Genomic DNA, 130634 nt, shown 5'->3' with positions numbered 1-130634 from the left:
GAGACATTTGTCCCCCCTGCCCTCCATTCAATTATAGCAACACCCCTGCATAGTTTACACTGAGAGAGTGACAGGCCCAACGTCACCCAGTAAAGCTTTGCGGCCAAGTGCAGAATTTGAACCAGGGCCTCCTGGTTTGAGTCCAGTACCTTTACCACTACGCAGCACTGAATTCTGCGGGGCTGCACATGTACCACAATTCTGCAGGAGCACACAGGAAGTATAGAAACAGGCTTCTTTAGGATCTTGATTTTTGTGTTTGTCATTTAAGAAAATAATCGCATTTCTAGTGGCTCTAAGGCAGGGGTTCCTTCCCAACCAGAGGTCCTCCATGGGAATGTTGCTGAACTGCAACTTGCAGCATCCTCATCCATGGGAATGATGGGAGTTGCAGTTCTGCATCATTTGGAGTACCACTGGTTGGCAAGGAGCTCCTGCTCTAGAGTTGAGCTGCACAGGAAGCAAGATGTGGGCAGTGCTTGGTGTGACCTCAACAGCAGATGGACTGAGCAGATGGACTTTCAAGGGAGGGCCTCGGAGCAAATTGCTCTGCCCTGTGGCCGGTGCTAGAATAAATCACATGAACACAAATTTGCAGAGTTTAATGGGTTGTGGATGGAATTTGGGCTGTCCTCTTTTTGTTGGGCTCCTTAAAGATGCATGGCTGATTGACTCCTCTCTCTCTTCCCACAGTCCAGCCTCTTTGTGAAGAACCCGTGTGTCGGTCTGGATGCAGCTTTGATCTTGCCCGACCCCTGTGGCTTGTCTGCAACGTTGACACCCGCTACAGGTGGCAAAATGCCTCCAGCCCCTGCTGCCTCCCCACTCAGTGAATGTGGCAACTGCTTGCTGATCATGATATGCCTGGCCTTTATTGCAGGCCTGTTCATAGTTATTTCGGCCATTCTCTGTGAGCGGGTTTTCTGGGGGTCCTTGCCACCAGAAGCAAGGAGAGTGCCACCAGTCTGGAGGCAGGGTGGGACATTATGGATTGAGCCTACCTGGAGCCATGAGCAACCAGAGGCCCTCTTAAATCCATCGGAAGCAGCCCCACTCTGGATCCAGCGCACTCACAACTGGTTCCTAGACACGGCCCCCGCTGAGCTAAGGAGCTGCACTTCCACCGAGGACCTCCAGAGGGGGTCACGGAGCCCGAGCAGCTCCACCCCTCTCTGGGACCATGATGAACCCACATGGGGGGTCCAGCCACGAGTAACCCTGCGGGACCTTGAAGGCTTTTTCCAGCACAGTCATCGGCAGACCTAGAGTGACGCTCTAAGCTTGGGTTTCGCCTAAGATGTCCAAGGCCTGCCACCTTTCCTTGCTCCTGAACCCAAGAATGCTCAAAGGACATTGCGGGATGCAACGAGCCCCCTTTCTTGGGAAGCACCTGTACTTGGGATGGGGTGTGGGAAACAAAATGGGAAACGTGAACATTCTAGAACCTTTGCATCCTGATGGCTGAGGCAAAGGTTTAAGATGAAATGGCACCAGATACAGGGATTTTATTTTTTATTGTTTTTGGACCAAAGACATGTTACGTTGAGGGGTGGTTGACCTGAAGAAAGGGTAATTTGAAAGTCAATAAATGCCAAATAAATGAGATAACTATCTATCTATCTATTTATTTTTACATTTATATCCCGCTCTTCCTGCAAGGAGCCCAGAGCATGGTTATGTTGATCCTCACAACAACCCTGTGAGGTAGGTTATCTTTGGGCCTCAGTGCTTTGTGTCATATCCAAACTGCCCTACTTTATCCAGGCTTGTCATGGCTTCCGTTGAAAGCACAGGGACCCAAATTTGGATAGAAACCTCCTCATGCCTTGGCTTCAGCCTTAGCTCCTTAGTATGAGCAACTTTTCTCCGGTGGGAGGACACCATTTGCCACCTGATCCCTTTTCTTTAGTGCTGTCTTGGATGATCCTGACCTCTGCCTGCTGTGTGACTTTGTACCTGCTTCTGACCGCCTCATTCTCTATTGCTGCTTCTGGTGTGACCCCTGCCTGGAATTTTACTCCTTGTTTTGGACCACACACTTGCTTCTGGCTCACTTGGATGGAGAGTCAGCACCTCCAAGTGCCAGAACCTGGCAGCCTGGAGCCCGAGGCAGGATGCAACTTAGCTCACTCGCAGAAGTCGTCTGGGCAGGAAACTCTTGCCATGCTTGGGCGGTTTCCATGGTCTGCCCCTTGTGGTTTAAAGTGACCCATGGATGGTTTCATCTCTGTGAGCTGGGAGCTCCCAGATCCTGAAGCTGGCCTAGAGAGGATTGTGGTAGGGTTGCCATGTCTCCTGGAAACAGGCTCCAAAACAGCTCCTCCGTCATGCATCCAGAACAGCTCCACCACCACCCTAGCCAGAGAAGGGAAGGCGAGCCCTAGTTATGGGGTGGGATGGGGTTTGGACGGACAGTCTGTAATATTCTTGCAGTAGCAGAGCTCCAGGCTCTTTATTGGCACTATCATAAGGAGACTCTGCCCCAGCTCACCTTCTCATCTGCATCATCTATTCATAGCTGAGCTGTCCTGTTAGAAAGCCGCATTGTACGCAGATACCTTCACATCCGCAAAAATGCACACAGGGTCCAGATTAACTCAAATAACCTCTGCAGCTGTCCCACTGAACCTCCTGTGTTGGCCGTGTTTTGCTTTGAATAACATCCAACAGTTACTGCATGTGTACGCTATCAGGCCTTCCCAGACTGCGCCCCCACCCATTGCAGGCATCCTGCTATTGCTTTTCTCTACTCCTGTGTTTCTGCCTTCAGTGGTAGTCAAAATCAAACAGGCAAAACTCTTCTCTTTACTTTATCTCAGTTCCAAGAAATGCGTATTCTTCTGCTAAAGTTGTGTGTCAGGCTGCAGGAGAAATGTGGTCGCCTTAGAAACACTGGAAGCTGCCTTTATACCATGTCAGACCCTTGGCCCATCTAGATCTGAATTAGGCATGTGGTCATTATTAGGATAGGGGAAGCCACCACTAAGAGCCACCCCTCCACGCTGCAGCAACTCACGAGGAGACCCCCGACTGGGAGGCTAAAAAGCAGCCTCCCGGCTCGGGGGTCTCTCCAGCATGCTCTGCGCACTCGTGCAGAGCATGCTGGAAAACTCCAGGGGCCACATGGCCCCCAAGCTCCCTCCAGCTTCATGACGGAACCGGCAGTCGTGTGGGTGGTCGGAGACTGGACGATTGTCTGCGGGGAGAGCGGGCTAAGCCCACTCTCCCCGCTAACCCCGTTATGGCAGGTCTCACCGATTGTGAGACCCGCCTCAGTATGTTACGACTTAGATTGATTCTCGTCTGCTTATTGATATAACCATGGTTGACCAAACTGGGTGTGATGTAATTTTGTTTTCTAGAAAGAGAAGTGTGGCTAGCCAGTAAAAAAATAAGTTTCACACAAGAGAACTATCTGGTATTCATCACTTGCATGATTTTCATGATCCTGATACCTGGATAATGCTAAGTTAACTAATCATTGATGGCTGTTAATGTTTTTGTTAATGTCTCCAGTATGAGAATGTTGGGAACCCTATCTACACATCATTAGTCAGCCTGTTAGTCAGTAGCTTTAAACATGGCAGTGGGGGAGGTGGTCACACAGCTTTATATATTTTAGCTTTATATAATATATCATCGCAACTTTATGTAATGTTCCTAATTGTTGTATTTTAGGGTTTGAGAACCCTTGTATTATATACATGGGGTCAATTTGACCCCATTGAGGATCTGGGGGTCTGTAGGTGTAAAAATATTAAGAACTCCTGGCCTAAAATTTGAGGGGGATAAAATGCAGTGATCCCAAAGGGCCAAACGACATGCTATGTTAAGCTTATGCATGGCACCAAGATGCGCTTGCTATATCAGCTCTAAATCCAGAGCTGCAGTGGATCTGATTACGGTGTTAGTGATGGAGAGGGGAGCTTTAACACTTTGCCCCCCACCAGTTCAGATCCAGACCTCCCATGGCTGCAATTTAGAAAAGAAAAAAGGAACATGGCAATGCCCAACATGTGCCTAACCTAGCATGTGGTTTGGCCTGTAATCCTGACTATCTTTCCAAGTAATTCCTACCTCTGGAGATTTGTCTCAGCCTCCTGTTTACAGCTTTTGCCACGGTTTGAAAACATATCGTTTTAAAGTGTCTTTTTATCTGTGTTAATCTGCTCTAGAATTGCTGTAGTTGTATTTTGTATATGCTGCCTCTGGTTGTAAATGGTTCTATATTTTTATTGTATTTAATGGCTGACATACCATGGTACATCAGCCCAGTAATGTTGCAAGTAATGTTGCACGGATGCATGTAATGTGCAAATGGCATTACATAAGAGCAAGCCTATTGGAAATAAAGGCCTTACTCTTGTGCAACATCATTTGTGCAGTTTTTGTGTTTACGCAGCTTGCAAGCACACAGTGTTACTGGGCTAACATATCCTTGTGTGGTATTTCAGCCAATGTTTTTATTTTTTCTATTACAGTATTGTAAGTCAGCTTCTGTCCAGCTTTGGACAGAATAATAATAATAATAATAATCATCATCATCATCATCATCATCATCATCATCATCATCCCCCAGTGAGGCGCTACCTTGGTGTGGTTGTGGGGCTTGCGTGCTCTGAGGAAGATGAGAGCTATGCCAGAGGTTCAACCATACTGGACAGGTCTCATCAGAGGAGCCAGACGAAGATTGCCTCCCACAAAAACAATATGGTGAGACGTAACTTTAATGAATCTATACTGGATCGTTTGTTGCCCGAGTCAACAAGGACCACGCTAGGTGCTGGAGTCCCTGGACATCTGGTGGCAAGTGGGCTACAGGACTCAGGATCTTCAGTTGAGCAACCAGGACTGGAGACTGTAGGGTTACTGGAAGAAACGTCGCTTAATCGGAAAAAATATACAAGAAGCACCAATAAGGAAATAATGATTTATTATTACAAGTCCAGCCCAACCAGAAGAGGTTATATAAAAAGAATGTATAAAGTTTGGAAAGAGAAACATCCAGATATAGAAATAACAGAACAAAGGCTAACAGACTAGAGAAAATTCATAATAAGAAGTAAAGTATTCACAGAAGTTGAGCTGGAAGAATTGCAAAGAGCAATACAGGCTCAAGATATGGAAGAAGAATTACCACCACTTGAAGGGGTTGCTCAGGCGCAGGAGGAGGAAGAGGAGGAGTTGGCAGTGGAGGGCGCCACTGTTGCTGAACTGCTTCGGGTTCAAAGCCAGGCGACCTCTCCTTTGCCTTCATCTCAAAGACAGAAAAAGCAACATGAATTAAAGCAAAAGATAACTGAGCATATGAACCAAATAAACATCAGGGTTTGGCTTCCAGCTCTAAAAACAGTTGCCAAAAAAGAACTTGGTAAGATATTAAAAGATGTAAATGCTGCACTTGCAGAAATAACAACTAATAATCTGCAAGAAATAAACCAACTAATGTATAGTGCAGCAACAATAACAACACAAGAGCTCAGATATAAGATCAGGGGACCTGTTGAAAAAGAAAGTAGTACACTATCTAAATGGAAGATTAGATTAGAAAATAAAATCGCCAGGCTTACAGTAGATCAGATGCCAGTAAACTGAAAGATATAAAAGACAAGAAGTTGAAGAATGAAAACACTAAAAAGTATCTGATACAAAAATACCATTATTTTTATAAATTATAGAAGCCCTGGAAATAGTAAAGCAGCAAATAACAGCAGTGTCAAAGAAGATTAGCAGATATGAAGCCAGAATTGCACAACACAGGCAGAATCTCCAGTTCCAGATGGACCAGAAACGTTTCTATCAGAGCATAGAAGGAGAAATGGCAAGAAACACAGAAACACCAAATAAAGAAGAAATAGTGCAATTCTGGAAAAATTACGGGACAACCCAATAGATTATTACAATAAAAGAGCAGGTTGGGTAAAAGAGGTCAAAAAATGTAATCAACAAATGCAAGATCTAATAACCTTGCAGGCTGGAAACTAGGAATAGATTGGGGATTCTGTTGGTGTACCGTTCACCCTGCTTCCCAACTGACTCCTTAACTGAGCTGACAGAGCTGGTTGCGGAGTTGGTGTTGGAGTCTCCCAGGCTTCTGATGCTGGGGGACTTCAATATCCACTTTGGGGCTGGCTTGTATATCCACTTTGGGGCTGGCTCAGGAGTTCATAGCGGCCATGACAACTATGGGCCTATCCAAATTAGTTTCTGAACCAACTCATGTTGCTGGTCACACACTCAATTTGGTCTTCTGTTTAGATCAGGGGGGTGTTCCGTGGGTGGGGGATCCGGTGGTTTCCCCATTGTCATGGATAGACCACTACCTGGTTAAGTTGGTATTATGGCAACACACCCCTGCAGGGGTGATGGACCTATTAGGATGGTCCGCACCAAAAGGCTGCTGGACCCAGTAGGTTTCCCAAAAGTCTTGGAGGGTTTTGAAGTTGGTGCAGCCAGTGATTCTGTCGGTGGCCTGGAGGGAACCTGCAATAAGGAACTCACCAGGGCAGTAGACATTATTGCTCCTAAGCGTCCCTCCAGACCTGTTTCAAAAATGGCCCCCTGGTATACGGAGGAGCTGCGAGGGCTGAAGCGGCTGGGTAGGCGACTGGAACGCAAGTGGAGGAGAACTCAGCTAGAATCTGACCAGATGCAGCATAGGACCCATTTGAAGGCTTACATGGTAGCGAAAAGGGGATTTTGGTCAGCGCGCATTGCGTCTGCAGGTTCACGTTCGGCAGAGCTATCCCGGGCTGTGAGGAGTATAATCTCTGCTCCTTCTGCTTCAAATTAGTTCCTGGAGGTGCTCTGCTGTGATGCTTTTAGTGGGTTCTTTGTGGACAAAATCTCCTGTATTCGGGCCGACTTGCACTCCATTATTTCTGCAGGGTCTATGAAGGAGGTGTCCAGCAATCCCTCTTGCAGTGTTAGGTTGGATCAGTTTCAATCTGTGACTCCTGAGGATGTGGACAAGCTGCTTGGGGCGGTGCGGCCTACCATTTGTTCTCTGGACCCTTGCCCGACCTGGCTGCTTCGATCTAGCAGGGAGATCAATGGAGGTGGCCTAGTTAATATCATAAATGCATCACTGAGGGAGGGTAGGGTGCCTCCATGTTTGAAGGAGGCAATAGTTGGATCTCTTCTTAAGAAGCCTTCCCTGGATCCCTCAGCGATGGACAGTTATAGGTCAATCTCCAGTCTCCCTTGGTTGGGCAAGGTGATCAAGAGAGAGGTGGCCAACCCGCTCCTGGCGGTTTTGGAGGAAACTGATTATCTAGACCCATTTCAAACTGGCTTTAGAACGTGTTATGGGGTTGAGACAGCCTTGGTCAGCCCGATGAATGACCTTTACAGTGGAATTGGCAGAGGGAGTGTGACTCCGTTGGTTCTCTTGGATCTCTCGGTGGCATTCGATACCATCAGCCATGGTATCCTTCTGGGTCGCCTGGGGGAGTTGAGGATAGGAGGCGCTGCTTTGCAGTGGTTCCGCTCCTATTTCTCGGGTTGATTCCAGATGGTGGAGCTTGGTGACAGTTGCTCCTCAAAACAAGAGCTGTTATATGGAGTCCCTCAGGGCTCCATTCTGTCACCGATGTTTTTTAATATCTACATGAAACCGCCGAGTGAGGGCATCAGGAGATTTTGTGGTGGGTGTTGTCAGTATGCTGATGACATCCAAATCTACTTCTCCTTTTCATCTGCATCATCATGAAATGGTGTTCATTCCTTAAATGCCTGCCTACAGGCAGTAATGGGCTGGATGAGGGATAACAGATTGAAGCTGAATCCAAGGACGACAGAGGTGCTCATTGTAGGGGCTGCTCAGAATGTGAGGGATGAGTTAGAGCTCCCTGTGCTGAATGGGGTTACACTCCCCCGGAAGGAGCAGGTACGCAGCTTGGGAGTACTACTGGACACAGGCCACACACTGGTATCTCAGGTGGAGGCCATGGCCAAGAGTGCTTTCTGACTGATTTGGTAACTGCGTCCATTCCTTGAAGAAGACGACCTCAAAACAGTGGTGAACCAGCTGGTAACCTCCAGGCTTGACTACTGCAATGTGCTCTAAGTGGGGCTGCCTTTGTACTTATTTCAGAAACTTCAGTTATTTCAAAATGTGGCAGACAGACTGGTCTCCGGGGCAACACAGAGAGACCATATTATGCCTGTTTTGAAACAGGGGCACTGACTGCCGATACATTTCCGGGCAAAATACAAAGTGCTGGTTATTACCTTTAAAGCCCTGAATGGCTTAGGTCCAGGTTACCTTAGAGAATGCCTTCTTCTATATGATCCTCACCGCACGTTAAAGTCATCTGAGGAAGTCCGTTTCCAATTACCACCGGTACATCTGGTGGTGACTCGGAGGCAGGCCTTCTCTGTAGCTGCTCCTGGACTGTGGAATGCACTCCTGGCAGAAATCCGTAATTTGAACCCTTTATTGGCTTTTAGGAGAGCCCTTAAAACCTATCTGTTTGGACTGGCCTTCCAGGGTTTTTTAATTGTTGTAAAGGGTTTTAATGTACCTGGTTTATCCAGGGTTTTAAAACTGTTTTTAATTGCTTAACTGTTGTTTTATGGTATTTTAAAATCTCTGTTTTAATTGTTGATTGATTTTTACTGTTTTTGTTTTATCTGTAATCTTTCCTGAGCCATTTTCCTGAGCCATAGAAATGGAATGAATGAATGAATGAATGAATGAATAAACAAACAAACAATAACACCAGAATTAATAAGTGAAAGAGTAAAGAAAATTAAAAATTGGACTGCACCAGGCGGCGATGAACTGCATGGTTTCTGGCTTAAATAACTAACAGGCCTCCATAAACAACTATCAAAACAGTTCAATCACATCTTGTAAGGAAGTGATATTGAAAAATGGTTAACAACTGGTAAAACTCACCTCATAATGAAAGATCCAGCAAAAGGTGCAGTTCCAAGTAATGATTGACCGATAACCTGCCTGCCAACCATGTTTAAATTATTAACTGGTATAACAGCAGACGAAGTAATGCAACACCTATTAACTAATAAGCAGCTTCCAGTAGAACAGAAAGGAAATTGCCCGAGCACCAAAGGCACAAAAGATCAGCTGCTGATTGATAAAATGATTTTAGAAAATTGTAAAAGAAGAAAAACAAATTTAAGTGTTGCATGGATTGATTACAGGAAGGCCTTCAACTCATTGCCTCATACATGGATACTAAAATGTTTAGAAACAACTGGTGTCAGCAAAAACATTCAGATATTTATTTTAAAAAAGCAATGAGTATGTGGAGTACACAGTTAACAATCAATGGCGAGACACTTGGACAGGTTAGCATTAGAAGAGGTATTTTCCAAGGGGACTCATTATCCCCACTATTGTTTGTAATCGCCATGACTCCACTTTCACAAATACTAAACAAAACAGGCCTTGGATACCAAACATCTAAAATATCAAGTAAAATAAACCATCTGCTCTATATGGATGATTTGAAGTTGTATGGAAAGCCCCAATTAGAAACTGAATCACTGCTAAATACTGTCTGCATATTTGGTAGCGATATAGCAATGAAGTCTGGACTAGATAAGTGTGCTGTATTAAAAATGAACAGAGGAAAAATAACAAAAACGGAAGGAATAGAACTGCCCAATGGAAACAACATCGAGAATTGGAAGAAAAAGAACACTATAAATACTTGGGAATTCTTCAGGCTGGTAACATCAAACATACTGACGTTAAAAGGAAAATTGGAGTTGAATACATCAGGAGAGTTAGACCAGCTTTCCTGCAGCAGGAGTGCCTCTTTGCCTCTGCTTATGATACTCTGGCTCCTTGTATATTTGTATAGCTTACATCTCCAGGCATGGCCAATTTCTGCTTTGCAGGGGCCCTCAGCAAATTGCTTCTTGTGAGCTCCTCCCTCCCTCAGAGGACACCCTGAATGGTTCTTATCTAGGTGGGTGAGACAAAAGAGAAGAGATGGTGGCAATGCAAGCCTCTTGGCGAAGAAGAGAGTCATTCTGTGGCTGCCCGCCATCTGCAGAAGGCAGTTTCCCCTGCCTGAGGCCGCGGCATTGTTTCTGGAGCCTCTCGAGGAAATTCCCATGTGCACATGGGGTGAGGCAGAGGAGGATATGATGGGACAGCTCACTCGGACAAAAAGGGATCGGCAGTGGGCTCTTCTGAAGGCCGCGAGCCTTTGGCACTGCCCCACAAGGCCAACCCCTGATGCCAGCTCTCAGAAATGGCCCTTTCGTGAGAGAAGGTTGAGACAGTCGCGTCAAGCAGCAGATTACTGGGGTGCCAGGAGGGCACTGGGACATAGGAAGCTGCCTTCTGCCGAGTCAGACCATTGGTCCATCTCGCTCAGTTGTGTCTGCACAGACTGGCAGCGGCTCCTCCAAGGTCGCAGGCGGCAGGAGTCTCTCTCAGCCCTCTCTTGGAGTTTGCCTGGCAGGGATCCTGGAACCTTCTGCAGGCAAGCAGGCAGGTGTCCTCCCACTGAGCTATCGCCCTATCGCTTACAGTGCTCACACAAGTCGTCTCCCATTCCAATGCAAACCAGGGCAGACTCTGCTTAGCAAAGGAGACCATTCATGCTCCATTCATCCAGGCCAGCAAGATGCCCCCATCACTGCCTCCCTGGGGACAGTCTCTTTCAGGCTGTGCAAGGAGTGCCTTTCCTCGTACCCCTTGCAAGCAGCACAGAAAGAGGGTGCTGCTGGCAACCTTCCCTCCTCTCCATGCCGGTTTCGACAGGAGGTTGCTGCCCCACCAGGCTTGTGAGCAAGGCAGCGTTTGGCCTCAGGCCGAGCCCTGCAGCACCATGGGCCAGCCCTGCCAGCTTAAACAAAGAACATAGGAAGCTGCCATATACTGAATCAGACCATTGGTTCATCTAGCTCAGTATTGTCTGCACAGACTGGCAGCGGCTTCTCCAAAGTTGCAGGCAGGAATCTCTCAGCCCTATCTTGGAGCAGCCAGGGAGGGGACTTGGAACCTTCTGCACATCTCAGAGTGGCTCCATCCCCTAAGGGGAAGATCTCACAGTGCTCACACATGTAGTCTCCCATTCATATGCAACCAGGGCAGACCCTGCTTAGCTAAGGGGACAAGTCATGCTTGCTACCACAACAGCTCTCCTGCCAGCTTGTTCTCAAAGGAAATGAAAGCCAGTAATGCTGCCCCTGGAAGCTCTCACCACAGAAGGAAGTGGGGAGTGCCTAGCAGAACATATGGCTGGAAGGGGCTGTTTGCACCTGAACTGCAGCAGATTGAGCCCTGCAACCCACTTTCGGTGCTAGGGCTGAAGCCTCAATAATGAAGAGAGGCAGAAATATTGGCTGTTTTGCAGAAAATATAGGGCTCTAGGGTGCAGCCTAGCAAACCCACAGAAGTTAAATTGTCAGGTACAGCCAGCGTGGTGTAGTGGTTAGAGTGCTGGACTAGGACCAGGGAGACCCGAGTTCAAATCCCCATTCAGTCATGAAACTAGCTGGGTGACTCTGGGCCAGTCACTTCGCTCTCAGCCTAACCTACTTCACAGGGTTGTTGTGAAAGAGAAACTCAAGTATGTAGCACACTGCTCTGGGCTCCTTGGAGGAAGAGCGGGATATAAATGTAATAATAATAATAACCAGCAGGGTGTAGCTCCACCCCTTGAAATCCATCCCTCATTTTATGTGTCCTGCTGTTTCCCACAAGTCTTCTACTCCCATGAATGGTGGCACCACCAGATCAGCGGCCACTGGTAATTTCCCTAGCAGCATCTCCAAGATAGGGCTGAGAGAGACTCCTGCCTGCAACCTTGGAAGAAGCTGCTGCCAGTCTGTGTATGTAGACAGTACAGTGCTTAGCTAGATGGACCAACGGTCTCTGACTCGGTATATGGCAGCTTCCTATGTTCTTAACTGCACATCATGTTGGCCACTGTATTTAGTGGCTGACATCCAGAGCAACAAACCACTTGCAGAAGGACCTTGTCATGCTGCCTCAAACTTGTGTTGGGTTGGCTCTCAAGCATGCTTGTACTCACACCATGGTTGTGCAAATGCAGCCATTTGTTTTAATGGGGAGATTAAATTTTTACCTCTACTCTCTCCACAACAAGCAAGAGTGCATAGAGAGGAATTTTTCACCCTCTCCTGCAATAATGGCTTTCGGGTGGGCTATGGAGTTGAGACTACCTTGCTTGGCCTGATGGATTATCTCCAGCTGGCGATCGACAGAGGGAGTGTGACTCTGCTGATCCTTTTGGATCTCGCAGCTGCTTTCGATACCATTGACCATGGTATCCTGCTGAGTCGCTTGAAGGAGGTGGGATTGTGTGGCACTGTTTTACAATGGTTCCATTCCTACCTCTCTGGCAGATTCCAGATGGTGTCACTTGGAGACTGTTGCTCTGGAAAGCAAGAGCTAAAGTGTGGGGTTCCACAAGGCTCCATACTGTCTCCAATGCTTTTTAACATCTACATGACATTGCTGGGAGAGATCGTCAGGAAGTTTGGTCTGGGATGCTATCAATATGCTGACAACACCGAGATCTAGTTCTCCATACCAACATCAGGAAATGGCACGACCCCCCTAATAAATGGAAATGGCATGAACCTACCTGCCTGGAAGCAATATTGGGCTGGATGAGGGATAACAGACTGAAGTTGTTATTAATTATTATTATCATTAATTCGATTTCTATACTGCCCTTCCAAAAATGGCTCAGGGCGGTTTACACACAGAAATAACAAATAAATAAGATGGCTCCCTGTCCCCAAAGGGCTCACATTCTTTAAAAAAACACCCAAGATACGACACCAGCAACAGTCACTGGAGGTACTGTGCTGGGGGTGGATAGGGCCAGTTACTCCAAACAAGTTGAATCCAAACAAGATGGAGGTACTGTTTGTAGGGGGTCGGGATCCGAGAGATGGTTTAGATCTGCCTGTTCTGAATGGGGTTAGACGCCCCCTAAAAGATCAGGTTCATGGTCTGGGAGTGCTCCTGGATCCCAAACTCTCCTTGGTTTCTCAGATTGAGGCAGTGGCCAGGAGTGCTTTTTATCAGCTTCGGCAAATACGTCCATTTCTGGAGACGACCTTAAAACGGTGTTACATATGTTGGTAACCTCTAGGCTTGACTACTGTAATGCACTCTATGTGGGGCTGCCTTTGTACGTAGTTCGAAAACTACAATTGGTGCAGAACACGGCAGCCAGATTGGTCTTTGGGTTGACCCAAAGGGACCATATAACACCCATTCTAAAAGACCTGTATTGGCTGCCAATAGGTTTCCGAACAAAATACAAAGTGCTGGTTATTACCTATAAAGCCCTTAATGGCTTAGGTCCAGGGTACTTAAGAGAGCATCTTCACTGTCGTGAACCCTGTTGCCTATTAAGATCATCTGGAGAGGTCTGGTTACGGTTGCCACCAACTCAGTTTGTGGCAACTTGGGACCGGGCCTTCTCTGGGGCTGCCTCAGGGCTTTGGAACACGCTCCCTGCTAAAATAAGAGCATCTCCTTCTCTGTTTTTAAGAGGACCCTGAAGACATACCTATTTTCCCAGGCCTTCAACTGAGACTAAACTTTTAAATTTTAATGTGCTTTTATCTATTTTTATTTTTTAATGAATTTTAATATTTTATATTATATTTTAATTCTCTTGAGATTTTTATACTAGGTGGTATATAAATTAGACAGATAGATAGATAGATAGATAGATAAGAACCAGGGGTCATCCTATGAAACTGATTGCCAGGAAATTTAGGACTGACCAAATGAAGTACTTTTTCACACAGTGCAATAATGATTGATTAAGTGCTGTCAAGTTGGTGTCAACTCTTAGTGACCACACAGACAGATTCTCTCCAGGATGATCTGTCTTCCACTTGGCTTTTAAGGTCTCTCAGTGGTGCATTCATTGCTGTCGTAATCAAGTCCATCCACCTTGCTGCTGATCAATCCTCTTCTCTTTCCTTCTACTTTCCCCAGCATGATGGACTTCTCCAGGGAGCTGGGTCTTCGCATAATGTGTCCAAAGTATTAGTTTGAGCCTGGTCATTTGTGCCTCGAGTGAAAATTAACCTCTGCCACGGGATGTGCTGATGTCCACCACTTTGGATGGCTTTAAAAGGGGCTTAGACAAATTCACGGAGGCTAGCTCTATCAATGGCTGCTAGTCTTGATGGCTATAGGCCAGGGCTGCATGAACAAATGCCCTGGTGGGCTGGAACCAACCATGATGTGGTGTGTGTGGGGAGGGACAAGGGTCAATTTTCAGCACATTAATCATTGCATTAAAATTATTAAAACTATTAATGAAACTCAGAGGCTTGGAGGGCAAAGGAATCAAGGGAAAGGCGAGGGGACAGAGATGGTGCCAGTGGGCTCTGGCCCAGGGGCAGGGAGGATGTCTCAAGCAACCAAATGCATTGAGCCACTGCTGCTTGTCAACTGGACAGGTCAAGAGCTCTTCATGGCTCCTGCTGTTGCTGCAGGATAGCCCTACCTGTGGGCCAGCAACAAACAAACAAACAAACAAACAAACAAAAACACAAAGTCCCCACTGGCCGGATCTGGCCCTTGAGCAGACCTGCTATAGGCTAACCCCAGACACAGAGGCAGGATGCCTCTGAATACCAGTTGCAGGGGACTAACAGCAGGAGAGAGGGCATGCCCTCACCTCTTGCCTGTGGGCTTCTCAGAGGCATCTGTTGGGCCACCATGGAAAACAGGATGCTGGACTAGATTGGCCTTGGGCCTGATCCAGCAGGGCTGTTCTTATGCAATAGTTCTGCAAATCCCCATTTTTTAGCAGAACAATGCCAAGCTCTTGAGCTAATGCAAATTTCCTTGTTCCACAAGTGGTTCATTGCTCCAGTCATCAGCCACTGTTTGTAATTCTTCAGCTGAACCATGGGTCGGCAGCCACTTGGCAATACTTATGTTTGGGATTTGGAAACCGTCCATAATTTATGGGATTTTGATCAGTCTTGAGCTTTCATCATGGCTGCACAATTATACTATTAAAAAGGGGAACAAATTGAAAATTCTCATCCAAAATATGAATGGGATAGGCTGAGAGGACCCATACCACAAATGTGTAGTAATTGATATGCAGCTTTTTAAGATCACAGGGGACCCAAATGTGTAACAAACATGGATTACATGCATTCTGCAGACATAATGAGAGCCACAAAGGAATTGGGTAAAGGATGTGGACCAGCAATCAAAACGTAGTGGCAAAAATTGACCAAAAACTATTGTATAATAATGCTCAGTACCTGAAGTATTATATATTTGGGTTATTCATGTAGCCTGCCTTTCGATACAAAATCACTGAAACAGAGAATAACAAGTAAACCAAAATTCAGTCCCACACAACATGGAAGTCATCAGAAGGAACGGCAAGAAGAGAGCCCAATTAAACCAATTAGGCACATTAAACATTGAAAGTCTGTCTGAATAGACAGGTCCTAAAAGCCTGTTTAAAAGGGCTAAGACTGCACATTTTTGGCAGACAGATGGTTTCATCAACTGGGGGACACCACCAAGAATGTCTTCTCTGTAGTCACCACAAGCCAAATGAATGATGTGAAACTGTCAAGACGCACTCTGGAAATTTATTTATTTATTTAACATATTTCTATACTGCCCCAAACTCACATCTGGGCGGTTTACAACAAAGCAAAAAACCAGAAAAAGTTAAAACATTAGTTAAAAAAACACTGACAAAGTGAAGCACTGGGAGGTACCCCTGGGAGAGGACACTCCACGTCACGATAAGAGAAAGCTGTGCAAGAGGAGATAAGTATTGATCAGACTAGAAAAAATAACTTTGTCAGTGACTTCCAGACTAGCACGTAGAGGGGCAGAGAAAGACATGACTGCTCTGAAGACACCCAGGAAACGAAATAGTTGCATGGTAAGATTAAAAACCTCCCTCCTACCTGCCTACCTGTTCTTCTCTGTATGCCACCTTTCCATCTCAATGTTTGCTTTGTAAAGAAAGCTCAGTTGGATACCTTTGGTTTTCCTTCATATTTTCCATTCTTTTCATTTCCCTCTATTTCTTTCCTTTCCCCCCCTTTATTCCTTTTGAATATTCTGCCTGCCCAGCAATCTTCAAAAGCACAAGAACCTTGTCAGAAATGAAAAGTAGCAAGCTTTTTTTTTTTTTGCCAGTATGTGGTTGGTTGTTGGGACTGGTTGTGCTTTTCTGTGGTGAGGGAAATGCATTCTGCACAAGCTCAGAGGCACTCCCTCTGATTTCTGAACAGGCTAATTCCTGGCACTGAAAGAGTGTCTGGGTCTAAACACCCAACCTGTAAGTCTCCCTCACTGGATCTGGGCCTAAAGCATCAACAGATCTGAGGAATTAAAAATGTTGCCACCCCACAAGCCACTTCCTCTATGACTCTATAACGGTTGCTTCTTCTTTTTTCTTCAGTATTTCTCCACCACCACCTCCTTCTCGGTTTCATTTGACTCCTTCCTGCCTGGTCAAGCAAAAAACTGGGGATAAGAAGGCGAAGCCGAGGCTCACAGACCTTCCCTCAGAATCTGAGACCCGTCCTATCCTCGCTTGAAGCCATCCTAGAAAAAGGTAGAGGGAAGTGGGTAGGGTGGGAATCGCTTGCTGGGATATTACTTGGGAGCTTCATGCAGAAGCAAAGGATTAGGACCTTGGGGTATCCACCTGCAGTTTGGTGGATGTGTTTGTTGAGATGCATTTACTAGTTTTATCCTGCCTTTTCTCAGGGTGGCCTATTCTAACTGGGCAAAGTGCTGATTTCAATGGTGATTCTCGACAGAAACAGGGAGAGACTAACTTTTCTTATTCAGCCCCAGCAGAGCGTCCCTCCAGTGGATGTTGCTGATATCTCCCATGTGTCTCTTTTAGATTATGAGCTCATTTGGGACAGGGAATCAACAACTTCTTTCTCTTCCTTCTCTGTAAACTGCTTTAAGAACTTTTTCAAATGATGTTTCTCTTGCCTCCCATTTTATACACACAACAACCCTGTAAGGTAGAGAGCTGGTCTTGTGGTAGCAAGCATGACTTGTCCCCTTAAGCTAAGCAGGATCCACCCTGGTTGCATACGTAAGGGAGGCTAGAAGTGTGAGCACGGTAAGATATTCCCCTTAGGGGATGGAGCTGCTCTGGGAAGAGCATCTAGGCTCAAAGTTCCTTCCCTGGCAGCATCTCCAAGATAGGGCTGAGAGAGATTCCTGCCTGCAACCTTGGAGAAGCCGCTGCCAGTCTGTGTAGACAATACTGAGTGAGATGGACCAATGGTCTGACTCAGTCTACGGCAGCTTCCTATGTTCCTATGAGGTAGGTTAGGTTGAGAGAGACTGGTGCAAGGTCTTCTGGTGAGTCTTATGAACAGGGGCAAAGCTAGGGCAGAGGGTGCCTGTGTTCACTGCTCTCCCCTGCGGCCCCTCGGAGTGAGAGAGAGAATGAAGGAAATAGGGAGGGGGAGCTGGGCGGGCCTGAGTTCTTTGAACCTATCCGCTCAATTATAGCTACACCCCTGCTTGTGAGCAAGGATCTGAACCCAGGTTCAAATTCCATGCTTTACCTACGGTGTCACATGGGGATTAAGAGGTATTATAATGGCCTGGAATAACAAAATTCCTAGGGGAGGAGTCTGTGGGTAAGATGTTCTTCACAGGATGGCAAGTACAGTTGCCACTTTTTGTTTTACTGTCAAGTGCTCCATGTGTATAACAGCTGCATGACAGGCAGAAATTCAACAGGCGCGCTTGCCCTATTACCACAGCACCTGGCCATGCAGCTGTTAACGGCACAGAGCTCCTGCCAGCAAGGAAGATGGCCTAAATGGCTTCCCAAGACTACATTCCCTCCTAGACCTCAGGTCGGTGGGATCATCTGCACACCAGTTTCCTCCTGTGTTTTAGCGTTCAGAATCCAGATTGCTTTACGGCTCACTGCAACGTCCCCACCCACCTCCAGTGGCCATGTTTCTTGGTATCTCCCTCCTGTATGCCATTCATAGAGAACATGTGCCTCGGGGTGGAAATTCGGTATCATTGTTCTTAGCAAGTCATTCTTTCCAAGCCACAAAAAATTAGTGAAAGTGCACACCCCCTGAGTTTCCCCAACCACGGCCCCTGTTGAGCTCCCGCAGGATGGCTTTGGAAATTACAGAGAAGCACCAGCAGGGCAGGCATCTCAGAAGAAGTGCATTCTGCATCCTCCATCTACGCTTCCTGTCTAATACTTGGAGGGGGAACTCACACGTGTCTCTTGAGATTCCCCTCCTGGCACTGCATGGTGTTGGCAAGCCTCTCTCCCTGCACTGTATGTGCAGAGAAGATGCAGAATCCATCTGCATCCCGCTAGATAGATAGATTAGAGATCCTAACTCCTCACTTTCCTATCTAGAATGGAGTTCCTTAATACATGCCTTTTATATTGATTTGAAACTACGAATTGGCTCCAAGTTACTTTACTCTCAGCATACACGCATGCCTAACTAAATCTGCTGCGTTGTGCCTCTGTGCACTCTGCTATAATGAGAAAGGGATTCTCTCACCACAGAGAATTTCCAGCACATGGGAAACACAGAGGACATGATGCTCTCTCCGACATCTTCTGAGAGGGCTTCTCAGGGTCTGTAACAACTGGGTCCTCTCAGGAATATTAATCCCAGATCTTTCCCTGAATTTTCAGCTTTCATTAAAAGAGGAAACCTCCTCAGGCACCTCAAGCCCTTTCAGTTACACAGGGCTGTCCCTAGTGAGGTGCAGGGCGGGGGGCAAATCAGCATGTGTGGGATGGGCCTCTTAACATTTCAATAGAATATACATTATATGTAAACACACACACACAGAGATAACTTCTTTATTTTACACAGTCGCATAATTCAATACACTCCGTGACTGGTGAGTTTTGAAAACTCACCAGTCGTGATCAGTATTGCATAGCCTTCATTCCAAAACGGAATTCTCTTGCAATAAAAAGCTTATTTTGAAGGAAGACACTTGGATTCCCAACATGACTACATTCACTGCAAGGGGCAGGCATTATTTGAACCATGCAGGCATTATTTGAACTTTTGCATGGAGGTGGCACAATTAATCCTCCCTCCCTCATTAGAGAGCAAGAGGGGCAAGGGGAAACAACTCTGTTTTTAAAAGGGGGGGGGCAACGGCACCAAATTGTTCAGTGAGTGATACCCCCCTCTACTTAAGAGGCCCCATCTTCCAGGGTGATGATAGGCAGAAAGGCATCTCATCATAGAAGAGGTTATGGTGACAGTTTATTGCTAGACATATCTGCACCTCTCATCAGAGAAGGGGAGTATATAGGTCTTTTGAACTATTTCTCATTAGTTTCGTCACAATCCTGGGATGCTGATCCAGTTCTAAATAACTCCTATAAAACCACAACCAGACATGACCCATACATACATATACACACAGATATAGATAGATACACACATCTGTCTATATGGGAAATATTTCCTTTGAATCAACATAAAATAGAACTTGAATGTACAGTTTATCTGTTTGTGTTTCCTTATTTGGAAGTGAGGAAATCTGAGGTATGGGGGGGCAGTTATTCTGGAATAGTATATCTGTGTTTAAATACACAGAAGTCATAGGTAACGGTGCTTGTCCATTTGTAAGAAAATTTTTTAAAGGGGGGGGGATATTATCTGTAGTGTGTATGCTTTTGAGTTTTCCAGAAGTTTTCCTCCAGTTGGATGTCAGCAAAGAAAAGAGGGATGGAGGGAGAGATAGCAGAGCTTCCTTATCATGCCCTGGTTTCTCTGCTCCATCACATCTCACCTTATTTCCATTTTGCTGCTGGAGAAAACTCAGGCTCCGGTTGGTATTTCTCCCCGTACAAATGGGAAGGCATTGTTCCCATAGCAAGTCGGATTGTTTTTGGATGCAGGAAGAGATTGAGATCTGCTCTGCACAGGCTTCGGAAGCGGGGAAAGGATAAAAGGGTGGAGAATGAGGTGGATAGCTTTGTTTGGAGATCAGAAAGGAATTCTCTTTGCTCCTCTTCCTCCGCCCCGCTACCCAAGGAGGTAATAGTGCTGAGCTGGAAATGCATTAGCACTTACATTTATATACCGCTTTATAGCCGGAGCTCTCTAAGCGGTTTACAATGATTTAGCATATTGCCCCCAACATTCTGGGTACTCATTTTACCGACCTCGGAAGGATGGAAGGCTGAGTCAACCTTGAGCCCCTGGTCAGGATCGAACTTGTAACCTTCTGGTTACAGGGCGGCAGTTTTACCACTGCGCCACCAGGGGCTCTTACTCAGTGTCGGCGCCCCAGATAAGGCAGGTCATTTGCACACTTACCAGGAACTGCTTATTTCTTGCAGGAGGTTGCAATGCAACGCAGCTGAGCTCCCTGTAGTGCCCACTCTCCCGCCCCACCACTCCCTCTCTCGCAGCACGCTGTTCCACTCCTGTTCACACGTGCGGGCTCCCAATACGCGACACGTCATTCGGCCACCGCTTCACGTGCTCTCACATGCAAACATTTAAGTTCCATCCCCTCACTCACACACAGCAGTCTAATTGGGACAAGTGTGTGCTTACGTGTAGGAGAAAGGGGAAGGCGGCAATCTCAGACAAACTTACCCAAGCAAGCCACAAGTACACTTTAAACGTGCATAGGATCTGACAGCCCAGTGCTGCAATCTCAGCAGAGGGAAGCCCTGGGGGTGGGGGGATTTTTGCAGCCGCCAGTGGCGAGGAAAAGGCAGCAGGGGATTGCTGCGCGTCGTGGCAGAGAAGCCGCGTTTAGTCACCACGCCTCTTAGCTCGGCAAGTCGCCGCGGGGCCCGCCTGGAGAGGGCATGAGTGTGCGTAGCAGCCAGGGCAGGCGCACTTGCAAGCCGAGGGCGAGGCTGCTGGTGAGCAGAGAAGGAAACTACTCGCTGCTCGCTCACACCAACTGTGTGTGCCGCTGGGGCCTGTCCAGGTGCAAGCTTGGGACAATCGCCCCGGTCGCCCCTCCTTAAGGACGGGCCTGCAGTTATGCAGATGGGAGGGGAACAGGGTGAGAAAGAAGACCCCTGCTAACTAAGCATCTTTACATCTAGCAGGGGGAGAGCAACTGTTCCTAGCCAACCCCAGGACAGCATCCCTCCAGTGGTTGTTGCTGGTGTCTAGCTTATATTTCTTGTCCAAATGTGAGCCCTTTTGGCACTGGGAACCATTGTATTGATCTAATGTCTATGTTTCTGTGAAAATCTTTGTTGAAGAGTTGAGTATGAATATTCGTAGCAGTAGTATTAGAAGAAAGAGAGAGCAGGAGAAGGAAGACTGTTTGCATCGGCTTGCCAGGTGCAACTAGAGGTAACTTTGGAAGCTGGACCTAAAGGCCTTTGGAGCCCCCCTGCCCTGCTGCAAGTTAAGCATCATCCTTCTACATGAACGCACACACACACCATGATACACACAGTATTTTAACACGTGGGTTTTTGAGGGCACAAACAGCAACTGAACTCACAAGAATGTAAATATAAAACAGGTGGATTTATGCAAATATGCATTAGAATAAACATTTCAACACACAATTTAACATATTCCCATCCCACATATTTCTTCCCCCACTCCCCTCTCTGTCTCTATTGTGGAGGTCACGCTAGGGCCACTCAGCACAGGTCACAGTCACACTCAGCCACATGGTCCAGCGCGGGCCAGAGGCATGGCACAGTGGCCACACCACCCAGGACAGACTAAAGTGGATTTGGGGTCCCCAGATGGTGTGGAGGCCCTGGACTTCAGCTTGGAAGTCCAGGGGGTAGAGCATAAACTGGGTGCAACAGTTACCTGGGCTCTCCCTCCTCAGACTCTTGCCAGTGGGCCGGTTTGGATGTTACCTTACTGGCCCACTTGATTAGAAAGGGAATGCACCAAGAAAGGTGCCAATCAGGACGTCTTGTGCAGCCAACTGGATGAACAGGCCATCACGTGATCAGTGGATGTGGCAGGAGAGTGTTGGGGCATTGTGTTGTTTTCCTTCTAATAATCCAGACACTGATGACTAAATTCTTTATTTCTTTATTTAAAGTCTCTTAACCTAAAACAGCTTTCCCTTAAACTGCTTACCCGGTCCCCCTTTCCCAGCCCTCCAGGTAGAGGTTTTGTTCTTAAAGAAACAGTCTCACTTATCCTTACAGGTATTTCCCATGCCAAACATCCCAGTGGGCTCATTCTTGGAGCATCCCCTTTCTATTCACGAGGGCCAGTATAGCAGCATCCAAACTGGCCCAGTGAGATGCAAACCTGCTCTCAGTCTTCTAGCTAAAGCAGTGGTGGGCAAACTTGGCCCTCCATCCAGCTGTTGCTGAACTACAACTCTCATCTTCACCAGCCACAATTTATTGTGGCTGAGGATGATGGGAGTTATTGTTCAACAACATCTGGAGGGCCAAGTTTGCCCATCCCTGAGCTAATGCCTTGCTCCAGCGACAATTACCTGCAATTAAAATTAGTTGAAATGCCAGAAAGTAGTTGTGACTCTTTTTGCTACTTTCAACACGGTGTAGTGGTATGAGTGTGACTAGGACCAGGAAGACCCAGTTAGAATCCTCATTCAGTCATGAAGTTCACTGGGTGACTCTGGGCCAGTCACGTATCGCTCAGCCTAACCTACCTCACAGAGTTGTTGTGAGGATAAACATAACCATGCACACTGCTCTTGGAGGAAGAGTGGGATATAAATGTAAAAACAAACAAACAAATCAATAGTCATAACTATCTTTAACTAGAGTGAGTCCAAGGATTCTCAATGCTGGGTCCCCAGATGTTATTGGACTTCAACTCCCATAATCCCATCCCCAGTGGCCTTTGGTTGGGGATTATGGGAGTTGAAGCCCAATAAAATCTGGGGACCCAACATTGAGAATCCCTGAGCTAGACCATGGCAACAAATTGTACTCATTTAAACACACACACACAGAATTTTAAATTAAATATATCTGAGTACTTATATTTAGCCATTGCTACCCTTAGGTTTGCTCTGCCATCACAAAAGTTCTGGCCACACATCCTCTGAGGTCAGTTCTCTGTCTTCGTTTCCCCTGTTAATTTTCACAGGTCTCCTCTTGTTCCATTCAAGTCAGCTGTACCGGGGTGGAGAGTGGGTGGAGTGCCAAATTTGCTATTTTCTAGCTAAGGGGGAAGTGCGTGGCATGAATGGCAAGTTCCATATCACACCTTTTTTCTTCTATCTATCTATCTTCATGATCGTAATTAGGGGAGGAGAAGCCTCCTGTCCTGATCTGAGAGCTGTGCACCTTCCTATGTTGCCAATCATGTGTCCATTAAAACCAAGGCCAGGAGCACTGTGCTAAGTTCATGTGTGCCAAGATGCAGCTGGGCCGGAGGGCTTTCCTTCCAATCTCATTCAGCAGATGGGTAGGACTGTTGAGTCAGAGGGAGCCCTTTTACCCAGCTGCTGATGATTAGCACACCAGGGAATTTATTTATTTATTTATTTTTACATTTATATTCCCCTCTTCCTCTAAGGAGCCCAGAGCAGGGTACATAATTATGTTTCTCCTCACAACAACCATGTGAGGTAGGTTCCTTAGGAAGATGAATTGCACTGAGCTACTTTAAGATCTTCAAAGGCTTTTATATTGATTTGATTTGATTTGATTTGATTTGATTTGATTTGTATACCGCCCTTCCAAAATGGCTCAGGGTGGTTTACAGCATGATAAAAACAATTAAAACAAATTAACAATTAAAATCAAACTATTAAAACACAATAAAATCAATTAAACAGCTAAAAACACTGGAAATCAGAGCAACAATTTAAAACAATTAATCATTTAATACCCTGGAAGGCCAGGCCAAACAGATAGGTTTTAAGGGCTCTGCTGAAGGGTTTATATCCCGCTCTTCTTTCTTTCTTTCTTTACATTTTATATCCCGCTCTTTTATAGCCCAGAGTGGTGTTCTACACACATGGCTTTTAGTTCGCATCTCCTCCGGAATGGAGGGTGCAAGTCCATTAGCTGGATTTACCCTGAAGTCGCAGCGGGCTATCAGGGACCAGTCCGCACATGAGTTTTCTGGTATGCTGTGGGGCTTCTCCCAAGGTGTGTAGAACGGCCACTGCCAGTAACTTGGCGTTTCCCATAACTCAGTGAAGAGGGGTTTGACAGCTGTTTTTGGCTATGGTCTTTGCTCCGAGAGATTTGCAATTGCAAGCACTGAGGGCGGGGCGGTTGTGGCAAATTGATGAAATTTGTGTGTGTGCAGAGAGCTCCTAAATGTCCCGAAAATGGCCCGATCTGTCATTTGGGAGGCAGGCAGGCTCAGGGAGGGAGCTCTTGTTAAAAATTAACTTGCCCCCCAAGCCCTCAAGTGTGTGTGTGTGGGGGGGGGGCTCCGAAGCCTGGTTCCTTCAGGTCATAATCTTTGAGGCGCAAGTGCACTAACTTGGCAAATCAGTGCACAATTTTTAAAAAACACCTGAAAACCCATCTTTTCGCCCAAGCTTTCTTAGCTTTTTAAAATTGTCTGTTTTAATTTTATGGTCTATTGAACTGATTTTAAGGTTTTAAAATGTTGTTTTTATGGAGTTTTATTGTATTTTAACTTTTGTAAACTGCCTTGGGATGCCATATGAATGGCGGTATAAAAATTGAGCAACAAACAAACAGACAAACTTGAGGACTGTGACTGATTTGAACCAAATTTGGAACAGCTGTAGTGAGTGACAGACAGAGTCACCTCAATGGTGCAGTTTGTAATGAAGACACCCACCCTGATCCAAGATGGTGGGCACATGAACATTTCAGGCGCAAGAGATCTAACTTGTGGACCTCGATTTGTATCTGATTTAGTCCTGATGTAGAGACAGTGAAAGGAAAGTAGGCTGATTAGTTCTGACTAGAACAACTTGTTTAAAGTCTGTAATATAATGCATCACCTATGGAAATGGAAACAGCAGAGAGCGAGGTGAGGCTGGGAGCTCTCTCCCTTGTTCTGTGCAGATGCCTCCACTGCTGCGTTTCCTTTATAGAGTACAGAAGAAGGATGCTTTCATGGAGTGCATGGAGGAGGGAGGCAGCTGATGAGATTCAGGGCTCTGAGCAATTCATTGGGGGCCTGTGCCCCATGGGTCACCCCCTGACACCCCTGCATGTCGTCACCCACTCAAATGCAAACCAAGGTAGGCCCTACTTAGCAAAGAGGACAATTCATGCTTGCAACCACAAGCTCAGCTTTCCTCCCCAAGTAGTGTTTGATGTCTGGCATGCAACCTGCAGCATGCCTCATTGATTTTAAAGGGAAACATTTGCTCGAGAGCACTATAGCGCAAGAGTGCTCTTGCGCTACCCCATTTTTTAGTGCGGTTATGCAGTCTTCTTGTACTAGTGCACCTTTGTTCACCACTCAAGTGCTTAATTAGTTAGGATGTCAGTTAGTAGTGTTTTACCCCAACAAAGAGAGGTTCTTTTCTGGGTCAGTAGCCAAACACTTCACCAGCCGAGAAGGATGTAAAAGGCTTTATTTTGCTCTATAGTAGCAAAGGTCTTGGTTAGCTCACGCTCAAGTCCAAGACCCCGTTCATTTACAAGCATGACATATTTATAACCTAGAAGATGATACATAGGTACTGCCCCTTTCCTTTGTCTGGACTTCCAGTAAATTTCCAGCTAACTTCTGCGCATGTATTCTTTTAGGTGAATACCTCATCACCTTCTTATCTAGTCTCTCCTGGCCCTCCTTGGCACAGAAAAGCAACTCCTTATAAGGAATCCCCCAGGCCCCCCTTACAGAGACAGAATATATGAAAGGTAACATGGCTTCAGTCTGGTTCAGGCCTACACCAGTAGCATTGGGAAAGTTGGGCCATGCTGGCTCCAAGTTTGACGGAGTGGGCCCTCCTTCCTGAACGGACCCACCCCCTCTCCCCCCTCACTCCTTTCTTTTGCTTGCACTCTTCCTCTGGGCCCAGTCTGACTGGCTATCCAGAGGGAGAGGGAGAAGCGAGCACTGCTCCACCTTCCTCCTTGCTCCTTTCCCTGCTCATTCACTCAGAGAGGTGAAGACTCACCAACAACAGGGAGGAGGCGTAGCAGAGTCAGGGAGTCCTGCAGGTTTGCAGCTAGGCCCGGCTGAGGCATGGGCCTCCACAGCTGCCCAACTATGGCTGCAATCACACATAATGCAAAACTGGAGTTGAAGGGGCCAGAGGTTGCCAAACCTGTACGTCCAAATGCAGGACACCCTTTCAAAACTCCAGTTTCACGTGGAGAGTAACCTGAGGTTCCGCTCTCCAAACTTCAGTTTGTACAAACTTTCAGGTTGTAGTGAGTTTCACCACCACGACTCGAGGTTGAACACAGCCTGTGTTACATGTGAATGCTGAACTGCAGGCTGTGTTCCCTCAAACCAGAGTTAGGGGAGGAAACCTCTCCCTCTCTCTGACTGTGATTGGCTGTGTGGCTGTTCTTCATGAAAGAAGGAAGCTAGCCCAGCCAGTTCCCCCGCCTCTCTGCCGTCTCGCTGATTGAAGGCTCACTGCTCTCCTACATCCAAATCCGGACAGGGGAGTGGGGCAATGGGGAGGAGCCATTAGACCCATGGTTCTGCGTCATGTGCAAAGGCGGCCTATGTCTGCTCCTGATGCTGGCCCCACAGTCAGGGCTAGGAGTTGCAGTGCTGTATTCTAGTTAGGTAGTTCTTCATTTTAAGAATGTATAACCTGTCGTTTATTGTGAAGGACTTAAGGTAGATAATGGCAAAATGTGAAGGGATTAAAAAATAATAATAACAAAAAACAATGTCAGCAGTCAAAACCGCCAGTTAAAACCATCAGGATAAAAGCCTTGGAGGCAGCACAGGGGCACTCAAGGGACACTCAAAAGGACCTGCCAAAAAAACCTTTGGCAGTAGGAGGCCTCCAGGGCTTTTGCATACATAAATGCAGCCCCAGGTCTGTAGCAGGGACAGACTGTTGCAAAACTCCTTAAAATAGTTCACTGGAGGCTTCCCAATGTGGAAGTTTTGTTGTGCAGAATGTCGACCAGTGTCTTCAGCCTACATTTAAAAAACAACAGTACAAGGTACCAGATCCGATGCAGGTAGCAGAGAGTTCCACTGTATAAGGGTTTCCATAGAGAAGGCCTACCTGTTGTTGCCACCAAGTGAGCCTTATAGGGTGCTGAGATGCACAGGAAGGCTTCTCTGAAAGATCTTCTGGGACATGCAGAATCTACGGGAGATTCCTGTGGGAGATTCCTGCGGCGCTTAAGGTATCTTGACTCTAAGGTGTTCAGGGCTTTAAAGGTAGTAGGCAGCACCTTAAATAGCACCCAGAAATGGCGGGTTTTAACCAATTACTGGCAACCAATGCACTTCATTCAATAAGGGCATTAATAATATCAGACTTTCTGACACATCTCTGAACCCTTGCAGCTGCATTTTGTACCTGCTGACGTTTCTGAAGAATTTTGTGGGGCAGCCCCATGTAGAGAGTGCATGACATGGGGGCTGAGTGGCAGGGGGCGTTTTTAGAAGTGAACTGGGCCGCTCTTCCTGCTGGCCACCTCTTCCCCCTTCAAAACCAAACATTCTTGAGGGAAAGGAATGGGTGTGGCCTCTTGCATCTGTTTGGTGAGGAGATTTTGTCCCTCCAACCCACTTGAGTGGGATGCACCGATTGCTTTTCAAGCTACCCAGCAGAGCTCTTTCCCCGGAGGCTTTACAGACAGAGCTTCTACCACGAATCTCCTTCAGTATGTGTGTTCACACACCAGCCAAACTTAACCTGAAGTCCCTTCGAGATCATTGGACCCACTCCACACACAAATCAGGCTTTGTCTTGTGAATTCTAGCTTATCGAGTTATTTCCAGGTTTTTAAAATGCTGGCTTTAAACTACTTTTTCTGAAAACATCGGAACAAATAGGGAAAGGCACTGAGGTAGAATCATTAGCATGATAATGATAAGAGGGATACTGTCTTTAGAAATGCAGATACTGTTCTTTAGAAATCTCTCTATCTCCCCCCCACCCCCATTGGCTAGAAGGAAAGCATGGAGACATGCCATGTGAACTTGCAAAAACAAAAACCAAGGGCAGAGGGGAGGGGCTGCTTCCCTCAATGACGTGAGTGTAATTTGAAGTGGCTTCACTCAACATTTACCCTGCAGCATGAAGCCACGTGCGAATAACTCCCAAGCCTGCTCCTTGGATGATCCTTTAAAAAGAAAAAAGAAAAGCAAGAAATCAAACAACAAGCTAACAAACTCTGCAGTTGCAAAGACTTGAACCATGTTGCAGTGCAAAGTGTGTGCTTGATCACCAAGCTGTCGGAGTAGACAAACTTGAGCTAGATGGACCAGCAGTCTGACTCAGTAGACGGCAGCTTCCTATCTTCCTAAAGAGAAACATGTCTGGCATCAGGAACCATCCTTATTAGTAACTCTTCCTGGGAGGGTTGTAGCTACAAGGCTCTAACTCCGATACCAAATAGCCAGCGCTCCTGTACCTATTCTATCTGGATGCACATCATGGTGTGGATGCAACCCTGGTTGTGTACCTACACACAATCTGTCTATTTGTTCCCAGTGCAGCAGGCGGATTTCTGATCCCTTGCTGGGCTGGGACATTTCAGCCTATCTTTTAAAAGTCTGGGTGTTAGGATACACATTTGCTCCCCTTACTTTACAATGTGTTCTTCTGGAAAGTTATTTGACAACTATCTATATTTTGTTTTCAGGTTGCTATTGGTCTTTTGTCCCCACATTGCTAGCCAAGAAGGTCCTGGACTCCTGACGTTCCCGCCACCATGGAAGCAGCAAGGGGCTCTCTCAGGCAAATTCGCTGCAGTATACTCTTTGGTTTCTTTTTTCTTTTTGCCATGGGTGTACTTGTAGATGGAGACGAGTTTCTTGCCAAATCACAAAATGGGACATCATCTGCTGGCTCAGTTGCCCCATCTGCAGAAAAGTCCACATTGGAAGAAGCCACCACACCAGCTTCTGCCGTGAGATCTGCTTCAACATCAAAAACACATTTCATTAATACTTCTGCCCCTGTGATTGCTTCTGAAGTGCCACAGTCAACGACTACTGAGAAGAATAAACTATCCAGCACTGAGTCTCCAAAGTTGTCTTCACCACAGCCCTCTAAGATTGCACCTGTAGTCACAGTGACTGGGAAAAAGACACTACCCCCCATTTTGCCTGCCACTTCCATAAAGAATACTACAGATGCAACCGTATATGTAAACACCACCAGCATTTCAAATACCCACACCCCAGCTGTCCAGGGTACTACCGGAGTGGATGGAAATGTCACAGACCGTGCTGAAACTCCTAAAGGTATCCCTGTACACAAAATAGCCCACACTCCATCTCCTACCACTGGTGTGTCACTTACGGTGACAACCGTAAGTGAAGCAACATCTGCTGCTACAGGACCAAAAAGCACACCAGAACAGACTAAACGGAGAAAAGAGACAACACCAGGACAAAGGGATACCATTGACCATGATCCTGGCTCCTCAGTCTCAACCAGGTTGACTACCGGAATGACAGCAACAATACCTGTTTCAACAGCGACCCCAAGGAAGTCAGAGAAGATCCCCACTGTAGCAATTGTTCTAATAATCCTTGCTGCCCTCATTGTAGTGGCTTTCGTGATCATTTGTCTGGTTTGTAGGCGTCGACGCCACTCTGGTTCAACTAGCTTCCGCACAGGAGGGTGGGCAGGGCAAGTGGCATTGCCAGATGACTCAGGGTTGGAGAAGGAGGGAGAAAAGGGAACACTGACCGCAGCAGGGGAAGGGGAGGCAAAGCTCACTACCCTCAGCACATTCTCTGGTAAGCGTCGGTCCAGGGTTTCTTCGGTACAGATGGAAGAGATAGGTGGGAAAGAAGCTGCAGAGAAGGAGGAGACCCAGCAACTGATTGGTGGAGATGCTATCAAGGACTCCAGTCCTGGTGGGCCTGGGGAAGCAAATGGTAAAGTAACTAAGTCCACCATGGGGGAGATGCTGCCTAAAAAAGACTAGGACACACCCTTCTTAGGCTCCTGCTACAATAGAATGTTCCTACTGCCTACACCTCTTCCACTAGATTAGAGTATTCCAGTAGATTATCTTCATCCCTCTCCCTTGGTCCATCATATGAAGAAAGAAAGAAAGAAAGAAAGAAAGAAAGAAAGAAAGAAAGAAAGAAAGAAAGAAAGAAAGAAAGAAAGACTCTTGCTCCACTATTGTTCAGAAATATCTGACCACATCCTTTTTCCTGTTTGTATGGTTTATGCAGGGTGGTGACTATGCAGAAATCAGGAGTCCTGGTTTCTAGACAGCTCAAACTCACCAAACCCCATTTTCCTTCTAAAAAACAAGGAGCTTGATTTAAGATTGAGATTTTGGCAAGATGAACGCAAAGGTCTATGAGGAGGGAGGAATCCAGGGCTGCAAACAGGAAAGGAATTGTGGTGGAAGAATAAGCAAGGCTGAGGCTTTGTATATGTAGCAGAACACCTGCTTGCATTGAATAGAGTTTTTAGAACAGACTTTGACTCTACTTTAGTTTGCTAAAGTTGTCCTGTCACAACCCAATCCTTCCCTTTATATCCAGGCAGACAGGGTTTTCTGGAGATCTACAACAGTTGAGAGTAAAACTTACATCAGTGTGTGCACACCTTCCTTATTTAAATCAGGTATCTTTCCCACAATTCCAGTTGCTCCTACATTCTGGCATGACGGAAAATAAGCTAAATATAACATAGTATTTTAACTAGTAAATTGCCCTAGAGATTAAAGTCCTGCCTCTGTCCCACACTAGCTATCATGCATATCAGGAACCTGAGTAGGTCCAGCCAGCAAAACCTGTTAGAAAACTTTACCTCTTTTTTCCCCTTTCCTGTGGGGTGAAATTATTTGATCTCTACCGCTTTCACAATCCTGTGTGGGACATAACCAATCACAAGTCATCCAGCTAATAACTAGCTAAGTAATATATGGATGAATTACATGGAGAGTGGCAGAAATGAAAGAGGCTCGTTACAGGAAGTATAGATGCTAATTATTTTCAGTAGAAAGCCACCCTTTAATTATCTTTTTGTAAGTGTTATCAAGAGGGTTAGAGAATGGTACCATTCTGCAGTCTGTCTATCTATGGCAGGGGTTTTTAACCTTGAGTCCCCAGATATTGTTGAACTACAACTTCCATCATCCCCAGTCACAATGGCCTTTGGTCTTTGAGGCTGGGTATGATGGGAGTTGTAGTCCAATGACATCTGATCTACGGACTGGCGATTCTAATCCATTTTAGAGAGCATAGAATCAGAGGTGGGGATTGTGCAATACTAATCCATGCAAAATCAAAGTCTTTGTGAATATGTATTAAAGGAGTGTCAATATAAGAACACACATTTCATTCAAATTAAGAAAAGCCTTGCTGGATCAGGTCCAAGGTCTATTTCATCAGCATCCTGTTTCCCACAATAGCCTACTAGATGTCTCTGGAAGCCCCCAAGCAGGAGATGAAGGCATATCCCCTCTTCTACCATTGCTTCCCTGCAACCACTACCGGTATTCAGAAGCAGCACATTTCTGAACCTGGAAGTAGCATATAGCCATCAAGATTACATAGACTAAGAAGCTGTTCTCAAGCGCAGGCTAACCCAGGCTAGGGAAGCCCAGCCTGGGTTAGGCTCCGTGTGAGAACCACCAGGATTGGGCCTGATCCCAGCGGGGTAGTGCCACCTAGCCCGGCTTTTTAGCCCGGCTGTTAGCCTGGATTAATGGCACCAATGTGTCGTTCGCCCAGGCTCTAAGATTGTGTGTCTCCTCAGGCTTCGTTTAGCCTGTGGAGACACAGAGATGGGCACCTAGAGCACCCGCTCAATGTGCGGTGCATTGTGGGATACCCAGAGGCTGGGACATGTCATCCCAGCCGCCGGAGCTCCGTGCTGCCTAGCACAGCAGAGGATCATCTGGGATTGTGGTTCACACTCCCAGCAATGATAAATGGATAGTTTGACAGGAGAGGGGGAAAGGTAGGCTTCGTGCAGCCTTCCCCCCGCCCGCCTACTCCCCTGCCCGCCGATCATGTGAATAGTTCCTTAGATTTGTCTAAGATCCTTTTAAAGCCATTCAAGCTGGTGGCCATCACCCATCACCAAATTCTGTGGCAGGCAATTCCATAGACTGAAGGTGCACTGTGTGAAGAAGTACTTCCCTTTAGCCTGCCCTACACTATACCCCTAAAGTAAATGGATTGTCATAGCGTTCTCCCAAAGATCCTTGCTGCAGTTTCCAGTAAGGGTTAGGGAGAGTTCTTTTAAAACCCTCACAAAACTACTGTTCCCAAGGTTCTTCAGAGGGAACTCCATGACATCAGGTTTCCTTCCTATTTAGTTTTGCATTTCTAAGTGCACCTTGATGGCACAACCCGCCCTGAAGTTCTCTTGTGCAAGCTCTACTGAAACAAAATATTTCCTTTCCCTACCCGCCTCCTCCTCTAACTAGCTTCTTGATCTTGCTGTAGAGAATTAATTGTATATTTTGTTGATGTTCAGTTCAGTTTTGGGTTCTCCCCAACACCCCCAACACCCGCCATCTGCGAGAGATTAATTTGTGTATATGTGTGGTTGATATTAAAGTATATGAATAAAAAGCATTTAATTTTGTTTTCACTTCTTCTTTTAGTGCAATAGAATATGATGATGATGATGATGATGATGACGATGGAGATGGTGATTGATGGCAGTGATGGCGACAAGTGGCGACTGGTGGAGGCTAGATTGCAGGGGCGGGGTATAGCGGAAGGCAGAGTATAACTTTAATTGAAAGTAAATGTTCCTGCTGCCACCACTGCCTGGCATTCTACATGGACAACAAGCTGCCTTGCTGTAGGCTCTGCTCTGCTGGCTGATGTGCCTACATGGCAAGTGGCTTGTCCATGTGGGATACCAGGTGGTGGCAGCAGGAGTATTTACCTGCAATTAAAAGTGTATTCCGCCTTCTGCTCAGCACCCCCACCCCAGCCTCCATCAGCCACTATCAGATGATGATGATGATGATGAAACTTGTTATGTTGATCAGTTCTCATGTTGTATCTTCACCTTCATTCAAACCAGGTTCTTAGCCATGGAGGGCATATGGTGAAGCTGGCCCCCACATGGATATTCCAGGACCCTCCCTGAATTTCCAGCATCCATTAAATGAAACAAACATGATTCTCTGGCCCTTTAACTTTTGAAGATGTGAAGGGAAGTACAGAGGAGAAATCCCACCCATTCACTAGCTCCTATCTTCCAGTGTGTTGGCCAATGAGCACAAAAGCACTGGGCTAATTGACATGCACTAGGCTCCCACTTTTCACTTCTATAAAATTAAACATAATGTTATGGTGTATTTAATATCATCAAGACACTTGCTGACATCCAGATTAATGATGCACCAGCAAAATAGTATTTTCCATTGTGTAAGGGGGAGGAGTGATTTTCACCTATCCCCCCTTCCCTCTGCAGCCTTCTGTGCCTGTCAAAAATATGTCCCTGAGGGTTGAGGGACCCTCAAGAATATATTTTTGGCAGGTAGAAGTGGCTGTAAGGGGAACTGCTGAAAATAACTTCTCATTTGCAAAACAGAAAACGCTCTTCCACCAGCATGTCATTAGCCTGGGTGTCAGTTACTGTAAGCAGATGAAACTATTTGTATTTTTATCCTAGATGTTCTACAATGATTCCCCACCTTTTTGCACTCCCTTCACCACAAATGTTATGGCTATGGGACTGATTCAATCCATACCTGAACCACCCATTCAACCTTTCTCTGAGGTGCAGAGTAAAGGTATACAGTGTGGGGTTTTTAAAGCTTCCACACAAATTTCTAGCGCCATCTTACTCTGAGTCCACACACTCCCATAGGCTTCCATGCTTCGTCCTAATGTGATTGACCCTCTGGCCACATGCTGAGTATGGAACTCATGTGATTTTCATAGCTGCAGCTGCTGGTCAGCACTTCAGTTCTGGGAATATAAGAACATTGGAAGTGCCATATACTGAATCAGACCATTGGTCCATCTAGCTCAGTATTGTCTACACCAGGGCTTCTCAACGTTGGGTCCTCAGATGTTTTTGGACTTCAACTCCCATAATCCCCAACCAAAGGCCACTGGGACTGGAGATTATGGGAGTTGAAGTCCAAAAACATCTGGAAACCCAACGTGAGAACCCCTGGTCTACACAGACTGGTAACGGCTTCTCCAAGGTTGCAGGCAGGAATCTTTCTCAGCCCTATGTTGGAGATGCCAGGGAGGGAACTTGGAACCTAGATGCTCTTCCCAGAGCGGCTCCATCCCCTAAGGGGAATATCTTACAGTACTCACACATGTAGCCTCTCATTCATATGCAACCAGTGTGGACCCTGCTTAGCTAGGGGGACTAGTCATGCTTGCTACCATTAGACCAACTCTCCTCTCCTCAATCCATCAACAATCCATCCCTTTCATTTCTTCTTCTTAGGAACACAGGAACATAAGAAACTGCCTTATATAGAATCAGGCCATTGGTTCATCTAGCTTAGCATTGTCCACACTGACTGGCAGCAGCTTCTTCAGGTTTTTAGGCAGGGTTCTCTCCCAGCTCTACTGGAGATGCCAGAGAGTGAGCCTGAGCCCCTCTGCACACAAAGCAGATGCTCTCTTACTGAGCTATGGCCCCATCCCCATTTTCAATGTTTTTCTTAGCTGTCTTGAAAACAGGGTGAGAAGCAGATATACGTATTCTAAATAAATAAATAATTCCCACTCCCTAGGGGAGAACAACTGCCAACTGAGCAAAGAGGCACTTTAAAAGTGGGGATCCTCTTTTTTTAGCAGGGGGAGAACAACTGGACCTATCCAGCCCCAGCACAGCATCCCTCCAGTGACTCTTGCTGGTGTCTAACTTATGTTGCTAACCTTTTATTGAAAAGCGGTATATAAATATACTTCGTATTTGTATTCGGAACATCCAGATACCAATATGGTGCCTGTGTCTTTCTCCTGTTGAGCAAATAGCAGCTTTGGGAGAGGTGGGACTTAGAGGAGGGAAATGACAGCCCCATGTGGGGCTGCAGTCATGTGAGGCTGCAAATGGAAAGGGTTAACCCCCAATCTTTGCAGCTTCCCTGATCTTCAAAGAGGTCGTGTGGGGCTGCAAATTACTACAAAGAAAAAGCAAGAACAAAACCACGTCTTGGGTCACATGATCATCTTGTTGGGTCCACCGCTACCTGTCTGGAATTTCTCTTCTGTGGAACTCCTGAAGGTGCAAGAGATCCTGCTCAGGAGACCTGGAGCTGCAGCCGTTTAGAGTTTGAACTCTTGCTAGTTTATCTCAGGCTGCCTCCCATGCTCCTTTATTCCACAGGCCTAGAAGAATCGGGGCAGGTCTCTCTCTGCCCTGAAATTTAAATGCTGTCGGCTTGAAACTCCGATTACGCCGGCACATGGAGTGTTGCTAAGCAACAGGATGACACTCCTGTTTTTGGCCTTTCCCCAGAGCCGTTTGTGTCCCTCAGAGTCTCCTCAGAAAGCGACTGACCTACTTTGATGAAATACTGCAATACCATGAGGGGCGTGTGTGCTTTTCACTGTGATGCCACGTAGGAAGCTGGGGATGTGAGGAAGAGAACAGTTGTCTTTGGGCCTCCTAGTAAGCCTGCCTGGGCACAGTTGCTCTGCTCACATCTTTATGTTTCTCCTTTTCCACCTTGCCAGTTTTTCTCAGGCAGATTTGTAATGCATGTGTAATAAATGCACAGGCAAAGTGCTCCATGCCATGGGGCATAGGCGCCAACACTAACAACGCCATCAAACTCTCTAATAAGAACCTTTCATCCCAAAGAAAATAAAGGTGGCCCTCAGGACATGCAACTTAATTACACAATCTAAACTCCTCATGTTGTTTACTTTGCATAAAACTAGATTACAGGAGTCTTGTGTAAGGATGCTTGGGTCCTCTGGGCTGGAGACGGTGCTCGTGTGTCGGGGGGGGGGGGTATAGGGAGGAGGCCTGGTGCTGAATTAGAGCTCCTAGGCAAAGGATTCAGGAGCCACTGCTCTCCATATCTCTGCACACCATGTTGCTGTCAGTTAGGGTGGGGCCTGCCAGTTGCCATCACGACCAGTTAGGGTACTGGTACTGCAACCGTCACTGTATACTCTTAGTGCCATCTGCTGGGTGCTTTCCAGATTAGGCCCTGCAACGGGGCCACAACGTATCTCTGAAGTGTGCCCCTGCTGTTTACGTTTTCAATCTGACTCGCCTGAACAGAGGCATTTTGCCGCTGTTGAGCAGCTTAGCCTGGAAAGTGCCCTGGCCTTCCAGGGTTTTAAAACTGTTTTTAAACTGTCAGTGTTTGGCCTGGTTTTCCAGGGTTGTTTTTTTAAAAACTGTTTTAAATGTTTTAATTGTTAATGGTTTTATGTTGTTTTTGTAGTTTCTGATTTTAACTATTAATTGATTTTAGTTGTTTTTGTTTTAATGTAAACCTGAGCCACGTTTTAATGTAGACCTGAGCCACTTTTGGAAGGGAGGTATAGAAATCGAATGAATAAATTAATAATAATACAAAAACTTCAGTTTTGCTGCTGCTGCTGCTTCTTGGGTACAAGGCAATCTTATCTTTGACCGCCATCTTTTAAATTTGTGCAGCAGAAGGCATGGGTAGAGGTTAGGCTAAAGTCCTATACAGTTCCCTCTCCACCACCACCGTGGAACTGCATCTGTATATGAAAGGAAACCCTCTGTACTGGTGGTATACCAGTGTGTGGTGTACTGGTGTTCTTACGCAAGAAAACCCGGGAAGTTTTTTTATTTTAAAATGAAGGAAACTCTCTCTCTCTCTCTCTCTCCTCTGCTGCTCCCACCTCCCAAGGAAAAATGCAAAGAAAAATGGATACTGAGAAGACGCAGGAGCCTGACCGAGGCTGCGGACAGTTTTATCTCAGTCCTCCGGGACCAGGAGAAAGGCTCACAGGCAGGCAGGACCCTGAGTGAATCAGTGAATGAGTGCATACAGGCTCCTTCCTTTCACCCCTCACACACATACACACACACACTGCTTCTCTTCTCTCTTTGTTGTTGACTTGGCTGGGCTTCCTGGTCTCGCTTTCATCCTCTATGAGCTTTCCCAGACCACAGGCTTTACTGTGGGTTTTCTGCACGGTTTTACTGCAAGTTCGAAGTGGCCCAAAAACACCGACACAAAAAGTGAATTTTTAAAACTCTGGATATAAATCAGGTTGCACTCTTAACGCACAATGAAAAACTCAAATCGTGTGTGAAGTGCTCCCTGATAGCTCATGGGGACGTTGGGGTAAATTTGGCAGATATATGAACACACATCTCCACTCCGGAGGAGATGCAAACTAAAAGCCGGGTGTGAAAAACTTTCTGTTGTGTGCAAGTTTTATTTATGTTCTAAGAAAATATCTGGCAGTGCTGGGGCAGGTGGTGGTGGTGGCAAAGAAGGCAAAGCTAGGGATGATGCACTGCTTAAAGTTGAGCTCCAGTGAAAGTACCGGGGTCCCTCTCAGGACCCTCCCACTATTTGGACGAAAAGTACACTGCAAGGCACAGGTAGCAAATCTGCCTGAGAGTGGAATTGAGAGGGGTGGCAGGTAGAGCCAACACTCCCCAAAGTCACTCCCAGATAGTAGGGGTGTGTACAAAACTGGAAAACCTGGTTTAGCTCAATTCGACCCAGACCCGTGCCGAACCGGGTTCGCTTCGGTTCTATGCACAGCTGAGCTGCGCATAGAATCTGAACTTGTTTGGGCTCAGCTCAAGTGGGGGCGGGGACAGTAAAAGCACTAAAAATATGACAGACTTATCACCGCCAAGGGCTTTGATGGCCTTGGGGGGTGCTGCGGTAGCTGTGGGGTGTGTGTGTCTATGGAGGCTTCCCCTCTCCTTGCCGGGGTCATGAAAATGGCCAGTGCACATGCATGGCTCCCCACCCCCAATGGTCAGCCACCACGGGCACACAGAGGGCCGAAATGGCCCCGAAATGGGCCAGATTGGCCTGTAGGAGACCAGGGGAGGCTGGTGGGGGGGAGGGGAAACCTCCGTAGATGTGCTTTTACTGCCCCCGCCTCCCCCGAGCCAGGCCCAAATGAGTCCAGCCAGTTCAGTTCGAGGTCTAGCCTTTGAGCCAAGCCAGTTTGAGGTTTTATTTTATTTATTTATTTTATTTATTACATTTTATATCCCGCTCTTCCTCCAAGGAGCCCAGAGCAGTGTACTACATACTTATGTTTCTCGCACTTTATCTCAGGTGTCTCTCCATATGGCTGCACAAAAATGCCGGAGTATCTCACACAAAACCGTTTTCAACACTCCCCCACCTCCCTGCAACTTTTTAAGGACGCATATACTGTACTTCACATTAAGGGCCAATTGTCAAGAAAAAAGCTGGATAATGCTGCTGGCTGTATGAATGACACCTTGCTGTTGTACTGAAGTCTCTGTAAATCCCTGCCTCGTATGAATTCCCCCCTACCCAAGGGTAGTGAAGCAGGAGTAAATTGCTGTTTGGAAAAGCCCCAACTCATTGGCTTTCCCTAGTGGTTGAACAGGTGTGAGGTGCTTAAAAACACTGCGGAGAAATGATAGCTAAGGTTTTATTTTTTAAATAAAATAAATATATATCCAGAATCGTTAAATCTGTTGGGAGGTCCAGCTCCAGATGATATCGACCTTTTGCAACAATAACCCTAATGACCACTAGGGGTCCTCCTCCTCCTCCTCCTTCCCCACTCTCTCTCTCTGACCATCAAGTAGCCAGCAGCCAGGGTATAGGTCTTTCCTATCATCATGCACTTCTAAATAAAGTAGATTAGTTTACCTTAAATCAGTCTCCATGCTTATCATTTACAAGCATGCAAACCCTAACAGGTTTGGGTGCCCCAGGCTCAAATTTTATATATTATTATTTTATGACATTATTTGTACACTCGTACATGTGTTTGTTGGAATGCCTGTACCTGTGCTTATTTTAAAAGTGAACCTGGATACAGGCCCTTCAAATGCATGGTACAGATAGGAAGTGTTCTTCTGTACCTTAATTCAACATAACATATGAATGACTGTACAAGCAGTGTAGGGAGGTTGGCGGCAAACCGTGTGTGGCCGCCACCGCGGCCCCCTGCGTCTGACATCAGATGCAGGGGCCCAGCTAGCCATACTGCCCCTGCCCGGCTAGGGGCCTGGGTAGCCACAAACCTGGGCTGCCACCAATCAGGGGCCGCAAGCACGGCCCCAGACAACCCCCCCCCCACCCCCACGGGATTAATCCTCTATTTTTTGTCTGTTGAATAGTTTATGATCTTTCTGTTGCTTGTATTCTGAAGTGTCTTTTCCTTAAGTTGTGTAGCAGATAAAAAGTTTGATTGATTTAGGAGGGAAAGGAGGCTAAACAGAATTTGTTTGTTTGTTTTAAATGGAGGAAAATATGAGTTAATTCTGACTGGGTGCACTCCAAAAATGGAGGGGAAGGCTTGAGCATATCAGGGAGTCTGTCACACACTGATGTGAGTTGCTCAGTCAGTCTGAGTCCAGTCTGGAGAAGTCATCACAAGCAGAGCTGAGAGAGCTGCCAGAAGCTGCTGAAAAGAGCTGAACCTCACAGAGCTGCAATCGCTAAGAGCTGAAAACTCCAGCGGAGGGGGTGAAATCCCTTGGAGTGGCTGCTGCAGGCAGGAGAGGCTGATTCTGCCAGAGTAGGGCAGAGAGGAAGTCAACCCTGCTGCAAGGATCAGAGAAGCCTAAGGAAAAAGCTGCTCTGGAAGCAGGGGCATAACTAGGGGAGAGGGGGCCTCTCTCCCTGGCGGCCTCTTGGAGTAAGGGAGATAATTAAGAAAATAGGGGTGTGTGGAACTGGGGGGCTTTCAGGAGCTGGGGGGCCTGGGTTCTTTGAACCCATCCACTCAATGATACCAACACCCATGTCTGGGAGCTCTGGTGAGACAATTTTGCAAGTCTCAGTCTGGCTAGCGGAGTCAGTCACTCCAACTTTTGATTGTTCTTTTGCTCAGTTTTGTAAGTACACTTTTTCTAAGCTCTAACATCCATATAATTGTTTGACTTTGGCTACTTTTTAAAATCTACGTACACTTTTCAATAGTTTGGATCATACTTTTGTCTCTTTCTATCATTCCCACCCCATGCCTAACTGCCTTAGCATGAGATCATTTCTGAAAAAAGGTAGAGAATGCCAAGGCTGGTTGGTAGAGCCTGCCACAGCAATGAAGAATTCTACCTGGTGGCATAGGATGAGGCCAGATCCTTGACACAGTGCTTGGTGAAAGATCAGAAATCAGATAAACTAAGTAAGGCCTAGGCTGGTCAGTGAATGAGTGCCCATGTCCTAGACTGAAATGCACACGTTCATTCGTTCTCTCTTTTACACACACACACACACACACACACACACACACACACACACACACACACCTTGATTCATTTTCTTGCTATGGTTCCCCTCCCATCCTACACCTAATTGTCCAACTCCAGCCTCTGTGCCTTTTCTCTTCGCCTCCCAACTATCTGATTGTTCTCCCTGTTGCCACCACCCTCACCTTTCCCTTGCATTCTTTGAAGGCTCAAACATAAGGCAGCCAAGTCAACAATGCAAAGTGAGTAAATATGTTCACTTGTGCATAATTTATTCTTCCCAGAAAGCTTGGCCTTCCTGGGTGTGGAACTGGAGTTTGTTTGGCTAGTGAAGAAGAAACCGGGAACTCAGCACACAGAGTCTTCTGTGAATACGTTGCCCCTGTCTCTTTGTCTCTTTCTTTACTATCTATGGCCGGGTTCAGACATAATGTGGAACCGCAGGTCCAATGCACCCGTGGTTTGGTGCCACCCCTCCCCCGCTCTCCCATCTGCATTTGGATTTTGGGGAGAGAAGCGGGGGAGCTGTCTGTGTGGGCTTCCCTCTTTCCTGAAGGACAGCCCGTACATCCAATAGCAACTGGGGCGAGTAAGGAGTATCCTCCCTCAACTCTGGTTATGAAGAGAGCTAACAGCGGTGCCAGTGTTTGGATATAATGCTGTTACTGCCAAATCATAGGTGGCGGCCATGAAACCAAGAGATAACCAAAGGTGACAAATGGAGTTTGTGGAGGGAATCCATGTGTCTACCCCCCCCCCCATTTAAATTGTAGTTCATCACTGTTGGTTGTTGTCTAGCGAAACCAGAGGTGAAGGGACCTTCGGTTTCATGTTACGTCTTAACCCAGCCTCTATCTCATTTCACACAATCAAGGCCTGGGGGCTAGAGGTTTCTTTGCAGCTCACTGGCTCCCAGTCTTTTCAAACATCTTCCTCTCAGCAGTTCCCCCAGGATGCCCTCTCCTGCTATAATTCTCCCTGCAGTAGTACATTTGGGTCAGGGCTATAGCTCAGTGGTAGAGCATCTGCTTTACATACAGAAGGTCCCAGGTTCAATCCCTGGTATCTCCAGGTAGGGTAAGGAAAGACCCCTCTCAAAAACACTGGACAGCTGCAGCCAGGTCGTGTAAACAAGACTGAAGCTGATGGACTAATGGTCTAAGGCAGCTTCATAAATGTGGGCAATAGTACCACTTCAGACTGCTGGCTAAGCAAGAACCCTTCTCTGTGATGACATCTTGTTTTCTATGTGGCAGGAGCTCTTTTGTATGGAGAAGCAATCAGGCTTCGCATGCAGGGTCATCACATGCAGTCTGGAGTGGCACAGGAGGCTGCATACTTGCCAACATTTCAGAATGACGAAGAGGAGGAGGAGGAGGAGGAGGAGGAGGAGGAGGAGGAGGAGGAGGAGGAGGAGGAGACAGCGGCAGCAAAATGGGATTCCTGTGGACCTCCCCAGGAGGCTGGGAACCAAACCAAAAGCCGTGACTGTCCCAGGAGAAATGGGGCAGTTGGCAGATATGAGGCTGACCTCCTCAGGGAGGACTAGGCCTCACTATCCCTTCAGGCATGTCCCACTTCCCTTTCACTCTCTTTCCCTGTTCTCCTCCTCTCTGGCACATGCTACATCTTCCGTGAATTCCCGCTCCTCTGGCTTGGTATCATCCGCACAGTCTTCTTCCCGCCTTTCTTCTTCTTCTGCCCCACACATTTGACGGCACTTTCTGTTCCAGCACATCCGTAGGTGAAAGTAGCCACTGCAGGCGATGATGAAAAGGATGGCAGTGAACACAAGGCTCCACAGCACAACCCGTTTCTCAGCCCTCCCTCTCAATGTGCATTCAACTGACTGGGGACAGCCAGTGATTCCAGGGTCACAGATCCACGTCTCGCCAATAAGACGGGGTATCTGGAAGATAATAATGAAGCACATGAAACCAATCTCGGTGGCTAGGAGAAGTCCCACCCAGACATCAAAGAGGGGCACACCACAGATTTTTGTGATGGACATCTTGGCATACTCCTGAGGCCCAGGAATGGACTCTCTATGATGACGGTTGTGGTGGCAGTGCGATCTGTGGGTGGCTTCTTCATTGCAAGTGGGTTCACAGCAGTTGGGTTCATACTCACAAGGCCCATTATGGGTGTTCATATGACATGGGTTGCTATCAGCACATGTACAGGCTGGATTGCCATCGCAGCACAGTGGAACTTCAGGTGGCATGCTCGGTCCCATCTTGATTCTCTTCCCACCCATGGGCCCACAGTCACTTTCCATGTTGGAATCCTTGGCCAACCATGGCTCATTGCATGTGTTTCTTCCCAAACACATCTCACTCCTACTAGTGGTATCAAAAGTCACATGACGCTTGGTCTGCATCTTACTCCCAGGAACCGGCCTGCGTTTGATAGCCATGTCTGCTTTGTTACATGGCCAAGTTTGCCAGGGTTGGTCACCAATATTGCCTGTGTTGTGCACAGTGACTGGCCTACCTTTGGTTGCCATGCTGTATTTGCCACTTTCAAGGCACTGGGGGGGCACTATGCTTTGGCCGCCGTATCTGGTAGGGGTGTCCACAGTGTACACGCAGGCTGTGCTATTCAAGTTAGAGGATTCATCGACCCCATGTTCTTCACCACCCAACCAACACTGGGAAGGCATGCGGCTCTTATAAGGTGAACTATTAATGGGAACGGGGGCACACTTGGTGGGCATGTACTGCTCTGTTTCCCCACAATGGGGCGCAATGTGGGATTGTCTCGCATGACTTTGAAAGGTCTGCATCTTACACCCAGGAACCGGCCTGCGTTTGATAGCCATGTCTGCTTTGTTACATGGCCAGGTTTGCCAGGGTTGGTCACCAATATTGCCTGTGTTGCTCACAGTGACTGGCCTACCTTTGGTTGCCATGCTGTATTTGCCACTTTCAAGGTACTGGGGGGGCACTTTGCTTTGGCCGACGTATCTGGTAGGGGTGTCCACAGTGTACACGCAGGCTGTGCTATTCAAGTTAGAGGATTCATCGACCCCATGTTCTTCACCACCCAACCAACACTGGGAAGGCATGCGGCTCTTATAAGGTGAACTATTAATGGGAACGGGGGCACACTTGGTGGGCATGTACTGCTCTGTTTCCCCACAATGGGGTGCAATGTTGGATTGACCGGCATGACTTTGAAAGGTGGACATTTCATGCTGATCAGTTCCAGAGCAATGTGTGGGCAACTTGGCTTGCCTGCTATCCGTATAGCACACATTTGGAGCCATGTCGTAGCCGCAGTCAGGCATATTCGGTTGGCCACTGTACCCAGAATAGGCAGGCATGCCATAGCCCCCATCTTCGCATGGCCCAAAAGCCACGCTGGTGCCACCTTCCCCGACTGTGGAGGTCATAGGTCTCCCATGCCAACCAGTCCAGTGGTCATAATAGAGGTGGTGAGGATGGCGCGGGTGGTGATGACGGTAGCGTCTAGGAAGGCCTTGATCCCCAACCATATAGATGGTGGATATATCAGCACTGCTGCCATGGGGCGCAGTGGCCACAATAGCTAAGCCATCATTCCTGTGTCTATGGTCTCTCTCTTCCTCTCTCTCTCTCTTTTTCTTTTTCTTGGGGCTGGTGAGCCTCATGAGCCCCGTAAGGAGGAGCAACACAATGAACACCAGCCCCCAGGTGGCTGAAACCGATATCGGGAAATGTAGGTTGTTGCACAAGGCCCGGCAGAAGTCCCGAGACCTGTCCTCGATGGGCTGGATGAAGTTGCATTCCACGTCTTCCCTGATGGTGTCCCAGGGCCCATTGGCGAAGAAGATGGCCACGATCCGGAGGCCCAGCAGGAAGTACCATGGCCCCAAACCCTTGCAGTCGAGTGCTCCAGAAAGGGAGGCCAGCAGTGGGCGAAAGACATGGATGAGACCCGAGAGGATGATGGACATCTGTGGGGTGAGAGGGGAGCAAAAAAAGAGAGGTTAGGCCTCCGGCTGGTTGTCACGAACCAAGCAGCACCTCAGTTGGGAACCAGCTGGCCTGAAGGCTGCTCTCTCATGCCCTTTGTGGTGAGGCAGTCTTGGCTGCGGAATGGAAGGGAGAAGGACAGGAATAGGACTGTCTTCTTCAGCCTCCAACATGGCCCTGCCCGCCCACAGACAGACCATTGGTTCTCTCTCACCTAGCCTAGCTATAACTGCTTCCAGGTGAAGCCTGGGTAGGACTCTAGTTTAGGCTTTGCCTGGCTTCTTGCCTTCTATCTCCAGTCTACTCAGCGATGTAGTGAGGTTGGCAGTGGCCCATGGCTAGATATTTTTTTAGCCCGCCCTGCCCCCACTGCTGCTCACCGACCACTCACCTCTGCAGCCCCCACCCACCCACCCACCCACCCACCTGCCACTTGCCTCCAGGCCTCCACTCGGCCACTCATTGGCACAATTGCTGTGGCTTAGTGATGCAACCACCCTGGCGCATGCCCAACCCAGAAGGAACAGGCGCTGAGAAGGTGGTATCATTAGACTACAGCAGGCCTGCACAACATAAGGCCCGAGGGCTGGATTCAACCCACAGGGACAATTTGACTGGCCCCCAGGTATCCTGCAGCAACATGGGAGCTAGAAATTGCTTTATAGAGCCATCCTGTGTGCATGCTTTCTCAGAAATATGCTCCATGGTGTGCCCAGTGAGGCTTACGCCCATGTAAGCATGCCTAGCATTGCAGCCTGAAAGCAACAACCATTTAGGAAGAGGAGAGGACTTGGCATTTGTTTGGGGCTGGCATGCACTCTAGGGGGCCCACTGATTGAGCAGGGACAGGACCTGTTCTTTGGCCACTATCCTTGGTTAAAACGATGGATCCATTGACTGGGGGAATAGATCCACAAGTAACTAATAATCTTTTTAATTTTAATGTAATAATGTAAAAATTTGACCTTGGCCCCTGCATGCCAAGTTGTGGATGGTTCCGTCCCACCAGGGCATTTGAGTTGTGCAGCTCTTGCCTACAGTGACATGCAGCAAATGACACTTTCCGTGATTCTTTGTAGAAGCCACGATGGTTAAATTGTTATAAAACCAACTTATGATTTGTGTATAGATATGCCAGGTTTTTTTAGCCCTGTGTGTGTGTGTGCGTGCGTGCGTTTTTAAGGGTCCTTTGGTTTTGTTTTTTGGTAATTGGCAGCATATACCCGACAACATTTCACTGCTGTTGTAAAACAGGGAAATGCTTGTCAATGCACAGGGGTACAGCAAAACAGCCTGGGAGGCATGATTTAAAATTCTGACTACAAACATGCTACAAATGGAAAGCAGGTAATAAAGTGTGTGCAGAGCACTTGATTCCAGATTAACAAAACAGAGGAGTCAAGCTCATTCCTTGCAACATTTCACAGATGAAAAGAGGGATACACTTATAACCACCCAAGCCCCTGACCACTATGACACACTGCTGAAAACTGGATCCCACCCACTAGATCCGATGCCCTGCATAGTGCTTTAGTGCTGTGCACCCATTTAATATCCAGGTATGCTAGAGACACAATATGTTGGGATTTGCTACAGACTTGGAGGTCCTTCACCCAACCAAAAGGGTGGGCGAGGCAGCAGCTGGGGGCGGGGAGGCTGGTGAAGTTTACCCTCCCCAAATGAGCGATACTTGCTTCAGGGAGCACGGACTGCGCTCCTAGATGAGCAGCGCTACCAGGAGCAACACGGATGAATTCCTGCGCTTCTCCCAGCAGTGTGGGTAAACAGAGACCGGGATTCATTGTCTCGGCCTCCGGGAGTCCAATGATTCACCGCATGGACACATGTGATGTATTGGGGGTTCCCCCAAGAGATGGGCGCCTACAGATGGGAGCCTCTGTGTGTAGCCGAGCTGGAAGCAGCCCAGCTCACACACGAGCAAGTAGCACTGGGTTCGGGGAGCGCTTGCTTCCTAAACCTTGGCTAGCGGCCCGGCTAAGAAGCCAGGCTAGGTGGCGCTAGTTTACTGGGATCGGACCCAATCCTGGTGATTCTCACATGCAGCCTAACCCAGGCTGGGCATCCCTAGCCTGGGTTAGGCTGCACGTGAGAACAGCCCCATTGTCTCAGTTCTGTATACAGGGCATGCTTCTCTATTGGAATGTACTGTATCTATGTATTGGCTTGCGAGTAGAGTCACAGTTTGTTTGTCTGCTCCTCACTTGTTGCCTTGAATTCAAACTGAGAGGTTCTCCCTCTCTCTGCCTAAGAGATGGTTAGTCTGTTTATTTTTTTAGCCTATGTTTAGTTTGTAATAAATACCAAACTCCTGTTTCTCAGTTAAAGTTGCCTTCTTGTTCAATTACTTAGAGAGGATAAGGAATTACTCTGCAACATTGGATTATGGGCCCAATTGTGAAGCAATAAGTTGTGAGATAACAAAGACTCTGTAGGCAAGAAAGCGGGACAAGATCACTACTTTTGCATCTGTGGGGAGATCCCACTGTTGAACTGCTTGGTGAAACAAACTACAGAAAATGGTCCTTCCCCAGTCCAGAGGAGAGGACCATAGAAGTGCGTAAGTGCGTGCACGCATGCACACACACACATACACACACACACAAGCCATGGCCAATGATGAGCTTGGCTGCTGCCCTGACATGCGTCAGTCTGCCTGTCAGTCAGGGCACAGCATTCTGAGGCCATGGGAAGACCCTTATCCATGCATACACAGCACAAACAAGTTTGATTTTAAACTTTCCCCTTCTCATTCTTCACCTTGTGTATTTTACGCATAACCTTTTGTATTTTGGTAACCTGCCGTATTCAGCAGCCTCTATGCAGAGTTGTTTCAGAAGGCAGGCACACTTTGGTCTTCTCATTATGCAGCTTCATTCAGGCAACCAGGCCTCATTCCTCCCACTGATGGCTGTTCTCATTTCACACACTAACAGAACGTAAACTTCATCAAAATATTCCCAAATGGGGTCTCTTTCACAGCCTGCTGTCACCTTCCAAAAGATGAACTCTAAAAACGTTTCCTCAGGATTGCATGAATATGTTTTGTTCACAGTTGTCCCTTGCACTTATATCAACCTGAAACACCTCTTCCTCCTCCTTACTCAGGTCAGCTCCATCCCTCCAAATCCTCAATTCATTGATTGACCACCTTTGTCTTTTCCCTTTTGTAGTTGGGGGAGGGGCAAGGGCTTGACTCTGTGTGTGTGTGTGTGTGTCTATGTGCTGCATGCACACAACTACCTGCAACAGGATTTAGATCTGTTATCTATTTAGGTCTGTTATCTCTCATTCCCATACACTGCTCTTAACAGGTTGATTTTTCATAGAATTAATATAATGAGAGGTGATGATCAATATTCATGATTATACATTGGACACAGGTTCTGTTTTTTGTCATTTTAAAAAAAATTAAATCTGAAGTTAAAAAAAAACAAAAACAGGTCAAGCCTCAATTTTATTTAAATTTAAAAGTTTACAATAGGTTAAAACTTCTCTTGATGCTGTAGATTTCATGTTTAAATGCTTGTCATTCTACTTGGGGAGGGAGATACAGATAGTGAGTGGGTGTGGGGGTGTGCAGCAGCTTGCTTCACCCATAGGGAAGAATGGGGACTTGAAGCACCCCATTGTCACCAATGGGTGGCTGCTAGGGGTGCCACAGCGGGCTGGGTGGCAGGGCACCATGGGTGCTACCAACAATCCATACCACGTAGCAATTAGCAACTTGTTGATTTTTGGTGATTCTTTTAAATTGTATCTGGGCTACTCCAGGTCAGTGACCTGGAATGACCCAGGCTAGGGATGCTTCATGTCCCCATTGAGGCTATTCACACGATTGTAGAAAATCGGGCTAGCCTCCACTATGAGCCTGGTGGTTCTTGAGCGGGTAACCCGCTCAAGCAGCCTGCCCCTTAAACTGGGTTTGCAAGCGCTCCGCAAACCCAGTTTTTGGGATCGTGAGTAGCTGCTGCATGGCTACTCATGAGTAGACCCCCGGCGGGAGGCTGAAAAGCAGCCTCCCGGCTTGGGGGTCTCCCCAGTATGCCCTGCACACTTGCAGTATGCCCTGCGCGGCCCCCAAACTCCCCAGCCCCCGCTGGCTCCGTTACAGAGCCGGCAGTCATGTGTGTGGCTGATTCGGCCACCCAGGGCTCCCGCCCTGCTCGTCTGCGGGGCGAGTGGCTTAGCCCGCTCTCCCCGCTTGGCTTCCCAAATCGGGTCTCACTGATTGTGAGACCCGGCTCATTGTGTTCTATGGGTAGACCAACTCTCCAGCAATCTCAATGGCTAATTGCTGGAAGGCTGGTCTCCCCATAGAACTCAATGCAGAGGCGCTCATACCCCTAGACTTCTGGGCAGAGGTCCAGGGCCTCCACACCCCCTGAGGCCCCCCAAATCCTCTTTAATCTGCCCTGGGTGGTGTGGTGGTCCCTGCACCCCCAGCCCGTGCTTCACTGGGTGGCTGAGTGTGTCTATAAGCTGCGCCAGGCTGCCGAGTGTGACCTCTGCTTTAAAGACAGAGCGGGGAGTGGGGAGAGAAATATGTGGGATGGGAATAGATTAAGTTGCATGTTGAAATGTTTCTGCCAAGGCATCTTTGCACAAATATACCTGTTTTCTCTTCTTATATTCTTGTGAATACAGTTGCTGTTTGTGCCCTCAAGAATCCACAAAAAGTGTGTGTGTGTGTGTGTGTGTGTGTAGGGGGATGATGCTTAGCTTGCAGCAGGGTGGGGTGGGGCCTCCAAAGGCTTTTAGGTCCAGGGCAGGCTTCAAAATTACCTAGGTGCACCTCTGACTCAGTAGGTAGACCAGGTCTCTAGACTGGGTCATTCCAGATCACTGGCATAATCTTGTTTCTCAGATTAAGTTGGCTTCTTGTTCAATTACTTATAGACGATAAGTAATTTCTCTGCAACACAATCTCCAGCCCCACTTGGAGATGTAATTTTTAGAGCCTCTGAGGGAGCTGAACCCTGAAGCAGTCTAACAACTCATTAAAAACAACAACACAACAACCAACCAACCCCTAAACAAGGCATCTCCAAGAGGCAAAAATAGGGACAAAATGGGGAAAGTGATTTGCCAGGGACAGATTCCAGAAAACAGACACAGCTGGAGCCTATATAGCAGCTCCAAGGCCCCAATCCCTATCAATCTTGATTGGGTGTGAGGGGAGGGGGATTTAAACCTTTTCCCTTACCGTGGTTCCAACCCAGATAAGGACCTCCCATCACTGCTGCTTACAAACAAAGCAAAATAAGATCCAAACAAAGCAGTAATATCTGACCCTGAAATAGGGAGGAAGAGAGCTGTGGGTTGGATGAAAGAGAAACAGCTTGGATCCGCTGACCTGTGGGAGCATCTCTTTGCCTCTGTTTATGCTCTGCTTGTCTATTTGCAGATCTAGATAGAACCTGGCCTGGATCAAGGAATGGATTCACCAGATATGCCGTAGCAGGGGCATAACTACTATTAGGCAAGGGGAGGCAGCTGCCTGGGGGCCCCCATGCCTCGAGGGGCCCCCCAGAGGCAAGTCACATGTGAAGTGTGTGTGTGTGTATCAGCGAGGGGCCCGTTTTAAAATTTTGTCTCTGGGCCCACTCCAGCCTTGCTACGCCCCTGTGCCGTAGTAAAGTAAAGTGTGCCATCAAGTCGATTTTGATTCCTGGCACCCACAGGGCCCTGTGGTTTTCTTTGGTAGAATACAGGAGGGGTTTACCATTGCCTCTTCCCACGCAGTATGAGATGATGCCTTTCAGCACCTTCCTATATCACTGCTGCCCGATATAGTAACAGCGGGATTCGAACCGACAACCTTCTGCTTGTTAGTCAAGCATTTCCCCGTTGTGCCATTAGGTGCTTGATAAAGCAAATTTTACTAAGATTACAGTGAAATCCTAAACTTGTTTATCTGGAAATAAGTCCCATTGTGAATTCACTGGCATAGGATTTACTGTTGGGTGAGCGTGCCCAGAATTGCAGCCTAAGTCTCCAGTGCTGTCTCATCCAGAGCAAACAAGTCTCGCTTGTTAACGTCCCGTTGCTTGGGGAAATGGGGAGGGTGTAACATCAGTGCTGGAAAAACTCTGAGATGATGTGATTGAACAGGATGGAGTAAAGTACAGCAATGCGCCCAACAGAAATCAACATGTGGACAAGACAGAGACCTCTCCTAGGAACTAAACTCCACGGTATATTAATTTTTAAATCATTTTTCTGTGTTTATTCTCTGTATGCTGTATACTTCGAGTTTTCCCCCTCCTTAAGTTGCTATTTGGGAGAGAGGTGATGTTGCAGCAGATGACATACCACTGCTTTGTTAGGTAAACTGCTAGTCAATAGTCCAGGGTGGGTGGCTGATATTTCATCAGTGGAGCTAATGGTTAATAGATGGCTTCCTGAAAACTGGGAATCTCTCTGTTTTTGAGTGAGATACCCATTATTGCTTGGGGAAGGTGGCGTCAGAGGTCTGTGTGAAAACAGTGGTTAGCCGTTGGGAAGACATGGAAATAAAGGCAGAAAAAGAATGTGTTATAAGTGAATAATTTTTGGGGGGCCTGCCTATGGGGACGTGATGAGGGTTTCTGGAGTAATTATGGGGTCTAAGTCCAAGTCGGCCCAAATACGAGAGATTTTATCCACAAAATAACCATTAAATACATCACAGTGGGTAATAGATGGTTCCAAATTCTGATTTAAGGGAGGAGGGCACTTACTAGCCCTCTCACAACCCTGAACAACTCAGCTGGACATGAACTTGTAGACACAATACAGGCGGAAAGGAATCGCTTCTTTGCTGCCCATATTGCTAGAGCATAGATCTTCCAATGTGTTCTATGTTGTAATCTGTCGGATTTGAGTAGAGTCTTCCGCCACTTGCCCTCCAATCATCTATCTTATCACTTCAGCCCCCATCAGAGGCGTATCGAGGGAAAATAGCACCTAGGGCAAGCACTGAAATTGCACCCCCTGTCCAAACATCTGACACTCATCTTTCAGATAACTTTACCATAATATCAGCTCAAAAATACAAGTCAAGCTCGTTAATCTTTTAATATTTCAAAAACTATTTAGCAGTGGATGTAGCCAGACCAAAAAATACTGGAAAATGACAAATTTCAGTATGCTGGGGCTCATGAAATACCCAAATACTATGTGGAGGTGTACTTGGAAAACTAAACAGAAGTGCCTGTCTGATTCTCTACTATGTATCTACTAGCATCACTATTACATATGTTTTAAAAATAAATGGAGAACTTGACTTTTCCCAGATACTCTGAAAATAATTAAAGGATATGCAGAGTAAACTGTGTCACTGCTTGGAATATATTCTAGTATTTCAGAAAGACAGTTAAAATGAGAGAAAGAGAGCAAGAAACTCCCAGTGGGCCTTAATATTAAGGATTTCAAACTGATTCAAAGACAAACTCACCATTAATATTATTAAGGCATCACATTTAACTCACTTATCACAAGAAGCAAAGTAAGAGCAAATGAATACAATCCTAGCTCATAAGCTTCAGCTCAGTATTCACAAGCCCTGATTCTCTGTACATAGTGCCAATCTGAATATGTGTACAGTGACTTATATTATATTAAATTAAAAATAAAATTTACCTGTAGCCCCTTTGGGGGGGCTTCCTAAAGCTTGGGGGGTCTGCAAAGGTTCCCCCTCCCCCCGCTGGCCTCTAGGGCCTTGCAGGGACCATTTGAGCATGTGCGGTGGCCATTTTTAATTTTTTTTAAAATGGCCTCTGAAAACAAAATGGCCACCGTGCATGCTCAAATGGCCTCTGTGAGGCCGGGTCTCTCAGAGGCCATTTGAGCATGTATGTTGGCCATTTTGTTTTCAGTGGCCATTTAAAAAAAAATTTAAATTTTAAAAGATGGCGCCGCCCTTCACGTGGCGCCCGGGGCACGTGCCCTGCCTGCCCTACCCTAGATACGCCTGTGGCCCCCATAGTTGTTCTGTATACCAAGGGGCCAATTTTGAAGCAGGTTGTAGAGGACACTTAGGAGCTATCGTGTCTACTGCCCTGGTGAGTTTGCTGTTCCAATTCTCTACCAGGGCATCAACAAGATCACCAGCACAGCCAACACTAAATCCCTCCAAGGCTTCTTGGAACCCTATTGGATCCAATAGCTTTCTTGGGCGGACCATTCTAATGGGCCCCTTGCCCCTGCGAAGGTGGGGTATGACTGTGAGTCCAACCTTAACCAGATGGTGGTCCGTCCATGACAATGGGAAAATCACAGGAGTCTCCGCCCATGGAACACCACCCTGATCAGAGTGAAAGACCAGATCAAGCGTGCGACCTGCAATGTGTGTTGGTCCCAAGACCCTTTGGGATAGGCCTATAGTTGTCATGGCTGCTATGAGCTCCTGAGCCACCCTGGACAAATTGGTCCCAAAGCGGACATTGAAGTCCCTCAGCACCACAAGCTTGGGTGACTCCAATGCCAAACCCGAGACCAAGTCCATCAGCTCATTTAGGGACTCCATCGGGCAGCAGGGTGATCGGTACACCAACAGAAGTCCTAGTCTATCCCTGGTCCCCAAACTTAGGTACACACATATTCAACATGGTCAGACACTTCCACAGGGATCCTGGTCAGGGAGAGGTTGTTCTTATAGACCACAGCCACTCCACGTCCCCATCCATGTCCCCGCACGTGCTCTTCAACAGAGTACCTTGGAGAGAGAAGCTGGGACCAGACTGGGCCACCAGCCTCCCCCAACCAAGTCTCTGTAATACATATCAGGTCTGCCCCTTCATCCAGAATCAAATCAAAGATGGTTTCTGATTTGTTCTGGACAGACCTGGTATTACAGAGGAGCAAGGTGAGGGTCTATGGGAGGATGGCACTGCTCCCCAAGGTCAAAGAACTGTCAGGACAGCAGGAAGGGGAAACAGCTAATAGATTTTATTCACATCAGTATTTGTGAAGTTGCTGAGAGTGTATGTGTGTTTGCTCCAAAGTACATCATTTTATACTTATTTACACTGAACCATATTTGCGTTTTTGTTGCCCGTTTCACCCATTTGGAGAGATCATTCTGGAACTCTTCACCATGATTTTTGATTTTCACCACCAGCAATAGTTTGGTATCATCTGTAAACCTGCCTGTCTTACTGCATACTCCTAACTCCAGATCATGTATGAACACATTATGAGGACGAAATCTCAACAGAGATCCAAAAGGATCTCTCCAAATGGTGTGAATGGGCACAAAAAGGCAAATGATTTTCAGTGATGTGCATAAGTATAAAGGAATACATACTGGGGAGAAAAATCCATATCACATAAACATGGGTGGGTCTTAACTGACAATGATTAACCAGAAAGATTTCAGGGTCAAAACATCTTAAAACACACCTTTTAAAGGAGGCTTTTTAATGCTCCATTATTATTTTGTTATATCTGGTAGGTTGTGAGCCTTCCCAAGCAGTAGTGCACTGGAGGGGCGGGGTATAAATATTTTAAAATTAAAATAATAATAATAATAATAATAATAATAATAATAATAATAATGTTACATTTGAAATGGTTTCATTTTTTAAACCTATACATTGCATCATTAACAGTATCTGTGTGTTTCTTCTGCTCAAATAGAACACAACAATCTGCAGTTGCCATCAGCTCGTCTGGTGGCTACTTGGGGATGGGCCTTCTCCATTGCTGCCCCGAGGCTTTAGAACACACTTCCTGCTGAAATAAGAGCGTCCCCATCTCTTACAACTTTTAAAAGGGCAGTCAAGATGCATTTGTTCACCCAGGCTTTTAATTAGATACCGTTTTAATTGTGTTTTAATTGTGTTTTAATTGTTTTAACTTTTTAAATTTTAATTATTGAAATATGTTAATCTTTTTATTGGTTGTTTTGTCTTGTAAACAGCCCATAGAACTTGCGTTTTGGGCAGTATAAAAATATGCTAAATAAAATCAATCAGTCAATCAATAAACAATAGCCATACTATTGACAGCAATGAAAACCAGTTTGTAAAATAAACTGTGAATCACCCTGAGATGTTTTGGGATGGGCAGCATATAAATGAAATAAATGAATGAAATAAACTGTGCAATTACACAAATCCAGGGTTTGTTTTTTCTAGCACACTTATGTAATCTCCTTGTGCCTGAGCAATTTTGCGCATTACCCAAGTGCTTTATTGGTCAGGATGTCAGCTTCTTTTTATAGTTCTGGCCATTCCATCTCAAAAAGGATATTGTAGAGCTAGAAAAATTGTAGTATTGCTCTGTATTGGATCTATCTGACCATAATTCACTGATTAATTGAGCTATAAAAAGTGCAGGAAAAAAGCATCCAACATGTTCAACGAATTTGTGCACCTTTGCTACAAGGACAGACTAAAGTGTTTGAAGCTTTTTTGTTTAGAAAAAAGACAGCTGAGGAGGGGCAGGAATTATGGAATTATGGAATTATGCCTGGTGTAGAGAAAGGCTGCGTTCTCATGACCAGAACAATCATGGTTAAAGAGTTAACTGCAATCAGCCAGACCCACACGCTCCTGCAGGGTGTGTAATGAGAACCTAGAATTTCTGGGCAATCCTGGTTAAATCACTGCAGTTAGCTAGTATTTAACCAGAATCGCTGACCAATCCTGGTTAGCGATCCCAGTTAAATGTAGATTAACAACAGTGACTTAACCAGGATTGCCTGAAAATCTGGGGTTCTCATGACAGGCTCTGCGGGAGCATGCAGGGCTGGCCAATCATGATTAACTCGTTAACAGTGATTGTTCTGGCCATGAGAATGCAGCCAAAGCGAATATGTTTTCTTCCTCCCCCATAATATGGAGCAGGAGTCCTCCTCCCATGAGGCAAGCTGAGGCGGTTGCCTCAAACTGCGGGTTTTCAGGGTGCCACAGTAGCAGCAAGATGCTCCACCACCCCTCCCTCCACTCCCCTTTATCATCGGAGCAGCTGTCATGGGCATGCTGGAAGACTCTGAGGAGGAGTTGGAGGTAGAGACAGAACTGACAGCAGAGGAGGGTGGGCAAGGATCAGAGGTTGCAAAGGGGAGTGGGTCTGACGCACAGGGAGTTGAAGATGTGTTAGAGCCAAGTGAGGCAGCTCTTGTGGAGGAGGCACAACCGGTCTCAGCTGTGGAGAGGCGCTGATCCAAGAGATAGCAAGAGTTAAGAAGCCACATGCGTAGAACAACAGGCAAAGCTGCTGACTCAGCGACTCATTAACAGCACCGGGGGCTCAGCCTATTTAAGACGCCTGTAACATAGCTACCCTGCTGATAGCAACAACAGTTTCCTGCGAGCTAATCGGCTGTGTTCATGTATTGCCTTGACCGTGTTTGGACTCTGGACTGTGTTGACCTTGCCTGTGGATTTCGCTTTGGACTCTGTTAGATTTATTGGATTGACTCGGACTGGACCTGGTTTGGAGAATTTATTCCTGTTGGATTTTGCTGTTCTGCTTCTGCCTTTGTTGCGCTTCATCTGGCTAGCCTGACAGATTTACGACAGGAGCTTTCACCTGGAAAGCCACCCCAAGGTGGTCCTCAACTGCCACTGCCTCCTTCTAGCCCAGCACAAATCTTCCCTTGCTAGGGTAGTAATGGGGAAAGAGGAAGAGGAAATGATGAAAGGGCAGTAGAGTACAGGAGGCTCACTACAGAGTGTCTAGTACTCTACTGTCCTTTCCACAGAAAACAGGAGATGCCCTATAGAACACCTCCTGTCCCCTACTTCCTGAACATCATTTCCTCTTCTGCTATCTGCTTTTCTTACTGTCAGTGACACAGGATTGAGGTAGGAGGCAGGCATTGGCAGTGGCAAATGTCACTGCTACAGAGAAGAGGAGAAGAGGAGGAGAAGGAAGAGGAGGTGGGTGTGGGCATGAGCACTTAGGGAAGTGGCAGCTGCTATTGCAGCCCCCCCCCCTTTTTAAGGAAGTGTGCAGGGAGCTGAGGTGGCATTTGGCGCCCAGACGGAGGCACATGATGGTGAGGTAGAATTTGGCATCCTGCCTCAGGCATGACCAGGTCTCAGGCTGCTACCAGAGCTCAGGGTTACGCAATGAAATTGATTGGCAGAAGGTTCAGCACAGATGAAAGTTCTTCTTCACACAAGGCCTAGTTAATTTATGGAATGGATGTGGTAGAGGCCCCTGGCTAAGATGGCTTTAAAAGAGGATTAGGCAGATCATAGGAACATTGCAAGCTGCCATACCGAGACAGACTCTTGGTCCATCTAGCTCAGTCTTGACTACACTGACTGGCAGTGGCTCTCCAAGGTTTCAGGCAGGCGTCTCTCCCAGCCCTACATGGAGATGCTTCCAGGGACTGAGCCTGGGACCTTCTACATGCAAAGCAGATTCTTTTCCACTGAGCAATGGCCCTGGCCTTGTATCCATGTAGGATACAACTATCAATGGCTATTAGTCATGATAATTAAATGGAACCAGGTTCAGAGGCAGTAGGCCACTAACTACCAATTGATGGGGTGGGGGCAATCATTGAGAGGACTACTGGCCATGTCCTGTTTGTGGGTATTTAGTATGACCCATCAGGCTCTTCTTCCATTCATCTGGCAGCAATTTTTAAATCAGATATTTGGCCTGGGCCGTATCCTTATTGGCTTCGGTCTCTTCCTCCACTAGATATGAATATTGCAAATTCACACCACCCTTCAGCAATTGCAGAGAGAATGAACATGGTGTTCATTAGGTCTGTTCGAAGTACCACATGAAGGCGAGGGTTGGACGCAGTTGCTTCTGTGTGGTACCTGAGAGGTAGTGCAGAATCTTTGGCTGTGGCCAAAACTTTGCGTAGGCCTAATGAACATATTCTACATATTTCTATCTGCAGTTGCCCAAGGGTGGTGTGATCATTTCTAGAGTTACCCAGGGACTCTGGAATGCACTTCCTAACGAAATTAGAGTTCCCCTTCTCAGAACGTTTTTGAGAAGGACCTAAAAACATACCTGTTTAGTCAGCCTTTTAGTTTATAGTTTTAAAACTTCAGTTTTAGAGTTTTTATTGCATTTTAAATGGTTTTAATTATGTTAAGGTTTTAATAGTTTTATATTGTGAACCTCCCAGGGACTTTTTGTGTGTGTATGGGGTAGTATATAAATGCACTGAATAAATAAATCTTGTTCCAGATAGTGCTACCTTAGAACTGTTCTGGGAAGGCTGTACACAATTTGCAGGCCTAACTCCTTCTCAGAAGCACATTCCTGCCCTGCTAGAAAGGAAGAGGAAGGCAGGCCAATGAAAGAGGGAGAGGAGGACAGCTGGATATACAAGTGTGGAACTTTAGTCGTTTCAGATTATGAAAGACTAGCCCACTCAGCCCACTATGAAAACATAGCCCACTCAGGCTATGAAAAGACTGAAGGCCATGCTTGAAGCAAATGTCCTGTTGAGCTCAGTGGAGCTTACTACGGAGGAAAGATATTTAGGCCACATGTAACACAAAACCAGAGGTTCCTTCACCTCCAGTTTCACTAACTGAATATCTGAATGCTGTGAACTACAGCTAAAGAAAAAATAGACCTGCGATTTCCCTCCCCAGACTCCATTTGTCATCTTTGGTTATCTCATGGTTTTGTTTTTCCAACCACCAGTTTGGTGGTGCCAGCGTTATATCTGAACACTGGCACTGCTGTTAGCCTTCTCCACACCTGGAGTTGAGGGAGGAAGCTGTCTTTCAGGAAAATCTGCACAGCCAGCTCCCCCACCTGCTCTGCAGTCTCGCTGTCTGCAGAGAGGCCCCTCTCCCCAACATCCGAATGTGGATGGGAGAGCAGGGGGAGGATGCAGCCTTAGATTCAAGTGGTAAACCAGATAAAAAAATCATGTCCAAAACAGTATTCCCCAACCAGTTTAAGCCAGTCTGCTGAAAGAAAGCCTAGATTCAGCCACTGGAGACTTGGGAGTTCCACACAGTAGCTTGGCCAGGTTGGGCACTGGCACACCAATCAGAGGACCTACTCCTGAACCCTCCAGGACTGATAGCACTGGTGGTACTAATTATCCAAGAGACTACAAATGGCAGTGTCTGCCAGAGCCCCCAGCATAATGAGGGGCTGCAAGAGGACACTCTCATTGGCCAGTGGGATGAGTGGGAGAAGAAACTGCAATGCAAATCTTCTCTTACTCCCACCCTCCCCACGGGCTAGTGGGCTGTCTTCCAAAGGGCCCTGCGTCCATAGGCTGGTGGGAAGGGTGGGAGAAGAACAGCTCCTTTTCCTCCAATCCTATGCAGAGGTAAAGGTAAAGTGTGAAGTGTGCTGTCAAGTCGATTTCGACTCCTGGCGCCCATAGAGAGCCCTGTGGATTTCTTTGGTAGGAGGGGTTTACCATTGCCTCCTCCCACACAGTATGAGATGATGCCTTTCAGCATCTTCCTATATTGCTGCTGCCCGGTGTAGGAGTTTCCCATAGTCCGGCAACCTTCTGCTTGTTAGTCAAACATTTCCCTGCTGCACCACTTAAGGTAGTCTCCTATGCAGAGGATGGGGCACTAAAGATTGGCCCCATTTGCCAGTGGGAGATTGGAAGGAGCCATCCATTGCCCCCCACCACTGGTAAACTTGGGTAGCAGGCAGTGGTCCAGTGCTCCATGGGGCCCCCTGGGCTCCCAGGAACTTGGCGTTATTTTGGATCTCTCAACGGCTTTTGATACTATCGACCATAGTATCCTTCTGGAACATCTGAGGGTGTTGGGGGTGGGAGGCACTGTTTTACAGTGGTTTTGCTCCCACCTCTCGGACAGATTCCAGATGGTGTCGATTGGAGATTGTTGCTCTTCGAGATCTGAGTTTAAGTATGGTGTCCACCAAGGCTCCATACTTTCTCCAGTGCTTTTTAACATCTACATGAAACTGCTGGGAGAGATCATCAGGGGATTTGGAAAAGGGTGTTACCAGTATGCTGATGACACCCAGATCTACTTCTCCATGTCAACTTCTTCAGGAGCTGGCATATCCTCCCTAAATGCCTGCCTGGAAGCAGTAATGGGCTGGATGAGGGAGAATAAACTGAAGCTGAATCCAGATAAGATGGAGGTACTTATTGTGCGGGGTCAGAACTCTAGAGACAATTTTGATCTGCCTGTTCTAGATAGGGTCACACTTCCCCAAAAGGAACAGGTTCGCAGTCTGGGATTCACACCTGGATTCACACCTCTCACTGGTTTCTCAGGTTGAGGAGGTGGCCAGTGGTGCTTTCTATCAGCTCCGGCTGATATGCCAGCTGCCCCTGTTTCTCGAGATCAATGACCTTAAAACAATGGTACATCTGCTGGTAACCTCCAGACTTGACTTCTGTAATGTGCTCTACATGGGGCTGCCTTTGTATGTAGTCCAGAAACTTCAGTTGGTTCAGAATGCGGCAGCCAGGTTGGTCTCTGGGTCATCTCGGAGAGACAACATTACTTCTTTACTGATGGAGCTAAACTGGCTGCCAATAGGCCTCCGGACAAAATACAAAGTGCTAGTTATAACTTATAAAGCCCTGAATGGCTTAGGCCCTGGGTATTTAAGAGAGCATCTTCTTCACTATGAGCCCCTCCGCCCATTGAGGTCATCTGGGGAGGCCCCTCTCCAGTTACCACCAACTCGTTTGGTGGCTACACAGAGACGGGCCTTCTCGGTCACTGCCCCGAGATTGTGGAATGCGCTCCCTGCTGTGATATGATCCTCCCCATCTCTGGCAATTTTCAAAAAACATCTGAAAACCCATCTTTTCACCCAAGCTTTCTCAGCTTTTTAAAATTGTCTGTTTTAATTTTATGGTTGATTTTAAACTGTTGATTTGTTTTAACTTTTATATGGGTTTTAATTGTTTTATGTTAACTGCCCAGAGATGAAGGTTTGGGCGGTATATAAGTTTGATGAATAAATATATAAACAAACAAACAACATTAATGATTCAGGGGTAGAGTAAGGAGAAGCGCAGCCCTCTTGGGCAGGGGCGTATCTAGGGTGGCGGGCAGGCAGGGCACGTGCCCCGGGCACCACTTGAAGGGGGCACCATTTTGTAAAATTAAAAAAAAATTTAAAATGGCTGCCGAAAACAAAATGGCCACCATGCATGCTCAAATGGCCTCTGTGAGGCCCTAGGTCATGCACGCTGGCCATTTTGTTTTCAGTGGCCATTTTTTTAAAAAAAGATTATTTTTAAAAATGGCCACCGCACATGCTCAAATGGTCCCTGCGAGGCCCTAGAGACCAGTGGGGGGAGGGGGAATCTTTGCAAAAAACAACCCCCCACAGCCTTTAGGAAGCCCCCCAAAGGGGCTACAGGTAAAAAAAATATATATATATATATATATATATATATATATATATATATATATATATAATATAAGACACTGTAGACATATTCAGATTGGCACTATGTACAGAGAATCAAGGCTTGTGAATACTGAGCTGAAGCTTATGAGCTAGGATTGTATTCATTTGCTCTTACTTTGCTTCTTGTGATAAGTGAGTTAAATGTGATATCTTGCTAATATGGCTATTAATGGTGAGCTTGTCTTTGAATCAGTGTGAAATCCTTAGTATTAAGGTCCACTGGGAGTTTCTTGCTCTCTTTCTCTCATTTTAACTGACTTTCTGAAAGACTAGAATATATTCCAAGCAGTGACACAGTTCACTCTGCATATCCTTTAATTATTTTTTCAGAGTATCTGGGGAAACTCACATTTTCCATTTATTTTTAAAACTTATGTAATGGTGATGCTACAATGCATAGTAGAGAATTAGACAGGCACTTCTGTTTAGTTTTCCAAGTACACCTCCACATAGTATTTGGGTATTTCATGAGCCCCAGCATACTGAAATTTGTCGTTTTCCAGCATTTTTTGGTCTGGCTAAGTCCACTGCTAAATAGTTTTTGAAATTTTAAAAGATTAACAAGCCTGACTTGTATTTTTCAGCTGATATTATGGTAAAGTTATCTGAAAGATGGGTGTCAGATGTTTGGACAGGGGGCGCAATTTCAGTGTTTGCCTTAGGCGCTATTTTCCCTAGATATGCCTCTGCTCTTGGGAACTAATGAAGAGGGCTATTTTTCATTGAGCTTATTGTGGGCAGCAGGCCACCACCAAAGGGCAACACCAAAGGGAGTTGCACACAGCAGGGGATACTCTCTGTGAGGTATGTTTCCTGCTACTTAAGCTGCACCAGAGGTTTGGTCATTAGGCATCATGTTAAATTTTTTGGGGTTCCCCACAGACATTTAGCAGCATATGATGGATTTATTTTACTGTACCAATTGTGATTCTTGTTTGACGGTCTATAGTGATTGTGTGTGTGTGTGTGTTCACACACAATACATTGTATAAATATATGCGTATACACACACACACATACACACATATATATTCAAATATTTTCCAATATTTTTTCATTTCCCTTAGAGACCACAAGGTTTCCAAAGAAGCTTAAAAATCAAAACCTTCTATATCTATATCTATATCTATATCTATATCTATATCTATCACACACACAAATACACACACACACACATCACACATACATACACACACACTAGAGAGAGAGAGAGAGGGAGAGGGAGAGGGAGAGATATATTTTTAAGCCTCTTTGGAAACCTTGTGGTCTCTAAGGAAAGGAAAATGAAAAAATATTGGCCAACGTGACAGGCAGTTCTACGTTGTTGTTAGGGACCCAGTGCACTACACTATTGGGGCTGCCTTTCAAGTTGCACAGCAGCCCCAGCAGGTCCCAAACACCGATGGAGGCCTGCCTGTCACTTTGGCCATTTTAAATAAAACTCTTCCCTGCTGTGGTCTGCTGTCTTCAACCCTCTTCCGGTGCCCATCAATAATACCTCTGAATACCAGGATGCCTCTGAATACCAGTTGCAGGGGAGTAACAGCAGGAGAGAGGGCATGCCCTCAACTCCTGCCTGTAGGCTTCCTGCAGCATCTGGTGGGCCATTGTGTGAAGCAGGATGCTGGACTGGATGGGCCTTGGGCCTGATCCAGCAGGGCTGTTCTTATGCTCTTATGTTCTTTTACCTCCCCACCACCCCATGCCTTTCAGTCACACTTGGGATTTTTCCTTTCATGATGCAACTCTATTCTGCCACACTGCTGTTCTATTCACATCACATTCTTTCGCTTAAACATCTTAACGTTCTCACATAGACATGACCCACATTGGCCCCACAATGCAAACCAACAGGTGTTCCTCCAAGATTCTGCTTCCATACCTTTTAGCACCGGGTATCCTGGCAATGTGGGTTCCCCCCAATTCTTTCATTCGTCCTGCCTGGGAGTCCACTCCCTCTTGCCAGAGCACAGTGGATCCTAAGTCGGAGAGTGTATCCCAGTTTGGAAGCTGCCACCACAAGCGGAGAGGATAAGAATGGCCCACTTGTGACGCTGGCTGTCAAGATATTGAGTCATTCCCTACTTGTGTGGATCTGGGCCAAGCCAGGCCGCTCTGCTGTTTGTGCATTCCACAGCCGCCCACAGGGAATCGCAGGGTGTTGCTGGAAAACAGAGGCTGCTCTTGATCATCCAGGTGATTAATTCTGCTGCATGGAGGAGAACACATCCTTTGAGATTGCGCGAAGGTGTATTGTACACACAAAAGAAACCACTCAGGCTCTGTGCCAAATCTCTTCTAGTTTGTGATGGGTTACCTGTTGTCCCACAGGATGATCTTCAGAATGACGTTATGTCATTGGGCAGCACTATTCAAAGGAACATTTTGGGGGTGGGGGTGAGGGAAGGCAGCCGACAGCCACAGAGAGACTCATTCCGTGATGCCGTGAACACCGCCCCATAAGTTGCCCCTGCAACCCCCCTCGAATCACTGAAATGTCTCCCACATCTGCAGTCTTCAGATGGGGCTGCAGAATTGAGGGGAACACTTCTGGGGGGATCCATCCGGCCCTATTTTTCTTTGTTTCGAAAGGTACATATTTAATCAAGCTTTTCATGTTTGTTGGATTACTGCCTTTGGGGATATTTTAAATAAATTTTATGGTGCGACTGAGATTTTTGTAATTTATTCATTTTTGTGTTATGTGTTTTAATTGTAGGAAGGAAGGAGCCGCCTTACTAAGAGTGGCCCACCTAACACTGACTGCTTTGATTGGCTGTAGCTCTCCAATATATTAAGTGTCTCATAGGAACATGGGAAGCTGCCATATGAGTCAGACCATTGGTCTATCTAGCTCAGTATTGTCTACACAGACTGACAGCGGCTTCTCCAAAGTTGCAGGCAGGAATATCTCTCAGCCCTATCTTGGAGATGCCAGGCAGAGAGGGAACTTGGAACCTTCTGCTCTTCCCAGAGCGGCCCCATCCCTTAGGGGAATATCTGACAGTGCTCACACTTCTAGTCTCCCATTCATGTACAACCAGGGCGGACCCTGCTTAGCTAAGGGGACAAGTCATGCTTGCTACCACAAGACCAGCTCTCCTCCCTCTAGTGGTAAAGAGAAAGCAGTCACTATATGCTCAGAGGTACCCTTGTTATTGTTATTTAACTTTATGACCACTTAATAATTCTCAGCCATGGATTCACTGACTGAAATTGGGCTAGTCACATATGACTGTGCCTCGGTGTTCCTCAGTTCCCCACTGTACTCTAAATGATATAAATGCAATATAGTGCATATCTGTGCACTAGCTATGCTTCTTTCCCCCCTTGCTGGCCCCACCCATGTCTCACCAGCTGAGGCATTGCCTTCTTCCCCTTCGCCACTGGCATTAGCTGCCAGGACTTACAGTATGCACACTGTCGCTGCTGGCTGTTTGCACCATGTGTGAGGCAGTGTGAAGTGTGCCTGTAGCAGCGGTAGCTGGCCTCTCCATCACTGATGAACTACTCTGCCAGCCGCAGGTCACTCCCTCCCTCCCTCCCTGGCTGGCTTTTCTCTCCATCAACAAACTTGTCTGGAGACAATGCAGACATTTGTGTCTCCCCTGTTGTCCAGAAAGCCATGTTGCTGGGCTACCAGGTTCTGGTTGACTGCTGCACAGCATTCTGCATGTAAAATGGAATGTGTGTGCAGTTGTTCTTGTGCGAAACACAAGAATTGCACAAATACAGTTGCGTGATGGACGGTCATTATTTCCAATGGCCATCCATCATGCAACTGCGACCACACAGTTTTTGGATTTAGCCAAAGAGTGCCCTTGTGCAACGAATACGACAAATAATTATATGCTGCTTTTCAACAAAAGTTTCCCAAAGCAGTTTACATAGAAATAAATAAAGTTAGTAAACAAAATTGCTAAAATGGCCCCCTGACCGTCCCCAAAGGGCTCACAATCTAAAAAAGAAACATCGACACCAGCGACAGCCACTGGAGGGATGCTGTGCTGGGGATGGATAGGGCCAGTTGCTCTCCCCCTGCTCTATAAAGAGAATCGCCACTAAAAAGGTGCCTCTTTGCTCAGTTAGTGTACATTCCATTACAATGTGTGTGTAACATTGCACAGTATGTCAGCCACTTTATTTGTTTGTTTGTTTGTTTATTTGAAGTATTTCTATCCCGTTCCGCCAGTATGAGAAGAGTACTGCTTGGGACAGCTCGCAAAGATCCGAAAGCAATAAAACTGATAAAACAATGCAAAATTAATAAAATTAATAAAATTCAATTCAAAATTTTGATTTAAAATTCAAAAAAGTGTGTGATTCCTTCTTTAAAATCAAGGGGGGGGGGAAGAGGAGGGAGCCACAATATCCCAAGGAGAAAAACAAAAAACAGACCATGGACAATTAATCTAATAAACAATTAAATAAGATATACCAAAAACCAGTATATGTACAGAAAGCATATGACTTTACTATTTACTATCTGTTTATGTGCATTGTATTCATTCATTCATATATGCTGTTTGTAGATTTTTACCTGACTGGTTTTGTATAGTATATTTCAGTCATATGCTTTCTGTACATATACTAGTTTTTGGTATATCTTTTAGTACGTTTAGTATGTTATTTGATTAAATCCCATTCCTATTTAATTGTTTATTAGATTAATTGTCCCTGGTCTGTTTCCCCCCCACCCTCCTTCTGTAAAATGACAGATTTTAGCCCCATTCAATTATGTGCAGGAGAGGAGGGTATGAAGTCTCAGGGAGAGCATCTTTTTACAGACCTGAGATATCTGTAGACGCCAGGGAAGTATGGAGCCTGAGACTGTCTATATGCAAATAATGTCCTCTGCCCCCAAGCAATTGCTCTTCATTTGGTCCCTGTAGTCCACATGTTCCTGGAAGATGCATGAGCTGAAATATATGCAAATCCTCTACTGGGTTAAATGGAGATGTGGGGAACAGGAAACATATGATACTGGCACTTCCTGTATTTTCCACATCAATGGCACATCTCCCTTAATGTAGCTGCTTTTAAGGTTACATTTTTCTTAAACGAAGTGGCAAAGGATGGCAGGAAAGTAATATTCATGTATTCATTTTTTAATAGTCCACCCTGCCTCTCAATTAAAAATAGCCTTCAAGGCAACTTATGCAAATGATAGCACTAAATAGCAAGAGCAGTCCTCACAAACAGATAAACAGGACTTTTCAACCAGTTGTGCAGATACCAGTGATATAATTGTGGTCAGCCAGCATCAGTTTATATTACAAGTTCAGGCAAACAGGCTGGCCTGGTGTCTGGAAGATAGTGAAGATGCTATCAGGTGAATAGCAAGACTCCCACAGCCAGGCTCCAACCACAGCTAGCCAGGCCCCCAAATTTTGGCCATCGCTACCATCTGGGGGCGGGGGACGGGACGAATGCTCCTTGTGATTTTGGGCAACGCTTACCCCACTAGAGATGGAAAATGGGTGAACATTGTTGCACTTAGCGCTTTCTTTGTATTATCACTCCTTCTTTATCCCTACCACCAAATGAGTAGGGTAAAATTACAGAGGAAAGAGGTAGGGTCAGGGTTAGGGTTGACAATGAACAAATTGTTGTAGACTCTCCATGGTGTATTATTTGGAGAACATTCCTGCCGATTTTCGTTTCCACTCCTCTAACAGCATCAATAACATTTAATAGTCGTTTTTGTGTTTTTAAAACTTTCAAAAGCTTTCAAAACACCACCACAAATTTGGTCTCTGTAGGCCTGATGGTCAGAACAAAAATAGCATGACGACACACTGCAAGTGTTGCAATGCTATCATCTATTTTCCATCTTCTGGGGTGTAAAGTTTGTCAAAAAACATGTTGAGCACTTGTCCTCTCTGGGTGGTACTAAGTCTGACACCCCAGCTGAGCTGGCTCATGGACTAAGAGAAGGCCTCTCTGGAATGATAGTCTCTTTAGAGTTATTGGCTTTCCCTATATAGGCTGCATTCTCACAACCAGACCTAACATAGTTAAATATTTAACCATGATTGGCGAGGCCTGTGCACTCTCATGGAGTGGGTCACGAGTTCCCAGAATTTCCAGGCTATCCTGGTTAAATTACAGAAGTTAACCAGCATTTAACTGAGATCACTAACCAGGATCCAATCCTTTCGTGTCGTGAGAATCTGCTAATGTCGGGTTGGCGAGCTGCACTTCATTCCGCCACCTGACACCAAATCTAGATAGGAGATGAGTCTTACCCAGTTTCGGGAACTGGTGTGCTTCTGTTCTGCACTTACGTGCTTGTAAAAAGCAAGGTCAGAGGCTTGATTGTCTGTTAAGCCCCAGCTGGGTAGGAAAAGCACACCCTACTTGGATTCCATCCCCAGCTTCTAGAAAATTGGACATGGAAATCGTCTTATCCAGCTGGGACTGTCCTTTCCGGCTCCCTCCCTCTGACCTTGCTTTTTACAAGTACATGAGTTCAAAACAGGAGCAACCCAGCCACCTGAACTGGGTAAGACTCATTTCTTACCTCATTTATGGTCACGCGAACTGCCCTACTTTTAATATTTCCCCCACAATCTTTAATGTTTTAATATTTTTCTTTCCATATTTATTTTGACTTGAAGTCAAGGCAGCCAAAGAGGCATTACGGAGTCAATATCATGTAAAAGAAGTCACATTTTTAAAATATCCGTTCACTACTAAATAGCAACACTGAATGCAGTCATGCATTTTCCATACACAAGTTGTAAATCAGAGCCACTCAGAAGGGCTGCCTTGGCCTGTCATCCAGAAGCCAATAAGGAAGGAACAAGACTAGTTTTTCTAGGGGATTTCCACTGATTTTCCCATCACAGAGAAGGCCCATATTGCGTTACCAGCCACTGTACTTCAGATAGGAGGAGAACTGGTCCTTTGGTAGCAAGCATGACTTGCTACCTTTACTAAGCAGGGCCCACCCTGGTTGCACTAAGCAGGGCCCACCCTGGTTGCATATGAATGGGAGACTAAACCTCAAGGGGTGGAGCCACTCTGGGAAGAGCACCTGAGGTTCCAAGTTCCCGCCCTGGCATCTTGGAGATAGGGCTGAGAGAAATTCCTGCCTGCAGCCTTGGAGAAGCCGCTGCCTGTCTGTGTCGACCAGGCCTGCTCAACTTAGCCACCCCCCCCCAGCTCTTTTTGAACTACAACCCTCATAATACTCAGCCACAATGGCCAATAGCCAAGGATTATGGGAGTTGTAGGCCAACATCTGCAGGAGGGCCGAAGTTGAGCAGTCCTGGTAGACAATACTGAACTAGGACTTATGGCAGTTTCCTATGTCCCTATTGTGGGGGCTGTAGAAGCCAAAGAATGAAGAGTTATAATACTCACGGACCAGACAGTGGAGTAAAATCAGTACAACTAAGAATTTAATACAGGAAGTCTTTTAGTGCTTTTGTATCACCAAACAAACCAGCCTACTGCTTCCTTGCTTGTTGTAGGTATGCTTCCCTCCACATTCTAACACCATTAGTTCATTGTGTCAGCATATATCCTGGACTCCTAGTTGTTGGGAATTCTCTCTGGTAAGACATACCCTTCTAATATAGCAGAGTGCACAGAGGCACAACACAGCGGAGTCTGCCCAGGCATGCATGTATGCTGAGAGCATAATAACTTGGAGCCAGTTCATAGTTTCGAATCAATATAAGGAGTATTTATTAGTGAACTCCATTCTAGATAGTAAAGTGGAGAGATAGGATCTCTAATCTAGCCGACTATCTGGATGCACATGGATGCATCTCTGCACACATGGTGCAGGGAGAGAGAGGAGCTTGCATGTTGCAAGGGAGAAGGGAAGGAAAAGAGAAGGAAGAGGAAGTGGCCAGGCAGAAAGGAAGGAAGTTAGTCCCTAAGAGTAGCAATCTACATACCAAAGGGATAGTGTCAGAGTAGTAGAGAAGGGCTGACCAATGTCTTGACCTCTCTAGCCCTCTGACACTATCCTAGGGTTCACTACTAAATATCCTAGGGTTCTTGGTGGCAGCAAGGAGAAAGAGATTTACCCTACCAGAATATTTTCTTTTTCTTTCGGCGTTTGGAAAGTTAAAGGATTTTAAGCCACTCATTCTGCTTCTCAAGCAGAGGACAGGGATGACTCAGCACTAGAGCCGTCCCTTGTGCTACAGAACTGGAGATTAATCATTAAGCTGACCTGAGCCAGGAAAGGAAATTTCCACTACCCCTCAATCTGTTATAGAGGGCCATGGCCAGTACTGGGGACGGGGCCAGCCGGCTCCTGCAGTGCTTCCCAGCCAGCGGTTCATTGAATTGCTGACTGTGAGCTCCTTTCCCTGCCTCCTTAGGAACTGCTGGCTGGGGAAGGTCTACAGGGGCCAACTGGCCCTGTCTCCAGTACTGGCCATGACCCCTACTTCTGACATCAGATGCTTTCTCCCCAAGCCCAGCCAGCGTTTCAGTGAAGGAGGAGAGCGATGCTCCTCACGCTCCCAGCCAGAGAGCACTACTCTTGCCTGATGGCCATGGGAGGGGGCAAGGGAGGTGCCCTAGCTGACGGCCTCCACAGACCCTGATGGCCCCCACAGACCCTGGCAGCCGGGGGATGGTCATTGCTCAATGGTCCCCATGCCCCTGTTCGGGAGCTGCGCATACTCCTAATACTTGATTGTCTGCGGTTGGGGGGGGAGGTCAGAGGCTCCTTCCATGATCATGTGGTAAGTAGCAGCTGGGACCAAACTAGTTGCTGGTTACAGGGCTGGCCCATCTAGGAGGGTTTGGATTTGTGGGATACATTTTGGGACAATACGACCCTGTACAAAAGGGACGGGCTCCACTTGAACCAAAATGAAACCAGACTGCTGCCACTTAAAATCAAAAAGTTTGCAGAACAGCTTTCAAAATGATGCCTGAGGGATTGCCAACAGGAACTGGGTGGTATCCGGTTCAGCCAGCAATCTCCTAAGGTGTGAGGGTGCACATGTTTCGGATAAACCAAGAGGGGCCAGGAGTTGAGCAGAGGGAAACACATGACAGCTGCCCAGAACACTCAAATGACGGTAAGGAAGATACCACACGCCAACAGCAGATGAGGGACCTGGTGTATACGTGTCTATATACCAATGCCAGAAGCCTTCAAGCAAATATGGGCAAGCTGGAGTGCTTGATTGCTAATGAAAACATAGATAGATAGATAGATAGATAGATAGATAGATAGATAGATAGATAGATAGATTAAATGCTATCAAGTCGATGTCAACTCTTAGCGACCACATAGATAGATTATCTCCAGAATGATCTGCCTTCAACTTGGCCTTTAAGGTCTCTCAGTGGTGCATTCATTGCTGTCATAATTGAGTCCATCTACCTTTCTGCTGGTCGTAATTTTCTTCTCTTTCCTTCAACTTTTCCCAGCATTATGAACTTCGCAAGGGAACTGGGTTTGCGCATAATGTGTCCGAAGTATGATAGTTTGAGCCTGGCCATTTGTGCCTCAAGTGAAAATTCTGGATTGATTTGTTCTATGATCCATTTGTTTGTTTTCATGGCTATCCATGGTATCCTCAAAAGTCTTCTCCAGCACCAAAGTTCAAAAGCGTCAATGTTTTGTCTATCTTGCTTCTTCAAAGTCCAGCTTTCGCATCCATAGAGTGTCACGGGGAAAACCATTATCCGAACGATTCTAATCTTTGTAGGTATAGACACCTCATGGCATCTAAATATCCTTTCCAAGGCCTTCTTTGCAACCCTTCCAAGTGCTAGTCTGTGGCGTATTTCTTGACTGCTGGATCCTTTATTGATGATGGTTGATCCTAAAAGGCAGAAGCTATCCAACACTTCAATGTCTTTATTATCAATTCTGAGGCTGGTTGCTGCACCCATTGTCATTAGTTTAGTCTTCTTTACATTTAGTCATAGTCTCATTTTTTCACTGTGCTCCTTGACTTTCATTACCAAAGCTTGCAAATCATCTGCATTCTCAGCTATCAGAGTGATGTCATCACTGTAGTGCAGATTATTGATGTTTCTTCCTCCAACATTAAAACCACGCCCATCTTCTTCCAATCTAGATTCTCTCAGTATATGTTCAGCATATAAGTTGAATAAATAAAAATAAAGTATACAGCCTTGTCTTACTCCTTTGCCGATCTGGAACCAGTATGTTTCACCTGTACTGTGTTTCATCTGTACTGTGGCTTCCTGTCCTGTATATAGGTTTCTCATTAGAACAATGAGATGCTCTGAGACGCCCATTTTCCTAAAAATATTCCACAACTTGACATGCTCAATGCAATCAAAGGCTTTTCTGTAGTCAATAAAGCACATATTGACTTCTTTTTTGGTATTCTTTGGCTTTCTCAATTATCCAGTGTGCATCAGCAATGATGTCTCTTGTAAGACATCATTGTTTTGTGAAAACATGTATACAGTGGGCATAATGGAAACATGGTAGAAGAGTGAGAATCAGTGGGACACTGTAATTCCTAGATATAAACTCTATACAAAGGACAGGGAGGGGTGAATTGGGGGTGGAATAGCACTGTATGTTAAAGAAGGGATAGAATCTAACAAGGTAGAAAACCTAGGAAGACTGGAGTCTTCCACAGAAACACTGTGGGTGATAATACATGGCCTGAGAGGAAATGTGTTGCTAGGAACATGCTGTTGTCCTGATCAAAACGCCGACAGTGACAGGGAGTTGCAGAAGGAAATCAGGGATGTGTCAAAGATAGACAGAACTGTAATAATGGGTGACTTCAATTACTCACACAATGAGGCTAGTCACACGATTGCAGAAAATCGGGCTAGCCTCTGCTAGCCCAATTTTCTGCAATTGTGAGAACCACTGGGCTCGGCTGTGAGCCCAGTGGTTCTAGAGTGGGTAACCCGCTCAAGTACCCCTTCCCTAAAACTGGGTTTGCGGAGTGAGTGCTCCGCAAACCTGGATTTTTTTATCGTGAGTAGCCATGGCGTGACTCCTCCCCCCGGAGGGGAGGCGAAAAGCTGCCTCTCGGCTCCGGGGGGGTCTCACCAGCATGCTCTGCGCGCTCGCTCTGCGCGCTCGCTCCAATTGGCCCCCACTCCCCCCAGCCCCTGCCAGCTCCATCACGGAGCCGGCAATCGTGTGGGCGGCCTATCTGGCTGCCCGGGGCTCCCGCCCTGCACATGTGCAGGGAAAGCGGGCTTAGCCCACTCTCCCCGCTGAGCTGCACAAACCGGGTCTCACTGATTGTGAGACTTGGCTCATAGAGTGGGTAAATTCACATTTAAGTAATGACAAAGAGGCCAAATTATTAGATACACTGAACGACTGTGCCCTAGAATGCTGCTGGGGGAGGGGGTGACCACAGCAGCGGGGAGGAGAAGGGCCGAGCCAGGCAACTCCAGAAGGAATTGAGGCAGCCTCGGGGGCAGCTCAGCACACGAGTTCTTGGAAGCCAAGCACACCTTTACAGCCCTGCCCCTGATTGTATTATTATGTCTTCCCAAAGCAAATGCAGACCCATTTTAAGATACAGATGGAGTCACCAGCAGCATTTTAGAGGTATTTCTTTGGACCTCGTGGTTTTTCTCCAGCTATTTTTTAGTTGTTAACAAGTGTCTCCTTTCTGTATTAAGTTTGCTCATATTTATTAGAACTCATGCCAATTAGACAAATTGCATGCCTCATTAACAGGGATTAGAGGTTGGTAGTAAAGCTAACCAGAAGGAATGTAGCAGAGCACATGGATACATACAATGGCCCTTTTCAGATGCCACAGAGAACCAGGATTGCATCCTGGTTTTGTGCAATAATATCCCTTCGCCATGGGAGAGTTTCCAGTCCTCTATGACTGGTAGCAGTTCTCCAGGGCATTTTTCACACAGGGCTTTTAGTTCACATCTCCTCCATAGGCCAGATTTAACTCAAGGCCCCTGCGAGCTATCAGGGAGCACTCCAGACACGATTCAGGTTTTTCATGGCATGTTAGAGCGTAGCCCAGTTTATTGTCCAGAGTACTCGTGCCCAGGAACATTTCCAGACGGGGCTTTTAGCTCCCTTTTCCTCCGGAATGGAGGGGGTATGTGCACGTATCAGCTAGATTTACCCCAAAGTCCCTGCAAGCCATTGGGGAGCACTTCACACACAATTTGGGTTTTTCATTGTACATTAGAGTGCAGCTCAATTTGTATCCGGAGTAAAAAAAACAACACTCCCACGTTTTGGGTCAGTTTGGGGGGGCCAATTCAAACTCAAGGTAAAACTTCGCAGAAACCCTGCTGTCTGGGAAAGCTCTAGGAATTGACATGAGTCATGAGGCGATTACTGAAAGCAGTCCTGGAGATTTTAATGGCATGATATTGTAAAATGTATTTGGTAAGCGGGGTGGGGGAGAATTCTTGAGGAATAGCATCAGTCAGTGTTTGCAACTCTAAGGCTTGGGTAGAGATGTGAAGGCCTGGGGAAAAACATTTCCCCCCAGAAATATTTTTAATCAATTTCCCCCCATTTGAAAACATTTACACACACACACACACACCCCGCAGGCCTTCACATCTATAGCCTTAAGCATATGTGATGTTTTCTCCCCTTGACATGTGTGGGGAGAAATGATTCTATTTCTAATCGGGGCTTAGCACAAGCCAGGATATGTTGCGATGACTGAGCTAGGCAATCCTCACGTATTCCAGACCACTGTTTTTCATTGTGCGGCTTGCAGGCCATTGGCTGCCCAGTAGTAGCCCCCCCCATGCCCCCCCATGTGTCTAGTCCCCTTTGCCACCACGCTCACACACACACACACACTCATGCAGGCTCTCTCGCTCGTTCTCTCGCCCTCCCTCCCTCCCCTTTTTCTCCTCCTGTGCCCTCCTGCTTCCCCTCCCTCCCCCCTCTCTCCTCTTAGCCATGGCACTAATGCAGGCTCTCTCTCTCTCCCTCCCTCCCCTCCCTCTCTTCCTCTGGTGCCATGACCATGGCATGTATGGGTCCCTCCCTCCCCCTCTCTCTCCCTCCCTCCCTCCCCTTCCCCTCTTCCTCTGATGCTGTGGCCATGGCATGTGCGGATCCCTCCCTCCCTCCCTCCCTCTCCCTCTCTGCCCCACTCCCTTTGTCACTGGTTGCTGAATCGTCTCTCTCCCTCCCCACACACTTCCTTTGCTCCCCCCGCTCCCTTCACAGAATGAGCCCTCTCAGCGGCTACAGCCTCCACTCTAAAAATAATGAAGATCACTGTGCTAGACAGAGGCCCACATGATGCACAAGGCAACATTGGCGTCCCTCATTGGCCGGTGCTGCTGCGCATGTGGAAGTCAGCCCTGGCGGAGTTGTGCAAGAGCACAGCTGCAGTGTGCCCACACTTAGGCAGCACAACTTACATGGGAAAGTAGAATCCTTCCTCCTCACCTGCACAAACGGGAGAGAAAGCGTGCATGTCCAAGTCTAGGGGTTGATGTACAACACCCGGATTCAATCCTGGCTCTTCATAATGTCTGAATTGGGCCAGTGGTTAGTAATACATATTTAACGAAGGATAATTTAATAACAAGATGATTAAAAAGTCCAAACATAGGAGGCCTGGTAACACTACAGTATTTTATGGACCGGCATTGTTTTGAAATACAGCAGGCAATGCCAAGAGGAGCTGGTTATTACTAAGAAATCAATGTCACAACTATCTTGTATTTAGTCATAGACCAACACAATGGCAGAATTATCGTATGACAACCCTATACATGTTAGCCAGCAATTGCTATAAAATCATAATGACAAGCTTCCAATATGGATCTTAGTTCTTAAATAACACCATGATCAACTGTTAAGATTTTGAAACAACAAGCTTATAATTTCTTTGTAAGTAGGACAAATACTGCAACCATATAGGTAGGTGAAATACAGTTGATTGTCATCTAGAAGGCCAACTACAGTCTTTTAAACCAGGGATGGGCAAACTCCTATAAATAAATTGTGGCTGGGGATGATGGGAGTTGTAGTTCAATAACAGCTAGAAGGTCAGGTTTACCCACTCTGCTTCTAAACTAGGGATGTGCAAAACATTTCAATGTTGAAACGTTTCGAATCGAAATGGGCCATTTTGAGTGTTTTGAGTTTGAAACAAAACACTCTTTTAATGAAAGGCCTCTTTTGAGTTGTGAACAAAACAACCCCATTTTGATTTAAACTGTTTTGACGTTTCGAGTAGCACTTTGGAGGCCTGTTTTCCCCTTGCTGGTTGGTTTTCTGGCACTGGCTTGTGATCCTATGGGGCTTTGGGGGAAAGGTTAAAATTTATTTAAAATCGCTTGCTTCCTCATTTCTTTTGTGGGCTGGTTGGTAGCTAGCACCCATGATGCCCTACCACCCAACCCACTTTGGTGTCCCTAGGAGCTACTCATGCTCAACAATGGCATGTTTAGAGTTTCTCCATTGTTCCCTATGGCCGAAACACTCAAAACTTTTCAAGTTTTGTTCCATTGAAACTATCGGGCCGACCGCTGTTTCAACAAAACATTTCAGCCATCTGCATTTGTTTCGAGCTCAGAACAAAACGCAAAATCCATTTTGTGCACATACCTACTCTAAACTCTTGTCTGGGTATTGCAGGGGAAGAGAGAACAAAAATTTCTTCCTTGGATCGACATATAGAGGACAGACCAACAAATAAGGGCTGTTCTCATGATGATCATGATGACTTTCCAGATTAGACCCCGCAACGGGGTCCCGACGTATCTCCGAAGTGTGCTTCCACACTTCCTGTGTTGTGACACCACAGTCCCTGTGCTGACAGCAGGGTGCCGTTCACATTTCCAATGCCTTGTTTTGGATTTAATTGCTGCGATTTATTGCTATAGCATTGTATATCCGGTGTATAAAGGTAGCTGTATTTTCCAGTTGTTTGTTTTCGTGAGACTACTCCCTTTGCTGGGCACATTGCTATTTGCATTCTGAATGCAATTTGCCCATACCAAAGCATTTTGCTGCTGCTGAGTGGGTAATCCAGAAAGTGCCTGGGGAGGAGAAGCCTCCAACCCTAGTTTGGGAGCTGTGTGTGCTTCCGACTGGCCATCTCGAGAATTAAAGGAGAGCTGGTATGGAGGTGGGTTGTAGTGGTAAACTTGTAACCAGCTCGAGTGAGGGTGGAGGAAAAGCACTCCCCACACCTCCATACGCGGCTTGCAGAGGAGCATTTTCCTTTCCTCCTACCTTGATTATAGAATTCTCAATGGCCAATCGGGAGTGTGCATGGCTCCCGGTTTAGGGCAAGAGGCGTCTCCTACCCTAGTGATCATTGTGAGAACCAGGCGTGGAGCCTGACCGCCAGCGGCCTGTGTCCAGCAGTAGCAGCGGCCTCGCTTACCCCGCACCCCCACGTCTGATGTCAGATGTGGGGGCTAGCCATGCCCCCGCATCTGACATCAGATACGGGGAGCATGGTCTGGCCCCTGAATGAAGCCACGCAGCTCAGTTCGGGAGCTGGAGTCTGGCTGGCGCTGCATTAACAGTGCTGGCCATTTAACTCCTGAAGGGGCTGCGCGGCCCCTTTGGGAGCTAGACTGGGGTTGGGGCTGCATTCGCAGTACAGCCAAGAATGGCTCTTCCCTGCCTTTAAGGCATGGAAGAGCCACTCCTGGCCACGCCACAAATGCAGCACCGACCATTTAACTCCTGAAGGGGCCACGAGGCCCCTTTGGGAGCTAGACTGGGGCTGGCACTGCGTTCGTGGTGCAGCCAGGACCGGCTCTTAAAAGCAGGGAATATTCTCTTAAAGGCAGGGAAGAGCCGCTCCTGGTTGTGCCACGAACGCAGAGGCCATTTAACTCCCGAACAGGGACTGCGCGGCCCCTGCTTGGGAGCTAAACCAGCACCCCCACTTCTGATGTCAGATGTGGGGGCGTACCAGGGCCACGAAGCGCAGCCCCTGATTGGCGGCGGCCCGGGTTCTTTGAACCTGTTTGCCCAATGGTGGCTTCACCCCTGGTGAGAACAACCTTATTGTGTACTGGGCCTTCCACCTGGTTACAGCCATAAATACATTTCTGCTCTGCCTGAGGAGTTCCTAAATATTTCCCTAAGTAGGCAGTTGGAATAATCTGGAAACTGAGGGCAGTGAAGACCCTGAGTATCTGGGTCTGGCCTAGGGTTTGGAAATAAGATGTCATGGAATTCTGCTTCTTAATTTTAGAAGACTAGACTGAGAAATATGAGTGAACTCCCATTAATTGCAATGGGATTTAGCCATGCTTAATTTAGTCTGAATGTTACCCAGTGTCCATGGCCATTTTATTTCCTTGTGCATGATGCTTTGGGGTAAGAGGCTATTCTTGAAAATGAGGTAACCCTGGCTAAATAAAGATCACCCACTCTAGAATATCAATATCACTCTGGAATATTCCTGTTTGGGATATCAAATGGTGCTTCTCCAACACACTGCAAACCTGATATTGCACATGCATTTATTTCAAGGATACTTTTCAGCCAATGCAAGCATCTGCTCCAAATCCTGTCAGTTGTCATGGAAATCTCGCATATAAGTACTTAAGGAGCAAAGGGCCTGATGTAGTATTTGGCTAAGCAGTTGGATTGATTAATCAAGGGCATTCTCTGAATTGATGGCTATCAAGATGAAAAATGGGAAACGTTTGACTAGAACAGGGATTCTCAAACTTGGGTCCTCAGGTGTTATTGGACTTCAACTCCCATAATCCCCAGCCTCGGTGGCCTTTGGTTGGGGATTATGGGAGTTGAAGTCCAATAACACCTGAGGACCCAAGTTTGAGAATCACTGGACTAGAACCTCTGACCTTCAGTGATTGCCTATGATTCTGAGGCCCGATGACCATTTTCCAGGGATACTGAAGCAGTTTCCTGCTCTGGGGTTGGATCAGATGAACTCCAAGGCTCTTCCAACTCTAAAATCCATGATTCAATTAAAAAAGCAGCTGGATAAGATTGCAGGTATAACACCTGGTGCTTTCCCAGACAGCAAGCTTTACCACAGGTTTTCTGCAAGGCTTTACTGCGAGCTCGAAGCTGCCCCAAAACACTGATGCAAAAAGTGGATTTTTTTTTTAACCCTGGATAAAAATTGGGCTACACTCTAGCGTGTGATTAAAACAACCCTGAATTGTTTGTGAAGTGCTCCCTGATAGCTCACAGGGACTTTGGGGCAAATCTGGCCGATCTGTGAACATACACCTCCATTCTGGAGGAGATGCAAACTAAAAGCCGGTTATGAAAAACTTCCAGGGGCTTTTATGCACAGCAGGTAAAGCTCCAGGGTAAATGTTGAGCAAAGCCACTTCGAATGACACCCGCGGCATGAGGGAAGCAGCCTCTCTCCCTCTGCTTTCGGGTTTCCTTTTGGTTCAAGTTCACATTGCATGTTTCCGTGTTTTCATTCTAGCCAATGGGGAGAGAGAGAATGCTCCTTGGGTATAGAATTGCCATGCCCCCCAGAATTCTGGGTTTCACCCAGATTTCAAGCATCTTACCCAGATTGCTTGGCCCACCTGGATTTGCCCGGATTTCAGCTTTCATTTTTTTAAAAAAAGCTAAGCACTAGCCCTTGTAGAAGCGGAGTTATGCAGCAAAATGTGCAGTCACTATTCTGCTCAACTGCTGGACTTGGATTAAGAAATGAAGAGCCCAGGAGGATCGCTGGGAGGGTTTCACTTTCACAAGCACAGTAATCCCCCGAGGAATGTTGCCTTGGTTGTTATCAGCAGCGGATCTCTATTGGTCATTTGAGAGGATAGCTGGCTTTTGATGTGAATCACTACCTGCCTGCCAGGCTGTGTATTGTCATGTTTAAGGTCTTGGCTTTACATTCAATGTATGCCTACTTAGAAGTAAGCACCATTGGTTTCAATGAGATCTTCTCTCAAATAAGTGTGTACAGAACTTCAGCCTTAATTAAAAAGCTGTGCTTTTTGTTGTTGTTGTTGTTCTATTGCTGCTGTGTAAACCGCTTTGGGAACTTTGGTTGAAAAGCGGTATATAAATATCGGCCATATAAAAATATCAGTTGCATTCGTATTCATAAGGTAAGAGGCACCAGCTAAGTGTCAGGTGGGTAGGTGGATTTCCCCTCCTACCTCATTAAAGAGTTGGGTTCAGCTGCTGCTAGGATGGAGCCCTCCTACCCATCGGACGCTTAGCAGATGATCCCTGCTGGGGCCTTCTACCTTGTTTTTCACTAACTCACAATCAGGCTCCTGAACCTGTCCTACCCTATCCCTCATTGTGTGCACAGCCTGGGAACTTTCCAGATTACACCCTACAACGGGGTCATGATGTATCTGCTAAGTGTTCTTAGCAGATACTGTACTTCTGTACTTCCTGTGTTGTGACACCGCAGTCCCTACGCTGTCAGCAGGGTGTCATTCACATTTCGGATGTCTTGTTTCGGATTTAATCACCGCGATATAGTGCTATAACATCACATGTGTGGCATGCGAAGAAGAAGAAGAAGAAGAAGAAGAAGAAGAAGAAGAAGAAGAAGAAGAAGAAGAAGAAGAATGAATCAATTCCTTCATCCAGGCCAACACTTGACCATTGTTGTAGATTTGTTGTTGTTGTTAAAAATATTCATATCTCGCCCCTCCAGTTCAATACTGCCCGGGAGGGCTCACAATAAAAGTTACAGTTTAGTCCAGTCCTAAACTGGGGGCAGGGCAGATAGAGAACAAGCTGGAGAACAGACAAGGAGTCTACTTGGCCTTGCTGTGCTAAAGACTTGCTTCATTAAATTCTTAATGTTGTTAATGTTGTTAGGCAGTGTTAAACTTGGGATAAATGACCTCAGAACAGTAGTACATCTGCTGGTCACCTCCAGACTTGATTACTGCAATGCACTCTATGTGGGGCTGCCTTTGTACGTAGTCTGGAAACTGCAGTTGGTCCAGAATGCGGCAGCTAGGTTGGTCTCTGGGTCATCTTGGAGAGACCATATCACTCCTATCTTAAAAGATCTAGACTGGCTGCTGGTAAGTTTCTGGGCAGAGTACAAGGTTTTGGTTATAACCTATAAAGCCCTAAATAGCTTGGGCCCTGGGTATTTAAGAGAACGTCTTCTATGCTATGAACCACACCGTGTGGTTCACTGCCCATTGAGATCATCTGGAGAGGTTCGTCTGCTGCAGTTGCCACTGGCTCGTCTGGTGGCTTCTCAGGGACAGGCCTTTTCAATTGCTGCCCCAAGGCTTTGGAACACACTTCCTGCTGAAATAAGAGCCTCCCCATCTCTTACAACTTTTAAAAGGGCAGTCAAGATGCATTTGTTCACCCAGGCTTTTAATTAGATACTGTTTTAATTGTGTTTTAATAGTTTTAACTTTTAAATTTTAATTGTTGGAATGTTTTAATCTTTTTATTGGTTGTTTTTATTGTCTTGTACACTGCCCAGAGAACTTGCATTTTGGGTGGTATAAAATATGTTAATAAACAAACAAACAAACAAACTCTCTATGTTAAACCCTTCATTCTCTGGATTCTACTCAGCCAAAAATAGGCAGATTGGAAACGGTATTCCATTTCAGTCACAATTGTCTTCTCAAAAACATTGTGATTCAAACATCAAGATGCAGATGTGACAATTTGGGAACCAACATGGAAAAAATCACCAGAAGCAGGTGTGTGTGGCCAGAAGCAGGGCTGCAGACTAGAACACAACAGTATACTGCTACAATCACTCTCACAAACCAATTTGGCTTCTTGTTGTGCAAAGCTGTTACTGCTTTTCATGCATTTATTGGATAGGATTATAATGCTTTCTTTTCAAGAAAAGCAAAAGTGAAGCTCTTTGACAACCTTTGAGTGGAATTAAAAGGCTGAGAAAAGTTTGATCTGGTAGGCTACAGCAGGAGAGGTAAAAGAGGAGACGGTTTGAAGGTGTTTGCACTAGGTTTGGTAACAAAAGTGCATAACTATGCATGAATTCAGGCTTGGTCAGGCTTGAAAAATATGCATGCACAATCAGCAGCAATCACAGGGATCCACAGTGCTCACTTCCTCTGTGTGTTTCTGTCTTACTGCTGAAGAGTTGATGCCTCCATCAGATCTGTTGATTTTGGACCAACGTAACCACCAACCATCCAACCAGTTTCCTAGCAAAATGAAATGACTGGGAACCAGTGGGTGTGAAGTATTGCTGGGAGCAATTTCAAAACAGAGCATTCTGTTTTTTAAAAACAGACAGAACGTTGTGCAATGTGTCAGCCAGTGTGTGTATCTGTAAGTAAGTGAAATATTACAAAGACACCCTAAGCAGCCAGTGATAACTTCCCCAGAGGAAGGTCTGACCCAAGAAGCACTAAACTTTTCACCACTTAGGGAAGTGGGGAGGAGTCCTCCCAGAGTGGCTGGCTAGAAGCCATGACAGTATGTTCCCTCTACTGGTTTGAAGGAGAGCAAACCCATCATAGCTTGAGGACATTCTCTTAAGTAGACATTGACAGGTGTGAAAGTGATGCAGAGGGGGAGGATCGCGATGCAGAAACTGAGACTCTTGGTAGTGCCGAGCGCTTTCCAGACTACACCCAATAACGGGGTCAGGACGTAACTCAGAAGTGTGCTTCCACACTTCCTGCATCATGACACCGCAGACCCAACGTGGACAGCAAGGTGGCATTCACATTTCCAGTGCCTTGTTTTGAACTTAATCATTATGAAATAGAGCTAGGATGTCATATACAGCTTAGGCCCACGGTACTTAAGAGAGCGTCTTCTTCTGCATGATCCCCATCGCCCACAACGTTCATCAGGGGAGGCTCGTCTGTGGCTACCTTCATGTCGTTTGGTGGCCACCCAGGGACGGGCCTTCTCTGTTGTCGCCCCGAGACTTTGGAACGCACTTCCCGTAGGAATAAGAGTCTCCCCATCTCTAGTGGCTTTTAAAAGGGGTCTAAAGACTTATCTTTTTACCCAAGCTTTTTAGCTTTTTAACTTTTAACTTTTTAGCTTTTTAACTTTTATTTTTTTAAACTTTTGATTGTTTATTATTTGTTTTAAATTGTTTTTAGTATTTGTTTGTTGTGAACCGCCCTGAGACCTTGGGTTAGGGCGGTATAAAAATGTGCTAAATAAATAATAAATATAACTGGCATGAAAAAAGTTGCTTTTTTTCAGATTGTTAGTTGCTGCGAGACTGCTCCCCCTGCTGTTTATGATCCTAATGCAACTTGCCCACACGGAGGCATTTTGCTGCTGATGAGCAGCTAGTCTGGAAAGTGCCCCGGTGAGTGGCAAGGGTACATATGCAGATGATGTTCAAGTGAATTTGTTCACACAGCCATGAATAAATGGACCCCAGACAAGTGTTCTTATCCTGGCTTTCTACTCTGGTTAAATGTGGTTTAACCACAATGGTCTCATTAGGATTGCCCAAGAAATCTGCATTCTCACAACCAGCTCTGTGGGGCTAAGCAACCTTGTTTAACCCTTTAAGAAGGATCACTGTGATTGGGAGAATGCAGCCAGAGAGGCAGGCGTGGAGCCTGACAGCCAGTGGTCCAGGTGCGGCCGCAGCGGTGGCCCCGCTCACCCCACCCCCTGCATATGACCTCAGACACGTGTGTGTGTGGGGTGGGTCTGGCTCCCAAATGGAGTCGCACAGCTCCGTTCGGGAGTTAGAGTCGTGCAGGCACTGCATTTGAAGCGCCAGCCATTTAACTCCCAAAGGGGCCATGGATTTGTGGCCATGCCATGAATGCAGTGCCGGCCATTTAACTCCTGAAGGGGCCACGCAGCCCCTTCAGGAGCTAGATTTGGGCTGGCGCTATGTTTGCAGTGCAGCCAGGAGCGGCTCTTAAAGGCAGAGAAGAGCTGCTCCTGGTCGCACCACGAACGCAGTGGCCATTTAACTCCCGAACGGGGGCCACACAGCCCTCGCTCAGGAGCTAAACCAGCACCCCCGTGTCTGACGTCAGACGTGGGGTGTGTGTGTCAGGGCTGTGAGGTACGGCCCCTGATTGGGCGCGGCCCGGGTTCTTTGAACCCATTCGCCCAATGGTGGTTCAGCACCTGCAGAGACGTCTAAACATGGATTGTTTTTACCTCTCTCCCTTGGCAAGGGAGGGCAAGTGTCCTGCCCAGGTTTGGGAGCTGTGCATGCTCCCAATTTTCACTTGTGTGGAAGCAAACAACTAAGTAGGAGGAAGGAGAAATGTTTGTATGGGAGGCAGGAGCTGGGGAGGAAAGCGCTGTCCAACCCAGTTTTCATACCCAGCATTTGATCAGGGAGGAATTTGATCAAGATGTCCTACCCAGCTCCTGCCTCCCACACAACCACTTCTCCCTCCTCCTTCCTAGTTGTTTGCTCCCACACAACCGTGCATTGGGAGTGCGCACAGCCCCTGAACCTGGGACATACACGTGTCCCACCCAGTTTTCGGGTGTGTGTACAGCCTCTGTGCCTGCCTCATAACAACAGCCAGAGCAAGCCAAGGAACAGCTGGGGTGGAATGCCAAACTGTGGGAGACCCAAACCAGCCTCTGGTTGGGAGGAGTGGGCAGGGCTTGAAGTGGCAGCCAGGAACATAGGTCTGAAAATGGGGCAAGCGACATAAGGACGGCCGTACTGGATACGATGGAAGGCCCATCTAGTCCAGCAACTGATTCCAGCAGTAGTCCATCAGATGCCTTGCCCACATGCAAAGGCCAGTCTCGAGTGGTGTCCAGGAATAAAATGTTGATAGATCTACATGGAGCAGAATCTGGAGGCAGAAACCCAGGGCTCTTGAGCTGCATAAAACTAAGACCAAACCTCCTCAAATCCAGATGTAGCATTAAAGGGAGAAGAGAGACCACAAAGATCAGTGTAAACCCAAAGAGGAGGAACTCCACCATTAGTGATGAAGCACAGAGAGATGATGCAGATATGCTGTTGTTTGGTATCTCAGGTATGTGCAAGTTATAATTTCCCTCTGGTTTGTCCTCTGATGGATTGAGTTATCAAGCCAAGCCCAGATGAATCAGAGGAATGTCTGTTCAAAGAGCTAAGGAAGTGGCATGTCCTGCTGCAGTGAAAACAGGTGCCCAAAGGTAACTCCAAACAGAAACATGCCCATGATACCAGCAAATCAGTCATCAGCAGCATCCACTCCAAGAGTTCACATCCTTTGCAAGTTCATCATGATAAGCTTGAGAGGCTTTGCTGGAGCCGAGATGCGGTCAGTGAAGCCAGAGATCAGCAGTGGCTCACTGTTAGGTGGAAGTGGGAGGGTGATCTGCCCTCGGAGGAGCCTGCCTCTCGGTTCTGCATGAGTCCCCGATCTGCCTCCTGACTGATAAATAAAGATAAATTGAGGACAATGACTCACAGAGAGATAACAACATCTGGGGGTGGATCATTCTGCAATGGGAGCGACTGACTGATCCACTGAGCACTCAGTACAGAGTGCCCTTCTAGTGCCCCAATAACCCACTGCCTGAGGCAACTGCCTCACCTTGCCCCGTGAAAGGGCTGTCTGCTTAAATTTCCTTGCAAGTAGCAGCTACGCAGGGCCGTGATTTGGACTGGGGCTGTGGCACAGGGGTGAGTGTTCAACCCGCATCTGCCAACATTCCACAGATGAAAAGAGGGACATGGAGGTTTTACACACAGGGCTTCTACCCCGAATCTCCTTCGGGAGAGAGTGTGTGTGTTCACACACCAGCCAAACCTATCTCAAAGTCCCTTCGAGATCCTTGGACCCACTCCACACACAAATTGGGCCTTGTCTTGTGAATTCTAGCTTATCTCGAGGTATTTCCAGGTTTTTAAAATGCTGGTTTAAAGCTGCTTTTTCTGAAAACTCCGGAGTAAATTGGGAGAGGCACTGACGTAGAATCATTTGCATGATAAGGAGGATACTCTCTTTACAAATGCAGATGTAGCTTCTCAGTACTCTCTCCCTCTCCCACCCACTGATTGGCTAGAAGGAAAACACGAAGGAAAACATGTGAACTTGCATCAAAAGCAAACCTGAAAGCAGAGGGGAGGGGCTACCTCCCTCAATGCTGCGAGTGTACTTCGAAGTGGCTTCGCTCAATATTTACCCCGCGGCATGAAGCCATGTGCAAATAACTCCCTGTTGATTCTTGCACCAAAGATCACTGCTGAAGCCCCTGCTCCTACGGCACATGGCTGAAGGCTCCACTCCATCACCGGCTGCACTCTTTTATTTGGCAGCGGCCTCTTCTTCTCCACTGATTTTAAAAGCCAAAATGGTGTTGGACTGATTAGGACAGATGTTTCCACCTATGGTCCTCCAGATTTTGCTGAACTACAACTCCCATCATCTCCAGGCACAATAAATTGTAGCTGGTGGTGATGTGAGGGTTAGTTCAGCAACATCTGGAAAACCACAGGTTGGGAATCCCTGGATGAGGAGGAAAAGACATCATTTTCTGACAATATGCTGTCTGTTGTTTGTTTAACACATTTTGTAAACAGCCCCAAACTCATGTCTCTAGGCAATTTACACCATAAAATACAGCATAACAATTATAACAACAATCAAACATTTGAGCTACATTGAAGCTCTTCTCACGATCACTGGGAAGAGCTTCTGGCGGGTCTGCAGGGAGAGTGGGCTAAGCCCACTCTTCCTGCAGCCTCCAAGCCCTGGGTGGCTGGATCAGCCACCCACACAACTGCCAGCTCTGTCATGGAGCCGGTGGAGGCTGTGGGGATTGGGGGCCACTCGGCCCCCAGAATTTCCATGACGCCCCGCGTGAGTGCCTGGGGCATTCTGGAGAGACCCCTGAGGCCAGGAGGCTGGCTACAGCCTCCCGGTCAGGGGTCTACTCGTGTGTCACTGCACACCGCTCCATTAACCTCATTTAAGGGGAGGGAGAATTAGGTGGGCTAGCCACCTTGGAACCACCGGGCTTGCCCGTGAGCCCAGTGGTTCCAACAATCAGTAGAAAGCGGACTAGGTTCCCTTAGCCCGCTTTCCACTGATTGTGGGAATAGCTTCATTATCTGTATCTCACATTATCTGCATCTCAATATACTGTGTTCGTGTATCCAGGGGCATAGCAAGGTGGGAGGGGGCCTGAGACAAGAAGCAAAGATGGGCCCCCGTGCCCCCAACTGACTTGTCTCTCCTCCCGCACCCCAGGTCTTGGCTACAGAAGAACTGTAATAACATGGTGAAAAACAAAATATTCCTGGCACAACTTTTCTTTCACTCCTATGCAAATTATATCACATACACTCCCCACACGGGGGGCGGGGGAGTATGTCCCTGATGAACAGGGAAAGCTGGAGTATAGAGTTGCCTTTTTTCCCCTGGGCCAAGAAATGGCAAACTGAAATTTGAAATGCCTAATGTTGGCTTGTAAGTCAGGCCAAAGATTATGTATATGTTTGTTTATTTCGGCCCAAGGCCAGCATAATCAGGCCAAAGATTAGCATCTGTTGTGGTTCCTTGAAGACAGAGCAGCCTGTCTGAGTCTGGCTTCTGCAGCAGAGGCGTAACTATAGGGGGGCAGGGGGGCACGTGCCCCGGGCGCCATCTTTTCTGGTCACGTGGGGGGCGCCACCATGACCAATTTTTTAATTTTTTTTTTAATTTTTTGTTAATACAAATGTTTCCTGCTCAGTGCAGCAGCGCTGCAGCAGTCAAGGGAGCGCGTCGGTGCCCCCTTCCCCATGAGCGGTCCCTTCCACGCCGCCTGCGCCCCCCCCCATTGCTTTGCTGGCACCTGGCGGCCAGTCAGTGGCCTGGCTTGGCAGCGGCGGGCGCTTGTGAGGAAAAACCTAAGTATAATGCAGTATGTTGGGGGGGCGGCGGGGGGGCGCGGCGGGGGGGCGCCATTTCAGTGCTTGCCCCGGGCGCCGTTTTCCCTAGTTACGCCTCTGTTCTGCAGCAACGCCTTTCATTCATTGTGCATGTGTTGTGAGGAGAACACTTCCTTTTCCTTTGTTACAAGATGGCTTCCTTTGTTCCATGAGGCAACCACCTTGCTGAAGCTAAGCAGGTCTAGGACTGGTCAGTGTCTGGACGGGAGACCTACTACTATTACTGCTACAAATATGCCTATACCACTGTTCATCAAAAGTTACCAAAACGATTTACATAGATAAAGGAAAAGGAAGTGATCTCCTCACAACACATACATAACGAATGTTATTGTGAAAGCCGGACTGAGTGAGGCTGCTTTGCCTTCAAGGAAACACAACAGACACTAACCTTTGGCATGTTTTTGCGTCTGGAGGTTTTCTGGGCCCTCAGTCACATGTGAGCCTGCTCTTAATGAAAGTGCGTATGGCATCAGAGGAGAGGCTCTGCTCCCATTTTCCATGCAATCAAAGCCTTTGAACTGATTCCCTGAACGGATTCCACAGGCCGATTCCCTGAACTGATTCCACAGGCTGCTAGTAGCCATGGATAATAGCAGCTTTGGATCAGGGCTATGGTGCGAGGGCAAAGGGTGAAACCACACTGTTACCTGTGCCATCATCCATATGGCCCTCCTGTGTCTGTGTCTTTAGAAAAGAAAACCCTTCAAGTCACAGAAACCTGCATTACCTCTAGTTTGACTCTCTGTCAGGAGCAAGATCAAGCAGAAGTTTGGCAAGAAGGTTCGTCCAGAAACAATGCAGGGGTTAGATCTGTTGTGATAGGAAGCAGAGGCTTGGAACGGACTAAAGCTAAGGATATTATGAATGGATGGCATCTAGACTACCACTGCACTAGCATAAATATGTTGCACTCGTGCAAGGATGTTAAAAACAAAAAGAACAGCTCAGTTGGATCAGGCCCAAGGCCTAACTAGTACACCACCCTTTTTCCCACAGTGGCCTGCCAGATGCGTTTAGGAAGCCCACAAGCATGAGATGAAGGCATGCCCTCTCTCCTGCTGTTGCAGGTATTTAGGGGCATCCTGCCTGGAGGTTGCCCATAGCCAACAAGACTAGTTGCCATTGATAGACCTTTGCTCCATGGATTTGGCTAGTTGTCATTGATAGACTTTTGCTCCATGAATTTGTCTGAGCCCTCCTTCAAGCCATCCAAGCTGGTAGCCCTCATCACAACTCATGGGCGAGAATTCCATTTTTAGATGTTGCCCTAGCTAGTTCCGCTAAGTCAGGAGATTGCAACAGGGGGCACACATGCGGACTGTGGCATGCTTCCTGATGTGAAACCTCTTTCTGAGTCTATATATGTTTCAGGGAATGGTGCAAAGTGATCCCCTGTCTTTGTCACACAAGTGCAATACTTGCACAAGTGGACCAGGACCGTAAGAAGTGGTGCAGCTTTGAGCACGTGCTCAGTGACACAATCTTAATTGCACTAGGAAAGCTCATATCTGGATGTCAGGTGATATGTTTATATCCTGTTATGCTTCCCTCCATGCTTTGGATAAATAAACTATGTAATCGAAGTTACCAAATACAGGCAGTCCTTGACTTATGAGTTCACACGAATCACCGGAAACATTTCTAAACGGCCACCTTGTTTCAACTTTACAACACTCACCACCAGAAGGGAGGCTTCATTAGAGGGCTGCTGGAGCATGAGTTGGAGGAGGAAGAGGAAAAGGAGGAGGAGGAGGAGGAGGAGTCAATGGTGGCTCGGCCTCACATTGTCATTGAGACTGGCAGTCCTGGGGGCAGATGCTGCTGAGGCTGAGAGGTATTAGTTGACTCGCCTGTTAGTCTATGGGCCAGGGGTCTAAAAAATGGGTTGTTTGGTACAATGTGAGTGAATAAACTGGGTAATAATTTTTGGATTGCTTATGACGTTAGTAGAATTATTAGCCATGATGGCCTTTGATAATAAGTAGTTTTCACCCCCACCCAAATCAGCTTATTGCGTTTTAAAAAAAAGTTTTAAAATGCATAAGCAACAGTGACCATATGGTAGCCAAACCACTTCACTAATCTGACATTTTCTATTTGAAGTAACAGACTGAAAGCTAAAAATGAAAAAGAGAGTTCCCCCATGCCAATACTTCTTATTTTATATAGTATTTTGGAAGCATTAGTCTACAGAAAATACTAATACTAATACTAATAATAATTCTCTAGAATTTTGTAGTAAACTGCAGTTTGCAAGTAAAGTTCCTTTAACTAACCATAAAAATCATGGCCATCCTCATCTTCATCAGTTTGGTTGTCACATTGCTCTACATTACATGTTGCCATGTGTGTCAAACCATTCTTCATACAAATACATGTGAGCACAGCACAAGACTGATCACACCTGCCAGATAACATTTCAAGAACCGAATCAAGTGCTGGTTTCCCAGTCATCCACTTAATAGTAAGTATCTCTGCCATCTTCCATCAATCGACTAGGTAGAAGTAGGAATTCCTGAAAACTAGGAATAGCCTGAGCGCTAGTGTTGTTGTTTTATGGGGAGCTACTCATTATCAAAGGCCATGATGGGTAATAATTCTACTAGGGTCATAAGCAATTAAAAAACAACAACACAGCCCCATTAATTCACTCAACACAGAAGAACTTTCTGAACAAACGGTTGAAGTTAATATACAACCAACTGAAGTGCAGAGGCAAACAGAATCAACAGATGTTGATCTAAGATACTCATCCAGGACAAACAAATATAAACCACCTCTGTCTGTCATATAAAGCTAGTACCAATAGGTTACCTGAACCATTATCCTGGGAAGAGATCTGGCAAATGCCAGAAGGGGAAGCCAACAAATGGGCTAAGGCAGCAGAAGAGGAAATGAAGTCCCTGCACAGCCTGGATGCTTTTGCTTACTCCATTACCACCAGATAGAAAGCCTATAGGCTGTAAGTGGACAGTCAAGATCATTCAAGATTAAATATAATGAAGAAGGCAAAATTGAGCAGTACAAGGCTCAGCTTGTTGCAAAAAGCTACTCACAAAAGTTTGGAGAGAACTATGATTAAACGTTCAGGCCAGTTGTTAAGCACCCAACAATTAGGACATTACTAGGTGTTACAGCTGGAAGAGTCAAACAACTAGATGTAAAAACAGGCTTTTTTGCATGGCGAGCTTAAAGAAGAAACAGTGGAACAGTCGCCTGGCTTCAAAAATATGGAGAAACCAGACTCTGTATGTAAGTTGCAAAGGAGCATATATGGACTTAAACAGGCTGCAAGGGCCTGGAATGCAAAAATACATGAAATACGCATAAATGAAAACTTCATCAGAAGTAAAGAAGATCCTTGCCTATACTCGAAGAAAGTGGACAATTGATGGATCTTTCTTCTGGTCTAAGTGGATGACCTACTGATATGTTTTGAACAAGAAAGCGATGTCAGTGGAATAACGAAAGCATTAAATCCACAATTCGAAACTGTGCTGGTTGGTAACTGTAATAAAGGAATTGATTGATTGACAATTCAAAACAAAAGATCTGGAAAACGTAACACACTACTTGCGAATATGGATAGAGAAAGAAGATGAAGGGATCTACCTCCTTAGTTCAAGCTGCAAAATAGAAGAAATAATAGAGGACTTTGGAATGAAAGATGCAAAAGCAGTAAGAACTCCCATGGAAACCAGTTACTTAAAGGAGAGCAAAGAACAGCGTAAATTGTTGCCGAACCACCAACAATATAGAGAAGTAATTGGGAAATTGTTATACATCGCCACTGTCACATGACCTGACACTGCAGCAGCAATCAGGATCTTATGCAGGAAGGCCTCAGCACCAAGTCAGAAGGACCGGAATGCAGTGAAAAGGGTTATACATTTGTGGATGCAGAATGGGCTGGAGACAGTTCTGATAGAAAATCTACCAGCGGTTATCTGCTTTTGTTTGGAGAGGACTCATCAGTTGGGCCAGCAGAAAACAAGCTTCAGTAGCACTTTCTTCTAAACGGAACCCATTGCAGCAGCACAAGCTAGTCAAGGAGTAATCTGGCTACAACAATTATTGATGGACTTGGGTCAATGTCCAAGAGAACCCACACAAAACTGAGAAAGTTAACCCTAGAACCAAGCATATAGATGTGAAGTTTCACTTCCTGAAAAACTTACAGGAACAAGGACTCATAGACCTGCAGTATTGTCCAACTGAGAACATGATGGCAGACATTCTTACAAAGCCTTTGGTGAGAGTAAGGTTGCTAACTGTCCCGCATTGTATGGGATGTCCTGACTTTCAGCAGGGAAATGCTTGTCCTGTTTGGGACACCATTTCTCCCACTTCTTTGACACTTAAAAAAAAAAAACTTTTAAAGCCACCACTGAGCGTTGGTGGAGCAGGACAGGGGCGAGAGCAGCTCTCCCGCCTCCCAAATTATGAAGGGAATAGCTCTCTGGGGTGGGCGGCACGCTGGCGAGTGGGAAAGGTGCCCATTGCTCACTGCAGCCGAGGACTGTATGTATAACTGTAGAAGGAGGGAGGGGAGGAGCCAGGAGGGAGAGAGGGCGAAAAGCTCCCTTCCTTGGCCCTGCCTGCCTCCCGCCTCCCAGTGAGGCAGATGGGCCGATTTCAGGTTTCAGCTGCAGTCTAACTTACTGTGTAGAGTTTGCATGTAATCTGCTATGAAGCCAGAGGGTTCACTGTAGCTTCCTCAGTACTGGTTGGTCTAGTGAGGAGTTTCTGTTCTCCTCTCTGTTCCTGTGTGTGAGTCCTGTGTGTTCCTGTTCCTGTGTGTGAGCAAGTTCTGTACTGACAAGTAAAGTTGGCTTAAAGCTTGCACTGATGTTTGTTGTGAAAGCCACAGAGACAGCTCACATTCTGCAATAAAATTGTACCAACCAACCCTACTGGTGTATAGACTGTGTCCAAAATGCTTCCTCCATTGCCACAGTGTCACTTCTGCTCTTCCTCCTCCTCTCCTCCTCCTCCATGCTCAGCTGCTGGGCCATGATGGTGAGAGCCTAGCCCTTTCCCAGCCCATGCATTGCTTCCTGCCTGTCATCCTCCCTTCCCTAACCATTTGCCAGGAGGAGGAATGCCAAATACCCTGTTGCCTCCCTCCCTTTCATAGAAAAGTGAGAAAGAGGCAGCAAGAAACTGGGAAAGGAGTGGGTGGCAAGGGCATCAACTTCTGTGCTTCATGTCTACAGCTGACACACTGCCATCAACAACAACATAATAGGTTTGGAAACCAAACTCACATTTATAACATTGTTTCCTATGGGAAAATAGATTCTGAATTTTTAAAAAAATCACTTAAGAATTAGTTTTCAGGAACCAATGGTGTCATAAGTCTGAGGACTGCCTGTACCTGAAAATGATTTCTTTTAGGAAACAGCGAGGCTATTCTCACACTGTGTGGGACCATGCTAAGGGAGGCCCACCCGGTTCTCGTGGTCATGTGCTGCAATGGGAGGTGCGTGGCCCCCGGCAGCTAACCTTCAAAAATACCCAACCCTTAAACGAGGTTAGTGGAGCGAGCGCTCCACTAACGCTGTTCTTCTGATTGTGAGACGCCATGGTGCGGCTCTGGGCCGCAAAGACTCACAAAGAGACCCCCAACCAGGAGGCTCCAACAAGCCTCCTCGCCTCGGGGTCTCCTCAGGATGCCCTGTGCACTCACATGGGGGATTCTGGGACTTCTGGGGGCTCTCCAATATCCACCACCCTTACTGGCTCTGTGACGGAGCCAGTAATCATGTGGGTGGTCAATCCGGCCACCCATGGATGGCTCCCTACTTGTGTGCAGGCTAAGCCCGCTCTCCCCGCAAACCATCTCAAGGCACTTCACTTTGCTCATGTGAAGCGCCTTGGAGAATTTTCAGAGCAGAAAGTGAACAAAAAAAGAGTGGCAGAAATAATGAAATCCTTGAAAAATGAGAAAACCCCAGAGAGGAATGGTATCCCGGGGGACTTCTGTAAAAAACACAGCAGTGAACTTTTATCTCCCTTCACACAACTGTCTAATGTAATAACAGAGATGGGCACATTGCCAGAGACAGGATGCCAAGAAAAGATTGTTGAAAGAAGATTATTGAACCTTTGATAGGAATGCTACCTCCTGGGCTTCGTACAGACTTATTTCCTTTCTGAATCAGGATGGCATAAGTGCTCTTCAGCTGGTGTTTATTCCGGCAAGACAAATCTAGGATAATGTAAGGCAAACTTTAAACGTGGTCCGCTCTTGTAAAAAGCAGACAAATTCTATTGGCCATTCCTTTCCTGGATGAGAAGAAAGCCTTTGTTCACCTGAAGCAGGAGGCAAGTCTCCAAATGTGCCTTGCCCCACAGCCCTAGTGGGGGCCAGACCCCTTTCTAAACCTATTCTTGCAAGCTTTGAAAGTGTATGGAGGGAGAGGAAGAAGGGAAGGTTGCCAGCAGCCTCCTCTTCTCTCCTCATACTTCTTGCAAAGAGTGCGAGAAGAGGCATTCCTTGCAAAATTTGCAAAGGTTAGATCAGTCCCCAAAAGCTTCTAGCCCTGCTGAAGTCCCATTTATTTATTTATTTATTTATTTATTTATTTATTTATTTATAGCATTTAATATACCCTCTCCAAAGGCTCCAGCATTTAAAAGACTCTGAAGCATTTAATATACCCTCTCCAATGACATGTAAAGAAGGTAACATTAAAAATTACATTAAAAATTGCAAACTAAAATATATAATGGAAAGGAAATAAAGTAAACCTCAGGGCAAGTGCCCGGCGGAAAAGAAAAAGGTCTTCAATAAGGATTTAAAGACTGGTAAAGAGGGGGCTAGACGAATCTGAAGGGGAAGAGAATTCCAAAGAAGTGGGGCAGCAACCGAAAAAGCCCTTTCATGGGTCCTAGAACTCCGAATCACTTGTAAATCAGGGACTGACAAAAGGGCCATCTGAAGTAATCTAACAGGATGGGATGTAACTGGATGAGAGAGGTGATTCTGTAGGTAAGCAGGCACCAAGCCCCGCAAGGTTTTGCAGGTAAGAACTAGGACTTTGAATTGAATTTCGGACGCGAATGGATAACCAGTGCAGCAACTGCAGGAGAGGGGTTACCCTATAATATCTTTTGGCACCCATAAGTAGGCGACCCGCTGCATTCCGGACTCGCTGAAGCTTCCCTATCATCTTCAAAGGTAACCCTAGGTAAAGCGTGTTACAGTAATCTGAGGGCATGAGTCACTGTCGTTAGAGCCTGCCGATCAAGATAAGGGTGTAATAGGCAAACTAGATGAAGCTGGGCAAATGCACTTCTACCTGCAGCCTCCACCTATTGTTCAAGCAGGAGGCGTGAGTCCAAAAGAACCCCCAAGTCACGGACAAACTCCTTTGGGGGCAGCGCCACCCTATCTAAAAAATGGTTTGGATCCAACTGTTGGCTGTTACGAGGGCTAAATAAGAGCAGCTCAGTCTTAGTGGGGTTTAGTCTGAGCTTATTTTGAGTCATCCAGATCTTAACAGCTTCCAGACATCGAGCAAGCACCCAAACAGCATCCCCAGCATAGTCTGGGATGGCAATATACAGCTGATTATCATCAGCGTATTGATGGAATCTCACCCCAAACTGGCAAATGACCAGACCCAGCAGCTTCATATAGATGTTAAAAAGGATAGGGACAAGAACTGAACCCTGGGGAACTCCATAAAGAAGTGGTCATGGGTCAGAACACCTGTCCTCAATGCATACTGACCGGACATGCCCGCTAAAGTATGAATGGAACCACTGTAAAACAGTGCCCCTGATACCCAACCCACGCAGGCGGACAAGAAGGATAGCATGATCAATAGTGTCAAAAGCTGCTGAGAGATCTAAAAGGACCAAGAGAGGGACACTACCTTTATCAAGGTCCCGAAGAAGGTCATCTACCAGAGTGACCAGTGCTGTCTCTGTCCTATGCCAAGTCCTGAAACCTGACTGATAAGAATTAAGGTAATTGGTTTCCTCCAAAACCCTCTTGAGCTGGACACATACAACCCTCTCCAACACCTTTGCTCAAAAAGGGTGGTTGGAGATCAGCCTATAGTTGTCAAAGACCTCAGGGTCCAGGGAGGGTTTCTTCAAGTGAGGGCGAACTACTGCCTCTTTAAGGGCTGCTGGCACAAAACCCTCACGTAATGAGGAGTTAACCAACTCCCGTAGCCAAGAATTTACATTTCCACCAGCTACTCTAACCATCCAAGAAGGGCAAGGGTACAAGCCACAGCGCCCATACACAAAAGAATGGTATCCATATCCTCAAAAAACTCAAAGGTGTCCCATGTAACATCACAGTCTCCTCTATCTGATTGGATCCTGTAGAGGTAGAGTCCAACTCTAGTCGAAGGCGGGTGACTTTATCAGCAAAAAATCGAGCAAATTGATCACAGTGGCCCGATGGAACAATTACCAGATCCACACTCCTAAGAAGGGAGCGGGTAATCCGGAATAAGGCCGCTGGACAAGAGTCAGCTGATGCAATAAGAGCGGAGAAATAATGAGATTTCATCACTCTTATCATCATAGAATATTCCCAAATATGGGCAAGCAATCGTGTCCGATCGCCTTCAGCTCCAGTTTTCCTCCAACAATGTTCCAGGCGTCTTTTGGTCTGCTTCATCTTCCTAAGCTCTGCAGAAAACCAAGGGAGCTGGGATCCATGAACCTTAAGAGGACACTTAGGAGCGATTTCATCCAGTGCTCTCATGGCCTCGATGTTCCAGGCTTCCACGAGCTGCGCCGGAGAAACGCCAACTAAATTGCTGGTGATATCCCCAAGAGCCTCCTGGAATCCAATAAGGTCCATAAGGCTTATGGGCGTGCACGGAACTGCCAACTGCGGTCTGGCACTGGGTGGGGGGTACCTTTAAGAGTGGCGGGAGGGTTTACTTACCCCTCCCGCCACTTTCCTGCTTGCCACCGTAATCTTCTGAGTAATTGGGGCAGCAGGACACCAGCCGCCCGTTGCCCCCCCCCCGCGACTGGATTAGGGGCCAAATCGGCTCAAACTACTGCCGCCGCCGACCACCCGCCCTCCCTCCCAGCCACCCAAGTCCTCACCATAAGAAGGCCCGCGTCAGTCGGGCCGATCAGGGCCCCACAATTCTAAAAGGAGAGGAGCTCACAAACAGAGCTCCTCGTTCGGGCCGAGACTTTGCAGAGAGAGGAGCTCTGTTTGCCAGCTCCAATCCTTTTAGAATTGTGGGGCCCTGATCGGCCCGACTGACGCGGGCCTTCTTATGGTGAGGACTTGGGCGGCTGGGAGGGAGGGTGGGTGGTCGGCGGTGGCAGCCGCGGCGGCGGCAGTAGTTTGGGCTGATTTGGCCCCTAATCAGGTCTCCCCCCATGGCTACCTTGGCCTGAGATCGGGCCTTGTGTTGGGCGGTTGGGTGGGTGGTCGGCGGCCGCGGCAGTAGTTTGGGCTGATTTGGCCCCTAATCCAGTCACGGGTGGGTGGGTGGCGGGGGCGGCTGGTGTCCTGCTGCCCCAATTACTCAGAAGATTACGGCGGCAAGCAGGGAAGCGGCGGGAGGGGTAAGTAAACCCTCCCGCCGCTCTTAAAGCTACCCCCACCCCCGGACCAAACCCCCCAGCTCCGGACCGTTCCGGACCGGTCTGGAGGCCTTTTCAATGGCCTCCAAACCAGTCCGGGCCCACCCCTAATAAGGCTCCTGGGGGCAGACCATCCGTGTTGTACTACTGTCCCGATGGAGACAGGGGGCCACTACAATCTGCATGCTAACCAAAAAATGATCGGACCATGGCAAGGGAGAGATGACAATGTCTCCCATGACGAGATCCACCTGCCAATGCCCCAAAAGAAAGATCAGGTCCAGGGTGTGTCCACCCATATGGCTCGGGACCGAAATGATCTGGGATAAATCCATGGTAGCCATAGAGCTCATGAACTCCTGGACCATTGAGCCCCCAACAAGATCTGGAAGATTAAAATCCCCCAGAACCATAAGTCTAGAGGTCGTAATCACCAGCCTTGCCACCAAATCAAGGCGCCCGAAAAGGGCAATAGATGGACAATGAGGAGGTCGATATATCCAGAGAAGTCCAAATCACGCCGGCCACTAGGAACTGGTTTTGTATGGAACTGGTTTTGCCAGTTCAGTATGACCACTGGACTGATTTGAACAGGTTCCTCACCGGATTCCTCTTTACCAGTAGATCCCCGAACCCGTCCAAACTGAGTTGAGTCAAGTTTCGAACCGGACTAAGTGGAACCAAAGTTCAAACCAAACTGGTTCACACATCTCTATCTGCCACCTGAGGCGGCTTCAACTTGCCTCATGAAAGGGGAATCCTTGACCTGAAGAATGCTTTTTGCTAGAATCTTAGAGGCCTTTGAATGTTGGACTAGGATGCCTTGAGGAGACTGAGACACTGTACAAGAGATCAATGGTGCACATTAAGCCTAGTCATTGTTACCGCTCCGTCTCAAGCCTGAGTATTTAACTATTATTATTACTACTACTATGTATATACTGCTTTCCAACAAAATCATCACTATGGCTTACTTAGAAAAATAAATAATAAAGACACAAGATGGTTCCCTGTCCTAAAAGGGTTCACAATCTAAAAATAAGCGTACGATAGACACCAGCAACAGCCACTGGAGGGATGCTGTGCTCGGGTTGCATAGGTACAGTTGCTCTCCCCCTGCTAAATATAAGAGAATTGTCATGTTAAAAGTCCTCTTTAAAAGTCCTACACATATGTGCACCCAGTTTGCATGACCTGGGTGGCTCTTCCACTTCACCAGTTCTGGGTAAATTGCTCTGGAACCAGAGGAATCTCTTCCCTTCTGCAGCAACAAAATTCAGAGCAACCAGAGGGACAGACAGCTGTCTGTCTGGCAGAGCCAGCAGAGATTGCTAAGGGTGCTTGTTCGGGAGTTCCAAGGGAGAGACGTAAGCCATGTTTCTGTGTCACCAAGCCTGTTCTTGAAACCACACTTGGATCAGGGATCCAGAATCAGTTATACTATAAGGAAGCGAATAACAGAGGGCGTGAGGTTCTCCAGCAGAAGGCCAGGGTGTGTCTGAAAAGGAGCTTCCTGTGGGGACAAAAGAAACAAGAGATATCTATGCTAATTTATGATGGGGTAGTTCTATCTGGGAAAATGGTGTGGTGGACAGAGTGCTGGAGTAGGATTGGGGAGACCCAAGTTCAAATCTCCCTGCAGCTATGAAGCTCACTAGGTAACTCAGGGCCAGTGACTTATCTCTCAGCCTAACCTACCTCACACAGGGTTGGTATGGGGATATACATAACTATATGCATATGCATGCTCTGGGCACCTTGGAGGAAGAGCAGGACAGAAATGTAAACAAACAAACTCATAACAAGGCTTTTGATAAGCCAATTAACCAGTGATGAGTTGTCTGATTCCGTTAGGGTGTGGTTCAGATTGAGCAGATTGATCAGACATCTGTTGTCCTGGGACCTTAAATTTCAGAATGAAAAATATTGGGTGTGGTTTCTGGCACCCCAGGTGGGTGATCACTTCAAAGCATAAGCCTCTGTCTCTTGATAGTTGGCTTCAAGCCAACATCAGGGTGGTTTGGCAACATCATTTCAGATCTTCAGAGGTCAGATAAACAGATTTTTTTTAAAAAAAAAATATATATATATATATATGTATATCCCGCTCTTCCTCCAAGGAGCCCAGAGTGGTGTACTACATACTTAAGTTTCTCCTCACAACAACCCTGTGAAGTAGGTTAGGCTGAGAGAGAAGTGACTGGCCCAAAGTCACCCAGCAAGTATTATGGCTGAATGGGGATTTGAACTTGGGTCTCCCTGGTCCTAGTCCAGCACTCTAACCACTACACCATGCTGGTGTATATATTCTTATACTCTCTCTCTCTCTCTCTCTCTCTCTCTCTCTCTCTCTCTCTCTCTCTCTCTCTCTCTCTCTCTTACACACACACACACACACACACACTTCTTTAATATGTTAAGAAAACCTAATACCTTTAATCTCAATCATTTAATATAACTTGTTGATGATAAGAAGCATTGACAATGGTTCCAGTTACCTAGAGGTTGAGTAGTCTTTTCTTTGCTGGAGGTCTGCAAGCAGAGGCTGGAAAGCAGGGTTGATGAAAATTGGGTTTTTTAAAAAAATCAGAAAAATCAGATTTTTAAATTTTAAATCAGATTTTTAAAAAATCCATAAAAGGACCTCGTCAAAGATATTATCATGAAAATTAATTATAATTATATTCTAAGAACATGTTAACAGCAGTATATGGGGATGAGATATAACAGACCTGATCAGTCCTATGATGCAGATGGTATACATACAGCACACACACACACACACACACACACACAGTCAAGCCCTTGCTCCCCGCACCCAAGTGCAAAGACAAAGAAGGTCAATGAATGAATAGAGGATTTGGGGGATGGAGTAGATCTGAGCAAGGAGGAGGAGGTCTGGATATAAATGCATAGGATGAGGAGGGGTAAAGGTAAAGTGTGCCGTCGAGTCGGTGTCAACTCCTGGCAACCACAGAGCCCTGTGGTTGTCTTTGGTAGAATACAGGAGGGGTTTACCATTGTTTCCCAAACTATGCGATATAGGAAGGTGCTGAAAGGCATCGTCTCATACTGGGTGGGAGATGGCAATGGTAAACCCCTCCTGTATCCTACCAAACCCCTCCTGTATCCTACCAAAGACAACCACAGGGCTCTGTGGTCACCAAGAGTCGACACCTACTCGATGGCACACTTTATCTTTACCTTTTAACAGGAGATACCAGGAATTGAACCCGGGACTTTCTGCATGTAAAGCAAATATTCTATCATGGAGCTTTGATCCCTTTCTGAGTCAGTGGAGAATTTGCCCAGGGTGCCTGATGTTTCTTCTCCTGTTTCTCTGACCCTCCCAAATAGAGGACTTCTTATCTTCTGCACTTATTTCTGTAGGTTTTCTCACTAAACCACATGAGGAAGAGAAACAGAGAGTACACAATATAGCAGTTCATGTGGGTTTCTTGTTTTGTTCTTAGGTTGTTAATTTCCATCTACATTTGGTGGTGGAACATTGTCCGTTGGCTGCCTGTACCTGTCCCTCCTCTAGCCCCACCCCTGTCCCAACCTCCCTACCAAGTCCAGCTTTTTGAAACATTTAAATTCTGTTCTTTTTCACATTGCACATGATAAATGTACGGAATGCTTTGCATGGGATGTGGTGATAACCACCAGTTTGGATGGCTTTAAAAGGGGCTTAGCCAAATTCATGGAGGACAGGTCTATCAATGGATACTAGTCTTGATGGCTACAGGCTACCTCCAGGTCCAGAGGCAGGATGCCTCTAAATACCAATTGCAGGGGAGCAACAGCAAGAGAGAGGGCTCTTGCCTATGGGCTTCCCAGAGGCATCTGGCTGGCCACAGTGTGAAAGGATGCTGTAGTAGATAGGCCTGGGGCTTGATCCAGCCACGCTGTTCTTACGTTAACAGTCTGCCTCTGCAAGCAGTGCAGGTGTGCATAGGCATAGCATTCATTGGACAAGGGGTGCGGCTGTCCCTGGGTCCGGACTGGTCAGGGGGGGCCATAAGGGCCCCCACTGCTGCCTGCCGCTGCCCTCTACTGTCCTGCTGCAGCCCCACCACTCATTCCGCCCATAATCTTCACCGCCAGGAGCAGTGGTGGCATAGTGGGCTGATGACATGTGAGGCTACCTCCCCGTGGTGGCAGTGGGCGGGCTTCTCCCCCCTCCCAGCTGGCACGTGGCTTCTCACCAGCCTGCACATCTGCATACTTCAAGTATGGATAGCAAGCCCACCTGCCCCCACCTCCACCACAGGGGGTGGCCTGCTCCCCCCGGCGGTGAAGATTATGGGCAGTATGAGTGGCAGGGCTGCCGCGGGTCAGCGGCGGGTGCAGCAGGCATGGTGGATAGAAGCGGGTGAGTAACCCCCCCAAAATCAAGGGGGGACCCTCGCAGATGGAGGGGGCGTGGCACCAGATCTGAGGGGGCTGGTGGCATGTAAGCACCCAAAGCCCCTCCTCTGTGAGGTCCAAGAGTGGGGTGCCTTTTCAGGTGGGATTCCCCATTGGAGGGGGTAGCTTCCTCTGGTTCCGCTAGGTCAGGCCTGCTCAACCTAGGCCCTCCCAGCTGTTTTTGGACTACAACTCCCATGATTCCTAGCCATAGTGTCTATTAGCCAGGGATTGTGGGAGTTGTAGGCCAACATCTGCAAGAGGGCCCAAGTTGAGCAGCCCTGCACTAGGTGGTGGGGCACCGTGCTTTGTGTGTGTGCACTGAGGGCCCCCCTGGGGAACTCTGAACCTGGTCCATCGGGCAGCTTGCTACGCACCTGCTGGTGTGTGTTTTAAAGCCGCACAGCGTTGGCCGATGCCATAAAGTTTATTTGCCTCTGAGAAGAATCAGGTGGTTCCCTTTCTCTCTCTCTCCTCCCCCGCACTCATTAATTCTCCGCCAGTCATGGAACAGAGTGTTATCACATCTAAGGAATTTAACAGCTGGGGAACAGAGGAGGTTTTTATCTATGCTCATTTGTTGATTTAACTGAGGATGGTGTGTTACACCAAAAGTCTTATGTTTTTATGTTTACCAGTTTTTTAGTTTTTCTCTTTTTTTGCGGAATGAAAGGTCTTTTTGTTGAGAGTTGGGGTTAATATACGCATTGCATCCCTGACATATTGACTTTTAACAAAATCATAAGGGCAAGGGGCTATGAGCAGAAGTAAAGTGGCAAAGTGACAAAAACACATTCACGTGCAGAAGGGGGACACCTTTTGGAGCCAGCCGTCCAATATGATGTGCAGAGAACCACCCCTCCTCAGACCCATACAAGTTGTGCTATGGTTCATCTACACCTTTCTTCATTATGCTAGTTATTGCTAGCATTATCAGCTCAGAATATCTGAGCAATGGCGGGGGTGGATGGGTGAAAACAAGTTGTTGAGGTTAAACATATGCTTAAAAGGATGTAAAGAATGTCATCTGGACACCCTGAAAAATATCCCCCCTGGCAAAATGAGTGTTCATGATGGAATGAACCACCATCTGCAAGGAGTTTTCTACCTTTTGCGCCTGCTTTTTTGCCTTTTATCCTTGCTTTTCTGCTCCCCTCCCCTTTTCTATTTTCTGCCTTTTGCCCCGATTCCCCCTCCCCCTGCTTTTTTTTAAGCCACTGCAAACGTGGCTTCCCATGTGGGTGTGGAGGAAGGAATGGATTCTGATGGAAGGAAAATGTTTTTTTAAAAATCTATTTGCTATGCAGAGAGTTAACCAGGTTGTTCTCTGGATTGTGGCCAGTATCTGACTGTAACATTAATATGTCCACATGATTCATTGGGCAAAGATTAAGGACATGATCTCCATAAAAAAAAAAACACCCCTTTGTCACTTGCTAGGATGGACACCCAGGCTGAGTGTGGGCACCCAGGGCAGACATAGAGTGGCAACCAGCTGTTCAGCAGGCATGGAGCAGGCTGGAGGTGCCCCCACAAGTATCTTTGCTTCTTCCCATGGTGTCTTCTAAGTTACAGGAGATAGCTCATAGCTGCAGAAAACATCACTGAAAACCTGTCACACCCCCACCCCCACACACCATTATTTATGTATGCATTTTTGAAACAGGCAGGTGGAGCTGTCCTTGTAACTTTAGAATACATTTGCTCTCCACTTTTGAAGTTGGTCTCTGCTTTACTTGTGGCTTATACAGATTTATTTATTTACTTTTATGTTTATAGCCTGTGTGCTCCCTGCAACAAACCCAGAGTGGTGCACATGGGCATTTTCCAGATTAAACCCTACATTGGTTAAAATGCTTCAGCTTGGCAGGATCGTATTAAAAACAAGTCCCAGAATCTCAAACTCCTAAAATGTGAAAATACAGCAACCTTGTTTTTACACCGGACAGACATACAACGTTATAGCAATAAATTGCAGTGATAAAATCTGAAAAAAGGCATCGGAAATGTGAATGACACCCTGCTGTCAGTCCCGGGACTGCGGTGTCACAACACAGGAAGTACGGAAGCAGATCCGTGGTGACACTGTTGTAGGGTTTAATCTGGAAAGCACCATGGTTCCATTTATCCTCCCAACAGCCCTATGAGGAAGGTTATGCTGAGAGATAAGTGACTCTCCCAGAGTCAGCCAGTGAGTTTCATGGCTGAATGGGGATTTGAACTTGGATTTCCTCACTCTAGTCTAGCATGCTAACCACTGTACCACTCCGATTCAGAGTTATTTCTTCTTATGATTGTTGTTATTTATTATTATTAGTATTTATTTTTTAAATAATCAGGCAGGCAGTGCTGCCCTGATGACTTCAGAATGCATTTACTCTCCACAGAAGCAGCCTTTTGTAGCTGGTCTGTGCTTTACTTGTGTCTTGTACAGTTCTTTGTGTGTGTGCGTGCGCGCGCATACGCACACATGTGTTTTGAGCCTGCCACTTTAGATACAATTCTACACGTTACTGTTGTCCTGCAAAGCACTATAAAGCAACTGATGTTTTCCATATTTCTCTGTATCTCTGCTGATGAGATACAACTGAGATTTGTGGGCTTGTTGTGTTTGTTCCCATTCACATTAGATACAAGCCTACCTTTTGCCAGTTGTTGCTAAGGTGCTCGCCTAGTCCTGGCTCTGCCTCTGCAGCTGCCCACAATTGACTCCGCCTCTAATTACCTGTGGCTCTGCCCATCACCTGCCCTGACTAGCGACCCCCACCCCACCCCCAGCCCCAGGAGCCACCCGCTGCCACTGCTATCAATGCACAGGATTCAGTAAAAGAAAACTATTTAAAATTGATAGAGGGCACTAACACCAAGATTTGGAAATCTGGACCTCTTTGAAATTGTCATGGTTAAGTATGATCATGATACTGAGAGTCACATACTTATAGAATTGTAGGGGTCTAGTCCACCCTGTTGCTCAGTGCAGGAATCTGTTACGGCGTCCCTTATGGGTGGACAGTGCCATCCAGCCTCTGTTTCAAAACCTCTAGCAAAGGGGTGCTCCCATTTGCCCAGGGCTCTTCCCCAATGGCTTGAAATAATTTAATACCATACCAATCAATACACACCCATATTTGTTTAAAATGTGACCAGATATACTATATTTGCCTGCATCCTGGACTAGGTTTCCCTCCAAGTTAACTTGGCAAAGAGGCAACTTTTAACGTGGTGATTCTCTTTTATTTAGCAGGGGGAAAGGAAATGGCCCTATCCACCCTCAGCACTGTATGTCCAGTAACTGTTGCTGGGTCTATCTTATGTTTCTTTTTAGATTGTGAGCCCTTTGGGGACAGGGATCCATCTTATTTATTTGTTATTTCTCTGTGTAAACCACCCTGAGCCATTTTTGGAAGGGTGGTATAGAAATTGAATGAATGTATGTATGTATGTATGCTAGAAATCAGAAATCGTCTTAAATTCAGACTCCTCTTCCTTTCAACCAAATACAATATAATCTGTGGTTGGGGAATCCCCGAGGCAGAGCCGATCACTGTGGGGAAACCCGGCAAGCTCCAGGGCAGGGCTCCCTCCCCCCCACCCGAGTCTTGCAGGAATGTCCCGATTGGGCGGGGGCGGAAATAGACACCCAAACACCCACATGGAGGCATTGCCACTGGCCCAAGCAGGAAGGTATGGTCTTGCCATCAAAAGAGGATGAGGCCTCGTAGGATCGGGAGCAGATCTTGTGAGATCTTGTGATGGGATCTCACGAGAGACTTGCCCCAGCTGTCAGGGCCCAAATAAAAGAGGAGGGGCCAGTTCTTGAGGAGGGCTCGGCATGGAAGGGGCCCCTGGGACTCTGGCTGAGCAGTGGAGGTAGCTAGGCTAGGGCGGGGCTGGTGAATGTAAGAAGCCCTGCCCATAATCCTGAAAAGCTCCCCTGACAAGGAACTCGGAGGCCACCTCAACCCCTTTGCTCAATGGAAAGTGGACGGCCATACTGAGAGTCTGGCACCTGCATTTAACCAGTATTTTTAAAGAGGCCGTCTTAAATTCATAGTCATCTTTGATTCGGGTAAGTATGGCACTGGGCCATATCATCTGCCCCAATAAAACTAGACTCAAGTCTGAAATTCGATGTCACCTTTCAACTGCCTTTGTCTCAAGGAAAGTTCAGCTTCCCCTGTTTCAAATTTTCCTAAGAAGCTGCTCATCTCAGAATTATTTCATTTCATTTGGAGTTCCTGGTTGGCCAAACATGAATAGGGTGTTGTTTGATGATATAATCTGAAACTCCAGACATCACAGCTGCTGCTGACTCAGTATAGACAATCCCTACATCAACACTATGCCATGGGTGTGGGAAAACTGGAGAAAGGATTTTGCAGCTGGAATTTCATCAGTCTCTCCAGAGACTCCACCTAGCATTCAAGCACAGAGCTCAAGCGAGCAGCTTTAAAAACAGGTAAGAATATAAATGACTAGGAGGCTATTTTCATGCACACCCTAACCCAGCCTAGGGAAGCACAGCCTGGGTTAGGTGTGAGTGAGAACCACCAGAATAGGGTCCAATCCCAGTGCTGCCTAGCCCCGCTTTCAAACCCAGTTCTTAGCCAGGGTTAAGGGCCCGAGCGAGCCCTTAACCCAGGCACTGGGATCGTGCGTTTGCTGGGACACACATGTTTAGCCCCAACAAACACAGAGATGGGTTCCTAGAGTGTCCATCTCCTGGGGGAACCCACCAATGCATTGTGCATGTCATGTGGTGCATTATGGGATCTCCAGAGGCTGGGACACGTCATCCCAGCCTTTGGAGCTCCACGCTGCAGGCATGCAGCACAGATCGCCTGGGAGTGCAGTCCACGCTCCCAGCAAGAGTCCAGCAGCCGCCTGGGGGGAAGGTGTGCTAAACCAGCCTCCGCCCCACCTGCCCACCACCTGCCACCCCGCCCACCCAGTCGTGTGAAAAACCTCTAGGTGAATTAAGATACAACAAACTAGCATCATATTGACTAAAAGTCCATTATCAGAAGAAAAAGGGAGATGAGCAAATTTAGTGATATTGTGCTTAGAAGTACATCATTTGGTTCAGAGATGGACCAAGACGTTTGGTGCCTGAAGTGGGATGCCAAATGCAGGCCCTGCCCAGCAATTGCCTCCCACATGCACACCTTTCCTCAGTCCTTGATGTGGCTATTCCTGCCACACTGTCTCTTCTCCCACTGCTGAGTGGGTGGAAAGTGAGACCACTGCTGCAGCCAGCAGTAGCGGCTGCCAGCACTGCCATAGAGACGGAAGAGGAGGCAGAGAGATTTCTACCCATAGAGAGTTGGGCTAGAGTTATTCTGCTGCCCATAGAGTTGGACTAGCTAGAATGGTGCCAGTGGCTGTAGCCACCGCAGAGGTAAGCAAACGAGAGGCTATCTCCAAATCTGCTGCTCTCCCAATTCGCCACCTGAAGAGACTTGTTTCATACAAGTTGCTGCAAACTAGGGCCAACCCTGACTTGGTTTGTTAAGTCTGTGATTAAACAACTAGATAGAGATTTGACCTCTTTTAAAAACTTAACTTAGTTAAGGTTTTATTAACTGAGTTAAATGTCAGCTACTGGTGATAGGCGACATACATAGTTGCAATATAAGCTTTAGAGGGGGAGGAAGTGGAAGGCATGATGCTGTGTGAGAGAGGGAGCAAGTTGTTAATTAAGTCTGACAAAAGATATTAAAATCGTTGCCTTAACCTCTAGATGTATAATTAGAGAAAGGATATGCAGATGGCATCTCGCTCTGGATACACTCAAATGGGGCTTTAGGTTATGCTGAAAGAAATTTGGGCAGCCAGAGAAGGATTAGCACAGCTGGTGAACATGCTCTGAGATCCAGAGATTTGGGGTGAGCCTCATAAACTAGATTCAAGCTGTTGCCAGGCTGCAAACTTCCTATGGACTCATCAAGAATGCAGCTCCCAACACTGCTCATGGAACTGATGTATTTTTTGCTGGTTGTGGCAACATTTTAATTATCTGTGCAATGGAAAAGTAAGAAACCCTCCTCTAATAAAGCATGATTTGACAGATTCTAGAACCTTCTCATTTATAAAATCATGTCACAAAGATGTACTAGGAAAAAAACATGCACAGATACAATTCTCCTTTTCATGCAAAACATGTGCACAAAGCTATCATGCAAAGCATGTGCCCAACCCTATTCCCAATAGATCTGTGCTGCCTCATGATATCAAAGTAGATTAAGAAGTGGAAGTAGGCTGGCCACCTGAAGAGCTCCAAAATAAAGAACAGGTGGAGCGGGTGGGAAGGCTGCTTAAATTCACCTTCCCCCCAGATGAGCCATTTCATGTTCCTGGGAGCATCACGGGCTTGCGACGATCTCTCAACTGCGCAGATGTGCCTCGCAGTTGGCAAAAGGCGCTGGGCCATAAGGACAGGCCCAGAGTCACTCTGGCTGCTGGCACTGCCGGCGGGGGGGGGGACTGTTCCACTCACAAACACACCGGGTAGCCACCCCTTGGCTACTTTGTGGCTGTAATAAAAACCACGGAAATCCGGTGATGGGCCCCCAAAAGTAGGTTTCAGGGGGGTTTACATGTGTGTGGGGGGGCTCACACGTGGGGGATCCTGGAACTTCCGGGGGCCCCACCGGCTCCGTGTTGGAGTCGGCAGTCATGTGGGCGGCCGATCTGGCCATCCAGGGCTCCCTGCCTGATTGTCTGTGTGGAGATCGGGCTCTCCCCGCAAATCCTCTGGAGGTGGGTCTCATCGAACGTGAGACTCGCCTCAGTGTCTTTATTCTTACAAGTAAAAACAGGTTTATTCTTGCAGTGAAGAATATCAACAATAAAAACCATGTTGTTTCCCCACGATGCGCATGCAACACTGGTGGTAAGAGCAGGCAACCACGATGGGTGGAGAAGAAAGGGGGCAGTGCTCTGCTGCACGGAGGAAAAGCATCACACCAGTGTTTTTAATGCAGAAGACAGAGATGTCTACAGGAGCTTTTACAGTCAGGGCTGTTGCCCCGAATCTCCTCCGGAAAAGAGTGTGTGCGTTCATTCACACACCAGCCAAACCTACCCTGAAGTCCATTCGAGATCCTTGGAAGCACTCCACACACAAATCGGGATTGTCTTCCAAATTCTAGCTTATCCCTATGTATTTCTGGGTTTTTAAAATGCCGGTTTTAAGAGAGTTTTTCCTGAAAGCTCTGAAGTAAATAGGGAGAGGCACTGACATAGCAGCTGTGGAGGAGAACTGAGTTAGCAGCTGTGGAGGAGAACTGGTATTCCCCAGGAGGTTTTTCACACATGGCTCTATGCCTCGGGGTATCTGAAGAACGAATCTGCTTTGCAGCTGATTCGAGGCATTTTAATTCAAGGGATTAGATGGGCCATTTGCATAGCCATCAGCACCTCCATCAACACCTTTGGAGAAAGCAGACGGCCTGGAGTTTTTTCCCCCAAAAGCTGCTGGAAATAGAGGATTTTTTTTTACCCCAGACATAATTTGAGCTAAGCCAGAATTTGCAGCCTCCCTTTGGAAAAAAAAAACACAAAGCCCTGTCTGTCCTGGTCCCTGATAGCCTGCAGGGAGGTTAAATCCAGCGAATATGTGGACTGGCACACTCCAATCAGGAGTGTATTCGGGAGGAAAGACCTGTCTGTAAAACCTCCAGGACGTCTCCATTGTTTGATCCCTACTTTATGATAAACTCCTGTCTGTGAACAGACTGGTGGGATTGGGACCAGCATTGCAGGCCCAAAAGGCTAAGCTTAGGCCTGTGTCTGGGACTGCTGTTTTGCAAGGAACTGAAGTGTGAACTTTGGTTCTGCTGAGCCAAAGTAACTGAATGGAATTGTTTATTCTCTAGTCAAGGCCCGATGAGACTCACCCTTCCCTTCCTTGAAGCTGGTTTGTGCAGTGTGCTATGTTAAGGGGTAATCATGGGAACTAGCTTGAAACTTGCTAAGAGTAATCATATTTAGAAGATCTTAGGAAACCATATTTAGATATCACTACCTACATATTTTAGGGGTACATTATTTTCACGCAATTAACTGCTGAACCTCTTTGCATGCTATCTCTTAATAACATTTTCTTGGGACTGGAAGGTGCCAACTAAGTTTTGAGAGTGACCACAAGCCGGTCAAACTGGGCATAAACAGGGGTGTTTCCATCTGGATTAGTAAACAATGTCAGGCCCGGACCCCACTATGAAAGGCTCCTGACCAATATGGTAAGAAAGAGTCAAAGAAGAGACCGGGATGTTTACCTTAGGATGGAAACATAGAAGAATTGATGTGACTGTCTGATTTGAGATATGACAACGGGCTTGGAGAGAGGGTATAAAAGAGACATACCCCTCCCACACAGGGAAGGGAAAACATACTCAGACCCCAGTGGAGTAGTAATATGTGGGCCCTATTAAGGGAGACACATGCTCTCACCCTTTCAGGTAGTATTTGAACCTTAGTCTGTAAAGGCAATCTGTGCTTCCTAGATTGCCATACCATTCAGCTCCCTACATCAGGGGGACTTCCACTCCTGCATATCTCACCTATGCTGCCTGGACAGTCCACAGCCTCTCTGTACATCCTCAAGGTCCCCTGAGGACTACAACTGGCATGACCCGTAATTATTTACTTACAATAAATGCCTTCAGATCAGCACTCCAGAACTAACTTACATCTCCCACCTTTTCTTCCCTCCTTTCCAACTGTGGAATCTCTTCCTTCCCTGCTTCCCAGAAAACTCTCTCTCTGCCCCCTTTAGTTGGCTTAGCAGCATACTTGTCTCGGCTTGCTCTCCTTGCCGCCCCCCTCCTTCCCCCTCCGTCTGTCCGCTTTTCTCTCCTTCTACTTTTTGGCTCATTTATTAATACATCAGAATGAGTCCCTCCCTCCCCTCTCAGCCTTTTGGCTTATTCACTAAAAGACAGACTGGGCATTCGCTTCCCCTCCTTTCTCCACTCACTCTTGAAGCTGACCCTTAACTAGAAACCAGATACAAAATGTGTTCATTTTGTACCAGGAACAGGGAGATAAGACAGACCGTTTCTATGAGACAGGGTTCTGCTAGCAGCTACAAAATGTGTTCATTTTGTGCCAGGAACAGGGAGATAAGACAGACTGTTTCTATGAGACAGGGTTCTGCTAGCAGCCTGACTTAGTTTTACAACTGCTTGCATCTTAGTGAAGTGAAAATGAATTTCAGTTGCTAAGAATTAATTACAAACCGCTCTGTACTCTGAAACATTGCACTACACTATAATGAAACATTTGATTGAATTTGCTTGCATGCTTTGCTCACAAGTAATCATTAGCCTTTGAATAAAAGTTCATCAACACTTCAGTCTTTTTTTTTTTAAAAAAAATATTTATCACATTTTTATACTGCCCAAAATGCAAGTTCTTGTGTGGGATGTCTCTTCTCTCCCTCCCTCCTGATTGCTCCATGACGTCAGAACTGAACCAGGGATAGCCTCTGTTGGCTAAGTTGGGAGGGGCACTGCAGGCTGCTCACAACACTCCCTACTCTATGATAAACTATGTTGACAGTGCAACAAATCTGTGTTCCTATTTCAGGCATTCATAATGACTTCTAATATTCAACTGCAGCAACAGGTAATTATTCATGCAACTGGGTGTGAAGCACTTTCCAGCAAACCTTTTGAGTTTTGTTCCTGTGCCAGCATCATTGAGATTTTGACCCTCAAAAGCAGAGCCATTCCATGACTTTCCACCTGTGTCTGCAACGAGCACTGCCTTCTCTATAGCAATACTATTCACTTGAATAGGACTTCTCTGGAGCAAAAAGACTGGACTGTCATCGTAGCAAATGCTGGCCCATGGCATTTTGCCTGAAGTGCAGCATTAAAATTGCTACCCTTTCCTTCTCTCCCCTCTTTTTAAAATAAAATAAAATAAAATCATGTGTCCATTTCCTTCAGTTATCTCTGCCTTCCTAACAAAGAAAGAAGGGGGTGAGGAAATACAGCATAGTGCCCTTTCTCCGCCCTCCCTTTGCAAGTGGACAGAGAGGGTGCTCCATGGGGAGGGTGCTAGGTGGGCTGTTATACTGCCCCAAGACTGGCCCACAGTTTGTCACCTGAAGCATCCCACTATACCCTGCTTCACAGTTGGCTATAGTCCATCTCCAGCCTCAAAGGCAGGATGCCTCTGAGTACCAGTTGCAGGGGAGTAACAGCAGGAGAGAGGGCATGCCCTCAACTCCTGCCTGTAGGCTTCCAGTGGCATCTGGTGGGCCAGTGGGTGAAACAGGATGCTGGACTAGATGGGCCTTGGGCCGGATCCAGCAGGCCTGTTCTTATGTTCTTAGTAAGGCCAGCTCTGATTGTAGCCCAAACCTCCTGGCATGCTTGTATAGGTCATGCAGTTAGGTTGGCAGTCCTTATTTCCTTGATTTCATGAAGTCTTGCTTTTCATGACCCTAAAAATTTACCTTGTCATTCTGGTTTTAATTAGCCAATAAAATCAAGTCATCAGTCAAGGTATCATGCTTCAGCCCATTATTAATGGATTACATTAAATGCCAAAGTGCTATGACTAAACTTTCTGAGATCATAAGCTGCCTACAAGGAATCAATTAAAAAAAAATCCCATTCACTTGTTCGCTGGAATGACTCTATGGTTAAGCAACAATTGGTGTACAGATTCTTTCCAGGATCTGGTTAACTACTCACAGTCTTGATGATCTTAGTGCTAGGGTGTTTGTTGTTGCTTTTTAGCAATAGTGAGACCTCGGTGTAGAACAGGGCTGCTCTGCTTCGGCCTTCCTGCAGATGTTGGCCTACAATTCCCATTATCCCTGGCTATTGGCCACTGTGGCTGGGATTTATGGGAGTTGTAGTCCAAAAGCAGCTGGGGGGCCTAAGCGGAGCAGGCCTGGTGTAGAAGCAAGAGACTCGGGGTCAGGCATCCACAAATTCACTTGCCAGCTCACCAGTGGTCAGTGTCCCTAGCCTTCTGGTGAGCAGAGCACGCAGCTCCACACAGATTTCCTCCCCAGAGGTTTCATTTCCAATGCCATTTTTGATAAGGTAAGAAACAGCAGGAATCCCTTTTGAGCAGTAGAAGTGGGCTCCCACTGTTTCTTACCCTCTTCATACCGCAGTGCAAATCCTAAGCCCTCTGCCAAAAAGGATTCGGAGAAGGAGAGTGAATTGATGGCGCGTGCAAATAGTGGCTGGCTAGTGAGCTAATCCTAAATTTGTGGACCCCCTACTCAAGATGCAGGATAGGCTTATCGTATTCAGGTCCATGTTTTGGTTCTTTCCCTGCAAGTAGCAACACGCAGGCTGCTTTCTGTCCTTCTAGAACAGGGATTCTCAACATGTGGGTCCCCAGATGTAACTGGACTTCAACTCCCATAATTCCTAACCAAAGGCCACTGGGGCTGGGGATTATGGGAGTTGAAGTCCAATAACATCTGGGGACCCACACGTTGAGAAACCCTGTTCTAGAACTTTCCTTGCCCTTCCAGTCTAATCTAAATCCTGGGATGAACTAACCTGGAATTAACCTAGGGCATTCTGAAGTACTGGCCTGTATGAAGAGATGGATTTGTCACAAACATCACACAAGGGCAGCCATTTTTGGTTTCTGACCACTCCCACAGAGTTAAGAGGAGATTGCCAGAATTCCATGCTGATCTGTTAGGTGTTTTGGAGATCATGCCTAGCCTGGCACCAGATAGCTACTGGTTTATGTATTGCCTTAACCCACAACAGTCAGGCCAATGCTGGAAAACATGGCCGATCTGTAAAAACCTGTTCAGTTGGCAGCATGCATGACATGCAGCCCTTTGGGGACAGGAATCCATCTTATTTATTAATTATTTCTCTGTGTAAACCTCCTTGAGCCATTTTTGGAAGGGCAGTACAGAAATCAAAATAATAATAATAACAATAACAACAACAACAACAATAATAAAAACCACCAGGGTTCAACTTCCCGCTCTAAAAACAGTTGCCAAAAAACAACTTGCTCAGGCATTAAAAGATGTAAATGCTGCACTTGCAGAAATATCAACCAATAATTTGCAAGAAACAAACCAACTAATGTACAGTACAGCAACAATAACAACACAAGAGCTCGGATATAAGATCAATGGACCTGTAAAAAAAGAAAGTAGTACATCATCTAAATGGAAGATTAGATTAGAAAATAAAATCACCAGGCTTAGATCAGATGCCAGTAAATTGAAAGATATGAAAGACAAGAAGCTGAAGAATGAAAACACCAAACAGTATCTGATCCAAAAATACCACCTAGATTCAAGGAAAATTAGAGAAGTCCTGGAAATAATAAAGCAGCAAATAACAGCAGTGTCAAAGAAGATTAGCAGATACGAAGCTAGAATTACACAACACAGGCAGAATCTCCAATTCCAGTCGAATCAGAGATGTTTCTACCAAAGCATAGAAGGAGAAACTGCAAGAAACATAGAAACACCAAATGAAGAAAAAGTGCAATTCTGGGGGAAATTATGGGACAATCAAATAGATTATAATAAAAAAGCAGGCTGGATGAAAGAGGTCAAAAAATGTAACCAACAAATGCAAGATCTAATAATAACACCAGAATTAATAAGTGAAAGAGCAAAGAAAATTAAAAATTGGACTGCGCCAGGCGACGATGAACTGCATGGCTTTTGGCTTAAACACCTAACAAGCCTTCATAAACAACTATCAAAACAGTTCAATCACATTTTGCAAGGAGGTGATATTGAACAATGTCTAACAACTGGGAAAACTCATCTTATAATGAGAGACCCAGCAAAAGGTGCAGTTCCAAGTAATTATAGACCGATAACCTGCCTGCCAACCATGTTCAAATTATTAACTGGAATAATAGCAGATAAAGTGATGCAACACTTTAAACTAACAAACAGCTTCCAGTTGAACAGAAAGGAAATTGCCCGAACACCAGAGGCACAAAAGACCAGCTGCTGATTGACAAAATGATTTTAGAAAATTGCAAGAGAAGAAAAACCAATCTAAGTGTTGCATGGATTGACTACAAGAAAGCCTTCGATTCATTGCCTCACACATCGATACTAAAATGTTTAGAAACAACTGGTGTCAGCAAAAACATTCAGATATTTATTAAAAAAGCAATGAGCATGTGGAGTACACAGTTCACAATCAATGGCGAGACACTTGGACAGGTTAGCATTAGAAGAGGCATTTTCCAAGGGGACTCACTATCCCCTCTGTTGTTTGTAATCGCCATGACCCCACTTTCACAAATACTAAACAAAACAGGTCTCTGATACCAAACATCTAAAACATCAAGTAAAATAAACCACCTGCTGTACGTGGACGATCTGAAGTTGTATGGAAAGTCCCAGTCAGAAATTGAATCACTGCTGAACACTGTCCGTATATTCAGTAGCGATATAGCAATGGAGTTTGGACTAGACAAGTGTGCTGCATTAATAATGAACAGAGGAAAAATAACAAAAACAGAAGGAATAGAACTGCCCAATGGAAGCAAGATCAAGAACCTGGAAGAGAAAGAACATTACAAATACTTGGGCATTCTCCAGGCTGTGCAGGGTGAGCCTATGTTTCTTTTCTCAGAATTCTGAACAAATTCAGTAAAGTTTGATTCCAGGAGGTTTTTCACACGAGGCTTTAAAAGCCCTTTAACACACATCTCCTCTGGAATGGAGGTGCTGCATTCACATGTTGGCCAGATTTACCCTGAAGTCCCTGCAAGTTATTGGAGAGCAGTTCACACACAAGAAAAATAAAATAAAATAAAAGCACAGCACATGCTTCACAGTTCTCACTCAGACCTTCTGGGTTGCAAAACAACTTGAACATAAGTGCATTTATAAATGAAAGAAAGAAAGAAAGAATGAATGAATAAATATTTGTTCCAGAAGTTTTTGTAATTTTCTGACATGAAACAAGCCACTTACAGGCCTTAGATAGTTTTTGTTTTTAAAGCCAGCACATTTTTCAGTCTGTTTTAAATTAAATATTCAGAGACTTCTCAGTCTTGCCCCACCACCCATATCAAAGCCCTACGGCAAGCAGATCCCTATATACGGGGGTAACCACAAAAAGGAATTCACAGCCTACCTTGCAAAAGCTGTGCTGGATGGTCTGCTGCAGGGAGCTCTGCCAGCCTCCTTCCTGGCTTGCTGGGGCCTGCCGAGTTCAGGCTTCAGGGAGGCCTACTCGGAGGCCTCTCTGGAAGCCCCGCCCACCCACCGATCAGCTGAGAGGCGAGGAGAGAAGAGCTCTGCAGTTTGCAGGCCTTGCTGATCCTAGGCCTCTTTGCCGATCAGCCAGAGCTGGAGGCAAGTGGCTGAGAGGCCCTGGGGCTGGGCAGGTGGGCAATGGGGTGGGGGTGGCAGGAACTGGCGTGGCGCCCCCACCTCAGTGGCGCCTAGGGCACGTGCCCTGCCTGCTCCCCCCCCCCCAGTTCCGCCTATGGTAGGAGGTCACAAATGGAATGGTATAATCATGGTCACCACTGTTCCTAATATGGACTACATCAGCTGCCTGATTTTTGTTTGCTTTAACCCCTGCTAACTGGGCAAAGAGGCACCTTTTTAACGTGGTGATTTTCTTTATTTAGCAGGGGGAGAGTAACTGGCCCTCTCCACCCCCAGCACAGGACCTCCACTGACTGGTTGCTGGTGTCTATCTGATGTTTTTGTTTAGATTGTGAGCCCTTTGGGGGCAGGAATCCATCTTATTTATTTATTATGTCTCTGCATAAACTGCCCTGAGCCATTTTTGGAAGGGCGGTATAGAAACCGAATAAATACATAAATAACAATTATCAGAACTTGATTCCTCAAAGACTGGACATTCAATTATCATTCCTCCCTCCCTCTCTCCCTCCCTCCCCTCTGCTACACACACACACACACACACACACCACACACGTTTGAAGCTATTAAAGCAGAGCCATGCCCTCGCTAGGCTTAAATAAGACAACCTGAAACACCCCCAAAGTTTGCTCATTGTGGGCAGATTTTGATGCAAGGAAATGGCCAAATGGGAGCACATATTCTGCAGATCTAGCTTACAATCTCCCATCGTATTTAGGATGGTTTGCTCTTTTCAGTTTTGCAAGTTCTTCTCTTTGGGTCTGGCTCCAGCAAAAATAAAAGGAGCGGCATTCAACAGCCATTTATGGAGCAACTGCTGCTTTAAAATTCAGCTTGTTCCTTTCTGACATGTTTGCAACTCGGAGTACAGACAGACAGTCAACCCCTTGTGCTTTCCCCTCACCACACAGTGAGCACTTGCGATTTATTTCAGGCCGTAAACATGTGATGTGTTTGCATGTGATGTCAAAGGGGCATGGCCTCAAGCTCCAAAGAGCCTGAGCAAGCTTTTCAGCATCCTTTCAGGCAGTGCTTGCTGCCTGAAAGCATCTATTCTTCCTTTCTCTCCCTCTCTGGAGGAAGAGAAAGGGGAATAGATGCTTTCAGGCATCAAACACTGCCTGAAATAAATGGCAAGTACTCGCTGGGAGGGGGGTGGGTGGGGCGCCTCTCCAACCACAGTTGGGGTGGGGGGCAGGGCATGGCAGGCACTTTGCGCCCCCCTGCAATGGCGCGCAGGGCATGTGTCTTGCCTGTCCCACCCTCGTTACGCCCCTGCACCTCACAGAGTTGTTGCAAGGATAAACATAACCATGTACTCTGGGCTCCTTGGGGGAAGAGGAGGATATAAATGTAACAAATAAAATAAATTTTAACAAACATAACCTACCTCACTGGAACATTGCAAGAACATAAGCAAGGGGACCCTGTATACCACCCTGAGCTCCATGCGGAAAGGATATAATATAAACATGTAAAAAGTAAATAAATTGTACAGGTAACATCCAAAAACAAAGTGTTCCTTTTCTCCAGAATTATTGGTTTTGCACATGGGTTTTGCACACTGGCCTCAGCAGGTACTGGATTTCAAAGCATCAGGAAAAGACAAAATCATGACGGTTGTTTAAATGAGGAAGTTATTTTTGTTTTTCTGTTGTTAAGTGTGTCACAGACAGAAGAGGAAACAAAAACGGAAATTGCAGTAACAAACAAAAAGATTTGCATTGTTTTATGAAGCACTAAAAGGGAATAGTAAACTGGTGAGGTTGTGAGAGTTTATAGCAGGAATGAGAATTTTCACTTAGTCAGGGAGATCGTGCTGATAATAGTGCCCATATTCATAGCAGCATGTGCAATAGTAAAACAGCATAAATTTAGAAATACTATTTCAGTTTGTAGATTGAAAAAGGAAGTTTGCCTCAGCTCCCTGGAGGAAGAAGCCATTTCTTGGCAGCCTTCCCAGCGCTAGTGCTCTAGTCTGTCAAGTTTGGGCTGGCCTGAAGGTGAACATTCTGACATAGCATTTAGACCACATGCATGAGAACGGAGCTGGTCTGAGAACAGATTTGGTCATGTATGAATTCTCACTCTCCCCACCCCGCCTTTTGACTGGATGCTCATGCAATTGGGAGCCCTGACACCAAGGTTTACCCACAACTCATCAGAGTTTAGCTCCACAACTGATGATCAGACTTCACAATTCTGGAACATACCAAGTAATAATTTTATTGCATGCCCTCTGTTCTCCAAATGATGTGAGGTGCTGGAGGCAGCATTACCCAGATTTGGTTTCCTTTTGAGCCCTGGTGATTTAGGGTGTAAGATTGGATTTATTTACAATTATACAAATGCAAAGAGGCAGATCTACAAGCCAGCAGATCTACCACCGCACATCAAATCCAGACAGAAAGCCCATTCACATGTTATGTTCAAAACTCGTACAATGAGTGCACTGAGAGCCAGCGTGGTGTAGTGGTTAGAGTGCTGGACTAGGACCAGGGAGACCTGAGTTCAAATCCCCATTCAGCCATAAAACTAGCTGGGTGACTCTGGGCCAGTCACTTCTCTCTCAGCCTAACCTACTTCACAGGGTTGTTGTGAAAGAGAAACTCAAGTATGTAGTACACCGCTCTGGGCTCCTTGGAGGAAGAGCGGGATATAAATGTAAAATAATAATAATAATAATACTGTTCACACAGGTACAGTTATTCACATGTTATGCTGAATGCAGGTACAGCAGAACACTTCCTATCTATACCATGCATTCAAAGGGCCTGTATCCAGGTTCAGTTTTAAAATGAACACAGTTACAGTCATTCCCACAAACACATGTACAAGTGTATAGACATCTGTACACTTGTAAAGCATAATGTCCGAATCAGGATAGAGAGAGGAAGAAAGGGCCCCCTGTACTCTCCAAGCTGCCTTCAGCCAACTCACAGCTTTCCCTCTAATTGCTCCTTCCAACATGAAAAGAGGCTTAGATAAATTCATGGAGGTCAGGTCTATCAATGGCCACTAGTCTTGATGGCTATAGGCTGTCTCCATTTATTTATTATTTAAAATATGTATACCCGGCCCCTCCAGTACACTACTGCTTGGGGCAGCTCACAACATTAATAAAATGAATACAAAGTAAAATAAAAGACTAATAAAGTTAAACTAGTTAAAAGACCAGGCTAAAACCACATTTAAAATTAGATTATTATTTTTTTTTAAGTTTCAAATTAAAAGTTAACAAAAAGCTAAAACTGAGAACTATAAGAACTAAAGAACCTACCAGATATAAGTAGCAGATAAAACATTAAACAGCCTTTTAAAAAAGATGTTTTTTAAATTGTTTTTTGAAAACTCTGAGGGAGGGAGCATGGGTTCTTCGGGGAGGGTGTCCCAATGTAGAGGAGCCAGCCAAAAAGGCCCTGAGGCTATTCTGACGATCAGGCGATATCGGGCTAGGAGAGCCTAGCCCAATTTCACCTGACTGTGTGAGTGGCTTCCAGGCGGTTAACCCGCCTAACTATCCCTCCCCTTAAACCGGGTTAACTCGGTTTTTAAAATCGTAGTAGTCGCGGTGCGGCTCCGCACAGTGGCTACTCATGAGTAGACCCCCCACCAGGAGGCTTAAAAGTAGCCTCCCGGCTCAGGGGTCTCTCCAGTATGCCCTGGCTTAGCCCGCTCTCCTTGCAACCCCCCTAGAGGCTCTTCTCACTGATCGTGAGAAGAGCCTCCCTGTCTCTAGTCCCCGCCAACCAGATCTGTGTTAGGGGCAGGGGCTGAGATGCCTAAGGGGGGGCCCTGGCAGGTCCATATGGGCAAATGTGATGTGACAGGTACCCTGGCCCCAAGCTGTGTAGAGCTTTAAAGGTCAAGACCAAGACCCTGAATCTAGCCTTGAAGGGGACAGGTAACCAATGAAGCTGCCCCAGGATGGGTGTGACGCCGATGAAGCGACTTATGCCCACAAGCATCCTCCATGCTCAGATGCAAGGTGCCTCCAACTATCAGCTGCAGGGGAGCAACAGCAAGAGAAAAGAGAAAAGAGATCTCCTGCCTGTGGGGTTCCCAGAGATATCTGGTAGGCCACTGTGTGAACAGAATGCTGGACTAAAGAGGCCTTGGGCCTGACCCAGTAGGGCTGTTCCTGTGTACTTATTGCAAACTGCTATTTTTCTCACACACCTCACATTAGTTCCCTGACCTCTGCTGGAGTAGGATGGGATGTCATCTTATTTAAGCTCTGATGAGACTCTCATTCAAACGCCCAAAGAGACATCCCAGCTATCTCCTAGCTTCCCCTGCGGAAATATCAAGCAGCCATTCCGAATGTTTAATCATTTGCCTAAAAAGGTGTGGCCAGCCAGAATATATAAGAATAAAGATTGGGTGAAATGTGATCAGTGTCTCGCATCTAAAGAGGCTGGTCAACATGAGTGTGAAGAACTGTTATAAAATGCAGACCTCCTGGGGGTCATTTCATCAGGCTCAACCCCTCCCCCACCAGGAGGCTTTACAGACAGGGTTTTTATTTCAAATCCACTCCAGATTAGAGAGTGTGCCAGTCCACATATTAGCTGAATTTACCCCGAAGTCCCTGTGGGCTACCAGGGACCAGTGCAGACATGACTCTGTTTTCCCCCAAATCGAGGCTGCGCTATCTGGTTTAGGCTGAAGTATGTCCCACTTTTTAAAATCCTGTATTACCCATGGCTTTTGAAAAAACCCAGTGTTTTTCTCTGATGTGCGGAGGGGCCATTGCAGATAATTCGGCTTACTCGCACATTCGTGTTGTTGTTGTTTTAATGTCTGCTGGGTGGACTTGCGTAACTCCAAGTGTCAGCAAAGGAGAGTTTGACAGCTCAGTCTGGTGTATTCTTTGAGTGATTTGCAATTGCAAGCGCTGGGGGTGGCAGGGGAGGGGTTGTAGCAAAATGGTGCAATTCTGTGGAGGAAGTCCAGAAAGGGAGCGGGGGAGGGAGGGAGAAATTCCTGAGTTAAAGGCAAGCCCAAGCAAAATGTCTTCCTATGCTTTCAAGTCTGGTCACCATAGGAACACAGCTTACATATGCAGATGTTTGGATATGCAGATGTTTGGAAGCTTAACCATGGAGACTGCAGGCTGGGGTTAAGTGTTGTGTTTTTTTAACTTGTCACTTTTGCGGAAATCCGGCTGACTGTCAAACTAATAAAAAGTAATACTGAAGGAGCATCTCATGCCTTGGGATGTAATTGGTTGCAGGAAAAAACTGGAGCAAGCAGTGGGAACGCACATAGGAGAAAGCTCGCAGGATGCCTCTGAGTATCAGTTGCAGTGGAGTAACAGCAGGAGCGAGGGCATGCCCTCAACTCCTGCCTGTAGGCTTCCAGCGGCATCTGGTGGGCCACTGTGTGAAACAGGATGCTGGACTAGATGGGCTTCCTTGGGCCTGATCTAGCAGAGTTGTTCTTATGTTCTTATTGAGTGCGGGGAGGAGCCCACAGCTATGTGAATTGTCCATCTAATCCCCCAAATTAAACTGCCTCGAATCTACTGCGAAGTAGATTTGCTCCTCGGATACCCTGCGACATAAAGCCATGTGTGAATATCTCCCTGGTGCCTCAGCTTTTTGTTTTTCTTATCATCCAGCCCAATAGAGTTTTGTTGAACGTGAAAGCTAACTGCTCAATATAATAGGTCATTTTGGTTGGTCCTAATAAACGTACTGCTAGAATGTAGCTTTTGGATTTGTTCTTATAGACCATACAACTACCTACAGTTTTTTAAACACACCTTAAATCACTAGAGCATGAAATAAATATGAACATTTTAAAAGGAAGTGAGAGGGATCAAATCAAGATATGGATCTGATTCAAACTTCAGCATTTTCATTGAATCTACATTGCATTAAGACTGCCCTTCTCCTTGAGAATTACTTTCATGCACTAACATACTTTTAAAAATTGACATTCCACAACCACTGACATGCCAATACCTGGAGGGACATTACTATATACAGTTGTCATTTGATCAGAGGCTGTATCTGTGTATCTGCACACCTGAAAGTAGTTGTCAGTGAGAAGTTCTAGGAGTGAAGAACTAGTTGGGTTCTGGTTTCCCTTGGAGAAGAAATCGCTGGAGGCTTATGGTGTCTTTGTAATCTTTGTTTCATTTACAAATATAAAAGTTGAGCATTAGATGGAATAAGCTGTGACAGATTACATCAGTTCCCAGAGTCAAACCCTGTATCCTCAGGGAGTTATTTGCATGTGGCTTCATGCTGCGGGCTAAATGTTGAGCGAAGCCACTTCGAAGTATACTCGGGACATTGAGGGAAGCAGCCCCTCCCCTCTGCTCTCGGGTTTTGTTTTGATGCAAGTTCACATCGCATGTCTCAGTGTTTTCCTTCTAGCCAATGGGTGCAGATGGAGGGAGAGAGAGCTTTCTAAAGAGCTATATCTGCATTCCTAGAGTATCCCTCTTATCATGCTAATGATTCTATGTCAGTGCCTCCCTGTTTGCTCTGGCATTTTCAGAAAAACTCGCTTAGAACCAGCATTTCAAAAACCTGGAAATACACCGAGATAAACTAGAATTTGCAAGACGAAGCCCGATTTGTATATGGAGTGAGTCCAAGGATCTCGAAGGGACTTCGGGGTAAGTTTGGCTGGTGTGTGAATGCACACACTCTCTTCCGGAGGAGATTCGGGGTAACAGCCCTGTCTGTAAAGCCTCCAGGTGCTTCAGCTCTCCTGCTTTGTTAGTCTGGCTGTCGGCCATTCCTATCTATACAACCTGGTCTGCCGTGTGGAATAAAAGACCTTTGAAGCTGCCTTATACTGAGCCAGGCCATTGGACAACCTAGCTCAGCAGTGCCTACTCTTCAGGGTATCAGGCAAAGGTCATTCACAGCCTGCGACTTGAATTCCTTTTTACTAGAAATGCCGGGCACTGCACTTTGTCCATGCAAAGCATGTTCTCTGCCCTGAGCTATGGCCCTTCCTGTTTACTACTGAACCAATAGTGAACTTCTGCTCCATGTTAAGACTGTTATAGCGAAAACTAAAAACGGAACTTTCGACATTCTCCAGTGCTGGCGACTTACCCTACTAACACTGAGTCATATCTATAGTATAAACCTACATCAACACAATGCTGGACAGATCGCAGTGATGATCCTGGCACCCTTGACCACATTTTGTGACTTTGCCATTTCTCTGTTCATTGCTGAGGGCGGGGAAAGTATTCAAACAGCAATGTCACTCTGTTACCCCAGAACGTTAGCTAGCCCTGTTAAATGGTTGTTTTTTCTTAAGATGAAGGAACCTCAGATATTTATTGCATAATATTCATAACAATATAATACATGGAAAGTCTTGTAGCTATTAACCATCTTTCTCAAACCCTTAAGAAATATTCACTTGCACAGTAGAATAAATAACTTGGGAATGCAACTATCCTCTGGTATAACCAGGCAATTAATCTCTTGCTGAAAATCCACTGTCCTGAAGAAAACATAGTTCCCAAACCCATCAAATATACAGTTTTCCTGTTTTCAATTGTTCTTCCTCTTTACACAATTTAATTAAATGCTATTTTAACCATTTATGACTGTTCAGTGGCAACACACATCATATCCCTTAGAACTGACAGCAGCCTTGTAATTTTGCCATTTGCCTGCTTATATGGCTTGTGTGTGCCAACAGCCTATTGGCCAGCGCCCAAGTGGTAAACCACATCTTGTCTCATATGCCCAGGAGCCCTTGTCCTTTGAAAGGGATCTTATACCCTTTATTCACAAGGATTTGGTTTTTTGTTTATTTGAACACATGCAGCTTCCTTAGAGCATTCCAAACACTAGAAATCTGCTTCTCCATTGAGCATACCCTGGAAGCTTTAAGAACTTTTGTGAGCTTGCTTGGAAGTGTCCCAAATTCTCTGCAGATGCTAACTAAGTGCAGTAAAGTTCAAATCTCTTAAATGTCTGTGTTCAGGCTGGCCCACTAACAAGGCATGGTGAGAAAGCTGCCTCAAGTGGCTTGATGATTGGCTAGTAAACACTGTCAGTCAAGAGGAATTTAAACTTAGGTACCTCTTCTGGAGATAATTCCTAAGTGAGGGGCTTTGGAATGGAGAGAAGAGGCGGCTATAAAATTTAGTTGGGGTTAACCAACAGGTTCAGATAGAGCTTGGAGGGGCCACAGATAGGGATGGTTCGGGCTAAAGATATGTTCTTAACCAGGGATCCTAACAATAGCCCTGCTGGATCAGGCCCAAGGCCCACCCAGAGTCCAGCATCCTGTTTCATACACTGGCCCACCAGATGCCCCTGAGAAGCCTACAGGCAAGAAGCCATGAGGGCATGCCCTCTCTCTTGTTGTTGCTCCCCAGAAACTAGTATTTTGTGGCATCTTGCCTCCAAGGCTGGAGGTGGCCTACAGCCACCAGACTAGTAATTAATAGACCTGTCCTCTATGAATTTGTCTAAGCCCCTTTTAAAGCCATCCAAGCGCATGTGGCTAAAAGTCAATATAAATACGTATCTGTTATAGACACATATTTTATTATGTCACATATCCTGTTCTTCCTCCAGAAAGTTCAGGGTAGTGTACATGATCTTCCTCCCCACTTTTATTTTCACAACAATCCTGTGAGGCATGTTTGGAGGAGAGAGAGAGTGTTTCTCACCTAAAGTCCTGCAGTGGGCTTTATGACTGATTGGGGAATGCCAAGTCTCCCAGTCCTAGACTTAACACTCTAATCACTACACCACACTGGTTCTAAACAGTGGGTGCATATTGATTGCAGGAGAAACCTGATGCAGGAGAAAAGGGAGATTAATTCTTAGCGGTGAAGTAAACTAGTGGGGAGGAGAATGTTGGATACCTTTAGAAAACATGAAAGGGTTTAATCTTCAAAATGTGGGGAGGCTGTAGGCCCTGGGCAAGCCATGTTGGCCCAAGCCCTGGATCTTTTAAGTAACTAGCAACACCTCTGTAAGGGAGAGAGGAAGAGGGGAGAGTAGCAGGATTATGCATGCAAAAATCTGGTATCGGCAGGTATGTTGTTCAGAATTTCTTCTAAAAATAATTTTTTAAAGATTCAATATTCCTCTGAGTGTGCTTTGGTGTAAAAAGTGGTGCATTCAGCTAATTTAAATGGCAGAGCATGGGGGCAGGGGAGAAAGGGGAAGAGATAAATGGGAGAAGAGGAAGACAGAATGTGGTGCGAGAAAGTGGTGTGAGGTGGGCACGAGGTGGTGTAAGACGTGCGGTTCCCCAGAGGTTCATCAGAATCAAATCTGGCCCTCCACCAGATTTGAGTTTGACATCTCTGTCATAGTGCATTTGCAAGAGAGATAAAATCCAAGCTTCAATATTTTTATATGGGGGGCGGATTCCTGTTGCACCCTGTAATTTCATCCTGGATCCACCCCTACTTGGGCCTTACACCTTTTGCCTGCCAGTAGCAGAAAAGGGCCATCTCTGGGAAGGAGGGAAAGAGGCCTTCAATACTCACCTGAACCCAGCTGAAGACAATGGTCTTTTTAACCTAATGGGTTGAATGTCCAAGTATCACCAATCTGAATGAACAAATTCTGAAGAAACAGCATCTGTGATGTGCGAGTTATTCTTTGCATGTTAGACAATAAAAATAATTTCACCTTCTTGGATGTGATTGCATTTGAGTAAACTGCATGAAATCATCTGATGTTCCAGGATACAATTAGGATTTAATTTGGTGGTGGCAGCATAATAAGTAAATAAAGATTTTTAAACGAATCAAAGGGTCACAAGCATAGTTTATTTCAACATCTAGATATTTTAATCTGGTGCAGTGGTTAGAGTGTTGGACTAGGACCTGGGAGACCCGAGTTCAAATCCCAATTCAGCCATGAAACTCAGTGGGTAACTCTGGGCCAATCACTTATCTCTCAGCCTAACTGACCTCACAGGGTTGTTGTGAGGATAAACATAACCATGTACACCGCTTTGGACTCCTAGGAGGAAGAGTGGGATAGAAAAGTAAGAATTAAAATGGAAATACTCTCCCAGTCCCAACCTCAGGTCCTGACAAGTGGCAGCCTGAAAGAGGCAGAGGGGGGTGCCCCATGCCAGCCACCTCCAAATCTGCCTCACTGCACCTCCCTACCCCAGCACTTCCGCTTTTGCTGCTATGCTTCCTCCTCTTCTTCCCACTCCTTGGTTTTTGAAAAGGCAGAGATCAGGGAACAAGCTGCAGCTAGCCCATTAATCCATCCCTCCGCACTTCTTTCCATTTCCCATTTGCTGCCCTCTGTCTTCAAAAATCAGGGAGAAGGAAGTGAGAATGGCGACAGTGGAAGGGAAGTGTGGGGTGGGGGAGGAAGGAGCTCCCTCCAGAGGAAGAGTGGTGCACCCTGCATGTGACCCGAGCTGGGAGGTGGCCCCTTGGCCCCTCAGGGGCAGTGGAGCTTGTGCCGGGCCTGTTTGTAGGGTAACATTTTGTTGGAAGTGAAGGACTCTGTGCTGTCACATGTCTCAGTGACAGATTAGTGAGTCAGAGGGCTAGAAGGGTCAAGACACTGGTAATCCCTTCTCTACTGCTCTGACACTATCCCTTTGATACGTAGATTGCTACTCTCAGGGATTTACTTCCTTCCTGCCACTGCCTCTTCCTCTTTCCCTTTCTTCTTCCTTGCAACACCCACGCTCCTCTCTCCCTGTCCCTGCACCATGTGTGCAGAGATGCAGAAGCCATCCCTCTACATCTGGCTAGCTAGCTAGATTAGAGATCCTATCTCTCCACTTTCCTATCTAGAATGGAGTTCACCAATAAAGACTCCTTATATTGATTTGAAACTATGAATTGGCTCCAAGTTTCTTTTACTCTCAGCATACACGCATGCTTAGGCAGACTCCGCTGTGGTGTGCCTCTGTGCACTCTGCTGTAATAGAAAGGTATCTCTTACCAGAGAGAATTCCCAACACATTTATGGCATCATATTTTTATTTCACCCTTCCTTGAATGAAGTCAGAGCAGCTGACTAGATTCTCCCCAGCCAATATTTTATCTTCACGTAATATCCCTGCAGGGTAGGCAAGGCTGAGAGGAAATGCCTAATTTACGGTCTCCCAGTAAGCACGGAGGAGGGGATCTGAACTCAAATCTCCCCAGTCCTACTGCAACACTGCAGTCTAACCACACTGGCTAGACTACACCTGTTGAGAAAAACCACTCCTTTTCCCTCTTTCCCCCCTCCATCATAGTGTGTTGTATGAAAACTCTTGCATTCCACACACCTCTACTTTCTCATATATTTTATTTATACAATGCCTACCACTGAAAATCACACTCCTTGTATTTCTACCCCAAAAGTCAATAACATTAATTACACATATATTAAAGGTATAATTTCAAAAGGTCTTGAGTTGGCTAATCCTTTCTGAGATGCGGATTTGTACATGTTTCCATTATTGCTTCATCCTGTACCCTTAAGGATACAAGGATGTACAAGATTTAAGGCACTGGGATGTGGTCATAAGAACCGCAGGTTTCTGATGTTTCAAAACAGGATCACCTCCCAACCCTTTGGGGTGGGGGAATCATCCAGCACCAATACATCCCTTCCAGCAGAGGGTGCCAGGAACATGTGCATGCCCTGACACACTCCAAGGAGGAGAAGGATGATCCGTCATTCAGGCCTGAGAAAATGTATGCAGAAACATTAAAATTGCTCAGGAGTGATTGGCCAACCTTGGACATGACAAAGCATCCACAGTGAGAATCATTCATCTAGGAGTTGAATATCACCTAGGTGTAGACTGAAAGCAATATAGCTAAATAAGAACATAAGACCAGCCCTGCTGGATCAGGCCCAAGGCCCATCTAGTCCAGCATCCTGTTTCCCACAGTGGCTCACCAGATGCCTCTGGGAAGCCCACAGGCAAGAGGTGAGGGCATGCTCTCTCTCCTGCTGTTGCTCCCCTGTGACTGGTGTTTAGAGGCATCCTGCTCCTAACCTCGAGATAGCCTATAGCTATCAAGACTAGTAGCCATTCATAGACCTTTCCTTAGTGCTGGTACCGGGGGGGGGAACTGAGGGGGGCACAGGAGGGGCACCGTGTGTTCATAAGTGGGCAAGCTGTGGCTCCCACATTTTAGATTTCTGAAACAAAATTGGGGTGAAAACTACTTGTCTGGCCCACCCTTGCCCTTCACTCTGAAGCCGCCCTTGCCCTTCTTCCATGAAGACACATAAATCTGGGGGAAAGATATACCTTGAATGATCTGGGAGAAAGATATGCATAGCCCTGAACAAACATAGAATTTGTTTATTCAGGGTTAGAAGCAGACTCCATAGTTCACAAGATGTTGAGGGCTTTATAGCCGTTGAGGACTTGGTAGCACTTTGCATTTTGTTCAGAAACATATCGGCAGCCAGTACAATTCTTTCAAAATCGGTGTTATATGGTCCCTTTGGGTTGACCCAGAGACCAATCTTGCTACTGCATTCTGTCCCAATTGTAGTGTCCGGACTACATACAAAGGCAGCCCCACGTTGAGTTCATTACAGTAGTCAAGCCTAAAGGTTACCAGCATTTGTACCACTGTTTTATGGTCATTTTACTTCCAGAAATGGACGTGCCCGGCATATCAGCCAAAGCTGATAAAAGGCACTCCTGGCCACTGCCTCAACCTGAGAAACCAGGGAGAGTTAGGCATATGTGTGCTGATGGTGACACGTGCAAAGGCTTTAGTGTATTGCTATCTGGGAACCCATGTTCCCTGTAAAAGAGATTCCCAGAGGTTGTTGACTACAAATCCCATATTTACCAGCCAGAGGGCATTGCTACCGGGGATGATAGGCGTTGTAGTCAACAATATCTAGGGGGCCTTGTTACAGGGAACACTGATGGGAATTGTAGTTCCTTATGCCAGCCGAGAACTGATGGAAATTCAGCCACCCATCCCTTGCTAAAACAAATACACCCAAGGCTTTCAGATATGGATGTGGGGCAGAAACCATACAACCATACACCTTTTCAAGAAACAATCCAAAGAATCATGGGTGTCCATAGGATTTTTTTCCTGGGGATGGGGGCAAAGACTGCAATCCTATATCCACTTACCTAGGAGTAAGTTGAACTGAATTCAGTGGGATTGGCTCAATCCAGAGGGGGCACAACTGCCCCCTTTTGTCCCTCCCCCTCTGGACACCCATGCAAATAATTGCTCCAAATAGGGAAAATATATTTTCCAAATAATAGGCTGCTTGGTCAAGTGGACTTATTATATTATTGAAATATGAAAAAAAAGAGGCGGGTGGAGGTTTTATTGAGGGTAAGAGAATTAAAATGAAGGAAGCTGTGTGTAGTAGGCTTTGCAATTCATGTAGTTCTACAGTGATCAAAAAGAGTTTCACAGAGACTAAGAGTCCAGTGCTGAAGATCTTTTGCATATGCACTGCCTGAAGACTTTACAGACAGGGCTGTTACCCCGAATTTCCTTCGGAAGAGAGTGTGTGCAATCACACACCAGCCAAACCTACCCCGAAGTCCCCTCGAGATCTTTGGACCCAATCCACACACAAATTGGGCTTTGTCTCTCAAATTCTAGCTTATCTCAATGTATTTCTGGGTTTTTAAAATGCTGGTTTTAAGCTATTTTTTTCTGAAAACACCGGAGCAAATAGGGAGAGGCACTGATGTAGAATCATTAGCATGATAAGAGTGATACTCTCTTTAGAAATTCAGATATAGCACTTTAGAAAGCTCTCCCTCCCACCCACCCCTGCCGCCACATTGGCTAGAAGGAAAACACGGAGACATGCAATGTGAACTTGCACCAAAACAAAACCCGAGAGCAGAGGGGAGGGGCTACTTTCCTCAATGACATGGAGTGTAATTCGAAGTGGCTTCGCTCAACATTTAGCCCGCAGCATGAAGCCATGTGCAAATAACTCCCAGGAAGTTTTTCACACAGGGCTTTTAGATCACATCTCCTCTGGAATGGAGAGGGTGTATTCACATATCGGCCAAATTTACCCCGAGGTCCCTGCGAGCTATCAGGAAGCACTTCACACACAATTCCGGTTTTTCATCATGTCTTAGAGTCTAGCCTAATTTATATCCGGGTTTTGTTTTTGTTTTTTAAAAATCCACTTTTTTCCATCAGTTTTTGGGGGCAATTTCGAACTTGCAGTAAAGCCTCTCAGAAAACCTGCGGTAAAGCCTAATGTCTGGGAAAGTTCCTGGTATGTTGATTGTACAGAATCTTGTTTTATGGTCTGAGCTGGAGAAAAACTTCTTGGAGAAATGACTCTGAATTCATAATGCAGCCAGTCATAATGAGCTGGGTGGGGGCGTGGGGGTTATGGCTGCTTCTCTCACAAACACAAAGTAATCTTTTATAGTTCTAACTAAGAGCTTATTCAGAAACAACTCTGTTTTCTCCATCTCCTTTCCCTCCCTTTCCCTTTCTGACTCCACCCCCCACACTCTTTACAGCAGGCCTGCTCCATTTAGGCACCCCCAACTGTTTTTGGACTACAACTCCCATAATCCCCAGCCATACTGGCCAATAGCCAAGGATTATGGGAGTTGTAGGCCAACATCTGTAGGAGGGTCGAAGTTGAGCAGCCCTGCTCTACGGGATCCCCACTGGGACAAATTTCTAAACAACAAAACATAAAAGATACTGCATAGACTACAAGGGGAAGGGGATGGGATTATTCTGAGGTAATTATGAACTTCAGTGTCATCTCAAGTTCTCAGTGTAATTAGACTGATACAGGCAAATCTGTGACCTGGGACTTCTCTAGAGGGGAATCATGAATGTATTAGAGATTGGGGTGAATGGTTAGAGGGGAGTTTCTTTTGGTAGTAAGAAAGGTTCAGAGGTTAAAGCAATTCAGTGCAAGAAATCAGAAGCGATCTGTGCTCGAGTGTGTGTCCTTAAAATGCCACTATCTGTGCTTGAGTGCCTGAGCTTTACTTATCCTTTGCTGCCCTCCTCTGGAATGAATAAAATACAACATATAAGAAACACTGCTGTTAAAGTTAAGCTGGGCGCTTTCCAGATTACATGCTACAACAGCAGTAGTTTACTTTGGCTTGGCAGGATTGTATTGAAACCATAAATAAAAGGTGTTGTGCAGAGCCACCAGCAGGGGGAGCAGTCCTTTCTAGCTTGTGCAAACCTCCCACAATGGGAAAATACAGCTTCCCTCCCCCACAACACTGTAGTATTGTAACGCAAAGATAAAATCCAAAAGAAGGCATTGGAAATATCAACAGCACCTTGCTGACAGCGCTGGGAGTGTGATGTAGAAACACAGGCAGTACGGAAGCTCACTTAGTGGACAGTAGTAACACTGTTGTAGTGTATAATCTGGAAAGTGCCCAGGCCTTGCTGCAAGTATAGATCACACACCTGCAGCACCGTGGGGCAAACTATGTTACGCTGCAGCCACACCTATTTAAGTGCCAATGGTCCCTTCTCGGTTGCAAAACACTAGGGGTGTGCAATTCGGATTTTCGCTGTTTCGGCTTGGACCTGAACCGAAACACCCCTGTTCTGTTCTGTGCCTGAATTTTGCCCACCCGAATCACCCCCGATTCGGTTCGGAGCCGAATTAATCCAAATCTGAATCGATTCGGATTAGAAAAATGGGTCCTGGGGCCAAAAGAGTAGGTGGGGTGGTAGTGCCCAATGGGTGGAGGCTACCACCCAAATTTCAGGGGGATTGGGCAAAGGGCTGATTTTGGGGGAATTTTTGAAGTTTTAGTGTCTTTGGGGCAGATCGGGGGCAGAAAGTGGGATC

General features: G+C 46.4%; 2 protein-coding genes, 1 long non-coding RNA gene and 1 other non-coding gene across 4 annotated transcripts; 3 read left to right on the top strand and 1 right to left on the bottom strand.

The window, feature by feature from the left end:
- Window positions 1-15831: 15831 nt before the first annotated feature.
- LOC128332164 (mucin-2-like) lies at window positions 15832-32643 on the top strand. Its single transcript, XM_053266583.1, has 3 exons — window positions 15832-15905; window positions 16431-16586; window positions 28728-32643. Exon 3 carries the CDS (start codon window positions 28797-28799, stop codon window positions 30021-30023), a length of 1227 nt encoding a protein of 408 aa, XP_053122558.1. The 5' UTR covers window positions 15832-15905; window positions 16431-16586; window positions 28728-28796; the 3' UTR covers window positions 30024-32643.
- Window positions 32644-38629: 5986 nt separating this feature from the next.
- LOC128328934 (uncharacterized) lies at window positions 38630-114620 on the bottom strand. The gene is made up of 3 exons (XM_053259194.1): window positions 114596-114620; window positions 62612-62938; window positions 38630-44345 (listed from the first exon to the last, which is right to left on the bottom strand). Exon 3 carries the CDS (start codon window positions 44343-44345, stop codon window positions 41994-41996), a length of 2352 nt encoding a protein of 783 aa, XP_053115169.1. The 5' UTR covers window positions 62612-62938; window positions 114596-114620; the 3' UTR covers window positions 38630-41993.
- Window positions 41411-41479, top strand: TRNAV-UAC (transfer RNA valine (anticodon UAC)). Its single transcript has one exon. It is a non-coding gene; the product is annotated as a tRNA-Val (tRNA).
- LOC128328935 (uncharacterized) lies at window positions 50416-54482 on the top strand. The gene is made up of 2 exons (XR_008309457.1): window positions 50416-50579; window positions 54004-54482. It is a non-coding gene; the product is annotated as an uncharacterized LOC128328935 (long non-coding RNA).
- Window positions 114621-130634: the final 16014 nt, after the last annotated feature.

This window comes from Hemicordylus capensis, chromosome 6 (genome assembly GCF_027244095.1).
Source record: "Hemicordylus capensis ecotype Gifberg chromosome 6, rHemCap1.1.pri, whole genome shotgun sequence".
NCBI lineage: Eukaryota > Metazoa > Chordata > Lepidosauria > Squamata > Cordylidae > Hemicordylus > Hemicordylus capensis.
This window is presented reverse-complemented; position numbering and strand designations above follow the sequence as displayed.

Excerpts from the sequence above, each read along its gene's own strand:
- LOC128332164 (XM_053266583.1), top strand. The coding sequence starts at position 28,797 with ATGGAAGCAGCAAGGGGCTCTCTCAGGCAAATTCGCTGCAGTATACTC.
- LOC128328934 (XM_053259194.1), bottom strand. The coding sequence starts at position 44,345 with ATGTCCATCATCCTCTCGGGTCTCATCCATGTCTTTCGCCCACTGCTG.